Raw genomic sequence first — 122850 nt, forward strand, 5'->3', positions numbered from 1 at the left:
GCATGCTGGGAACAGTAGTGCCTCTATTGGGGAGGGGGAGACTTCCTGGGAGCTTTGGTGCCTCTTTTGAGGGAAAGGGACATGCTGGGACTTGTGGTGCCTTTATGGAGGGGAGGGACATGCTGGGAACAGTAGTGCCTCTATGGGGGGAACCTGCTGGGAGATATGGTACCTCTCTAGAGGGGGAGGGGAAAAACGGGCTACCTAATGCTGTGGAGTGGGGGAGGGGTGTCAGAAACTTACAGGCATGCAGCAGAGTCACAGCAGCAGAAGAAATTCCCAGCCATGCATCTGATCATCTCCCAGTGCAGTGTGGTGTCTCTCTTCTCTGGGGCCCTGGCTGCTTCTCCCCATGATGAATGCACACAGAGCAGAGCAGCCTGGCAAGTGTGTCAGTCTCAGCGTGGTCTCCACAGGCCGGGGGGCGGAGCCTACACACATACACACAGTGCACCACGCAGTCTGTTGGTGCACAATGAGAGAGGATGCCGGGAGAAGCAGCAGCTTTCAGCCAATGCCCTGCTCCCTGGCCCTACTGAGTAAGCCTATCAGAACAGCAGTGGGCTGCTGGGGGCGGGGCTGAATCGAGTGGCTGCGGAGCTGCTCTAAACTATTATGCTAAAATGTTGGAACACCGGCCCTGATCAATTGAGGTGGCGGCGGCCCGGGGGGAGAATGTCACCCGTCCCCCCAGGCCAGTCCGCCCCGTGTGTGTGTGTGTGTGTGTGTGTGTGTGTGTGTGTGTGTGTGTGTGTGTGTGTGTGTGTGTGTGTGTGTGTGTGTGTGTGTGTGTGTGTGTGTGTGTGTGTGTGTGTGTGTGTGTGTGTGTGTGTGTGTGTGTGTGTGTGTGTGTGTGTAGTGTGCGTGTGTGCGTGTGTGTGTGTGTGTGTGTGTGTGTGTAGTGTGTGTGTGTGCATGTATGCGTGTGTGTGTGTGTGTGTGTGTGTACTGTGTGTGTGTGTGTGTGTGTGTGTGTGTGTGTGTGTGTGTAGTGTGTGTGTGTGTGTGTGTGTGTGTGTAGTGTGTGTGTGTGTGTGTGTAGTGTGTGTGTGTGTGTGTGTGTGTGTGTGTACTGTGTGTGTGTGTGTACTGTGTGTGTGTGTGTGTGTGTGTGTGTGTGTGTGTGTGTGTGTGTGTGTACTGTGTGTGTGTGTGTACTGTGTGTGTGTGTGTGTGTGTAGTGTGTGTGTGTGTGTGTGTGTACTGTGTGTGTGTGTGTGTGTGTGTGTAGTGTGTGTGTGTGTGTGTGTGTGTGTGTGTGTGTGTACTGTGTGTGTGTGTGTGTGTGTGTGTGTGTGTACTGTGTGTGTGTGTGTACTGTGTGTGTGTGTAGTGTGTGTGTGTGTGTGTATTTAAAGAGACTCTGAAGTCTCTTTTTTTACCTTCTTTTGTTTAACAATCCTCTTCAGCTTTAATGCCAGAGTGAAATCGCCGCATCCCGCGGCAGAGGAGTGAGTTATTACTAGAGATAAGCCCTGCAAAGCTCCGGGGCTCGCAGGGCTTAACTTTCTAGAAGAGGCAGAGCTTTACACTGTAGCTCTGCCTCCTCCGCAGTCCATCTCTGCGGATCGCCGCCTCTCCCCGCCCCTCTCAATCTTCTTTCCCTGAGAGGGGTGAGGAGGAGGCGGAGATCCGTGGAGATTGATTGGGGAGAGGCAGAGCTACAGCCTATAGCTCAGCCACTCCAGGAATAAAAGCCCTGCGTGTCAGGGCAGCATGATCTGCGACCTGCAAATTTTGCAGGTCGTTTTCTAAGTAATAAATCACTCCTCTGCCATTGAACATAGCATAAGACAAATAGCAGGGAACAGGGCTTGATTCATTAAGCTGCACTGCTAAAGTAATGCAGCTTGATGTGAAGGAGCGGCCGCTATGCATGCTTTTACACTGCAGCACTCGCCGCTATGTGAGGAGCCCCTGAATACATGAGAAGTTCAACATACTATACTGTACAATCAGGACATCCAGCAACACAAATACAGACATAGTTGATGTGTGGATTGAGACATCACCAATACTGGCACATGTCCATATGATAAAAATTTCAGCAGAATAAGAAACACTAGGAGGAGGTCCCTGCCCAACGCGAGCTTACAATATAGACAATAGTGGGTTGGAGACATTAAAGGAAATCTGAGACAAAAAAAAAAAAAAGTTTTATTCATACTTGGCGCTTCCTCCACTCCCCTTCAGGCTGATCCGTCCCTCGCCGAAAGAGTTCTGCGCCTGCGTCTGGCAGCCCCCTTATCCCTCTTGCTACAGCTGTCTATGGCCATTTTAATGTCATACTCGTGCAGTGCCATTATTTATTTTGTAGATGAGTGTTATGACACTGAGGGCTCTCCCTTAGTCCCTTTGACATGGGAGACCAGGGTTTGAATCCTGGCTAGGGTCAGTATCTATTCAGTAAGGAGTTCAAGGCAAGACTCCCTAACACTACAGGGTGGCCTCCTGAGTGCATCCTTAGTGGCTGCCGCTCTTGAGCGCTTTGAGTCCCACAGGAGAAAAGCACTATACAAATGTTCGGATTATTATTATTAGACCCAGGGGAAAACTTCAAGCATTTTTTTCGGCTACATCTGGTGCCTTTTTTTGGCTGCTGCTTGTGGCCATATTACTTACCAATATGTGTACTTTGTGATATGTATAATATGTCTTTATTATTTTAGCACTTTGCTCTCTTGCACTTTGTATAGCAATCACTCCTGACGAAGTTTCTATTTTTATGAAACGAAACATGTAGGGTATTGGTGGGAGGTTATAATATTCATACAATGGGAGATTGGTAGGATTGTCTTTATGACTAGCAACCACATATCCGCCAACCCGATTGTTCACTCTGTTCCTTATAGGTAGTAATGTGTCCTTAGCTCTTTTAAGTATCTTATTAAAAGTTACATTTTACTATAGTTCTCTCCATAAGGCTAGTCCTTCTGTGTAATTTACATCTAGTGCCCTAACACTTTTTTCTGCTAAATCTCTTATAACCGAAATCACATTTATAGGCTACATCTGGCACCCCTTTTCTTTGCGTCCTTCTAAAATGAATGTGTTCTTTACCCTTAGTGACGGGTCTGGATTTACCTGACAGGAGCCTATAGGCACAAATGTCCTGGCATCTTAGACCCTCCATGAAGCTACAACCCCCCCCCCACCAAACTGCACCGTAAGTGTGCTGGCTGTCCCGACTGTCACCTCTCCCTTACTTCCCTTGCCTGCCATAGGAATCTACAGGTGCCGTTAGTATTAGATATCGAGAAGTACCCTCAGTAATAAGTAGCTAGAGGAGCCACCAAGTATTAGGTAGCTAGAGAAACCTCAGTAGTAAGTAGCTAGCCTAGTGGTGCCCCCGACTGAAGGGAGATCTCGTAAGTGGAATGCCGAGATTGGTGAGTAACCTCTCATTCAGAGGCGGCCTTAGAGTACGGGGGGCCTGGGGCGAGTGTCATATATGCGGGGCCTAGAGCCATAAGTGAAGGCCATGTACCGTAGCACCACAGTCACGGGCTTGTCCACCTCTAAAGCAGTATGCCTTATTATTGTTTAAAAACTAAGCCAACCAATATAGGAACAATTACAATACGTGATGTAATCAAACTGTACCTATCCCTAGCTCCCCAGCCAGCCTCTACCTATCCCTAGCTCCCCAGCCAGCCTCTACCTGTCCCTAGCTCCCCAGCTAGCCTCTACCTATCCCTAGCTCCCCAGCCAGCCTCTACCTATCCCTAGCTCCCCAGCCCCAGCCTCTACCTATCCCTAGCTCCCCAGCCAGCCTTTACCTATCCCTAGCTCCCCAGCCCCAGCCTCTACCTATCCCTAGCTCCCCAGCCCCAGCCTCTACCTATCCCTAGCTCCCCAGCCAGCCTCTACCTATCCCTAGCTCCCCAGCCCCAGCCTCTACCTATCCCTAGCTCCCCAGCCAGCCTCTACCTATCCCTAGCTCCCCAGCCCCAGCCTCTACCTATCCCTAGCTCCCCAGCCAGCCTCTACCTATCCCTAGCTCCCCAGCCTCTACCTATCCCTAGCTCCCCAGCCAGCCTCTACCTATCCCTAGCTCCCCAGCCAGCCTCTACCTATCCCTAGCTCCCCAGCCTCTACCTATTCCTAGCTCCCCAGCCTCTACCTATCCCTTGCTCCCCAGCCAGCCTCTACCTATCCCTAGCTCCCCAGCCTCTACCTATTCCTAGCTCCCCAGCCAGCCTCTACCTATCCCTAGCTCCCCAGCCAGACTCTACCTATCCCTAGCTCCCCAGCCCCAGCCTCTACCTATCCCTAGCTCCTCAGCCAGCCTCTACCTATCCCTAGCTCCCCAGCCAGCCTCTACCTATCCCTAGCTCCCCAGCCCCAGCCTCTACCTATCCCTAGCTCCCCAGCCAGCCTCTACCTATCCCTAGCTCCCCAGCCCCAGCCTCTACCTATCCCTAGCTCCCCAGCCAGCCTCTACCTATCCCTAGCTCCCCAGCCTCTACCTATTCCTAGCTCCCCAGCCAGCCTCTACCTATCCCTAGCTCCCCAGCCAGCCTCTACCTATCCCTAGCTCCCCAGCCTCTACCTATTCCTAGCTCCCCAGCCAGCCTCTACCTATCCCTAGCTCCCCAGCCAGACTCTACCTATCCCTAGCTCCCCAGCCAGCCTCTACCTATCCCTAGCTCCCCATGAAACCTAGCACCAATCCCCAGCCAGTCTGGAGGCTCCAGCCTGAGCCCGCTCTGGCTCCAGTCCATGCTTGACTAACCTAAATGCCCCTGGGGCCCTCAGGCTGAGGCTCTTGCACGTTACCTTAATCTGACACTTGGCAAGCTTCATGTCAGTGCAGAAGTTCATTACAAAAATGCAAACGGCATAGTACAGTAAAGCATGCTGAAAACAAAAACCTAAGCAATAAAAGGGGGGGCGGTGCAAATAGGTGTGTAAAACAAAGTAGGAAAATGTGAGTATTTGTAAATGGCACACTGCTCAGAACACAAACAGCTAGACTTCTGTAGACCTTTCCTTCACCACCACCAAAATGAGCATGGTATGACGGGCATGACATGCGGGGCCCTCTTCATGTGCGGGGCCTGGGGCGATCGCCCCACTTGCCACCCCCAAAGGCTGCCTCTGCTCTCATTCATACTCTTCTCAGGACTCTGCATAGGGAAGCCGGGAGGGAGGCACTAGGGGACTAGGAGGGAGACAGAGAGACACATGAATGGTGGCTAAATACCACCTTTCCATCATCAGGCGCCCGTAGGCCCGTGCCTACAGTGCCTTATGGTAAATCCGGCCCTGCTTAGTGAATGAATGCCGGTGATATTATCTTCTTCTTAGAATGTATACTGTGTCGGATGAATTCCTGTTCTCCTGCGCTCACAGGAAAGCCCCATAATCTGTTTATAGTACTGCAACATATGTTGGCACTGAATTAAAAAAAAAAATTCTCTTTGATTTGACCTTTCGTTGTTCTTACACAATACAATAAAGCATTATCATTCTATTGGATGGTCTGTTTAATACTAATAGTATGACTGAATGCAAACCGATTGCTTGATATAAACCATGTTTGTATTTGATTATCACTTAATTATTAATTATATTTGCTCTGTAAAAGGCTACGTCACGTATCTCCCAATTTAAAGGAGACACACACTGCTTCCAATTTAGTTCCTTTCTTACATATAACCGAACTTATGGGAGGGTGGGGCCGAGGGAGAGAGACATGTATGAGGAGAGAGTAAGAGAGGTGAAGAAAGAGTGTGAGGAGTAAGGGAGAGAGCAAAGGGGAGGGGTGAAGAAAGGGAGGATGAGAAGTATGAGGAGGGAGCAAAGGGGAGGGGTGAAGAAAGGGAGGATGAGAAGTATGAGGAGAGAGCAAAGGGGAGGGGTGAAGAAAGGGAGGATGAGAAGTATGAGGAGGGAGCAAAGGGGAGGGGTGAAGAAAGGGAGGATGAGAAGTATGAGGAGACAGCAAAGGGGAGGGGTGAAGAAAGAAAGGAAGAGAAGTATGAGAAGAGAGCTATGGGGAGGGGTGAAGAAAGTGAGGATGAGAATTAGGGGGCGAGAGCAAAGGGGAGGGGTGAAGAAATAAAGGATGAGAAGTGTGAGTAGAGAGCAAAGGGGAGGGGTGGAGAAAGAAAGGATGAGAAGTATGAGGAGAGAGCAAAGGGGAGGGGTGAAAAATGAAAGGATGAGAAGTATGAGGAGAGAGCAAAGGGGAGGGGTGAATAAAGAGAGTATTAGGAGAGAGCAAAGGGGGGGGGGGGGTGAATAAATAGAGTATTAGGAGAGAGCAAAGGGGAGGGGTGAAGAAAGAGAGGAGGAGAAGTATGAGGAGAGAGCAAATGGGAGGGGTGAAGAAAGAGAGGATGAGAAGCATGAAGAGAGAGGAAAGGGGAGGGCTGAAGAAAAAGAGGATGAGAAGTTTTAGGGAAGGGGAAAGAAAGTTATGGCGGGGGAGGGGGTGCCTGCAGATACTGTACATGAAGCATACTGCCAGTCACTGTTGTTGATTCTACTGCTACCTCTACCACTATCACTACTACTACCACTAATACCACTGCTACCAACACCACTATTGCTATTTATACAGACAGGTAGGTCAGGTATGATGTGTATCTCTCAGTGAACTATCTTCCTTATTGCCATAAAATAGAGAAATAAGACAGATCTGACCTGAGTAACACAGGAGAAGGAGCAGCAGCACAATCTCTTCATAGCCCATCGTCTTGCCAGGCACTGTATCGAGAGCGGTGATGACTTCTCAATCTGAGCGATGCCACCTATGAATATATAACCAGCCGAACCGCCTGCATGTCATCATTTAGGTGGTGGAACCTGAATTACTAGCCTTGAATAGTGAAGAGGCAACAAGCAAAACTGTAAATGCTTTCACTTTCTACAGTCAGGAATATGTGCAAAAACAGTGGTGTAGCTAAGGAGCTATGGGCCCTGATGCAAGTTTTACATGCCCCCCCCCCCCCCCCAAGCACTCTATACATAACAATTGATACGGCATGCCAAAACCTGCCAAGGACAGCCACAGTGTCAGAGGTGCAAGAAGGGGATGGAGAACCGTTTGTTAATGATTATTACTATTTAAAGCATCTATAGAAGTGGTTATTACCAACACAGGGCCAATGGAAAGCTAATATTGTGATTGAGGGAGGGCCCCTCTGACCCAACAGCCCCGATGCGGTCGCCACCTCTGCAACCCCTATTTCTATGCCACTGTGCAAAAATGTCATTCAATGCAACCAAAAGAAACAGCAGAAAAAATAATAACTGTATCACAAGACCGTACGGCTTGCCTGAGGGTACACAGCATAATCTGTAAGCACTATATTAATCCAACAATCACTCATTTCTTTAACTCGAGAATGTGGTGAATTTTCTAGCGTTGTTCCATAAGGTCATAATTATTCCGAATGGTTGCAAATTTTATGAGAATTTTTATGCAAACGTATGGCACTAGTTACCTGGACCATGAGATGCAGTAGCTGAGGAATTCTACTGCTCCAATTTCACAATTGGTGGACAGCATGCCAAAACGTGTGAAAGTGGTGTTTGCAAGTCAAGGGCTTTCCACCAAATACTGGCTTCTGAACATTCTTTAGTCAAAAGTATTATTGACATTTTGTTTACCCTGTTCCAGATGGCAGGCTCTGGTCCTAAAGGGTACCTGAAGTCATATAAAAAAAATAGATGCCTACCTCAGTAGAGGGATTTGGATAGTTTAGAGCAGCGGTGGCGAACCTATGGCACGCGTGCCGGGCCCGGCACGCGTAGCCTAATCTGCTGGCACGCCACCGCTGCTTATGAACTGGCCACAGCGTCTACTAGACGCCGCCGCGCCAGTTCATAGCCCGCAGCCCCGCAGTCTCCCGGGAGGCAGACCAGGGCTACGGCAAGATGGCTGCCGAAAGCCCTGTACTGGAGACTATTTGTGTCTCCAGTACAGGGCTTCGGGCGCCATCTTCCCGTAGCCCTGCACTCTGCCTGTGAGCGGCAGCGCGGGAGACTGCAGGAGGAACGTCCGGGGGAGATGCGCGCAAGAGCCCAGCTGAGAGAGAAGACTTCTGTCAGGTGAGTACATTACTTTTTTTGTAGGTGAAATGCGGCCCACTGTGTTATTTTCTGGTAACATTTTTGGTCACATTGTGTTTATGTCCTGTGACATGCTGCCCACTGTGTTTGTTTTCTGGTGAAATGTGGCCGACTGCGTTTGTTTTCTGGTGACATGCTGCCCGCTGCGTTTGTTTTCTGGTGACATGCTGCCCACTGCGTTTGTTTTTGGGTGAAATGCTGCCCACTGCGTAACGCATGGGAACGCACACCTGTAGTGTGAATGGTAACATGGAAGTCTATTGACTTTCATGTTACCATATGAATCTTACATTATGTGCGTTGCGTCAAAACTGACAGCGCAGCACATAGTGTGAATGAGCCCTTAATGGTCATAGTTAGCTATATTTGCTGCTTTGGGGTTATGGTATACTAATAAATAGCATCATACAGTTTCTGCACACCCATGATGCGAATCCTCGTTTCACCACATCATGGCGGAAACACTGCTTTCTTATGCCTCACTGTTACATCATTACGTTAGCTCCGCCCATACAATATCATGGCCACGCCCGTTTTTCGGCGCACCCCCCACCCCATTGGCACTCGGAGATAACTAAGTCGATGTTAGGTTGCAGTTTTGGCACTCGGCCACTGAAAGGTTAGCCATCACTGGTCTAGAGGCTTTCCTGATCTTCTTACACCCGTCCAGCTAAAGCCATCTAATCATATTCAACAACATTTCATTAAATATGTTGGTGGCTGCACTCCTATCTGTGCATGAACCAATGGCGTAGCTACAAACCTTGGGGCCCCGATGAGGAGATTGGACCCAGGACCACCCCCCACTCTACATTAAATAGCCAGGAGTGGGTCGCCTCCAGTGTAGGTAACCAGGAATAGGTACTTCAGTATAGATAGCCAGGATTAGATGCCTCAGTATAGATAGCCAGGATTAGATGCCTCAGTATAGATAGTCAGGATTAGATGCCTCAGTATAGATAGTAAGTAATAGGTACCTCAGTATAGATAGCCAGGATTAGATGTCTCAGTATAGATAGTAAGTAATAGGTACCTCAGTATAGATAGCCAGGATTAGATGCCTCGGTATAGATAGCCAGGATTAGATGCCTCAGTATAGATAGTAAGTAATAGGTACCTCAGTATAGATAGCCAGGATTAGATGTCTCAGTATAGATAGTAAGTGATAGGTACCTCAGTATAGATAGCCAGGATTAGTTGCCTCAGTATAGATAGTAAGTAATAGGTGCCTCAGTATAGATAGCCAGGATTAGATGCCTCAGTATAGAAAGCCAGGATTAGGTGACTCAGTATAGATAGTAAGTAATAGGTACCTCAGTATAGATAGCCAGGATTAGATGCCTCAGTATAGATAGTAAGTAATAGGTGCCTCAGTATAGATAGCCAGGATTTGATGCCTCAGTATAGATAGTAAGTAATAGGTGCCTCGGTATAGATAGCCAGGATTAGATGCCTCAGTATAGATAGCCAGGATTAGATGCCTCAGTATAGATAGTAAGTAATAGGTGCCTCAGTATAGATAGCCAGGATTAGATGCCTCAGTATAGATAGTAAGTAATAGGTGCTTCAGTATAGATAGCCAGGATTAGATGCCTCAGTATAGATAGCCAGGATTAGATGCCTCAGTATAGATAGCCAGGATTAGATGCCTCAGTATAGATAGCCAGGATTAGATGCCTCAGTATAGATAGCCAGGATTAGATGCCTCAGTATAGATAGTAAGTAATAGGTACCTCAGTATAGATAGCCAGGATTAGATGTCTCAGTATAGATAGTAAGTAATAGGTACCTCAGTATAGATAGCCAGGATTAGTTGCCTCAGTATAGATAGTAAGTAATAGGTACCTCAGTATAGATAGCCAGGATTAGATGCCTCGGTATAGATAGCCAGGATTAGATGCCTCAGTATAGATAGTAAGTAATAGGTACCTCAGTATAGATAGCCAGGATTAGATGCCTCAGTATAGATAGTAAGTAATAGGTACCTCAGTATAGATAGCCAGGATTAGTTGCCTCAGTATAGATAGTAAGTAATAGGTACCTCAGTATAGATAGCCAGGATTAGATGCCTCAGTATAGAAAGCCAGGATTAGGTGACTCAGCATAGATAGTAAGTAATAGGTACCTCAGTATAGATAGCCAGGATTAGATGCCTCAGTATAGATAGTAAGTAATAGGTGCCTCAGTATAGATAGCCAGGATTAGATGCCTCAGTATAGATAGTAAGTAATAGGTGCCTGAGTATAGATAGCCAGGATTAGATGCCTCAGTATAGATAGCCAGGATTAGATGCCTCAGTATAGATAGTAAGTAATAGGTACCTCAGTATAGATAGCTAGGAATAGGTACCTCAGTATAGATAGTCAGGATTAGATGCCTCAGTATAGATAGCCAGGATTAGATGCCTCAGTATAGATAGTAAGTAATAGGTGCCTCAGCATAGATAGCCAGGATTAGATGCCTCAGTATAGATAGTAAGTAATAGGTGCTTCAGTATAGATAGCCAGGATTAGATGCCTCAGTATAGATAGCCAGGATTAGATGCCTCAGTATAGATAGCCAGGGATAGGTGCCTCTGTATAGATAGCCAGGGATAGGTGCCTCTGTATAGATAGCCAGGATTAGATGCCTCAGTATAGATAGCCAGGATTAGATGCCTCAGTATAGATAGCCAGGATTAGATGCCTCAGTATAGATAGCCAGGATTAGATGCCTCAGTATAGATAGCCAGGATTGGATGCCTCAGTATAGATAGCCAGGATTAGATGCCTCAGTATAGAAAGCCAGGATTAGGTGACTCAGCATAGATAGTAAGTAATAGGTACCTCAGTATAGATAGCCAGGATTAGATGCCTCAGTATAGATAGTAAGTAATAGGTGCCTCAGTATAGATAGCCAGGATTAGATGCCTCAGTATAGATAGCCAGGATTAGATGCCTCAGTATAGATAGCCAGGATTAGATGCCTCAGTATAGATAGCCAGGATTAGATGCCTCAGTATAGATAGCCAGGGATAGGTGCCTCTGTATAGATAGCCAGGGATAGGTGCCTCTGTATAGATAGCCAGGATTAGATGCCTCAGTATAGATAGTCAGGATTAGATGCCTCAGTATATATAGCCAGGATTAGATGCCTCAGTATAGATAGCCAGGATTAGATGCCTCAGTATAGATAGCCAGGATTAGATGCCTCAGTATAGATAGCCAGGATTAGATGCCTCAGTATAGATAGCCAGGAATAGATGCCTCAGTATAGATAGCCAGGATTAGATGCCTCAGTATAGTGTGATTTTAAATTTCTTTTTTGCAGCTTCTAGGATGCGGTTGACAGATGAGTGGTTAGGGAGGGGACTTTGTGGGAGATGTGCCTACACGGGGCGTCCCTGTAAACGATGCAATTCACAATTGCGTCCAACCGAAGCCTCCCACCTGAATGCTAATTTATGTAATTCCTGCTAGATTTGGTACAGCAGGCAAAGGGTGTATGACAGTGCACCTGATTGGCTGACTGGCGTCTGCTGGCCAAATAGAGGCAGGATATTGCTCTAGCTGGAAGTTAGCAATTGTGTTTGTTGCAGTTGGCATTCAGTTTAGAGGTGGTGGGGTGAGTTCCCTGGAGGTGAGAGGTCCAGGGCTTGCCCACACTTCCATCTAGGTGTCGCATGGTGGTTTGGGGGCCCCAGCGAGTGAGAGAGACCTGGGGCCCCTGGGCTGTCATGTGGACCAGTGTTTGTGACCTCAGTATATATAGCCAGGATTGTCAGAATCCGCTCTGCTGGCCTTGATTCCCTGGACAGTTTGTTGGTTTCCTATGCAGGCTGCATAGTTCAGTCCAGGGAAAAGAGGCCTTTTTGTCAGCTTGCAGGATTTGGGAGGCTTGCTGCTGTGGTGACTGATTTGCATCCACTTATCTTGCAATTGGTATTTCTGCTTCCCTTGAAGGTTTTCAGTATAAATGTCACTTCCTCCCAGAATTCCTTGCTCGTCATAGTTTCTGTTTAGTGAGACTAACCTTAGAGCCTCAGCCTCTTGGTATCTTGTTGCTTTAATATTCTAGTGTAGTTAATTCTTGGGGAGTGCATTTTGCACTCCTACTAGGGCAGTCAGTTTTGTGTGTATTATTTGTACTGCCTAGTCTTGTCTTGTCTTGTCCTGTCCATGCGATTGCACTATCTCCTGCGCTGGCTGATAGTGAATCGTTCAGTCCTGTTCCTAGATCGCATTCGCCCTAGCTCTAGAGGTGGTGGATCTTTCTTGTCTGTGTCTTGGAGCATAACCTTGGCAGCGGTTGCTACTGGTTACTCCTTCAGTCTGTTTTGTCTGGAACGAACGCTTGCTGTTGTCTGGAGTTAGGCAACCGATTAGCAAGCGTTCCCGCTATCTGTTTGTCTTTGTTTTCCGTGTTCACCTGTTAGTCAGGGTTGGTACGTTTTGTCACTGTCGCGCTTAACGCGCAGTGACCGTGCGATTAACGTGCTTGTCAATGTTGCGCATAACGTGTGGTGACCGCGTTTAGTTAGTTCATTTGTTATTTTCTTTGGTGTTCGGTTTGTGGTTGTTTGCTGTGTCTTCCTTTACTCAATTCATGCTCTGTCTTTTCTCCGTCTTGTGTTGCTGACAGCAATCACCTCTCTTGCGATTGGCTTTCTCACTCTGGTCTGTTCTGTTGTGATATGTCTACCGTCGCCGGGTGGCCACTAGATTGGTAGACATTCATATAGTCTGTCTCTGTTCTTACTCTCTATTGAGTTACTACCTTGTTTATATTGCCCAGTGTTGCTTCATCGTGCAATTTCAATCTGGCATCTGTGGTTGTACAGAGGCCTTGTTCCTCTGTACTCCACAGCTCCACCTGCTGGTTGGAATTCCCCTCTACAAATATATACTGGGTACTCTGCTTCTTTGATTGTGGGGATTTTCATCTGCTTCAGAGCACTTGGTGTGCGCTGACTGTGGAAATCGTCCCCCAGATCATTACAAGTATTAGATGCATCAGTATTGATAGCCTGGGATAGATACCTCAGTATAGATAGCTAGGAATAGGTACCAGGGATGCTCATCCAATATTTGGGTATCCGAACTACCCAGATAATCCAAACTTTTTCCACTATCCGAACTCTGATTCGGATTCCGGATATCTGTGTAAATCTGAATAGCACTATCCCAGGATTCCCAGCAAACTCAGATATCTATCTGAAATCCGGAATCCGGTCGGATAGTTAGTTTGGATACCCGAATAGAGGCTTTCAATGGTAAAAATCAGCTTGGAGGCATTCAGTCCTAGAGAGAGAAAGAGAGACACAGAGAGAGAGAGAGAGAGAGAGAGAGAGAGAGAGAGAGAGAGAGAGAGAGAGAGAGAGAGAGAGAGGTATTTGGAAGTAATTTAAGCTATTTAAAGGCCACTTCCGGTTTTCTATCCGGATAATGGGTTCGGATATCCGATTCTATTCAGATTCCGGAACGTCCAGATTTGGATATCCAATTTGCATCCGGATATCTGGGTATCCGGATCCAAATCAATTTGGATTTTAAAAAGGGGTATCCGAGCACCCCTGATAGGTACCTCAGTATAGATAGCCAGGGATAGATGCCTCAGTATAGATAGCCAGGATTAGATGCCTCATTATAGATAGCCAGGATTAGATGCCTCAGTATAAATAGTCAGCAATAGATGCCTCTGTATAGATAGTCAGGATTAGATGCCTCAGTATAAATAGTCAGCAATAGATGCCTCTGTATAGATAGTCAGGATTAGATGCCTCAGTATAGATAGCCAGGATTAGATGCCTCAGTATAGATAGCCAGGAATAGATGCCTCAGTATAGATAGCCAGGGATAGATGCCTCAGTATAGATAGTCAGGATTAAATGCATCAGTATAGATAGTCAGGATTAGATGCCTCAGTATAGATAGCCAAGGATAGGTGCCTCTGTATAGATAGTCAGGATTAGATGCCTCAGTATAGATAGCCAGGATTAGATGCCTCAGTATAGATAGCCAGGATTAGATGCCTCAGTATAGATAGTCAGGATTAGATGCCTCAGTATAGATAGCCAGGGATAGGTGCCTCTGTATAGATAGCCAGGGATAGATGCCTCAGTATAGATAGCCAGGGATAGATGACCCAGTATAGATAGTCAGGATTAGATGCCTCAGTATAGATAGCCAGGGATAGGTGCCTCTGTATAGATAGTCAGGATTAGATGCCTCAGTATAGATAGCCAGGATTAGATGCCTCAGTATAGATAGCCAGGATTAGATGCCTCGGTATAGATAGCCAGGATTAGATGCCTCAGTATAGATAGTCAGGATTAGATGCCTCAGTATAGATAGCCAGGATTAGATGCCTCAGTATAGATAGCCAGGGATAGGTGCCTCTGTATAGATAGTTAGGATTAGATGCCTCTGTATAGATAGTCAGGATTAGATGCCTCAGTATAGATAGCCAGGTTTAGATGCCTCAGTATAGATAGCCAGGATTAGATGCCTCAGTATAGATAGCCAGGATTAGATGCCTCAGTATAGATAGTCAGGATTAGATGCCTCAGTATAGATAGCCAAGGATAGGTGCCTCTGTATAGATAGTCAGGATTAGATGCCTCTGTATAGATAGTCAGGATTAGATGCCTCAGTATAGATAGCCAGGATTAGATGCCTCAGTATAGATAGCCAGGATTAGGTACCTCAGTATAGATAGCCAGGATTAGGTACCTCAGTATAGATAGCCAGGATTAGATGCCTCAGTATAGATAGCCAGGGATAGATGCCTCAGTATAGATAGTCAGGAATAGATACCTCATTATAGATAGCCAGGATTAGGTACCTCAGTATAGGTAGCCAGGATTAGATGCCTCAGTATAGATAGCCAAGGATAGGTGCCTCTGTATAGACAGCCAGGATTAGATGCCTCAGTATAGATAGCCAGGATTAGATGCCTCAGTATAGATAGCCAGGATTAGATGCCTCAGTATAGATAGCCAGGATTAGATGCCTCAGTATAGATAGCCAGGATTAGGTACCTCAGTATAGATAGCCAGGATTAGATGCCTCAGTATAGATAGCCAGGATTAGATGCCTCAGTATAGATAGCCAAGGATAGGTGCCTCTGTATAGATAGCCAGGATTTGATGCCTCAGTATAGATAGTCAGGATTAGATGCCTCAGTATAGATAGTCAGGATTAGATGCCTCAGTATAGATAGCCAGGGATAGATGACCCAGTATAGATAGTCAGGAATAGATGCCTCAGTATAGATAGCCAGGATTAGGTACCTCAGTATAGATAGCCAGGATTAGGTGCCTCAGTATAGATAGCCAGGATTAGATGCCTCAGTATAGATAGCCAGGATTAGATGCCTCAGTATAGATAGCCAAGGATAGGTGCCTCTGTATAGATAGCCAGGATTAGATGCCTCAGTATAGATAGTCAGGATTAGATGCCTAAGTATAGGTAGCCAGGATTAGATGCCTCTGTATAGATAGTCAGGATTAGATGCCTCAGTATAGATAGCCAGGATTAGATGCCTCAGTATAGATAGCCAGGATTAGATGCCTCAGTATAGATAGCCAAGGATAGGTGCCTCTGTATAGATAGCCAGGATTAGATGCCTCAGTATAGATAGTCAGGATTAGATGCCTCAGTATAGATAGTCAGGATTAGATGCCTCAGTATAGATAGCCAGGGATAGGTGCCTCTGTATAGATAGTCAGGATTAGATGCCTCAGTATAGATAGTCAGGATTAGATGCCTCAGTATAGATAGCCAGGATTAGATGCCTCGGTATAGATAGCCAGGATTAGATGCCTCAGTATAGATAGTCAGGATTAGATGCCTCAGTATAGATAGTAAGTAATAGGTGCCTCTGTATAGATAGTCAAGATTAGATGCCTCAGTATAGATAGCCAGGGATAGATGCCTCAGCATAGATAGCCAGGGATAGATGCCTCAGTATAGATAGCCAGGATTAGAGGAAGCAGGAAATTTGGGCGCATGAGGCAGGTGGACAAAAAGGGCGCCGCCATTCACTCCCATAATAAATATCGTTTAATCGGCGCCCAACAGGAAAAAAGGGCGCCGGAGAAAAATAACGTTTTAAAAGCGGCGCCCGGAGACTTTTAATGTTTTGTAACTGCTTCTCATGATTACACATTATTTAATGATTTATAATTTTTTAAACATTATTTTTAAACGAAAAACAGTACAATATTTTTTAAAACATTATTTATAAATGAAAAATTGTAAATTTTTTTCTTTTTTAAATCATTATTTTTAAACGAAAAACCACACAATATTTTTTAAAACGTTATTAATGCTTATCACAGGGGGTCTTAGGTTTAGGCACCACCTGGGGGGTCTTAGGTTTAGGCACCACCAGGGGGGTCTTAGGTTTAGGCACCACCAGGGGGGTCTTAGGTTTAGGCACCACCAGGGGGGTCTTAGGTTTAGGCACCAACAGGGGGGTCTTAGGTTTAGGCACCAACAGGGGGGTCTAGGGGTTAGGGGTAGGTACAGGGAGGGTTACTTAGTATTCTTTTTTTAAACGTTATACGTTTCACTTTTTAAACAGAAGATTAACGTTTTTATAATTGTCGATTTCATACACATTATTTAATGATTTATAACTTTATAAAACATTATTTTTAAACGAAATATAGCACAATTTATTTTTTAAACGTTATTCATGCTTATCGTTTAAAACCGTGCGCCCTTTTTTCCCGGCGCCCTTTTTTTAACGTACGCAGGATTAGATGCCTCAGTATAGAAACCCAGGGATAGATGCTTCAGTATAGATAGCCAGGATTAGATGCCTCAGTATAGATAGCCAGGGATAGGTGCCTCTGTATAGATAGCCAGGGATAGATGCCTCAGTATAGATAGCCAGGGATAGATGCCTCAGTATAGATAGCCAGGATTAGATGCCTCAGTATAGATAGCCAGGATTAGATGCCTCAGAATAGATAGCCAGGATTAGATGCCTCAGAATAGATAGTCAGGATTAGATGCCTCAGTATAGATAGCCAGGATTAGATGCCTCAGTATACAGTAGATAGCCAGGATTAGATGCCTCAGTATAGATAGCCAGGGATAGATGCTTCAGTATAGATAGCCAGGATTAGATGCCTCAGTATAGATAGCCAGGGATAGATGCCTCAGTATAGATAGCCAGGGATAGATGCCTCAGTATAGATAGCCAGGATTAGATGCCTCAGTATAGATAGCCAGGATTAGATGCCTCAGTAAAGATAGCCAGGATTAGATGCCTCAGTATAGATAGCCAGGATTAGATGCCTCAGTATAGATAGCCAGGATTAGATGCCTCAGTATAGATAGCCAGGATTAGATGCCTCAGTATAGATAGTCAGGATTAGATGCCTCAGTATAGATAGCCAGGATTAGATGCCTCAGTATAGATAGCCAGGATTAGATGCCTCAGTATAGATAGCCAGGATTAGATGCCTCAGTATAGATAGCCAGGATTAGATGCCTCAGTATAGATAGTCAGGATTAGATGCCTCAGTATAGATAGCCAGGATTAGATGCCTCAGTATAGATAGCCAGGATTAGATGCCTCAGTATAGATAGTCAGGATTAGATGCCTCAGTATAGACAGCCAGGAATAGGTGCCTCAGTATAGATAGCCAGGATTAGATGCCTCAGTATAGATAGTCATGATTAGATGCCTAAGTATAGATAGCCAGGATTAGATGCCTCAGTATAGATAGCCAGGATTAGATGCCTCAGTATAGATAGTCAGGATTAGATGCCTCAGTATAGACAGCCAGGAATAGGTGCCTCAGTATAGATAGTCAGGATTAGATGCCTCAGTATAGTAGCCAGGATTAGATGCCTCAGTATAGATAGTCAGGATTAGATGCCTCAGTATAGATAGCCAGGGATAGATGCCTCAGTATAGATAGCCAGGGATAGATGCCTCAGTATAGATAGCCAGGATTAGATGCCTCAGTATAGATAGCCAGGATTAGATGCCTCAGTATAGATAGCCAGGGATAGGTGCCTCAGTATAGATAGCCAGGATTAGATGCCTCAGTATAGATAGCCAGGATTAGATGCCTCAGTATAGATAGCCAGGGATAGATGCCTCAGTATAGATAGCCAGGATTAGATGCCTCAGTATAGATAGCCAGGAATAGATGCCTCAGTATAGATAGTCAGGGATAGATGCCTCAGTATAGATAGCCAGGAATAGATGCCTCAGTATAGATAGTCAGGGATAGATGCCTCAGTATAGATAGCCAGGAATAGATGCCTCAGTATAGATAGCCAGGGATAGATGCCTCAGTATAGATAGCCAGGGATAGATGCCTCAGTATAGATAGCCAGGGATAGATGCCTCAGTATAGATAGCCAGGATTAGATGCCTCAGTATAGATAGCCAAGGATAGGTGCCTCTGTATAGATAGCCAGGGTTAGATACCTCAGTATAGATAGTCAGGGATAGATGCCTCAGTATAGATAGCCAGGAATAGATGCCTCAGTATAGATAGTCAGGGATAGATGCCTCAGTATAGATAGCCAGGGATAGGTGCCTCTGTATAGATAGCCAGGATTAGATGCCTCAGTATAGATAGCCAGGGATAGATGCCTCAGTATAGATAGTCAGGATTAGATGCCTCAGTATAGATAGCCATGGATAGATGCCTCAGTATAGATAGTCAGGATTAGATGCCTCAGTATAGATAGCCAGGGATAGATGCCTCAGTATAGATAGCCAGGGATAGATGCCTCAGTATAGATAGTCAGGATTAGATGCCTCAGTATAGATAGCCAGGATTAGATGCCTCAGTATAGATAGCCAGGAATAGATGCCTCAGTATAGAAAGTCAGGATTAGATGCCTCAGTATAGATAGCCAGGAATAGATGCCTCAGTATAGATAGCCAGGATTAGATGCCTCAGTATAGATAGCCAGGATTAGATGCCTCAGTATAGATAGCCAGGATTAGATGCCTCAGTATAGATAGCCAGGATTAGATGCCTCAGTATAGATAGCCAGGGATAGATGCCTCAGTATAGATAGTCAGGATTAGATGCCTCAGTATAGATAGCCATGGATAGATGCCTCAGTATAGATAGTCAGGATTAGATGCCTCAGTATAGATAGCCAGGGATAGATGCCTCAGTATAGATAGCCAGGGATAGATGCCTCAGTATAGATAGTCAGGATTAGATGCCTCAGTATAGATAGCCAGGATTAGATGCCTCAGTATAGATAGCCAGGAATAGATGCCTCAGTATAGAAAGTCAGGATTAGATGCCTCAGTATAGATAGCCAGGAATAGATGCCTCAGTATAGATAGCCAGGATTAGATGCCTCAGTATAGATAGCCAGGATTAGATGCCTCAGTATAGATAGCCAGGATTAGATGCCTCAGTATAGATAGCCAGGAATAGATGCCTCAGTATAGAAAGTCAGGATTAGATGCCTCAGTATAGATAGTCAGGAATAGATGCTTCAGTGTATATAACCAAAACAAAATGAGTCTATAAAACTAAACCATGATAAGTACCTCAACAGATGATGCAAAAAAGAACATCCATAAACAAAGAAAAGAGCATCTGTGCAGATGACTTGGTAATCAAAAAGGTAATCAGCAACCAGATAATGTTACAAAATCATTTTAATGAAGACAACCAAAACTCACACAATTTGGCATCAAGGGGGCCAACAAAAATAGATAACATGATAATGTACGTCCACAACAGCTTGACAATAACAATCATTAGAACAGGTTTTCCTCAGAAAAATAAGTATAAAACAATACTATTAATCCTGTAATTCCCAGCAGTGCTGAAAAATATATGTATAAGAAAATATCTAAACGTCAAGCAATCTGATAAATAAAGTAGCAGGACCTCAATTGGTTAACCTAATACTATACAATTGCTGCACGGTCAGCGCTAGGAATGAAAAGAAAGTATCAAGGATGAGAGAAATACTAAAATGAAAAATAGAGAAAAAAATACCTGATAGTAGTTTGTGGTACATTTGTGGAGCCCCCTGGTGCCCCTCCACTCGTATAGTGGCTCCCGCTCAGTGGCGTAGCAACAGGGTTTGCAGAGGTTGCGACTGAACCAGGGCCCTTGGTCCAGAGGGGCCCCGAAGGGCCCTCCCTCAGCTACAGTATTAGCTCTCTATTGGTCCTGTGCTCATAATAATCACTTCTATAGATGCTTTGAATAGTGGTAATCATTAACCACTTCGCTATATCTGGACAGATATATCCGTCCAGATAGGCACTGCTGCTGCAACCGTGTGGTGCGCGCTCCCGCTGCCCCCCCCCCGATCAGTGAATGGGAATATAATTCCCATTCACCGATCTAAGTCCCTGGCAGAAATACCGACGCTTTCTCATCAGAGAGCACGGTATTTCTGCCCCCAGGATACATCACCTTCTTCTTTCAGTTCCTGGATGCGAGATCGTTCGCATCCAGGAATTTTTTTAATGTGGCCATCTTGTGGCCAAATAGTAAACTGCACCCACATACCTTTATTAAATAAAAAAAATACATTATATTACATCTAAAATTAGCTATTTACCTCACAAACTAAAATTACCCAAATACATTTTTGTATTAAAAAAAAAATTAAAAAAATTACAATTAAAAAAAAAAAAACTACGTAAATAGTTACCTAAGGGTCTGAACTTTTTAAATATACATGTCAAGAGAGTATCTTATTAAATTTTTTTAAATTATAAGCTTGTTAATAGTGATGGACGCAAATTGAAAAAATGCATCTTTATTTCTAAATAAAATATCGGTGCCATAAATTGTGATAGGGACGTAATTTAAATGGTGTAATAAGCGGGACAAATGGGCACATAAAATACATGGGTTTTAATTACTGTAGCATGTATTAATTTTAAACTATAATGGCCAAAAACTGAGAAATAATGAATTTTTTCCATTTCTATCTTAATTTTCCTGTTAAGATAGATTTAAAAAAAAATTATTCTTAGCAAAATGTACTACCCAAAGAAAGCCTAATTAGTGGCGGAAAAAACGAGATATAGATCAATTAATTTTGATAAGTAGCGATAAAGTTATTAGCGAATGAATGGGAGGTGAACATTGCTCGGATGCATAAGATTTTCAAAGCTGTAGGCTGAAGTGGTTAACAAGCTGTTCCCCACCCCCTTCTTGCACCTCTGACACTGCAGTTTCCATTGGCAGGTTTTGGTGCGCCGTATCAGTTGTTATGTATAGAGTGCTTGGGGGGCCCCATTGTAAAACTTGCATCGGGGCGCACAGCTCCTTAGCTACGCCACTGTCCCCGCTTTCTCAAGAGGTAACTAGCGGCTAGTGAAGTGTCTTCTAAATAGTGTAGGCTCTGCGCGCAAGTTAAGAGGGGCGTGTACTTCCTGATACGTCATGCGTTGCCACGCATGTACGCGATACCGCTGATCGCTCAGGCAGAGCGGTCAGACAGCTTATGTGTACTGAACTACCCAATAGAGACAGCACAGAGGAATAGATATGAACAGAAGCGCTGGCCGCTGCCACAATACATTATTAGAAATATATAAACAAAGAAAAAGTATATACATACAGAAATATGAGAACAATTCTAAGAGCCCATTTAAAACTCTAAGCATTATGTCATATTATATAGATTGAAAATGGGACATTAGTGGAATCCCCATAGATAGACATACAGAAAGAGCACCATCTAGTGGTCAAACTTTATAATGAGCTTACTGCATGCATTTTGTTACAATATAAACAATCAAGTGAAAAAGTTATTATGATGTTGCATAGTGAAAAAACTTTCTACGTAATATGAAAGGATTTTTTTATATGTAGTGCAAAATCTGCAAAAAACTAAAAAACAACAACAAACACAATACTAAACTAGAATTATACACAAAAATTTAAAAAAAGTGCAAAAATGTGGTCAAGCGTATAATGTCTTCTTTTTCTTCTTTGGAACCAACAACTGACTACGTGGTATAGCTTTAACTCTCCCAATGGCCTTCTCAATACACTTTCGGGGGTAACCTCTCTGCTGTAATCTAGTCCTGAGATACAGTGCTTCCTGTTCGAAACCCTCAGTGGTGGAACAATTGCGTTTGAGTCTAATGAATTGTCCCAAAGGAATATTATTTTTGGTTTTGGTTGTATGATGTGACCCATATTGAAAAATACTATTCATTGCTGTAGGTTTTCTGTAAACTATAGTGGACAAATCACCAGTGAAATTTTTGGAGATTTTTAAATCTAGAAACTCAACCTCCTTGTCAGAGATTGAATACCTTATATACTCGCATACAAGCCAAATTTTTGACCCCCAAAAAGGGGGCCAAAAGTTGGGGGGTTGGCTTGTATGCGAGTCTTGGGTGGTGGGTGGTGGTCCGCAGCCCCCCCGCCCGCATGATGGAAAGGGGAACCCGGATTAGAGGAAGCGGCCGCTGGCTGAACAGGTAATAGCAGCAGCGGCCATGGAGGGAGGGAGCGGGCGGGGGGCACTATACTGGGCACTATACTGGCTATACTGGGCACTTTACTGGCTATACTGGGCACTATACTGGCTATACTGGGCACTATACTGGCTATACTGGGCCCTATACTGGCTATACTGGGTACTTTACTGGCTATACTGGGTACTTTACTGGCTATACTGGGCACTTTACTGGCTATACTGGGCACTTTACTAGCTATACTGGGCACTATACTTGCTATACTGGGCACTATACTAGCTATACTGGGCACTTTACTAGCTATACTGGGCACTATACTTGCTATACTGGGCACTATACTAGCTATACTGGGCACTATACTGGGCACTATACTGGATATACTGGACACTATACTAGCTATACTGGGCACTATACTGGCTATACTGGGCACTATACTGGGCACTATACTGGCTATACTGGGCACTTTACTGGCTATGCTGGGCACTATACTGGCTATACTGGGCACTATACTGGCTATACTGTGCACTTTACTGGCTATACTGGGCACTATACTGGCTATACTAGGCACTATACTGGCTATACTGGGCCCTATACTGGCTATACTGGGTACTTTACTGGCTATACTGGGCACTTTACTAGCTATACTGGGCACTATACTTGCTATACTGGGCACTATACTAGCTATACTGGGCACTTTACTAGCTATACTGGGCACTATACTTGCTATACTGGGCACTATACTAGCTATACTGGGCACTATACAGGCACTATACTGGCTATACTGAACACTATACTGGCTATACTAGGCACTATACTGGCTATACTAGGCACTATACTAGCTATACTGGGCATTATACTGGCTATACTGGGCACTATACTGGGCACTATACTGGCTATACTGGGCACTTTACTGGCTATACTGGGCACTATATTAGCTATACTGTGCACTTTACTAGCTCTACTGGGGCACTACCTACCAATACTGGGGCACTATACTAGCTATACTGGGCACTATACTAGCTATACTGGGGCACTACCTACCCAGACTGGGCACTATACTAGCTATACTGGGCACTATACTAGCTATACTGTGCACTTTACTAGCTATACTGGGCACTTTACTAGCTATACTGGGCACTATACTAGCTATACTGGCCACTATGCTAGCTATACTGGATACTACCTACCCTTACTAGGCACTATACTAGCTATACTGGGACACACTGGGGGGATCACGTGGCCGGCACCAATCCAGCATTTCCTACCCCCGGCTTATATGGGGGTATTTCCCCTGGCTTTCCCCTGGTTTTTCAGAGAAAAGTTGGGGGGTCGGCTTATATGCGGGTCGGCTTATATGCAAGTATATACGGTATGTCAAATATATGTTGGAAGAATTGTTGTTTAGCTCCTCCAAAAAACATTTGCAGAAATCCCTTGTTCCTTGCCAAATTATTAAAAGAGAAGATAGCCGGCACCATCCAGTATAAATGCTCTTTTATTCTTCAATTCCTATAACAGCCATAATTGCGACGTTTTAGAGTAACATCAACTCCTTTATCAAGCTAGGCTGTATGTCAAATGCATACTGTATGTCATTTGACATACAGCCTAGCTTGATAAAGGAGTTGATGTTACTCTGAAACGTCGCAATTATGGCTGTTATGGGAATTGAAGAATAAAAGAGCATTTATACTGGATGGTGCCGGCTATCTTCTCTTTTGCATGACGTTGTTCTAGGAGTGCTGCCAGGTCCTAGCCACGGCACATCACTTATTGAATACAGAGTGGTGCTTCACTATCCACTTCAACTTGCCAAATTATTAATAAATCATCTATAAAACGGAACCAACCTACAATGTGAGGGTGGTACCGTTCTAGTTTGGAGGCCCACACTACTTCGCGTTCCCACCATCCAAGGAAGAGGTTGGCCACAGATGGGGCACATCGTGCCCCCATCGCAACCCCCATCACCAAGAGGTTGAAGCGCGAGTCAAATACAAAAAAGTTCCTTATTAGTACAAACCTCATAGTTTCAATATGAAGTCACGTCTGTTCTGCTTCAGATTCCCCATGTCCATGAAGTATCCAACTGATCGTATGCCATCCTCATGATTGATATTAGTGTAGAGACTTTCTACATCACAGGTTACAAGAAGCATGTCATCTGTTCAAGACAAACCATTTATATGATTCAATAGATCACCTGTAACCTTAATATATGAATCCAGAGTTTCTACAAATGACTACAAAAAAGAATCAATGAATTTGCCACAGGAAAACACACAGGAAGAGAGTCCCTGGGCGCCACACACTGACAGCCTGCAGTACCGCTACAGGACATCAGGTGTCATCACGCGGTGGTGATGTGATGATGACTTGACATCTGACACAGGCAGCACAGGAGGAGTCAAGGAAGGTGATTGCGCTGCTAATCTTCTTTCTTATTCCATTTGGCTGCACCGTACATCACCAGCTCCCTAGCGGTTATGTCCTTCTGCCTGCCCCCCTTCTTCTACTTGCCGGTCTGCACCTAGGGCGGTCGCCCTGCCCACAAAATGACCCTGAAAGTGACAGCATCATAGAAAAAAAAGTTATTTATGGCTCATTTTACTCTGGACAAAATGTTATTTGTATGTGTTTACTTGTATTTTAAATTTTACAATTTTCATGATAGTGGTCCTTTAACCATTTCTGCCACTGGGACATGAGCCTGACATCCGCAGCGGCTTGCTACAGCTGAAGGGACTTGCTAGTAACACCCCTGCAGTTTGGAGTGCTTTGTGGGCGATCGTGCAGGCAAATGCCCGCGATCACGATGTTGCCAGGTGCAGGGGGGATTGGCTGCAGGGGACAATTCGTACATGTCCGCCGAGAATGAACACTGTTTTAGCTCAAAAACAGTGTTCATTCTGAAAGCCGCCACGCTTCCGCCCACCACCAATTTCCGCCGCTTCAAAGTTCCCATTCATTAATGTCCCTACACACCACAGTGATCGCAGGCTTCCATTGAACAGGCAGTTATTTTATTAACATAGTGGTGCACAGTGGTGATTACATTACCAAATTCTTATTTTAATAAGTTATACACAATTTTAAATTGCTCTGGGCAAAAAAACATCCAAGAGTCGGGTTTCAAACTTAAAGCGGACCTGAACTCTGAACTTCCTCTCTGCTCTAAAAGATACACAACAGCATAATAATAATAATGGCCTCAATTCACTAAGCTTATCTCCTGTCTTTAATAATGTTTCTAGAGTTATCACCATGGCCAATGGCCTCAATTCACTAAGATCATGCTGGAGATAATAAAGCAAGAGAAAACTTTCCACCACACAGTGAGAGAGTTATCTTATCTCTTCATTCCTTAAGTTACCTCCTCTGTAGTTAATTTACCTCCTCTGTAGTTAATTTACCTCCTCTGTAGTTATTTTCACACGCAGTTAATTAACAGCCTGTCTTTAACTTTGGAGTTATTCTAAGGATTGGAGAGTTAACTTAAAGACAGAAGAGTTAACTTTAGGCTTGCCTGAGGTAAAATGTTTCCTGAATACTACATGCCTTATCACCATGGTAACAACTCTAGAAACATTATTAAAGACAGGAGATAAGCTAGTGAATTGAGGCCAATGTCTTTTGTACTCTTTTTAATGACAAACTGAATCCAAAGCAAGGCTTATTTTCCACGGACAGTAGAACTGTGTGCTCAGCAAGCAGTTGCCAGGCAGCAGTGAGCAGTTTCCAGGCAGCAGTCAGCAGTTACCAGGAAGCAGTGAGCAGTTACTAGGCAGCAAAAAGCAGTTGTGAGAGTTTGAGAGGCATTTTAGTGCCTATCAAGTGCCCGAGGCCTAACATTTTTCACCTATTCTGTAAATAAAAGACTTTAAAATTAAAAATGAAAACAAAGTGACAGAATATAAAAGAAAATGCATATATTGTTACCTTAGGAACTTGGATTTTTAGATATGTATGCCATGAGGGTATTATACTATTATTTTTGCAAATGAGGTCTTGTAATCATCGATAGTGTACAATGAGCAAGCAAAAAAGACACCTTTATTTCCAAATACAAAATTGTCACCATGCATTGTACTAGGAACATACATTTAAACATAATAACCAGGATGAAGAAGCAAATAAAAGTATCCTGCAATCAATTTGCAGTGAGTCTACTTCCTGCCTTCATGAAAACAGACATAGGGTTCACATCTTGTGTCTACAAATTAGCTGCTCTGCCAAGTAATAACTGTAGGTGAAATGGAAATGCCTAATCTGTATCTTCAGTCTGGCTTTACAAAAAAAATCTGTTGCTGATGGCAAGAGACAGAGGCCAATGATCCATTCTGACTTTGCTTGACCTCTCAGGGCACTTTCAGTCCCTGGGCTTCTTACAGTTAGCCTTTTTTAAGATGAATAGTTTTACTTGTCACCTTGTAAACTGCCCTGTTGAGTAATTAGGTCCACATCCCCAGCACCAGGGCCTGAGGTATTTCCATATGTTTCAAGATGTTTTTCATTTTTTAATTTACTTGGCAGTGTTCCTTCTCCTTTCTCCTCTTCTTCTTCTTTGCTTTGTTCTCAAAGTTTTTTCTTGTCGTTTTTACATCCACGTCTTTACAATCTTGGAGCATCCGTTCGGATCTTTCCGCTTTCTCTTCTTGTTTAACTCCTTCATATATTACCGCTCTGTCTGCAGTGTGGGTTTCCCTTCTGTCTTCTCCTGTCTGTTGCCCTGCAGATAACACAATCACAGGTCAGGGATTGTAGAGCTACACGACTACAAATAGCACACCTCCAAAAGTAAGTAAAAATAACATAAATAAATCTAATACAAAAAGATACATGTAGCTTTACAGTAAACCTGAGATGAATGAGCTGGGCCGAAATTACGCATGAGCATAATTACGCATCGTAATTCAATGTAAATTTACGCGTAAGTGCTACGCGTAACTTACGGTCTTACGCGTAATTATTTATAAGTTAAGTCGTATCGTAATTATGCTGTCTACCGTAATTGCTAGGTATGCGTAATTTTACGAAGACTTACGCGTAATTTTACGCGTAATTACTAACATAAAAACTCCCCTTTTCTAAGAGTAGCCAATCAGTCAACATCCTAAGCAACCAATAGTATCTTCTCCCGCCCTTCAGTATATAAGCGTACGTTTTGACGCATACGAATGATGTGTACGCAATAGCTGTCACATTGATGGCTATTGCGTACACATCGTCCGTATGCATCAAAAAATACGCATTAATGGGTATTACGGCACTACGCGTAACATCGTAGTGTAAGCGCCTACATTACGGTATCCTTACGCGTAACTGCGTAAGTTAACGCGTAATTACAGTCATGAACCGTAGATAATTTCCTACGCCGTAACCGTAATTGCGTGATGCATAATAGCGTAAAATTACGCGCAATGATCCGTAAGCATAGATTTTTCCATTACGACCAGCACTGGAATGAAACACCAGAATGTATACTTACCAGGGGCTTCCTCCAGCCCTCTGTAGTCTGTAGCCTCCCTCTGTGTGTGTCTTGCTCCTGTCTGTTCTCACTGAGTCAGCCCCGGTATTCGGGGGACTACTGCGCATGCAGGGCTCTGGCCACATGCCTCCTTAAAGCGGAACTGAAGATAATATTAAAACAGCAGCAATAGAGTTTCATCCAATTCGATAATCGACAATTTTACTGGTTTCAGGCCGAAATCAATTGAATGCATCGATCGAGCAAACTGAAAAATCTCAGACTGACGTGGTCGATCGAGTGTGCGGTTGTAATGGTGTGGGATATTGCAACCAACAAATACAATGGAACTCCCAACCACTGTCCCCCTAAATGTTAACCACTTGAGGACCACAGGCTTACCCCCCCCCCCCCCTTGTGACCAGGCTATTTTTTACAATTCTGATTCAGCTTTAACAGTTTATTCCAAGGCCATACAACATAGCAGCCACATTAATCTAACCTCATTTTCTGCCCACCAACAGATATCTTGCCCACCAACAGAGATTTGTGTTGGTGGGATCTGATTGCCGCTGTGTCATTTTATTTTTTATTATTTTAAAAAGTATTTTTTTTTTATAAAATATGTTATATTTTTTATATCCCTCCCTTCAAGATCCAGCACTAAAATCACCTCTCACAAGCATCCGCCTATGTGATGGATCTGACTGTGAGCCACTCCAGGGGACAGCCAAGTGACAGGGTTGTTTCCAGTACAGAGCTATGCTAGATCGTAGCACTGTAAAAAGTAAAATAATGTTGTTTTTCCCCCAAAAGCCTGCCAGCTCTGATCGCGGCTGGCAGGGTGTTTATGGAGCAGAGCGTGATCCCCCTAACCTCCGCCTACAGGACCTGACGCCAATCGGCATTAGGTGGTCCTGTAGTTGCCACCCTCCCATCGCCAATTGGTGTGAGCTGGTCGGTAGGGGGTTAATGTCTGCCCAGTGCCTGTGCATTAAAATATTTCACCTGTCCAGCTGCTGAGCATCCAGCTTCTCATGAAGTCACAAAAGATTTCATGCTGAGATTGATTGGGAATTTGCCTATGGTGTATGGGCAGCCAAAACATTTCAGTCAGATCAGATTCAATCAGAGAGAGATCTGTCTCTTGGTCGAACTGTCCATACATTGCTAGATGTAGGTAACTAAACAGGCCGGGGGACCACCACCAGGGAAGGTATATGGGGGAGGGAGACCAGTAGACCACCAGGACAGGTATATAAGCATGGAGGACCACCAGGCATGCTATATAATGATGTGGGAATGCTAGATCACTACAGAAGATATATTGGGATGACTGGACCACTAGATCACCAGGGAAGCCTAATGGGGATGAGACCACCAGTTACTACTGTAAGGGGGGGATGAGGGGACTGCTAGACCACCAGGGCATACTGTTAAGGGGGGGGGGGATACTAGACCACCAATGAAAACTGTAAGGGACACAGCATAGAAATCATTATTAGGCTGAGCTGCAGACCAAAGCACATTGTGTTTGAGGGTTTAGGTTGGAGGAGCCTGCAAGGGGCAGGTTAGGGTCTGATCTGATGGGTGGCAGTGACAGGTGATGACGGGGGGTGATTGATGGGTGATTGACAGGTGATCAGTGGATGATTACAGGGGAGAATAGATGTATACAGTACACAGGAGGGGTAGGAGTCGGGGGGGGGGGGGGGGGTCTGGAGAGGATCTGAGGGTGTGGGGGGCGTGATCAGGAGCCCCCAGGGGGCAGAGTTGGGTGCATACATACACAGCTGCCTCCTACCCTGGTGGTCCCTCGATCACTGGGACCACCAGGGTAGGAGGCGGCCTGTATAATACGCTTTGTATACATTACAAAGTGTATTATACACTTACTATGCGGCATAATTGGCCGGCGGGTTGACGTCACGGGGGGATTTGACGCAGCATAATGCCGGTCTATGCGCGCAATCCCCGGCTAATCAGTCCCCCAGGTGCCACCGCCAATCGGCGTTAGGTGGTCTTGGGGGTGCCACTTTGCCGACTCCCATAGATAGTGGCCGGTTGGCAAGTGGTTAACATGATCAGGACACACATAGGAGGGAAAACAACTAACTTACCTGATTTTTTGCAGTACAAGTAAATTCCAACAGCACCTGCTGCTATAATCACAGCAACAACGCAAACAACAGGAACAGCAATGACGACAACATTGGTTGAGGATTCTTCTTTATCTGCAGGAAATAAGAACACAAACACCAATATCAATACGATAATACTGAGAAGCATGTGCTGATATATCTGAATCAAGATTCAGTGTGGATATTTACAGCCCATATCCATATATAGTTTTAAGTAAGTCAGGGGTCACACTTAGTAAAAGTTAAGTGTGAATTGTGAAAAAAAAAGTGATTGCTGCAGATGTAATGTATCTCATTGATTTCTCATTGTATGTTTTCAATTATGTAAAAATTTGCTTTTGCAAATCTTCTGTTTTTAAAGAGACTCTGTAACAAAATTTTCAACCTTATTTCTTCTAGCTATAAATTCCTATACCTGTTCTAATGTGGTCTGGCTTACTGCAGCCTTTTCTAGTTGCACTGTCTCTGTAATATAACTAATCTTCTTTCCTTTGTCAGGCTTTGTCGACACAGAGAGGAATGCTGCCTCTGCTGTGATAGGGAGAAGTTATGCACACCACCTGCAGGCTCTGTTTGTGTGCTTTGTTTATCCCTCACAGACAGGTCTCTGCTCTCAGTTTCAGCTTGTCATGCTGAGAAACTGTGAGAATCCCTGACAGGAGTGCAGATAATTCACTGGTAATAAAAACTTGTAGTATACTGTAACATGATATATATATACACATACATCACTTCCTGGTTAGCGGCCATGTTTTTTGTTTGTAAACACTGCCTAAAACTGGCGATAAAAAGCCAGGAACGTGGCGGGAAGCGGCAGAAACGGCAAAGAGGAATCCAGGAGATCACAGTGACTCGACTGGTATGTTTTTTATTGTACAAATCGCACAGTACAGATTCTCTTTAAAATTCGAACGACAGATGTGATGTCAGATTTTTGGGTCAATATAAGTCAATTGGGTCAAATGTTATTTTTAAGTTAATTAGATTTTCATCTAAATAAACTTAATTGGTACTCACAGAACAATCACAATGCAAAACTTCTCACTCAATCATGAATTTAGAAATCACAAAAACGCGCACAAAAGTTTGTACATTAAAGACTACAAGAATCATGCTGGGCATGGTCAATAAGATGAAAATAAATCAGTATTGATGCAATTTTTATGTAAATATCATGCAAATGAAAAAAAAATGGACCAATCAGATTCCACAACAGCCATTTTTTTGTAATTTACATGTTTTTAATTTGCATTAAAAAAAAGGCTTTGAAATTTTTCATGAATCCTAATTTATTTGCACCACATTTGGGGCTCGATTCACAAAGCGGTGCTAACCCAGTTAGAGACTTTAGGCGAGATAACCATTGCACCACGCTGGTGAAAAGCCAGTTTAGGCGTGATAAGTTTAGGCGTGAGTAGTTTAGGCATGATAAAGGGCTTTTCACCAGGGTGCTAACTGTTAGCACCACTTTGTGAATCAAGCCTTAAAGAGAACCAGAGATGAAGCACCCTCTTGTATTTTACCTTATAAACATAACAGTAAACACCGAATCTGCTCTTTGTTTCATTGTTCTCTGTTTAATCTGACTGTTATCACCTCTGATAAGAATCCCCGACTGAGCACTCAGTCTAGCTCTGCTACGGAAAGATTATAGCTGAGTCTGTCTTCTCTGGTGTCTTTTCAAGCCCAATCCTGCCCCCTTGTGGCTCTGCTATAATGACTCAGCTATAATTATTCCCTGCAAAGCCAGAGTGAATGCTCAGTCGGGGATTCTTATCACAGCTGATAACAGACACTTTTAGCAGTGAGGATGAAACAGAGAGCAGGGTAAGTGTTTTCTCTAATGTTCTTACTGATATATATGGTAAAATACACAAGGGTGCTTCGTCTCTAGTTCCCTTTAAGTGTCCCTACCGCTAACTATAGTGCTCAGATGTTACTAAAGACTAAAAATGGTGGTTGTCCAATAGAGATGGTCGATAAAATTCTATTAATTTTGTATCATCTTTAAAATCCATCAGAATTGTCAGGAATTGTATTTGATTGGTTCCAAGGTGCATACTATTTGCAACCATGTAAGAATTATCAGCGTTTCTCAGAATCAGAATCAGAAACTTTATTTCGCCAAGCACGACTGGGTCGTGCCCGGAATTGGGCTTGGCACATACAGGGTACTGATGCACAATATAGTTACAGATACAGGACAGGACATGCAGTAGGAACATAACACTTACAGAATACAGAACACTATATAACCTTTATGCAGAGGGAGACAATGTGGCATAAGTTACAATACAAAAAAACAACCGAATGGTATGCTTGAGCTGGAGCGCCGTCCATGTGCAGAGTGCTTCAGTGCGTCATGGTATTGTGGGGTGGGGATGGGCATTCCCGTGGAGAGAGTTCAGGAGGTTTCTCTAATGCATTAAAAATAAGTAATTGCAGTTGTTCCGCTTTTCTTCAATTAATAATTGGCTGCGAGAAAAAATGTGGGTTTGCTCCACCCCCATCGACAGGTAACCAGTTATAGATAAATGATTTTTCTGCGCCTATTGAGATCATATAAATTTCATACTAGTAGAGCCATAAAATCCTGTATAAAAGGTTTTTTATTTTAAAAACACCATTTGATGATATTCAATCGACAAGTCACAGCACACACTTCACACACTCCGCATCAACCGTCCATACGCCTGGAACCAACTAACAATCTGCACAAAAGCCAGCTGTCCTGATAGCCCCTCTGGCAATCCCCAGCCGCCCGTATATGAGCAGACAGATATCTAGATCCCGCGCATGCCCGCACCCGCGGAAGTCCATTCAAAAATGGCACTGCAGTGCTGAAAATGCATAAAAATATAAAATCAATATCGCTTTGTCCTTTTGCATATGGATTTAAGATTCCAGTTTCTCAAATGTCAATACAATTCATTCCGCAGGTCTGCACTGGATGCTTTCACTGTGCCAGACTTCTGCTATATCTTTATCTATGACACTCACGTATCCCCGTCTGATGATATGGAGAGGAGGGAGTCTTGCTGGCTATTTTGCAGGCTCTCAACAGACTTGCCGGTCCTGGCTGTGAACACTTCCCGACTCTGGAGCCGCTTGGAGTCTCAGAGTCTTTGATCGTAACTCCGGCGTAGCCGGAAGAGTCTTGGTGACGTCACCACACTGTTAGACCAATCAGGGCCGACGCGTTTCGATAGGTCCGCCTATCTTCTTCAGGGCCTCTCCTGATTGGTTCCTGGGCTCTTGTTTTTATCCTTAAGACTCCACCTCCTCCGTGGGATTATTTGTGCGGATCGTAATTGTTACAATTATATTCAAAGATGTAAAGTTCTTATTACATCCACTAGATGTCTCTTTCCTCTTTCTTAGTTGAAAGCGAATAGTTCCACATCGTTATTTAACCCATTTGGGGCCAGACTGTTTAAAACATAGATCCATTGCGTTTCTTTTCTCGACATTTTTTTAATAAAATCTCCTCCTCTCCATTCTTCATCCTTTTTCCACTTCACATATTGCATAGAATTTAAATGATTTCAGACTTCCATTATGTTTCTCAGTAAAGTGTTTGCTCAATGGGAACTTTATATTACCCCCTTTGATGTTTTGTATATGTTCCCCAATTCTAGATAGCAACTTCCTCTTAGTTCTGCCCACATATTGCTTTTGGCAGCCACATTCTATTACGTAGATCACTCCAGTACATGTACAGTTCAATTTTCCATTAATTTGATGTTCCTCATTAGTTACATATGATCTAAATTTCTTTACAGGTTCCATGTATTTAGTGCTCCTACATGGATTGCAGAAACCGCATCTTTTAAAGGAGCCATGCATGTTGTCTTTTTTATCATTCATTTTTGGTATGGTTGGGGCAGTTATGCTCTTAATATTAGCTGCCTTGCTAAAGGTAAATTTGGGTTTCTCTGTCAATATACCACTCAGAGTTTTATCTTGTCGCAGGATATGCCAATATCTTGCGACAATCTGCTTCACTTTTTTAGATTGCTGAGTGTATTGTAACTTAATCCTTAGGGGGGGGGGGGGAGGGGGGGGGGGCCTGTTTTTTTGGGACCAATAAATCTTCCCTTTTATAACCCCTCACCTCCTCCTCCACTTTTTCCAATGTAGACTCCTCGTATTTCCTTTCAATGAGTCTATTTCGGAGAGTGGCCGCCTGCAAATTATAATCATCTACATCTGAGCAGTTTCTACGTAATCTTATATACTGACTTTTAGGTATATTTGCGAGCCACTTAAACATGTGACAGCTATCCAGATAAATGAAACTGTTAGTGTCCACCTTCTTAAAGAAGGTTTTTGTTTTGATTTTTTCTCCTTCTATGAATATTCTCAAATCCAAAAAATTTACTTCTCTTTTACTATATTCACTGATGAAAGTCAAATTATATTCATTCACATTAAGCCAGTCCAGAAATATCTTTAATCTATCTTCTCCTCCTTTCCATATGGAGCAAACCCACATTTTTTCTCGCAGCCAATTATTAATTGAAGAAAAGCGCAACAACTGCAATTACTTATTTTTAATACGATATCTTGCTCTAAAGTTGTAAGCAGCTTTCCTATTATCGAATAAATGGAAATTTTAAGTATATTTGAACACAGTACAGATTTATGGACTTATAGAGAAGATCGGCTAGATAGAATAAGAACGATCTTCCATAATAATGAAGGTCCAAAACCAAATTTTCATGAAGATGAATTCATTAAAAACAATAGCAGAAAATTAGAAAAGCTGCTCACACAAGAAACGAAAAATCTATGGAAGGTATTTGCCCTAGAAAGATATAAGCAGCAGGGAAAATGCCCTCCAGGTTTGGAAGTATATAAAACATTGGCTTATGATTTACACTCTGAGGAAGTACAGGCTGATTGGGATAGAATGTTTAGATCTTTTTTCATACAGGTGATGGAGTTTGTGGCAGAAGTGAGAAAAATGCAAATTATGCAGAATAGTGAAGAGGTGAGGAGTTTGTACAACAAATTAGAACCACATTCAGAAACAGAAATCTTCAAAAAATTAGAATGGAACATACAAGGTAGATTGATTAAGATGGAAGAAGATATCCTACATAGAAAAATGAAAAAATTCATACGGGAGTGTGAAGACCTCAAAGCTTTTGGGAATATTAATGTAGAAAATTATGGTAGTGAGAATGAGAACAATAAGGTTGAATCAATTCAATTAGAGACGTCTATTGTTACAGATTTAGTTCAAAAAAGTACGTCTATAAGATTGCCGAGCAACACGACCCCAGGAGTATAGTAAATCAAAACGTAAATCTTACAGGTGGGGGTGATCTCGATGGAGATACAAAGGGGCAAAGAAGCCCCATCGGCACAGCGGAAAGGAATCCGGCTGTGTCATATGAAGATTCAAATATAGAATTGATCCCAGAAAGAATAACAATAATAAAAAATGTAGAGCCCAATAATAAAGAGTTAACGGATCCATTGATTACAACTATTGCTGAAGTCGAGATCTCAGATAGAATAAATGAAAGGGAAGAAGAGATATATGTGGAAACTACTGTTCCCACTACATATGGAGAACTAAGCAGCAACAGAAATAAGAACATACCCATAGAGGCCAAAGTTGTAATACAAATATCAACCAGAAATAGTTATTCTCCTCTAATGGAGAATTCAGAAGAATTCCCCAGTAATATAACTAAAAGTCCCAGAAGACTTAAACGTCCTCGGAGGTTCACAGACTATAGAACTGCATCAGAATTCCAACAAAAAGATAGCAGGCTAGAATAGGGAAGATGAAATTGAGATCATATCAAGATAATAAGATTACTAATCATTTCTTAGCCAAAGGAAGGAAAGTAAAAGGAGATATAGGGGAAGTAGGGGGAGGGGCAACACCAAAAAAGAAAAAATTATAGAAATAGAACCCATAGGTTCAAAAGAATGTAGGGATGGGATTTTTAATTTAAGCAATAGGGAACTAGATGGAACAGAGGTATCATTATTGAAGAAGGGACTAAAATTTGCTCCAACTACAGCAGTAAATAAATGTGATACCTTTATTGGAATCAAAAAATACATGAGGCAACTGTGCCTCAAAAAGTATTTCATTAAAAAAAACCCCGACTGAAATCCCCAAGAGGGAGGTCTTCACACACACAGATCTAAAAAATCGTTCTAAATTTAACCCAACTAATGAAATGAGCGATTCAATGGTAACTTTTGAGACAATGGTCATGGGAGACATTAGGAAAATTAAGGAAAATAAAAGCTCCAATCTTACAGCAAAAGAGAGGGAAGCAATGAAAAAATTGAGAGAAGATCCCACGATCATTGTCAGACCAGCAGATAAAGGGGGGGGGGGAGTGGTCATCCAGAATCTGGAGGATTACAATAGAGAGGCATTAAGACAGTTGAATAATGATGAGACATACATGAAGCTAAAGAGGGATCCCTGTAAAGAGTTTCAAAAAGAGTTAGAAGAATTGGTGAAGGAAGGAAAAGATCAAGGTATCCTCAATGAGAGGGAGTCTGACTATGTCCTCCAAGCCCATCCACGGAAACCTGTATATTACCACTTACCCAAAATACATAAGAATCTGAGGGACCCACCTGGAAGACCTATCATTTCCGGGATTGGGTCCCTCATGTCTAATTTGTCTGAATATATAGACACATTTTTACAAAAAGCAGTAGTTTGTACTAAATCGTACATCAAAGACACTAGTCATATTATACGGATACTAGAAGAAGTTCAATGGAAAGATGATTATATAATTTGTGTAGCAGATGTCAGCTCACTTTATACCATTATTGATCATAGGAGGGGCTTGGAGGCAGTCAGATTCTTTTTAGAAACGTTAACAGAAATTCCCATAGATCAGGTTAGGTTTTTGGAAAGGGCCATTTATTTTATACTGACCCACAATTATTTTTTCTATGATGGGCAACACTATCTACAACGGGTTGGAACGGCGATGGGGATGAGGTTCGCACCCGGGTTCGCTAATTTGTTTATGGCTTATTGGGAAAAATTTATTTTAGGGGGTCCTGGGGGCCCGGGTGCGGACCTCGTAACTTGGAAAAGGTATATTCATATACATTTTTATATGGAAAGGAGGAAAAGATAGATTAAAGATATTTCTGGACTGGCTTAATGTGAATGAATATAATTTGACTTTCATCAGTGAATATAGTAAAAGAGAAGTAATTTTTTTGGATTTGAGAATATTCATAGAAGGAGAAAAAATCAAAACAAAAACCTTCTTTAAGAAGGTGGACACTAACAGTTTCATTTATCTGGATAGCTGTCACATGTTTAAGTGGCTCGCAAATATACCTAAAAGTCAGTATATAAGATTACGTAGAAACTGCTCAGATGTAGATGATTATAATTTGCAGGCAGCCACTCTCCGAAATAGACTCATTGAAAGGAAATACGAGGAGTCTACATTGGAAAAAGTGGAGGAGGAGGTGAGGGGTTATAAAAGGGAAGATTTATTGGTCCCAAAAAACAGGCCCCCCACCTTCCCCCCCCCCCCCCCCCCTAAGGATTAAGTTACAATACACTCAGCAATCTAAAAAAGTGAAGCAGATTGTCGCAAGATATTGGCATATCCTGCGACAAGATAAAACTCTGAGTGGTATATTGACAGAGAAACCCAAATTTACCTTTAGCAAGGCAGCTAATATTAAGAGCATAACTGCCCCAACCATACCAAAAATGAATGATAAAAAAGACAACATGCATGGCTCCTTTAAAAGATGCGGTTTCTGCAATCCATGTAGGAGCACTAAATACATGGAACCTGTAAAGAAATTTAGATCATATGTAACTAATGAGGAACATCAAATTAATGGAAAATTGAACTGTACATGTACTGGAGTGATCTACGTAATAGAATGTGGCTGCCAAAAGCAATATGTGGGCAGAACTAAGAGGAAGTTGCTATCTAGAATTGGGGAACATATACAAAACATCAAAGGGGGTAATATAAAGTTCCCATTGAGCAAACACTTTACTGAGAAACATAATGGAAGTCTGAAATCATTTAAATTCTATGCAATATGTGAAGTGGAAAAAGGATGAAGAATGGAGAGGAGGAGATTTTATTAAAAAAATGTCGAGAAAAGAAACGCAATGGTTCTATGTTTTAAACAGTCTGGCCCCAAATGGGTTAAATAACGATGTGGAACTATTCGCTTTCAACTAAGAAAGAGGAAAGAGACATCTAGTGGATGTAATAAGAACTTTACATCTTTGAATATAATTGTAACAATTACGATCCGCACAAATAATCCCACGGAGGAGGTGGAGTCTTAAGGATAAAAACAAGAGCCCAGGAACCAATCAGGAGAGGCCCTGAAGAAGATAGGCGGACCTATCGAAACGCGTCGGCCCTGATTGGTCTAACAGTGTGGTGACGTCACCAAGACTCTTCCGGCTACGCCGGAGTTACGATCAAAGACTCTGAGACTCCAAGCGGCTCCAGAGTCGGGAAGTGTTCACAGCCAGGACCGGCAAGTCTGTTGAGAGCCTGCAAAATAGCCAGCAAGACTCCCTCCTCTCCATATCATCAGACGGGGATACGTGAGTGTCATAGATAAAGATATAGCAGAAGTCTGGCACAGTGAAAGCATCCAGTGCAGACCTGCGGAATGAATTGTATTGACATTTGAGAAACTGGAATCTTAAATCCATATGCAAAAGGACAAAGCGATATTGATTTTATATTTTTATGCATTTTCAGCACTGGAGTGCCATTTTTGAATGGACTTCCGCGGGTGCGGGCATGCGCGGGATCTAGATATCTGTCTGCTCATATACGGGCGGCTGGGGATTGCCGGAGGGGCTATCAGGACAGCTGGCTTTTGTGCAGATTGTTAGTTGGTTCCAGGCGTATGGACGGTTGATGCGGAGTGTGTGAAGTGTGTGCTGTGACTTGTCGATTGAATATCATCAAATGGTGTTTTTAAAATAAAAAACCTTTTATACAGGATTTTAGTATGAAATTTATATGATCTCAATAGGCGCAGAAAAATCATTTATCTATAACTGGTTTCTCTAATGCCCAATCATTGAAAGTAGGCCAGGCACCGATAATATGTAATATGTCCTCTTTCAATTTATTGTTGGTGGGGTGGAAGGGTTGGGGGGGGGGGGGTTTGTAGACTAAGTTTTTCGAAATAACTGCAGGCTACAATTAATGTCCTACCTACAATGTTTAATATGTTGTTTGTAAAATACCTAATTGGGAGCCCAGATAGTGAAAACTTCCTGCACCACCAACTGCGGTGGTGCAGGAAGTTTTCACTATCTGGGCTCCCAATCAGGTATTTTACAAACAACATATTAAACATTGTAGGTAGGACATTAATTTACAAGAGCAGGCACAAAGACGGGCAACTAAATTAATTGGGGATGGAAGGTCTTACTTACCAAGGAAGGTTGGACAAACTGGGTTTATTTAACTTGGAAAAAAGGCAACTGAGGGGTGACTTGATAAACATGTACAGTATAAACACATCAGAGGGCAATGTATAGGCTTGGCAGATGAGCTTTTTGTTCCTAGGTTTGTTCAAAGGACAAGGGGACATGATCTGCGTATGGAAGAAAAAAGGTTTTGCCATATATTTAGGAAGGGGTTCTTTACAGTAAAAGTTGTTAAAATGTGGAACATTGTGCCGCAGGAGGTAATTCTATATTTGTAATTCCTCTCCCCAGCATAGATACCCATGTGTGTTACCAGTATAAGCAGCGTGCCTCCCCAGCATAGATGGCCAGGTGTGCCCCCAGTATTAGCAACCCCCTTGCCCAGCATAGATAGCCAGTGCCCCCAATATTGTGAAGGGGGACTGCGAATAAGGACCACTAAAGGTATCATAGAATTGAGACTGTGCAACAGACAGGGCTGAAGAGGGATACCAGCAGCGCCAACTGGTGAATGAAGAGCACCCTACTCTCTCTGCTCTGCATATAGTCCACCGAGGAGAGCACTCTGGGATGTCTCACCAGCCTCTGCGTCCTGCGTCATAGGAATGGCTCCTTCACCACCAATTGTTTTCTGAAGGACCACCTTCAGTCATTCGTAAATAGACCAAAGAGTCCAGCACTTCATGAACACGCCACAGACTCCATAACTTGTACATTGATGTAATACTTTTTTAACAGTGTCATTACCTGGACACACCAGCGTGAAGTCTTCCTGGAGAGGTTGGGTGAGAGACTCATGTTGGACTCTACAGGAGAAGGTCCTCCCTCTGTCCTCCTCGGTGGGAGTTACAGTCACTGAGCTGGTCACACTGTACGTCCCATCCGGGAGTCTCTGAGGTTTCTCCACTATCACATTGTCCAGTATCTCTCCATCCCGGAGCCATTTAATGTCAATCTTCTCTGGGTAGAAGCCAGAGATGGAGCTTCTTAGGACACTATCGTTACTTATAGTCACTGTTGTACCTGTGATAGTAATCTGTGGAGGAGCTGGAATAGATTACAGGAGACAGGGTAAAGGGAGTTGAACATGATTTTTGATCTAATAAACAAAAGATTAAAACTTTAGGGGCAGGAACATAACTACAAACCATGAGGCCCTCTTGCAAAAGTCTGATTGGGCCCCTTTTCCGCCCTTAGCAAGTGTGGCCAGTAAGGTCCCCCTTTATAACCCCTCCCCCCTCAAGTGTGGCCAGTAAAGTGTCCCTCTATAACCCCTCCCCCCATTAAGTGTGGCCAGTAAAGCACCCCTCCATAACCCCTCCCCCAGCAAGTGTGGACAGTAAAGTGTCCCTCTATAACCCCTCCCCCCATTAAGTGTGGCCAGTAAAGCACCCCTCCATAACACCTCCCCCAGCAAGTGTGGACAGTAAAGCATGCCTCCATAACTCCTCCCCCAGCAAGTGTGGACAGTAAAGTGCCCCTCCATAACACCTTCCCCAGCAAGTGTGGCCAGTAAAACACGCCTCTATAACCCCTCCCCCAGCAAGTGTGGACAGTAAAGTGCCCCTCCATAACACCTTCCCCAGAAAGTTTGGACAGTAAAGCACGCCTCCATAACCCCTCCCCCAGCAAGTGTGGACAGTAAAGTGCCCCTCCATAACACCTCCCCCAGCAAGTGTGGCCAGTAAAGCACTCCTCCATAACACCTCCCCCAGCAAGTGTGGCCAGTAAAGCACGCCTCTATAACCCCTCCCCCAGCAAGTGTGGACAGTAAAGCACGCCTCTATAACCCCTCCCCAGCAAGTGTGGACAGTAAAGTGCCCCTCCATAACCCCTCCCCCAGCAAGTGTGGCCAGTAAAGCACTCCTCCATAACACCTCCCCCAGCAAGTGTGGCCAGTAAAGCACTCCTCCATAACACCTCCCCCAGCAAGTGTGGCCAGTAAAGCACGCCTCCATAACCCCTCCCCCAGCAAGTGTGGACAGTAAAGCACGCCTCTATAACCCCTCCCCCAGCAAGTGTGGCCAGTAAAGCACTCCTCCATAACCCCTCCCCCAGCAAGTGTGGCCAGTAAAGCACTCCTCCATAACACCTCCCCCAGCAAGTGTGGCCAGTAAAGCACTCCTCCATAACCCCTCCCCCAGCAAGTGTGGCCAGTAAAGCACTCCTCCATAACACCTCCCCCAGCAAGTGTGGCCAGTAAAGCACTCCTCCATAACACCTCCCCCAGCAAGTGTGGCCAGTAAGCACGCCTCCATAACACCTCCCCCAGCAAGTGTGGCCAGTAAAGCACTCCTCCATAACACCTCCCCCAGCAAGTGTGGCCAGTAAAGCACTCCTCCATAACCCCTCCCCAGCAAGTGTGGACAGTAAAGCACGCCTCTATAACCCCTCCCCCAGCAAGTGTGGACAGTAAAGCATGCCTCTATAACCCCTCCCCAGCAAGTGTGGACAGTAAAGTGCCCCTCCATAACCCCTCCCCCAGCAAGTGTGGACAGTAAAGTGCCCCTCCATTACACCTCCCCCAGCAGGTGTGGACAGTAAACTGCCCACTAATCACCCCTCCACCCCAGCAAGTGTGGCCATTAAGGCACCCCTCCATAACCCCTCCCCCAGCAAGTGTGGACAGTATGACACCCTACCGACCCCTCTCCTGGCAAGGAGTAGCCAATAAACAATATATGTTCTCCTTTCTTTTAAACAATGACAGTTGCCTGGCACCCTGCCAAACTTTCATAGATCAGTAGTATCTGAATCAAACACCTGAAACAAACACGCAGCTAATCCAATCAAACTTGAGTCAAACATCTCATCTGCATGCTCGTTCAGGGTCTGAGTCTGAAAGTATTAGAGGCAGAGGATCAGCAGGATAACCAGGCAATGTGCATTGCTTAAAAGGAAATAAATATGGCAGCCTCCATCTCCCTCTCACTTCAGGAGTGCTTTAACCTCCTTAGCGGCAACCCCGTGTGTGACACGGGGTAAGCCGCCGGAGGTTGCCGCTCAGGCCCTGCTGGGCCGATTTTAATAATTTTTTTTTTGCTGGACGCAGCTAGCACTTTGCTAGCTGCGCCAGCACCCCGATCGCCGCCGCCGCGCGCCCGATCGCCGCCCCCCCCCCCAGACCCCAGCGCTGCCTGGCCAATCAGTGCCAGGCAGCGCCAAGGGGTGGATCGGGTCTCCCAATGGGCTCGCTACATGATTTAAAAAAAAAAAAATTAAAAAAAAACTGCTGCGCTGCCCCCTGGCGGTATTTTTCATACCGCCAAGGGGGTTAAGAGAAGGACTGGGGGTGTGATGTCGCAGGGGCCTGAGGCACCGCCCATATAGTCATGTGACTACTATTTTTAAAATCATAAATAACTGAATCCTTTATTGTATAAGGAGGCCTGACTATGGCCAATATGCCCTTAGTGGGCTGTTTTGGAGTGCCTAGCTGTAGTAATTTCTGATAAAGGGGTGTAACTGTAGGGAAGCAGCCCCTGTGCTGTGACTACAGCTGTGGAGGCCCCCAACCAGGGGTGCTCAGATACCAATTTTTAAAATCCGAATAGATTCGGATCCGGATACCCAGATATCCGGATCCGAATCGGCAGGGCCGGCCTTAGGTTTCACAGCGCCCTGAGCGTATCCAGATTTTGGTGCCCCCCCCCAGACTCCGACTCCTCAGTTTATAAAACCACGACTCCGACTCCGGGTGCCCAAAATTGCCCCGACTCCGACTCCACAGTCCTGGCTACTAGACTTGTATATGTAGGTAGATACTCCACTTTAGTGTGTGTATATATATATATATATATATATATATATATATCTATATATATAAAATCGGATGTATGTATGTATGTATGTATGTATGTGTGTGTGTGTGTATGTGCCGCGATCACTCGAAAACGGCTTGACCGATTTGAACGAAACTTGGTATACAGATCCCTTACTACCTGGGATGATATGATCTGGGGGTCTCGCGTCCCCCCTGCACACCTGGGCGGAGCTACAAACAGCCAATCAGATTTCACCCATTCAAGTCAATGGAAAAAATGTAAACGGCTGCCATTCTCACAGTAATCAAGCCAGAGTCCCCACACTTGGCACAGTTGGTCACTTGGTGACCGAGGTTACAAATCCAGGAAAAGCGGGTGGAGCATAAAACAGCCAATCAAAATTCAGCCGTTCATTTTAAATGGGAAAATGTAAACTGCAGCCATTCTTACACTGTTAATCGCAGGGTTCTCAAACTTGCCACACTTGGTCACTGGGTGAATAAGATTAAGATTTTGGAAAGTGGGTGGAGCCTAAAACAGCCAATCAAAATTCACCTATTGCATTTAAAGGGGAATATTTAAACTGCTGCCATTCTTACACTGTTTATGGCAGAGGCTTCAGACTTGCTGCAGTCAGTCATTGGGTGACTGGGGTCCAAATTCACTAAAGGGGTGGGGCCACAAACAGCCAATCAGATTTCTTTGCTGGATAAACTGCTTCCATTCACACATTTTTGATGCCAGGAACCTGGAAGCTCACAAAATTGGTCACTGAGTGACTGTGTGACAAGGTTACACAAAGTGGGTGGAGTTAAAAACACATTTTACTGGGAAAATTTAAACTGCAGCCATTCTTACACTGTTAATGGCAGGGTTGTCAAACTTTGCACAGTTGGTCATTGGGTGAATGTGGTTAAGATTTTGGAAAGTGGGTGGAGCCTACAACAGCCAATCAAAATTCAACTTTTAATTTTCAAAGGGAATATTTAAACTGCAACCATTCTTATACTGTTAATAGCAGATGCCTCAAACCTGGTACAGCTGGTCACTGGGTGACTGGGGTTCAAATTCAGAAAGGGGCGGAGCCACAAACAGCCAATCAGATATACAAAGTATTGATACCAAGGACCCCAAAGCTGATAAACGTGGTAATTTTTTTTTACATGGCAGGGTTCCCAAACTTGATACAATTGGCCACTGGGTGCCTGGGATTATTATTCAGAAATGTGGGTGGAGCCTACAACAGCCAATCAAAATTTACCTATTGATTTTCATGGGGAATATTTACATTGCTACCATTCTTACACTGTTAATGGGAGAGGCCTCAAACCTGATACAGTCAGTCATTGGGTGACTGGGGACCAAATTCACTAAAGGCGGTGGAGCCACAAACAGCCAATCAGATTTGTTAGATTGATTTCAGCCATTCTGTTATTGGCAGGGTTCTCAAACTTAACACAGTTGGCCACTGGGTGACTAGGATTAATATTCAGGAAAGTGGGTGGAGTGTACAACAGCCAATCAAAATTAATCTTTTGATTTTCAAGGGGAATATTTACATTGCTGCCATTCTTGCACTGTTAATGGCACAGATTATTATACAGAAAAGTGGGTGGAGCCTAAAAAAGCCAATCAAAATTCACCTGTTGATTTTCAAAGGGAATATTAAAATTGCTGCCATTCTTACACTGTTAATGGCACAAGCCTCCAACCTGGTACAGTTGGTCATTGGGTCACTGGGGTTCAAATTCAGAAAATGGGATAGAGCAGGCATGGGCAAACTTGGCCCTCCAGCTGTTGAGGAACTACAAGTCTCACAATGCATTGCAGGAGTCTGACAGCCACAGTCATGACTCATAAAGGCAAATGCATTGTGGGATTTGTAGTTAACAGCTGGAGGGCCAAGTTTGCCCATGCCTGGGATAGAGCCACAAACAGCCAATCAGATGTGTTTCATTTCACTGGGAAAATACAAATTATTGATGCCAAGGACCCAAAGCTCACAAACATGGTCATTGAGTGACTGTGTGTCCAGTTTACAAAAAGTGGGCGGAGCCAAAAACAAATTTCACTGGGAGAATGTAAACTGCAGCCCTTCTTCACTGTTAATGGCAGGGATCTCAAACTTTGCCAAGATGGTCACTGGGTGACTGAGATTAATATTCAGGGAAGTGGGTGGAGCCTATAATAGCCAATCAAAATTCACCTGTTGATTTTCAAAAGGAATATTTAAATTGCTGCCATTTTTACACTGGTAATAGCAGATCAGAGCAGTTTCTAGGCTAAATTTCACCCAGGGCGAGGGTGTAAAAATCGCCCCCCCCACCCCCATGGAGCAAGGCATAGGTGCCCGCAGTACAGGTTGTACAGGTTAGCTACGTAGGTGCCTCCAGTATAGGGTAGCCTGTATAGTTGCCCCCAGTGTAGTTTAGATAGGTAGGTGCCCCCAGTATAGGTTAGATAGGTAGGTTCTCGCAGTATAGGTTCGATAGGTAGGTTCCCCCAGTATGGGTTCGATAGGTAGGTTCCCCCAGTATGGGTTCGATAGGTAGGTTCCCCCAGTATAGGTTAGATAGGTAGGTCCCCCCAGTATGGGTTAGATAGGTAGGTTCCTGCAGTTTAGGTTATATAGGTAGGTTCCAGCAGTATAGGATAGTTAGGTAGGTTCCCGCAGTATAGCTTGGCTAGGTAGGTTCCTGCAGTATAGGTTAGTTAGGTAGGTAGGTTCCCGCAGTATAGGTTAGTTAGGTAGGTAGGTTCCCGCAGTATAGGTTAGTTAGGTAGGTAGGTTCCTGCAGTTTAGGTTAAATAGGTAGGTTCCTGCAGTTTAGGTTAAATAGGTAGGTTCCTGCAGTTTAGGTTAGTTAGGTAGGTTCCGGCAGTTTAGGTTAGTTAGGTAGGTGCCCCGCAATACAGGTGTTAGGTAGGTTCCCACAGTTTAGGTTAGTTGGTATGGGCAGCATGAGTTGGGCGCAGGAGCGGGGGGAGCAGACATAATAGTAATAACTCACCTGCTTCCGCCGAACCCGCGCTGCTTCAATGTCCTTCCTTTCCCGGCATCTATCTAATTAGTAACAGCGCTTCCTGTGATGACATGCGGTATGTCATCACAGGGGGCGCTGTTACCAGGCGACGGACGCCGGGAGAGAAAAGATATTGAAACTGCGGGGGAACGGATGAAGAAGGTGAGTTATAACTATTATGTCCGTTCCCCCGCTCCGGCGCCCCCCCTCCTGCCGCACAATAAAGCGCCCCGGGCGATTGCACGTATCGCACGCCCATAGAAACGGGGCTGTAGCAGATGCCTCAAACCTGCTATAGTTGGTCATTGGGTGACAGGGGTTCAAATGTTGGAGAGGAGTGCAGCCACAGACAGCCAATCTGATTTGTTTAATTTCTATGGGAATATACAAATTATTGATGCCAAAGACCCCAAAGCTCACAAACTTGGTCATTGAGTGTTCGTGCGTTAGGGTTAGAAAAAGTGGGCGGAGCCAAAACCGGTCAAATACATACACAGGCGGGCAGTTCCACGTCATTAGTGGGTGGAGACAAATACAAATTTCACTGGGAAAATGTATACTGCAGCCATTCTTACACTGTTAATGGCAGGGTTCTCAAACTTTGCACAGTTGGTCACTGGGTGACTGGGTTAAATATTCAGAAAAATGGGTGGAGCCTACAAAAGTGAATCAAACTTCACCTATTGCTTCTCAAGGGGAATATTTAATTGCTGCCATTCTTGCACTGTTAATGGCACAGGCCTCAAACCTGGTACAGTTGGTCATTGGGTGACTGGGGTTCAAATTCAGAAAAGGGGGTGGAGCCACAAACAGCCAATCATATTTTTTTAATTTCAATGCAAATTATTGATTCCAAAGACTGCAAAGCTCACAAACTTGGTCATTGAGTAATTGTGTGTTAGGGTTAGAAAAAGTGGGTGGAGCCAACACTAGCCAAATACATACCCGGGCAACGCCGGGCAATCAGCTAGTATATATATATACACTGCCTACATAAACTAAAGGGGGGATCTGCCTACATTTACAAGACAAGTAGCCTATATACACTAGGGGGGGATCTGCCTATACACTAAAGGGGGGATCTGCCTACATATACAAGACTAGCAGCCTATATACACAAGGGGAGATCTGCCTATTATAGGCAACCCCCCCCCAGTGTACATAGGCTGCTAGTCTTGTATATATAGGCAGATCCCCCATTAGTGTATATGTAGGCACCCTTAGTGTGTGTTTGTGTGTATATATATATATATATATATATATATATATATATATATATATATATACACACACAGATGATCCCCCTTAGTGTATATATAGTGTATAAGGCTGCTAGTTTCCCCTTTAGTTAGGCAGCAGATTAGCCCCCTCCCTCCCCCCCCCCCCATCAAGCATAGAATAGGAGGGAGCCTTACTTTTGGTGGTCACTTGGGGAGCATGAGAGGAGATGGCCAGGTCTCGTCTCACGCAGGACTCAGGAGGACAGTCGCAGGGCAGGGTAGCTGCCGGCACACGTGCTGCGTGCTTCAGCGCTCCTGGCTGGCTCCATCCATTTTATCACGGGGGCCGAGCGCCGGGTGGCGTCTCGCACTGACTACAAGAGGCAGTGCCGCAGCAGTTGCTGGTCTTTGCCCCCATCACCCCCAGCGGCAACAGGGGGCGGAGCCAGGGGGAGACGCAATAGCCCAAGCAGCAGTCGCCGCAGCCGCTGCAGCACATAATAAATATGCGGCCAGGGCGGCAGGAGCGCGGCGCCCCCCCTGGAAGCCGGCGGCCGGCGCCCTGAGCGATCGCTCCGGTCGCACAGGTCAATGGCCGGCCCTGCGAATCGGATATCTGAATCCGAACTTTGCGGTATCCGCATTGATGCAGATATCCGAACGCATTATCTGCGGATATCCGACCTATTCGGATATCCGGATAGAAAAACGGAAGTGGCCTTAAAATTGCTTTTGAAACGTTTTGGAAGGTCCAACCTGTCCCCTCTCTCCACCCTCCTACCCTCCTCCTCCTCCTCCTCCTCCTCCCTGTTCATGGATCTTGTCTTCCAGGGATTTGCAGGATGTCAAAAGCATCTCTTAAGGGGCTATGGCCGCCGAATTGGCCCATGTGGTAAAGCAAGGTGTAAAAACCAAAGTACACCTAGCAGAGGATGGTTGTAATCCATCAACCTCTGGGTTATGGGCCCAGCACACTTCCGCTGCACCACTCTGCTGCCATACAGGGAATGCTTCATTGTAGGAAAAAGTGGTGTTCAATTTCTTGGACCAGACTTACTTCCTCCCTCCAAAAGACACACATACATCCCCATAAAATCATTTAGCAGTATCTGCATACACAGTCTCTGTGGCGCAATCAGTTAGCACATTCGGCTGTCAACCGAAAGGTTGGTGGTTCAAGCGCAACAGTTGTCTGAAAGAGAACCCCAGATAGCCATGTAGATTCATGTCTCTCTCTCTCTCTAGTAGGGATGGTCACTGCTTTCCGCAGAATTGTATTTTCCGCGATTCCCTGTGTGGCAGCAGAGGGGCGCAGCGGAAGCGTGCTGGGCCCATAACCCAGAGGTTGATGGATCGAAACCATCCTCTGCTAGGTGTACTTTGTTTTTTACACCTTGCTTTACCACATGGGCCAATCGGTGGCCATAGCCCCTTAAGAGAAAGTGTCATTAGGGCCTTGCTGTAACATAGATTGTAATGTAACTATTTCAACTAATGTACCCTTCTTTAACTTGAAGATTGTATACAAATGTAAGCAGAGTGGCGCAGCAGAAGTGTGCTGGGCCCATAACCCAGAGGTCGATGGATCAAAACCATCCTCTGCTAGGCATGATTTCATTTTTGCACCTCGCTTTATCGCATGAGCAAAACGGTTTTTATAGCCCTGTAAGAGAAAGTGTAATAAGGGCCCTGCCGTAACATAGATATTATGGTAGCTAATACTACTCCTGGGCCTTTCTTGTAGTTGAAGAGATGAGTGAACTGGCTGGCTTCAGCATGTAGCATTGGTGGTATAGTGGTGAGCATAGCTGCTTTCCAAGCAGTTGACCTGGGTTTGATTCCTGGCCAATGTATGTGAGCTTGCATGTACTGTATGTGAGGGAGGGTGGAGGAGAAAAGAGAGATTTTTTTATTTCTAACAGATATTGCACTATTCGGATTCGGATATCCAGGTATGCGGCCAGAAATCCGCATAGTGCTATGCGGATTTCAGCCCAGGTATCCGGAATCCGAATCCGGACGGAGAGTGCTAAAAAGTTCGGATATCCGGGTTGCCCGGATATCCGTAATCCGGATGAGCATCCCTGCCCCCAACCACTAACTTCCTCTACCTCCGAAACAGGTATCCAACTATCCATCTTCCAGAGATGTTGTTGTGACCACACATTTCATGGCTGTGAAGTGAACATGACGATAGCCCAACTTGTCTTATGACCCGTTTAAAAAGGGCCTTCAGGCTGTGAGAGTCACCAAGGGGAGGCAAAGTGAGGGTTGTGAACACTTAGGGAGGGCGGGGCAACAAAGTTTTGCTGGGGGGACCCATTATTTATAGTCAATGGTGGGCTTTCGAGTAGTTTACTACTCAAATCCAGAATTCAAATGAAGTCTAATGACCTCACGTGTGACCACAGGCAGCGGGGAGTTAACTTATCCAGAAGTCTTCGGGGCCTTCTACATTCTATTATGCATCATAGGGGTAATGAAAGCCGCGTTCCATGACTCACTATCGCGCTTCCTCTTTCAAGCCGGAAAGAGGAAGATAGTGAGTCATGGAATGCGGCTTTCTTTACGCCTGTGACGCTTAATGAAACGCAGAAGGCCCGAAGACTTCTGGGTAAGTTTACTCCCAGCTGCCTGTGGTCACACGTGAAGTCAGTAGACTTCATTTGAATTCTGAATTTGAGTAGTAAACTACTCGAAAGCCTGCCATTGTTTATAGTTACCCCACTGCCTGGATTCCTGGAATGTTGGAAAAAGTCTGGATGACTGTACCTTGTATGTCCACTGTGATGTCCATCACCAGTCGAACAGGACTGTAGACCACTACACATTGGTAGATCCCAACGTCTGATATAGACATATCAGAAATCATCAAATCAGCAGTTCCAGTTAATGCTTGGTTTTGGTTTAGTGAATATCTTGGATTAGCTTTTGTTGTAGAATTTACAAAATTAAGGATATTACTTCCTTGAAAGTACCATATCACTCCAAAATGTGCAGGATCGAAAGCAAAAGTGTCGTCTGTAAACGTGCAGGGAATGTGAGCTTCTTGCCCCACCATGGCTGTATGCGATGTAGGTCCAGTCATCTCCAGAGCAGCCCCTATACAAAACGGATGGAATTTTTTAATACTGTGTACACAGACTTCCCACTCTCACAGCAAATATTTAGACGGATGGGTCCTGTATTCTATTTAGAAATAAACCTTCCTAAGTCTGACACTTTCAAAATAGCAATTGTTTGACTTAAAGGACGGGAGGAGAATAGTTATAGGTATAAAAATACAAAATGTAAGTTTTATTAATCACCAAAATACAAATATATATAACAATTAAAATTGACCAGAACACACATACAGGTAAGCTGCCTCAGGATCAAAAATAGGACCTAGAATCAATTCGTTATTAGTAGGGATCCCCTATAAAAAATCCAGGTCTCAGTATGTAAAAAATACACAATTCATTGTAAGAAGCTCCTTCCAAGGGCATATGAGCAGAGAAACCATTGGAGAAAAAATGGGTCACTAGACTGTTAGTCCAAGTATCCAGGACCTAAAGAACAAACACTGTCCTCCTCTAGATTACGCAATGGAAAATGTAGGTATATTCCAGATCCAGACAAGACCACCACAGAGTGATCTCTGCATCAGTAACAAAGATTGTAGAGGTGAGGAAGAGGAGGAACAAGAAGATTCAGTCCACCAGGATATAATCCTTTTGCAGGTGCTGTCACAATATTAATCATACATGGACACCACAAACTGGAAAGTAGGGTCAAGTTGACCAACAGTCAGTCCCTATTCAGGTTCTAGCATGGACCAGAGTGGAGAAGATCAATGTTATAGCAATGACGACACAGTTCATGTGGTGGGTATTCCAAATAGCATGCAGATATACAAACAATGCAATGCACGTTCACATATTCCAAATGCAACATATAGTCTGCCAGGGTCATTCCTTAAGCAGCATCAACTTGACATGATATAGCTTGAAATTCCAGCAGGCAAAGGCATGGAATCATGGAGTGTGCATCTAGTACAAATGTTATCTCGAGGATCATATAGTGCACATTCATCTGCTTGCTCCAAGGAAATTACAGTTCATAGGCACTTAAGCTGTGTGTCAAATAAAGGAAGATATACTCATCCAAGAAAGTTGTCACAGCAGTGTATAGGAGTTGTCCAGCTAGAACCCGAGTGCTGCCACCCACATGTGTGTCTGGTCAGAAGAGCCCTGTCGAGCCAACCGGTTTCACTGGTGAGGTTACCAGCATCATCAGGGCAGGCCCTGTAGTTTGCTGCCTGTGGGGAAGAAGCCGGCCTAGAAATGGCGCTGAGCGGCCGGAAGACGCCGTCCCGCCCCCCCCCCCAGGCCGCCCACCCCGCCACCCACGTGACATGGAGGACGGGTGAGCGGCGAAAGCGGAAGGCGCGACGCATCCAGTTCTCCGCGTGTACGCATCGCATGGAGCTCCCTCCGCGGGCGCTGGTGGTATTGCGGTCAGACAAGGAGGGACAACGCATCCATGCGTACACGTGTACGTATCACCTGGAGCTCCCCCTGCGGCCGCTGGTGGTAATGCGGTCAAGCAGAGAGGGGCTGCAGGGTCGCACTGGAGCGCTGCAGGAACGCAGCGCTCCCACGTAGATGTTAGGGGAGATATTGGGCCTATGGTGTCTCGCAAATGCGAGCCCCAAGGCCCCCCAGGCCGCCCAAAATCCATCACCCCCTGGGGCAACACTGGAACCGATGGCCACACTTGCCAACCAGGAGGAGACAAGGATGGAAGTATGGGGAAGGGAAGGGGGAGAGGAAAGGGGGGGAGAGGGGAGAAGAGAGGCCCCACAGGCATCAATCCAGACCAGCGGGCAACCAGCCCAATATAAGATCCGAATCATGCCCCCAAGGTCAACCCCAAAACCCATCCCACCCAGACCCCCCAGCCACCCCGCCCAAACCCAGGGCCATCAGACAGTGCGCACCCAGGGGGGGCCATAGCAACTAACCCCCACAGAGTCAGTAATATATAAAGAATTGATTTCTCATAACACTACAAAGATTCAAAAAAGCAAAACAGATAATCTTTAATCATATCTCATAAAGTTAAATCCCTATTGTTATAGGTAAATATATCCAGATAAATATAAAACAAAAAGGATATAATATCATACAATAAATGGTCCATGTCCGACCGGTGAAGGGCAGGCAGGGGGAGACACAGAGAGAGTGGGGCAGTGGAGTACCAGGACATCCCACCAGCCTAAATAAAAATGAGTACTAATGATCATACCGAAATCGTAAGGTTCTAAAGGGGTATACCAATATCATGGGGGGCTGAGGAAAGGCCAGCCGGAGCACAACAGGCTTCATGCACAGATACAAGGACTAAATACTAAAAGGAACATAAAAGAAAAAAATGAAAAGGGCATAAAAAAGAAAAAAGTACCAACAGTTCATACTGCAATCGGGAGCCTGTAGGAGAGCAATTACAGAAATGCAGCGAAGTCAATACCCTCATTAAGGCCTGGTGCCCGAAAGGCTTTAAAGAGGAGCTGTTAGGTATAGGGTCTCAGAGAAAATAAACACATATATCAGTAGCTAAAGATTGGCTGTACTTACATTACATATGCATTTCACTGTCCACGTTTGGATTTCACAGAATTTGTATATAGTATATGCAGAGATAGATGCTCCTGACAGCTCATGGCAGGCTCCATGTTTGTGAAGCCAAATGTGTCGTCATGTCCTGCCTGCTTCTGATCACAGATAAGCTCGTTCTTGAACAACACGGTGTGCAGTGAATATTAATGAGCCATGTGGCTAGGAACAATAGCGGACTCCTGCAGTGTACTCTGCCCCGAGATTTATCAGTGCTGTGCGCTGGACTGATTAGAAGCTCCTGTACCGTCTCATTAGCAGCCGAGGGGAGGGCCCCAGAATGCTTTGCAGTTTAGCTGCGGCTTGCGTCTTTATGGGTCTATAACAGACTTTAAGATAAGCACACATCAAAGGTAACTGAAATGTTTATCTTCACTAATGGCTTTTGAGCTTCCTTCTAAACTGTTTAACACAGGAGAATAGAGGTTTAAATTAGCTTCTGCAGCCTGACAGTTACTCTTTAAGTTTGTATATCCAGAAGGCCTCACATTGGAGGAGTCTCCCATCCCAATCCCCCCCTCGCGGGTCTCGGTGGACCCTGTTCAAAATTACCATTACCAATATCTATTGATGCTGCTTGGGGATTAATCCTGGTGAACTATATGCTGCATTTGGAATATGTGAACGTGCATTGCATTGTCTGTATATCTGCATGCTATTTGGAATACCCACCACATGAACTGTGTCGTCATTGCTATAACATTGATCTTCTCCACTCTGGTCCATGCTAGAACCTGAATAGGGACTGACTGTTGGTCAACTTGACCCTACTTTCCAGTTTGTGGTGTCCATGTATGATTAATATTGTGACAGCACCTGCAAAAGGATTATATCCTGGTGGACTGAATCTTCTTGTTCCTCCTCTTCCTCACCTCTACAATCTTTGTTACTGATACAGAGATCACTCTGTGGTGGTCTTGTCTGGATCTGGAATATACCTACATTTTCCATTGCGGAATCTATAGGAGGACAGTGTTTGTTCTTTAGGTCCTGGATACTTGGACTAACAGTCTAGAGACCCATTTTTTCTCCAATGGTTTCTCTGCTCATATGCCCTTGGAAGGAGATTCTTACAATGAATTGTGTATTTTTTACATACTGAGACCTGGATTTTTTATAGGGGATCCCTACTAATAACGAATTGATTCTAGGTCCTATTTTTGATCCTGAGGCAGCTTACCTGTATGTGTGTTCTGGTCAATTTTAATTGTTATATATATATATATTTGTATTTTGGTGATTAATAAAACTTACATTTTGTATTTTTATACCTATAACTATTCTCCTCCCTTCCTTTAAGTCAAACAACTGTCACAGCAAATAATCATAAGATGAAGAAAAATAGAATTCTACATTGACCTTCATCGGTGTAAAGTACAGATTAACATGGATGGAATTGGGAAGCAGGAGTTTGATGGTTCCAAATCCTACCCATGGAGCCATATCGATCCATGCCTTAAAGAGACACTGAAGCGAGAACAAAAATATGATATAATGAATTGGTTGTGTACTATGAATAATTACTAGAAGATTAGCAGCAAAGAAAATATTCTCATATTTTTATTTTCAGGTATATAGTGTGTTTTCTAACATTGCATCATTCTCTAATATGTGCAGATTACACAACACTCTGCATTCAAAATGATTGTTTCAGAGCAGTCTGTGAACTAATGACCTCTCCTCTGGCAGATAAAAAGAAAACTGTTCACTTACAGTTGAGATAATAAAAGTCAGAAGACAGCCCTCTCCACGACTTTGAAAGTCGTAGAGATTAATGGCTTTTTTGGATAGAGATAACAACTGGAGTTTCTTAACTCTTCCTGTACTGGAAACAATTAGACTGATGTAACTGATCTTAATGTTTTATTTCTTAGCTGTGCTACACATACAAATCATAATATCATAATTTTTTTTTCGCTTCAGTGTCTCTTTAAAGCCTTAAAGTATACATGTCATGCTCTTGGTCCTGATGGCCATGAGCTTGGAATGGAAGGGGGGGGGGTGCATCAGACAACAGAGAACTGTTTACGGATGCCAAGGGAGAGCACTAGACACCAGTGAACTGTTTAGGGGTGGTAAGGGGACCACTAGATGGCAGGGAACTGTATAGGGGAGGGAGGGAGGGAGGGAGGACCACTGCACACCAAGGAACTGTATAAGGGAGGAAGGAGGCATTACACATCAGGGAACTATATAGGGGAGGGAATGGTCCCCAAGGAACTTTAAGGGGGAGGAAATGGTTCCACTAGAGATCAGTGAACTGTATAGGGAGGGAGGATGGCCACTAGATATCAGGGAATGAATAAGGGAGGCCCACTAAACACCAGAGATTTGTATATGTGTTGCAGAAGATGTCAGTGCTATATAAATACACAATAATAATATGGTAGGACATTAGACTATGACTATGGTAGTATTAGATTGTGAGCTCCTCTAAGGACAGTCAGTGACATGACTATGCACGCTGTAAAGTGCTGCAGAAGATGTCAGTGCTATATAAATACATAATAATATGGTAGGACATTAGACTATGACTATGTACTCTGTCATGTGCTGCCGAGATGTCAGTGCTATATAAATACATAATAATAATAATATGGTAGGATATTAGACTATGACTATGGTAGGATTACATTGTGAGCTCCTCTGAGGACAGTCTGTGACATGACTATGTACTCTGTAATGTGCTGCAGAAGATGTCAGTGCTATATAAATACATAATAATAATAATATGGTAGGATATTAGACTATGACTATGGTAGGATTACATTGTGAGCTCCTCTAGGGACAGTCAGTGACAGGACTATGTACTCTGTAATGTGCTGCAGAAGATGTCAGTGCTATATAAATCTATATATTTAAAATCGGATGTATGTGTGTGGTATACAGATCCCTTACTACCTGGGATGATATGTTCTGGGGGTCTAGCGGCCCTCCTGCACACGTGGGCAGAGCTACAAACAGCAAATCAGATTTCACACATTCATGTCAATGGAAAAAATGTAAAAGGCTGCCAATCTCACAGTGATCAAGCCACAGTCCGCACACTTGGCACAGTTGGTCACTTGGTGACTGAGGTTAAAAATCCAGGAAAAGTGGGCAGAACCAATCAAATTTCAGCCATTCATTTTAAATAAGAAAATGTAAACTGCAACCATTCTTACACTGTTAATGGCAGGGTTCTCAAACTTGGCACACTTGGTCACTGGGTGAATGAGATTAAGATTCAGAAAAGTGGGTGGAGCCTACAACAGCCTATCAAAATTCACCTACTGATTTTCAAGGGGGATATTGAAACTGCTGCCATTCTTACACTATTTATGGCAGAGGCTTCAAACTTGCACCAGTCAGTCATTGGGTAACTGGGGTTCAAATTCACCAAAAAGGGGTGGAGCTACAAACAGCCAATCAGATTTCCTTGCTGAAGAAACAGCTTCCATTCACACATTTTTGATGCCAGGAACCTGAAAGCTCACAAACGTGGTCATTGAGTGACTGTATGTCAAGGTTATAAAAAGTGGGTGGAGCCAAAACCAAATTTCACTGGTCAAACATAAACTGCAGCCATTCTTACGCTATTAATGACAGGGTTCTCAAACTTTGCACAGTTGTTCACTGGGTGACTGGGATTCATATTCAGGAAAATGGGTGGAGCCTGTGGAGATATATTGAGGTGCTGATGATATTAAGGATAACAGGAACATATTTCCTTCATTTTTTGACTGTATCATATGGGATTGTCTGTTAGCCAGTCTTCCTGGAATTCCGTATAAAGTGTAAATTACCTATCATTGTCTGCTTCTAATGAGGAAACCCTTAATTAGACAGTTGCTGTGAAGCCTATACAGGTGGTCAGACCATGTTGTCTGAATAATGCCTCAGATGTATATTGGGCTTGGGTGTAATTGGTCACCTGGCCAGAGTAAACTGAAGTCTAATGTAATTCGGTATGTAGATGTCCATTACCTCTGCCCCATTGTCCAGCAGGGGAAACTGTGTGGACTGCTAATTAGCTGCCAATTGAGGAAGAATAGGCTGGTCGGCATGGCTTTTGAGTCTGGTGTCAGCCATTGTCCCATTATACAAGGAAAGCCTGCTAGAGTCTTGAGGAAAGGGGGAAGCTGACACCTGAATGTTTGAAATGTATTTGACAGCCTACTGGAAATTATTGAAGGGGTGAAGTCCTTTTGATACCATTTTCTACCTGTGGAAATTGAAATATTGGTGGAGGTGCAACCTCCTTATCTTTGATCAGCTAGGAAGTACTGTCAACAATGGGGTTGTCACCTGTAACTTGGACTAGGGAAATCTTTTCATGTATGTGGATCTCTGGAAACCCCATTTATGTCTGAGATTTAATTAAAAACTAGTTCCTCCCCTCCCCAAGGAAGTTGCAGCCTCCAGGCGTATTTCATAGTATAAAACCGCAGCTAGGATAGCCACAACTTGTAGTTCTTGGAGGTAGCTCACACGGCTAGAACTAACCTGGTTCCTGACCAGAAGTGCGTACCCCCCGCAACAACGCCAGATCGATACGCTGGTACGTTTATTTCCCGTTTATTTTGGTAAGCAAAATCGCTTTGTGTGTTATCTTTGTAACTTTTATCTTGTAACTATTTTTACTTTGTTTTTTGTAATCTTTTTGTATATATTAAGTTCTGCACTGTTCTATGTTTTTCTGGAATATTAAATTATTATTTAATAAGCTTGACTTCTGCCGTACTAAACTAACACTCATAGCCTAGAAGAGACTGAAGTGTAACCGTGTATAAGTTCATGCCTAAATTGTATGCTTGAGCAACACTACCATATGAAATTGTAATTGCATTGTGTGTGGGGGCGTTTGTCATACGTTGGCCTAAGCGCGCAGCTGACCCAACGTACGAAACGCCAGTGCGAGTAGCTAACAGTATCGTTCGGAACGACTGTTAGTGGTTTTGCGTCACTATAGTGTAAGATTGCTCTCGTATTTGGCCTAAGCGCAGAGCTGACCCAAATACGAAAACGCAGATTGCGGATTGAACACTCGATAGCTGAGTGAACGTGTCTAGCAACGCTAGTGGTGGCAGTGGGAAGTGTTTGAGGGGTTCCAGCCTTGTTGGTAGCTTAAATAAGGCTGTTCCCCGCTTAATCTGGTCAAACCCGCAGTCGGGAACCGTATACGCAGGCGTGCCGCGGGCCGGTTCCTGACATAATTGGTGGCAGCGGTGGGATCGTTTAGTACATTAGTACGCAGTTTAGCTCGCTATTCTGAGTACTAAAGGCTGGAAGCTTGCTAGAAGCAACTAGCCTACAGAAGTCTACTCAGTGCAGAATCTATATACGTTTTTTTTTGTTTGTTCAAAGATACACACTTGGTATTTGCTTTCCCTTCCCCCCCTTTTTTTTCTTTTTATTTTGCAACACGATGGCTCAGAAAGCATCCAGCTATGCAAGGCAAAACAAAGAGATACTACTCAACCTGTGTGAGCACAAAGGCATCGAGACGGTGAGCGGCCAGACTAAGGAGCAGTTAGTTCGTGCGCTCGAGGAGCATGATGCGGCAGAGCAAGCCCGTGCTTCAACGTCAGCGGATGCAGCTCACGTCACGACAGAGAAGGAATCGCTCCTGCCACAGGATGCGAGTGGAGATGATGTCTTGGATGATCCACCGAACACAGAGATGACATCTCTGGAAGCCGACCTACAGCTACTAGGTTCGGCTGAGCCCGAACTGCGCCTAAAGCTGATTCTGGAACATCGGCAAGCAGAGAGGGAAATACGACAAGCCCAGAGGGAACAAGCTACCCAGCGACTCCAGGCCGAGAGGGAAAGACTCCAGGCCGAGAGGGAACAAGTTGCACAGCGACACCAGCTGGAGCTGGCTAAACTTCAGCAGCAGAACCAGTCTGCTGGACCCGCAGAACGCGAAGGTGAGCGAGTCCACAGAATCCCCCTGGATAAGTTCCCCGCTATGGACAAGGACTCTGACATAGACACTTTCCTACAGGGGTTTGAAAGGACTTGTCGGCAGTATGGGGTGCCCCGTGAGCAGTGGGCAAGATATCTCACACCAGGGCTGAGAGGCAAGGCCCTGGAGGCATTTGTGAGTCTCCCCCAGGAGGAAGAAACAGACTTTGAGGCAATTAAGAAAGCCATCATTGCGCGATACCACCTCACGCCAGAGGTGTATCGAAAACGTTTCCGGACAGTGCAGCGAGGTCCTAATGACTGAATGAATGAATGTTACCTGGATCATGCGTGCAACCTGCGCACGGCCTTCCAGCAGTGGTTAAAAGGACTGTCAGTCAAAACCTTGGATTCCCTGCAGGAGCTGATGATAAAAGACCAGTTCCTACACACCTGCCCTGTTGAGGTCCGGCTGTTTGTGCTGGATCGAGAACCAAAGACCGTGGATGAGGCTGCGGAAATGGCCGATTCCTACACCACCCATAGAGCACCTGAGTCCCGGAGGACTACTACGCCCAGCTGGAGGGGAGAACAGAGTGCTAAACCTGGGTCACCCAGCACCCAGAGGAGGCAAGCACCGCTGTCTCCTGGATTCAGGCAACCAACCACTGACACTCGGAAATGCTTTGTATGTGACAGGGTGGGTCATATCAGCACGACTTGCCCAGAGAGGAAGAGGGAGGCCCCAAAATCCAGTGAGGCCTCAAACCCCAGTGAAGTCCCAACGGCTTTGTGTGCTACCAGGAATGCTACTGGCTATGCAGAGAATCTGCAGCTTGTCACGGTTGGGGGTACAGTTGCCACTGGGCTGAGAGACACTGGAGCAGAAGTGACTCTCATACATCCCCAGCTTGTGAACCCAGAGCAGTACATACCTGGGAAAATGATTGCTGTCAGAGGAATTGGGGGTGTCACCCCAGCAATACCCACCGCCTTGGTCCACCTGGATTGGGGGGCCGGCAGCAGATTGAAAGAAGTTGGGGTAACCGACAAAATCCCCACCAACGTTTTGCTGGGTACTGACCTGGGACGGTTAGTGGCCCGGTATGAGCCTACTCCAAACCCCGTGGAGCCTGCATCCCCAGCAGGAGTTCAGGACTCTTGCAAGGTACTGTCTGATAATGCTGTGCAAATGGGGAGTGCTGGTGAGGCCCCAGGGGCTATGGACTGTGTGCTAGGAGCCAGCCCTAGTGAGTCTCCAGTGCCTAGGCCTGGAGTGGGACATGTTGATTAGAGTTGGGCCGAACCTCCGATTTTCGGTTCGCGAACTTCCGCGGAACGTTCGGTTCGCGGAAAAGTTCGCGAACCGCAATAGACTTCAATGGGGATGCGAACTTTGAAAAAAAAATAATTATGCTGGCCACAAAAGTGATGGAAAAGATGTTTCAAGGGGTCTAACACCTGGAGGGGGGGATGGCGGAGTGGGATACATGCCAAAAGTCCCCGGGAAAAATCTGGATTTGATGCAAAGCAGCGTTTTAAGGGCAGAAATCACATTGAATGCTAAATGACAGGCCTAAAGTGCTTTCAAACATCTTGCATGTGTATACATCAATCAGGTAGTGTAATTAAGGTACTGCTTCACACTGACACACCAAACTCACCGTGTTACGCACCGCAAACAGCTGTTTGTGTAGTGACGGCCGTGCTGGACTGGTGCGCACCATGGCGAGAGTGCAGGTTTTGGTGGCTTTACAGCCCATATGGTCGCCTGGCTGATGTAGCTGAATGACAGAACAGTGACTGTCCAGCTGATCAAATTTGGTCTGACCACAATGAGGCAACGACCTTATTATCGTGGGTGTGCCCCCCGAGACACTCATCTAGGCGCCGGTTATTGCTTCATTGTGATACGCAAGCCCCTTCACCACGGCAAGGTAATGATCACGAAGGGGAATGGGCGCATGTACATGCCTTTTCTTTTGTTGTTGCAGCTGCCCGCAGTGCAGCCAGAAAAATTAGGCAGTCATGTACACGCACTAGAAAAATTATTACAGCGGCCGCTGCTAGCAGCGGCCTAAAAAATTCAGCAATCCGCCTGGAGTCCCGGACCCTGTTGGTGGTGGCGGAGAAGGTAGTCAAGCGGCCTGCAGGCAGACATGCTGTGTGGAGGGACTGGGAGCGACTTAGTCTTCTTGGGGCAGGCCAGGCAGCCAGTCACACGGCGTGCAGGCAGAGATGCTGTGTGTGCGGGGACTGACTTAGTCTTGGGGCGGGCAGCAGCCCTCCGGGATCCATGCCTCATTCATTTTGATAAAGGTGAGGTACTTAACACTTTTGTGACTTAGGCGACTTCTCTTCTCTGTGACAATGCCTCCAGCTGCGCTGAAGGTCCTTTCTGAGAGGACGCTTGCGGCAGGGCAGGAGAGAAGTTGGATGGCAAATTGGGACAGCTCTGACCACAGGTCAAGCCTGCGCACCCAGTAGTTCAAGGGTTCGTCATCGCTGTTCACAGCAGTGTCTACATCCACACTTAAGGCCAGGTAGTCGGCTACCTGCCGTTCCAGGCGTTGGTGGAGGGTGGATCCGGAAGGGCTACAGCGAGGCGTTGGACTAAAGAACGTCCGCATGTCCGACATCACCATGAGATCGCTGGAGCGTCCTGTCTTTGACTGCGTGGACACGGGAGGAGGATTAGTGGCAGTGGTACCTTGCTGGCGTTGTGCCGTCACATCACCCTTAAAGACATTGTAAAGCATAGTTGACAGCTGGTTCTGCATGTGCTGCATCCTTTCCACCTTCCGGTGAGTTGGTAACAGGTCCGCCACTTTGTGCCTGTACCGAGGGTCTAGTAGTGTGGCCACCCAGTACAGCTCATTCCCTTGAGGTTTTTTATACGGGGGTCCCTCAACAGGCAGGACAGCATAAAAGACGACATCTTTACAAAGTCGGATCCAGTACCCTCCATCTTCTCTTGCTCTTCCTCAGTGACGTCACGTAAGTCAACCTCCTCCCCCCAGCCGCGAACAATACCACGGGAGGGTTGAGCAGCACAAGCCCCCTGCGACGCCTGCTGCGGTTGTTCTCCTGCCGCCGTCCCCTCCTCCTCCTCCCCCAAAGAAACACCTTGCTCATCATCCTCTGAGTCTGACTCGTCTTCTGCACACGACTTCTCTTCTTCCTCCTCCTCCCCCCTCTGTGCTGCCGCAGGTGTTGAGGAAACAGCTGGGTCTGATGAAAATTGGTCCCATGCCTGTTCCTGCCGTAACGGTTCCTGGTCACGCTCATTCACAGCTTCATCCGCCACTCTACGCACAGCACGCTCCAAGAAGTAAGCGTAGGGAATTAAGTCGCTGATGGTGCCCTCACTGCGGCTCACCAGGTTGGTCACCTCCTCAAACGGCCGCATGAGCCTGCATGCATTTTCCATCAGTGTCCAGTTGTCGGGCCAGAACATCCCCATCTTCCCAGACTGTTTCATTCTACTGTAGTTGTAGAGGTAGTGGGTCACGGCTTTCTTCTGTTCTAGCAGGCGGGAGAACATGAGCAGGGTCGAGTTCCAGCGAGTCGGGCTATCGCAAATGAGGCGTCTCACCGGCATGTTGTTTTTGCGCTGAATTTCCGCAAAGCGTGCCATGGCTGTGTAAGACCGCCTCAAATGCCCACAGAACTTCCTGGCCTGCTTCAGGACATTCGCTAAGCCAGGGTACTTTGCCACAAATCTTTGAACCACTAGATTCATGACATGTGCCATGCAGGGTATGTGTGTCAGCTTCCCCATATGCAAAGCGGCAAGCAGATTGCTGCCGTTGTCGCACACCACGTTGCCTATCTCCAGGTGGTGCGGGGTCAGCCACTCATCCACCTGTTTCTTAAGAGCAGCCAGGAGAGCTGCTCCAGTGTGACTCTCCGCTTTGAGACAAGCCATGTCTAAGATGGCGTGACAGCGTCGTACCTGGCATGCAGCATAGGCCCTGCGGAGCTGGGGCTGTGTAGCTGGAGAGGAGAACTGCCAAGGAGGAGGAGGACAGCGAAGAGCATGTAGCAGGAGGAGAGGAGGTGGCAGGAGGCCTGCCTGCAAGCCGTGGAGGTGTCACAATTTGGTCCGCTGCGCCCTGCTTGCCATCGTTCACCACCAGGTTCAACCAATGGGCTGTGTAGGTAATGTAGCGGCCCTGCCCGTGCTTGGCAGACCAGGCATCCGTGGTCAGGTGTACCCTTGACCCAACGCTCTTCGCAAGAGATGACACCACTTGCCTCTCAACTTCACGGTGCAGTTGGGGTATGGCCTTTCTCGAAAAATAAGTGCGGCCTGGCATCTTCCACTGCGGTGTTCCGATGGCCACAAATTTACGGAAGGCCTCAGAGTCCACCAGCCGGTATGGTAACAGCTGCCGAGCTAACAGTTCCGCCACGCTTTGCTTTTGTGTGCTGCTGCTGCTTTTGCTCAGGTGGCCATCCCATTGCTGTTTGTGCCTTTTCTCCAGGTGCCTTCGTAAGGCACTTGTCCCTACGTGAGTGTTGGCCTTTCCACGGCTCAATTTTAGTTGGCAGAGCGAACAGATGGCTTTGGTCCGATCTGAGGCACACACATTAAAAAATTTCCACACCGCTGAGCCACCCTGGGATGTGGGCACTATGGGGACCTCAGCAGCTGATGCTGAAGGGCAAGTTGGCTGGCTGTACATAGGTGGCGATACATGGTGCCGGACTCTGCCACCAGCTGTTTCTGATGAAGAGCTGCCCCAGCTTCTTTCAGCAACTTCTCTCCTCCTACTACTCTCTGACTCCCCCTCTGAACTGTCCCCCTCTTCATCTCCTCTATTGGGAACATACAGAGGATCCCTATTACCGTCATCATCGTAGTCATCCTGCCCAGCTTCGCTTGCCTCAGACAAATCCAAACTTGCACCATCAGTAGGTCCTTCATCCTCCTGACACGTTACATCCATAGTGTTGCCGCGTAACTCAGACATATGAGCTGGTGAAAATTCATCTGGCTGTAACAACAATGGCTGTGCATCAGTGATTTCACCACTAAATAATTCTTGCGAAGTGTCAAATGCAGCGGAAGTGGTGCTAGTAGTAGCGCTGGTGGCTGAGCAAGATGAGGTGTTCTGTGTCGCTAAATACTCAACCACGTCCTGACAATCTTGGGAGGTGATGGGACGTGCCTTCTTCCGAGCACTGTACTGTGGGCCAGGTCCACACGAAATTACATTTACACGACCTCGCGCAGACCTGCCGGGTGGCCTTCCTCTGGCTCTGGCACTACCTCTTCCTCTACCTGTTTTGTCCATATCGGGTATGCACGGAGTGGTATATCACACTGCGTGCACTCACGTAGGTAGGTGGGTTCACTTAACTGCACAGGTATGCGCACTGATGCGGTGGGTTCACTGAACAGAACAGGTATACAGTGGCGGGTTCACAGAACAGGTATGCAGTGGCGGGTCCACTGAACAGAACAGGTATGCAGTGGCGGGTTCACAGAACAGGTATGCAGTGGCAGGTTCACTGAACAGAACAGGTATGCAGTGGCGGGTTCACTGAACAGGTATACAGTGGCGGGCCCACTGAACAGAACAGGTATGCAGTGGCGGGTTCACTAAACAGAACAGGTATACAGTGGCGGGTTCACTGAACAGAACAGGTATACAGTGGCTGGTTCACAGAACAGGTATGCAGTGGCAGGTTCACTGAACAGAACAGTTATGCAGTGGCGGGTTCACTGAACAGGTATACAGTGGCGGGTCCACTGAACAGAACAGGTATGCAGTGGCGGGTTCACTAAACAGAACAGGTATGCAGTGGCGGGTTCACAGAACAGGCATGCAGTGGCAGGTTCACTGAACACAACAGGTATGCAGTGGCGGGTTCACTGAACAGGTATACAGTGGCGGGTCCACTGAACAGAACAGGTATGCAGTGGCGGGTTCACAGAACAGGTATGCAGTGGCAGGTTCACTGAACAGAACAGGTATACAGTGGCTGGTTCACAGAACAGGTATGCAGTGGCAGGTTCACTGAACACAACAGGTATGCAGTGGCGGGTTCACTGAACAGGTATACAGTGGCGGGTCCACTGAACAGAACAGGTATGCAGTGGCGGGTTCACTAAACAGAACAGGTATACAGTGGCGGGTTCACTGAACAGAACAGGTATACAGTGGCGGGTTCACAGAACAGGTATGCAGTGGCGGGTCCACTGAACAGAACAGGCATGCAGTGGCGGGTTCACTGAACAGGTATACAGTGGCGGGTCCACTGAACAGAACAGGTATGCAGTGGCGGGTTCACTAAACAGAACAGGTATACAGTGGCGGGTTCACTGAACAGAACAGGTATACAGTGGCGGGTTCACAGAACAGGTATGCAGTGGCGGGTCCACTGAACAGAACAGGTATGCAGTGGCGGGTTCACTGAACAGGTATACAGTGGCGGGTCCACTGAACAGAACAGGTATGCAGTGGCGGGTTCACTAAACAGAACAGGTATACAGTGGCGGGTTCACTAAACAGAACAGGTATACAGTGGCGGGTTCACAGAACAGGTATGCAGTGGCAGGTTCACTGAACACAACAGGTATGCAGTGGCGGGTTTACTGAACAGGTATACAGTGGCGGGTCCACTGAACAGAACAGGTATGCAGTGGCGGGTTCACTGAACAGGTATACAGTGGCGGGTCCACTAAACAGAACAGGTATGCAGTGGCGGGTTCACTGAACAGGTATGCAGTGGTGGGTTCACAGAACAGGTATGCAGTGGTGGGTTCACAGCACAGGTATGCAGTGGTGGGTTCAATGAACAGGTATACAGTGGCAGGTTCACAAAACAGGTATGCAGTGGTGGGTCCACTGAACAGAACAGGTATGCAGTGGCAGGTTCACTGAACAGGTATGCAGTGGTGGGTTCACAGCACAGGTATGCAGTGGTGGGTTCACAGCACAGGTATGCAGTGGTGGGTTCACAGCACAGGTATGCAGTGGTGGGTTCACAAAACAGGTATGCAGCCAGACAGGAACAAGTTAAGCCTAACTAATCTTTCCCTGAGAGACAGTCTGCAGCAGCTCGCCCTACTCTCACTAATGCAGGCACACGAGTGACCGTAATGGCCGCCGCTGCCTGCCTTATATAAGGGGGGGTGGGGCTCCAGGGGCTAGTGTAGCCTAATTGGCTACACTGGGCCTGCTGACTGTGATGTAGAGGGTCAAAGTTGACCCTCCATGTGTATTATGGGGCGAACCGAACTTCCGCAAAGGTTCGCCTGCGGGACGCGAACGCGAACCACGGAAGTTCGCATGGAACCGTTCGCAGGCGAACCGTTCGGCCCAACTCTGATGTTGATACAAAGAATGCAGAAATTGATAATGTCATTTATGACGCACGGACTATCGAGGCGATCGATGCCAGAACTGTTGATGCTACTTGTGAAGTGCTGAGTAGCAATGTGTGTAAAGATACAGATAATGTTGATGTTTTATGTGATGTCCCAAATGACAATATATGTAGGGCTGATAATGCTGATGTCATATGTGTTGTGCTACGTAATGCTGTGTGTCATGTGGACACTCCGTCAGCTGCAGGAGGAACCAGCGGCGCTCGCTGGGCTGCAGCAGGTGGACTGTCCACTGAAGGGGCAGATGGCACCAGGCCAGATCCTTCCCCTTCAGATGGTTTCAAGACCAAAGGTGATGTGGTTTATGATATGTGTAAGGTGGGCGCTCCCTCGGCTGCCGTGGTAACCCGCAGCGCCAGCGAGTCTACAGCAGAGGGACTGTCCACTGAAGTGACAAATGTTGCTGGGTCATCCACATTCACTTCGGAACCTGGCCCTGAGGGCCCAGGAGCCTCTGCGTCTGCAGCCTTCCTGGAATGTGTGACAGGCAGCACTGAGCTCTCTGGGGCGGTTCGATTTGACAGCACCCTGGAAGAGCTCAGGGGGCTAGCCAGCAGGTCACCAGCTGGGAGGGGCGGGCTGAGAGGGTTCTGGGAAGTTATTCCCTCAGAGCTGTCCGAAGTGGAGGAGGCAGCCCGGCAGAGAATCGTTCCCCAAAGGGACCGAGAGATAGCTCCTGCCACTATAGAGAAAGTGCGTGTAGCGACGGTTGGAACCGGAACCCTCCCTCAGCTGCAGCACTGTCTCTATGGTCGCAAATTCACGGTCGTCACTGACCCGCATTCCCCTGGTTGGTCAGGTCAGGTTGCCAAGGGCAACGACACATTGCAACAACCTGACCTAGCTTTCCAGTTGTGTAGCTTGGAGCTAACGGACAGGTGGGGAACCCTCCTGAGGATGCTAAAGGGTTACCCCACCCGGCCAGGCCGTCAATGTAGGCTTTGGCAGGATGATTCGTTAGAATCACCTGCCAGCGCTATCGGGAAGGGGAGCCATCATGGGAATGCTGATGGGCTGTCCCGTGAAGCAGAACCAACAGTGTAGGTGCAGGCAGGATAATCTGGGAAGATCATCTGCCTTGCACCAAGTTAACGGCGGAGGTGTGGAGATATATTGAGGTGCTGATGATATTAAGGATAACAGGAACATATTTCCTTCATTTTTTGACTGTATCATATGGGATTGTCTGTTAGCCAGTCTTCCTGGAATTCCGTATAAAGTGTAAATTACCTATCATTGTCTGCTTCTAATGAGGAAACCCTTAATTAGACAGTTGCTGTGAAGCCTATACAGGTGGTCAGACCATGTTGTCTGAATAATGCCTCAGATGTGTATTGGGCTTGGGTGTAATTGGTCACCTGGCCAGAGTAAACTGAAGTCTAATGTAATTCGGTATGTAGATGTCCATTACCTCTGCCCCATTGTCCAGCAGGGGAAACTGTGTGGACTGCTAATTAGCTGCCAATTGAGGAAGAATAGGCTGGTCGGCATGGCTTTTGAGTCTGGTGTCAGCCATTGTCCCATTATACAAGGAAAGCCTGCTAGAGTCTTGAGGAAAGGGGGAAGCTGACACCTGAATGTTTGAAATGTATTTGACAGCCTACTGGAAATTATTGAAGGGGTGAAGTCCTTTTGATACCATTTTCTACCTGTGGAAATTGAAATATTGGTGGAGGTGCAACCTCCTTATCTTTGATCAGCTAGGAAGTACTGTCAACAATGGGGTTGTCACCTGTAACTTGGACTAGGGAAATCTTTTCATGTATGTGGATCTCTGGAAACCCCATTTATGTCTGAGATTTAATTAAAAACTAGTTCCTCCCCTCCCCAAGGAAGTTGCAGCCTCCAGGCGTATTTCATAGTATAAAACCGCAGCTAGGATAGCCACAACTTGTAGTTCTTGGAGGTAGCTCACACGGCTAGAACTAACCTGGTTCCTGACCAGAAGTGCGTACCCCCCGCAACAACGCCAGATCGATACGCTGGTACGTTTATTTCCCGTTTATTTTGGTAAGCAAAATCGCTTTGTGTGTTATCTTTGTAACTTTTATCTTGTAACTATTTTTACTTTGTTTTTTGTAATCTTTTTGTATATATTAAGTTCTGCACTGTTCTATGTTTTTCTGGAATATTAAATTATTATTTAATAAGCTTGACTTCTGCCGTACTAAACTAACACTCATAGCCTAGAAGAGACTGAAGTGTAACCGTGTATAAGTTCATGCCTAAATTGTATGCTTGAGCAACACTACCATATGAAATTGTAATTGCATTGTGTGTGGGGGCGTTTGTCATACGTTGGCCTAAGCGCGCAGCTGACCCAACGTACGAAACGCCAGTGCGAGTAGCTAACAGTATCGTTCGGAACGACTGTTAGTGGTTTTGCGTCACTATAGTGTAAGATTGCAACGGTGTGGGTGTGCGTGGCGCTCTCGTATTTGGCCTAAGCGCAGAGCTGACCCAAATACGAAAACGCAGATTGCGGATTGAGCACTCGATAGCTGAGTGAACGTGTCTAGCAACGCTAGTGGTGGCAGTGGGAAGTGTTTGAGGGGTTCCAGCCTTGTTGGTAGCTTAAATAAGGCTGTTCCCCGCTTAATCTGGTCAAACCCGCAGTCGGGAACCGTATACGCAGGCGTGCCGCGGGCCGGTTCCTGACAGAGCCTACAACAGCCAATCAAAATTCACCTGTTGATTTTCATGGGGAACATTTAAATTGCTGCCATTCTTACACTGTTAATAGCAGATGCCTCAAACCTGGTACAGTTGGTCACTTGGTGACTGGGGTCCAAATTTAGAAAGGGGATGGAGCCACAAACAGCCAATCAAATTTGCTTAATTTCAATGGTAATATACAAATTAATGATACCAAGGACCCCAAAGCTCATAAAATTGATAATTGAGTGACTGTTTGTCAAGGTTAGAAAAAGTGGGCAGCGCCAACAACTACATTTTTTACGTGGGAAAATATAAACTGCAACTGCATTCTTACACTGTTAATGGCAGGGTTCCCAAACTTGACACAGTTGGCCACTGGGTGACTGGGATTAATATTTAGAAAGTGCGAGGAGCCTGCAACAGCCAATCAAAATTCACCTATTGATTTACATTGCTACCATTCTTACACTATTAATGCCAGAGGCTTCAAACCTGAAACAGTCAGTCATTGGGTGACTGGGGTCCAAATTCACTAAAGGGGTGGAGCCAAAAACAGCCAATCAAATTTGTTAGATTGATTTCAGCCATACTGTCATTGGCAGGGTTCTCAAACTTGACACAGTTGGTCACTGGATGATTGGGATTAATATTCAGGAAACTGGGTGGAGCCTACAACAGCCAATCAAAATTCACCTATTGATTTTCAATGGGAATATTTACATTGCTGCCATTCTTACACTCTTAATGGCAGATGCCTCAAATCTGGTACAGTCAGTCACTGGGAGACTGGGGTTTACATTCTGTAAAGGGGGCGGGCCACAAACAGCCAATCAGATTTGTTTAATTTCAATGGAAAAATGCAACTTATTGATGCCAAGGACCCCAAAGCTCATAAACTTTGTCATTGAGTGACTGTATGTCAAGGTTACAAATAGTGGGCAGCGCCAAAAACAACTAACTTTTTACATGATAAAATATAAACTGCAGCCATTCTTACACTGTCAATGGCAGGGTTCTCAAACTTGACACAGTTGGTCACTGAGTGACTGGGATTGATATTCATAAAAGCAGGTGGAGCCTACAACAGCTAATCAAAATTCACCTATTGATTTTCAAGATGAATTATATTGAAACTGCTCAAATAAGTTTCAAAGAGTCCTCAAACCTGCTACAGTCAGTCATTAAGTGACTGAGGTTCAAATTCACTGAAGGGGCGGAGCCACAAACAGCCAATCAGATTTCTTTGCTGGAGAAACTGCTTCCATTCACACAATTTTGATGCCAGGAACCCGAAAGCTTACAAACTTGGTCATTAAGTGACTGTGTGTCAAGGTTACAAAAACTGAGTGGAATCAAAAACAGATTTCCCTGGGAAAATGTAAACTGCAGCCCTTCTTCACTGTTAATGGTAGGGTTCTCAATCTTTGCAAAGTTGGTCACTGGGTGACTGAGATTAATATTCAGAAAAGTGGTTGGAGCCTAAAAAAGCCAATCAAAATTTGTCTGTTGATTTTCAAGGGGAATATTTAATTTGCTGCCATTCTTGCACTGTTAATGGCACAAGCCTCAAACTTGATACAGTTGGTTATTGGGTGACTGGGGTTCAAATTCAGAAAATGGGGTGGAGTCACAAACAGCCAATCAGATTTGTTTTGTTTTTTACTAAGAGAATACAAATTATTGATGCCAAGAACCGCAAGGCTCACAAACTTGGTCATTGAGTGACTGTGTGTCCAGGTTACAAAAAGTGGCCAGAGCCAAAAACAAATTTAACTGGGAAAATATAAACTGCAGCCCTTCTTACACTGTTAATGGCAGGGTTCTCAAACTTTGGCCAGATGGTCACTGGGTGACTGAGATTAATATTCAGGGAAGATGGGGGAGCCTTTAATAGCCAATCAAAATTCAACTGTTGATTTTCAAGGGGAATATATAAATTGCTGCCATTCTTACACTGTTAATAGCAGATGCGTCAAACCTTATACAGTTGGCCATTGGGTGACTGGGGTTCAAATGCTGGAGAAGGGTGGAGTTACAAACAGCCAATCTGATTTGTTTAATTTCTATGGGAATATACACATTATTGATTCCAAAGCTCACAAATTTGGTCATTGAGTGTTTGTGTGTTAGGGTTAAAAAAAGTGGGCAGAGTCAGCACCAGCCAAATACATACCCGGGCAACGCCGGGTCATCAGCTAGTACATAATAATAATATGGTAGGACATTAGGCTATGACTATGGTAGGGATTAGATTGTGAGCTCCTCTGGGGACAGTCAGAGACATGACCATGTACTCTGTAAAGTGCTGCAGAAGATGGCAGTGCTATGTAAATAACTACTACTACTACTACTACTACTACTACTACTACTACTACTACTACTACTACTACTACTACTACTACTACTTCTGTAATGTGCTGCAGAAGATGTCAGTGCTATATAAATACATAATAATAATATGGTAGGACATTAGACTATGACTATGGTAGGATTAGAGTGTGAGCTCCTCTGAGGACAGTCAGTGACATGACTATGTACTCTGTAAAGTGCTGCAGGAGATGCCAGTGCTATATAAATACATACCGTATTTCGCGCCGTATAAGACGCTCCGGAATATAAGACGCACCTAGGTTTAGAGGGCAAAAACCAGGGAAAAAATATATGTATACTAAACCTAGTGCGTCCATATTCCAAGAGCGTCTTGTACATGCTCTCCCCCAAATGGTGTCCCTTATGTGCCCTCCTGTGACCTTCTGTGCCCCTTATGTGCCCTCCTGTGCCCATTATGTGCCCTCCTGTGCCCATTATGTACCCTCCTGTGCCCATTATGTACCCTCCTGTGCCCCTATTGAATGGTGTCAAGTGGGTGGCCGCTCTCTCCCAGTGTCTATGTTCCCCTTTGTAAGTGTAACGCGTTCAGGCAGCCTGATCACATACCACATGGCCGCCGCGATTTCAGGCATCGGTTTCCCTTAATAAAGCTGCTCGGTCTTCTCCTCTCTTGTATGTCCACTCCACTCGTGCGCATGTAAAAGATCGGGCAGCTCGGCTTCCATACAGCTTGACCGCGAGGATTGCAGACCAGTTCTCTGTGCGCGGCTGCCTCTATTGACAGGCTCATACTGATGACGCAATTAGAACGAGCCTGTCAATAGAGGCAGCCGCGCCCAGAGAACTGGTCTGCAATCCTCGCGGTCAAGCTGTATGGAAGCCGGGCTGCCCGATCTTTTACATGCGCACGAGTGGAGTGGACATACAAGAGAGGAGAAGACCGAGCAGCTTCATTAAGGGAAACAGATGCCTGAAATCGCGGCGGCCATGTGGTATGTGATCAGGCTGCCTGAACGCGTTACACTTACAAAGGGGAACATAGACACTGGGAGAGAGCGGCTAGCGGGCACACACAGGCAGGGAATCCCCGACATGGCGGCGGTTCTTATCGGCGGGCATTCGGAGGTCGGGGATTCCCTGCCTTTGCCGTATAAGACGCAGGGACTTTTTCTCCCCATTTTTGGGGGAGAAAAAGTGCGTCTTATACGGCGGAAAATACGGTAATAATAATATGGTAGGACATTAGACTATGACTGTGGTAGGATTAGATTGTGAGCTCCTCTGAGGACAGTCAGTGACAGGACTATGTACTCTGTAAAGTGCTGCAGAAGATGTCAGTGCTATATAAATACATAATAATAATAATATGGTAGGACATTAGAGTATGACTATGGTAGGATTAGACTGTGAGCTTCTCTGAGGGCAGTCAGTGACATGACTATGTACTCTGTAATGTGCTGCAGAAGATGTCACTGCTATATAAATACATAATAATAATATGGTAGGACATTAGACTATGACTATGGTAGGATTAGAGTGTGAGCTCCTCTGAGGACAGTCAGTGACATGACTATGTACTCTGTAAAGTGCTGCAGGAGATGCCAGTGCTATATAAATACATAATAATAATATGGTAGGACATTAGACTATGACTGTGGTAGGATTAGATTGTGAGCTCCTCTGAGGACAGTCAGTGACAGGACTATGTACTCTGTAAAGTGCTGCAGAAGATGTCAGTGCTATATAAATACATAATAATAATAATATGGTAGGACATTAGGCTATGTCTGTTGTTGAAACGTGAAGCTTTTTGGATTCACAGATTGGGCACTCGCACACCACAGGGTTTAAATAAAAAGTGGGATTTAAGCTTGGTTTACACATACTAAGAGATTGCTCATCTTTTCAATTGCAATAAGTGTTATGCCCATCAATTAGATTGTATTGTTTGTTATTGGTGTTCTTCTCTTTCTTGCTCACATATAATGCAAAATTCAGTGGTAACATTTTTACATCTTTTTATATGCTAGTTTCAATGTTATTATAGTATTTTTGTATTGGATTTACTGAGGATGTATATCCCTTTAAGGAGTAGTTTGCATATCTCCGGGGGTGGAGTTTTCTCCTCCCTGGCTCCATATAAATTCCTCCTTAGCAGGTTCACTTTTAACTACGATTAAAGGCAGATGGTAAGCCCGATACGTGTGAGTTGATGCTGTGATTTTATTGCACCGTCTGTGGATTTTTTGAATACATTTATCAGCCTTTTTACTTCAACCTGCTCTGGTTTGCGGATCCTTTTTTTCTTCATCTATATGGTAGGGATTAGATTGTGAGCTCCTCTAAGGACAGTCAGTGAAATGACTATATACTGTGACATGTGCTGCAGAAGATGTCAGTGCTATATAAATACATAATAATAAAATGGTAGTACATTAGACTATGACTATGGCAGAATTAGATTGTGAGCTCCTCTAGGGACATGACTATGTACTCTGTAAAGTGCTGCAGAAGAAGGCAGTGCTATATAAATACATCATAATAATACGGAAGGACATTATACTATCCCTATAGTAGGATTATAATGTGAGCTCACATTATAATCCTGTGAGCTCACATTCAGTGATATGATTATGTATTCTGTAAAGTGCTGCAGAAGATGCCAGTGCTATGTAAATAAAAAATACTACTACTACTACTAATAATAATAATATGGTAGGACATTAGACTATGACTATGGTAGGATTAGAGTGTGAGCTCCTCTGAGGACTGTCAGTAACATGACTATATACTCTGTAAAGTGCTGCAGAAGGTGTCAGTGCTATATAAATACATAATAATAATATGGTAGGACATTAGAATATGACTATGGTAGGATTAGATTGTGAGCTCCTCTGAGGACAGTCAGTGACATGGGCTGAAAAATATGAGGGTTATGTTGTGCAGCGCGCTACGCGCCGAAAAATGGGTGTGGCCATGGACCAGAATGTGGGTGTGGCCACGGGTGGAGACAAATTTACATGAACTTAGCAATGTGGGACATTAGGACAGTGGTGGTGAACCTTTTGGAGGCTGAGTGCCCAAACTGCAACCCAAAAGTCCCTTATCTATCTATCGCAAAGTGGCAACAGCAATTTAAACTAAATACAAACGTTTTAACTCATACATGAACATTATGGAAAATCCAAGTTGAAAATAAACTGTGAAGATAAACAATTTTATCCATCCTACTCCTGAAAAATGTATTCTTTTTTTAGAACCTCCCAGTTTTATTTTCTGTTTTAAAAAGCTAAAAAAGTAGGTTTAATGCTATTGCCTCATATGATGATGATTCAGCTTTTCCCATAGTCTCGCAGTTAGCAATCATGTGACCCCCAACAAGACAAATTCAGCAATCATGAGGCCCCAAACAAATCGTGAGGCCCCAAACAAATCATGAGGCCCCCTACAAGACACATTCGGCAATCATGATGCCCCCAACAAGACAAATTCAGCAATCATGAGGCCTGCAACAAATCATGAGGCTCCCAACAAGATACATTCAGCAATCTTGAGGCCCCCAACAAATCATGAGGCCCCCAACAAGACAAATTCAGCAATCATGAGGCGTCCAACAAGACAAATTCTGCAATCATGAGGCCCCCCAACAAGACAAATTCTGCAATCATGAGGCCCACAACAAATCATGAGGCCCCCAACAAGACACATTCAGCAATCTTGAGGCCCCCAAAAAATCATGAGTCCCCCAACAAGACAAATTCAGCAATCATGAGGCCCCCAGCAAGACAAATTCATCAGTCATGAGGCACATAAATAGACAGCATTTCACATAAATAGGCAGAATGCCCCCTTAATATGGTAGACACCTCTCACTTGGCTTCTCAATTCTCCTCTACTGGCTGCTGTGCCTGGTTGGCAATACTGTTTTTGGCTGGATTGGGGATGATGTGTGGGCTGAAAGGCCTTGCGGTGATGCTGTGGCCGGGCTGGCTGGCAGTGATGCTGGGCTGTGCTTGGCTGGTTGAAGAAAAATGCTGGCCTGACTGGTGTTGATGCTGTGGCCTCTTTGACAGTGATTCTGGGCTGGTTGGCTGGTGGTGATGTTGGGCTGGCTGGCCTGGATAGTTTAGGTAGTGACAGGTGCCCCCTAGTTTAGGTAGCGCCAGGAGCCCCCCAGTTTAGGAAGTGACAGGTGCCCTCAGGTTAGGAAGTGACAGGGATTCCCAGTAAGGTAGTGAAAGGCACCCCCCAGGTCAGGAAGTGTCAGGGACCCTAAGTCCAGTTAGGTAGTGACAGGGACCCCCAGGTTAGGTAGTGACAGGGACCCCCCGGTTAGGTAGTGACAGGGACCCCCCGGTTAGGTAGTGACAGGTGCCCACCAGGTTAGGAAGTGACAGGGACCCCCAGTTAGGTAGTGACAGGCACCCCCAGGTTAGGAAGTGACAGGTGCCCCCCAGGTCAGGTAGTGACAGGGATCCCCAGTTAGGTAGTGACAGGGACCCCCAGGTTAGGTAGTGTCAGGTGCCCCCCAGGTTAGGAAGTGACAGGCGCCCCCCAGGTTAGGAAGTGACAGGGACCCCCAGTTCAGGTAGTGACAGGGACCATCAGTTTAGGTAGTGACAGGGACCCCCAGGTTAGGTAGTGACAGGCACCCCCAAGGTTAGGTAGTGACAGGTACCCCCAGGTTAGGAAGTGACAGGGACCCCCAGTTTAGGTAGTGACAGGCGTCCCCCAGTTAGGTAGTGACAGGCACCCCCCAGGTTAGGAAGTGACAGGTGCCCCCCAGGTTAGGTAGTGACAGGGACCCGCAGTTAGGTAGTGACAGGCACCCCCCAGGTTAGGTAGCAACAGGGACCCCCAGGTTAGGTAGTGACAGGGACCCCCCGGTTAGGTAGTGACAGGGACCCTCAATTAGGTAGTGACAGGAAACCCCCAGGTTAGGAAGTGACAGCTGCCCCCCAGTTAGGAAGTGACAGGTGCCCCCCGGGTTAGGTAGTGACAGCGACCCTCAGTTAGGTAGTGACTGGGACCCCCCAGGTTAGGTAGTGACAGGGACCCTCAGTTAGGTAGTGACAGGGACCCCCAGGTTAGGTAGCAACAGGGATTCCCAGGTTAGGTAGCGACAGGCACCCCAGGTTAGGTAGTGACAGGCACCCACAGGTTAGGAAGTGACAGGCGCCCCCAGGTTAGGAAGTGACAGGCGCCCCCAGGTTAGGAAGTGACAGGGACCCACCATTTAGGCAGTGACAGGGACCCCCAGGTTAGGAAGTGACAGGGACCCCCAGGTTAGGAAGTGACAGGTACCCCCCAGGTTAGGAAGTGACAGGGACCTCCAGGTTAGGTAGTGACAGGCACCCCCATTTAGGTAGTGACAGGCGTCCCCCAGGTTAGGAAGTGACAGGGACCCCCCGTTTAAGTAGTGACAGGCGCCCCCCTCACCTTGCAGCGTCAGACCTCCTGATTAGCCGGCTACCCGACCAGGTAGAGCGGGCGCACGGACGCACCACGCTCTATATGTGGAAGTGATGTCACTTCCGCATATCAGTGCGGTGTGCTAGGTCCTAGCGGCCGCACTATTGGTCGCCGCCTGATCGAGGTCTGACGCTGGGACGGGAGCGGCGGCCAGGAGGGGGGGGGGGGGCAGCGGACGTCCCGGGCAGGGCAGATGCCCCAATTTGCCCGACGTGCGGACGCCTGTGGTCAGTGATATGACTATGTACTCTGTAAAGTTCTGCAGAATGTGCCAGTGCTATATAAATACATAATAATAGTGTGGTAGGATATTAGGCTATAACTTAATAACTACAGTAGGGATTCGATTGTGAGCTCCTCTGAGGACAGTAAGTGACATGACTTTGTACTCTGTAATGTGCTGCAGAAGATGCCAGTGCTATATAAATACATAATAATAATATGGTAGGACATTACACTATGACTATGGTAGGGATTCGATTGTGAGCTCCTCTGAGGACAGTGACATGACTATGTACTCTGTAATGTGCTGCAGAAGATGTCAGTGCTATATAAATACATAATAATAATATGGTAGGACATTAGGCTATGACTATGGTAGGATTAGATTGTGAGCATTTTACAGTTGCTTAAAACAGCAGTGCAGTTTTTAGTTTTTTTTAGTTTTAGCTGTATTGTGTTCTTAATAATGCCTGTTTGATTGTATATGTGTACACTGCCATGCCAAATGTCCTTTCTTAATAACTGTACACAAATTGTTCATCTATGCAATCTTGGCAATAAAAATTTAAATATTAAAAAAAAAAAGAATTAGATAGTGAGCTCCTCTGAGGACAGTCAGTGACATGACTATGGACTCTGTAATGTGCTGCAGAAGATGCCAGTGCTATATAAATACATAATAAGAATAATATGGTAGGACATTATACTAGGACTATGGTAGGATTAGATTGTGAGCTCCTCTGAGGAGAGTCAGTGACATGACTATGCACTCTGTATAGTACTGCAGAAGATGTCACTGCTATAAAAATGCATAATTGTAGAAAAACAATACAATACAATAATACAATACAGTCAGTAACATTTGTAAAGCGCTTTTCTCCCATAGGACTCAAAGCGCACAGATATGTCTCAAATCAAAACAGATAAAGCAGAATTTAATGCACAAATGTAATTATTTTCTATTGTGACTGTTATCTGCATTATGGAATATAGATCGGTCCTGCTGGATTGCAGTGATTTTGCACGCTTACATATGAGCTCAGTACTAGTGTTGAACGAACATCTGGGTGTTCGGGTCGAGCTCAGCCGAGCACCTCATGGTGCTCGGCTGCGCTGTTCTGTCTCCTACCCTCGCTTATTGGCGCCTTTGCAGGTAGCCAATAAGCGGCGGCAATGCTTTTTCCACAGCTATGGTCGCACAGCCTAGCTGGCTGTGACCATAGCTGCGATTGGCCGAGCAGGTCACGTGATCGGGTATATAATACCCGAAGCGCGGCTCGCTCCGCCGCCATTAGCATTTGGGTTTAGCTTGGGGTAGGTAGGGAGTGACTAGGACGGAGAGAGACAGAGCAGTTAGGTGCCAGCTAGGCCAGCCACAGTGCCCCAGCCTCACCACCACTGCCAGCAGCAGCCACAGTGCCCCAGTGTAACGATCGGTGAAGCACAGAGAGGATCTGATTACCGGTGATCTGCAGTATCACGGGGAATGCAGATGTATACCAGATTATAAGTGATCTGCAGTATCACCGATAATCCGATATACTCGCTAACCTCTGTTCACCTGAGTAGTGTAGTGTTTGGTGTAACAGTAACACTTAGAGGACTAGGCCTCAGAGCAGTAAGTAGTACTGCACAGATTCCTTCCGAGGCCTGAACTCTCCAAGACGGGAGGAGTCAGGCTGAGAGAAGGAAGGATATCAGAGAGTGACACTCTGGAGGAAGTGTCACTAACTGGACAGGGAACCGCCTCTTACAGTAAGGTCGGCTCTCGAGGTCGGACAAGCCAGGTCATACACACATGGACAGATAAGGTACAGTATCGTAAGGCAAAGGCGGAGTCAAGGTACAGGCAGGGTTCGGCAACAGGGTATCAGAAATATCGAGGTACAATATCAGGAGGCAGAAGCAGAGTCTAAGGACGAGCCAGGGTTCGGCAACAGAGTATCAGAAATATCGAGGTACAAGATCAAAGTTCAGGAGGAACGTCAGGCAGGCAATAGGTCATAACAGATAATCACAGTCAAACTAGTACTTTAGCTATCAACAGAATCTAGCTAAGTGTAGGATTACAGCTCCAGCTGGTCCCGGCACACTTGCGGATCTGACTACGGATCTGGGTGCTCCCACGTATGTGATCGCACGCCAGACGCCAGAGGAATGACCAGGTAGCAGTATATATACACAGATGACCCCCCAGCACCTCCCTAAGTGCTGGACCAATCACGAGTGGAGCCAGAGTCAGCTGACCAGCCTGGTCAGCTGACTCCTTTCTGGCTATCATAAATCTTCTGCCTGAGTGCACGCGCGCGCGTCACTCTGAAACCAGGGGGACTACGAGTCCCAGCCACAGCAACCCCGCTCTGCGGTGTCTCCGCAGCGGGGGTATGCGCGCTAACCACCGCGTCCAACGCGGCGCTTTCTCCGCGCTCCATGGGTCCCTGCACGGAGACAGCCGCCTCATGCTGAGAGGAGGCGGCTGCCTCTCCATGTGTGGCGCCACCGTAGGCGGAAAGAGCTGGCTCATGGCGGCGGCTCTTCCGCGTTTTCTTACAGTACCCCCCCTTCCTGAGCAGGGCCGGATTACCGACCAGGCAACAAAAGCAGTCGCTTGGGGCCCCATTCAGAGTCAAAGGGGCCCCATTAGCACATAAACCAGCCCTTGCCATCCTGTCAGCGGTGGCTGGATGGTATAATGGTTAAAGGGACTCTGAGCAGTGCAGTAACTATGGAAAGATGCATATCATTTTAAAGCTCTCTTTCTCCTCTTTCCAATGATATCTAAACGGCTGCTCTATGCCTTTTAGTTTTCGATATTTTCACGATTGAAATCGCGGCCACAGGACGACTTTTCTCCAAAGTCAGCGGTGGCTGGATGGTATAATGGTTAAAGGGACTCTGAGCAGTGCAGTAGCTATGGAAAGATGCATATCATTTTAAAGCTCTCTTTCTCCTCTTTCCAATGATATCTAAACGGCTGCTCTATGCCTTTTAGTTTTCGATATTTTCGCGATTGAAATCGTGGCCACAGGACGACTTTTCTCCAAAGTCAGCGGTGGCTGGATGGTATAATGGTTAAAGGGACTCTGATCAGTGCAGTAACTATAGAAAGATGCATATCATTTTAAAGCTATTTTTCTCCTCTTTCCAATGATATATAAACGGCTGCTCTATGCTTTTTAGTTTTTGATATTTTCACGATCAAAATCACGGCCACAGGACGACTTTTCTCCAAAGTTGGCAGCTCGATTCAGCACAATGCAATGAAATATAAGGAACCCAGGGGGATATAATTACAAATATCATGCTGGTAGGTGTGAGGATGTAATTAATTAGTTGTGGGTATGCTTAAAGGCATATCCTCCTAGGTCCCCCTCCTGCTACTGTGCGCTCTGCCGCTGCCCACTCCACCCTCCCTTCCCACAGAGAACCACAGCTGCAGCAAGAATGATAGCAGCAGATGGCAAACGCTCACTCACCTATCCATGATCCAAGCAATAGAGATCCCGTCATCTGAAACCCATCTGTCTCTTCTACAGTGCAGCCGCTCGCTCTGAACTTCCTGATTCTCAGATCAGACATGAAGTAGGAAGTAGTAATAGTAGTAGTAACAGAGCGGCAGCACTCTAGAGGAGACAGATGGGCTCCGGATGACGAGACCTCTATTGCTTGGATCGCAATAGGTGAATGTGATTCATCTGGTGCTGTCATTCTCCCCCACTGCGGCTGCCTTCTCTGCTGGACTATCATATTCACTGGGATGGAGGCTGCATGGTGGCTGTCTATTTTTGGAGGAAATTGGTTGTTCGTTGGTGGGAGTGGTTATGTAATTCTGTCTGGGGAACGGCTTCCGGTTTGGCGGTGTCCAGAGCTTTCTGCTATTGCCAGGCTGGAGATGCAGGGGGAAAGTGCTGCTGCTGTGATATCTGGCGCCCTCTTCACAGGGGTGCCCCAGCCCCTGAGTGCAAATGTCCCAGCCATTCATCTCTCACTCTGCATTTTGCCGCTGCTATTCCCTGCATTGTGCACCCACAGAGGAAAGCGTGCTGTTGCCCATAGCAACCAGTAGCTCGGCTGCCCGGTGTGTGCGACATATTGCTGTGCAGCTGCATCTTCTGATTCTATTACGACATGATGGGGGGGCCCAAATCAGTTACTTTGCTTAGGGCCCCATTTAGCCTTAATCCGGCTCTGTTCCTGAGGAGTGGACTCCGGACAGCTCCTTCCGGGCTTTTCTGGATGTAAAGCATGAAACTCCCTCACTAACTCGTCCGCATGCATGCGGTTCCCAGGTACCCATTGCCTCTCTTCAATGCCATACCCTTTCCAATGTACCAGATACTGTGTAGAATTTTGAACCACCCGAGAATCTAAAATCTTCTCGACTTCATATTCCGGTTGATCATCAATTATTACAGGAGGAGGAGGAGTGAGACCCACATGAACTGCAGGTTTAAGTAGGGATACATGGAAGGACCTCACACCACTCATGCTAGCAGGAAGATCAACGACATATGTGACATTGTTGATTTTTCTTGCTACCCGGAATGGACCCACGAATCTGGGCCCTAACTTGGCTGAAGGCTGTCTCAAGGTCAAGTGGCGGGTTGACACCCAAACCAAGTCTCCTGGTTGAAATCTCCACTCTAACGAGCGTCTTTTGTCAGCTTGACCTTTCTGACTCTGAAATGCTTTTACCAGATTATTCTTAATGGTCCACCACATGTCCTTAAATGACCTTTGCCAAGCCTCCAAGGCTGGAAATGGAGTGGACGCAATCGGCAACGAAGAGAATTTAGGTAGTTTACCGGTTACTATCTGAAATGGGCAAAACCCTGAGGAATAACTCTTTAAGTTGTTGTGGGCAAATTCTGCATAAGGTAAAAATTTAACCCAATCACTCTGCGCCTCGGCAACGTAACATCTCAAAAATTGCTCTAACGATTGTTTGACCCTCTCAGTCTGGCCATTTGTCTGTGGGTGGTAGCCCGAGGAAAATGACAGTTTCATGCCCATTTGGTGACAGAATGCCCTCCAAAATTTTGAAACAAACTGGACTCCCCGATCGGATACTATGTCTTCTGGAATGCCATGCAGTCGGAAGACATGGGTGATAAATAAATCGGCCAGTTCCTGGGCCGAGGGGAGTCCCTTCAGAGGCACGAAATGGGCCATTTTACTGAAACGGTCGACTACTACCCAGATGACCGACATGCCTTCAGACCTAGGAAGCTCACCCACAAAATCCATGGACAAGTGGGTCCATGGTTCACTCGGGGTGGGCAAAGGCTGCAGTGTACCTACAGATGCCAGCCGGGAGGGCTTGCTTTTTGCGCACACCGCACATTCCCTGACAAACTCTTTGCAGTCAGCTGCTAGCGAGGGCCACCACGCACACCTGGCCACGAGATCTTGCGTTCTAGACGACCCCAGGATGTCCCGCATTCTTATGAGAGTGGACCATCTCCAAGATCTGGAGACGGAATGGTAACGGGATAAACAAAACCCCATCTGGTTTCCCTTCCGGGATATCCTGCTGGAAAGGACTCAAAGTCTCCTTCCAGTCCTCCCAAGTCTCAGTAGCGGCTAACACCAATCTTCGTGAAACAATGGTCTCGGGAACAGAGGGCTGTGCTGTCTCCGGCTCGAAACACCTAGAGAGTGCATCTGCCTTGGTATTCTTACTACCTGGAGTGTACGTAATCAAGAATGTAAACCTCGAGAAAAAAAGAGACCATCGAGCCTGCCGAGGGCTTAACCTTTTAGCCCCCTCGATGTATTCCAGGTTCTTGTGGTCGGTATAAACCGTGATAGTGTGCTAAGCTCCCTCTAGCCAATGACGCCACTCTTCGAAGGCCAATTTGATGGCTAGGAGCTCCCTGTTGCCTATATCGTAGTTTCTCTCTGCCGGAGAGAACCTCAGGGAAAAATAGGCACACGGGTGTAATCTACCCTGGAGACCTGACCGTTGAGACAGCACAGCCCCCACCCCGACCTCCGAGGCGTCTACCTCAACAATAAACGGGAAGGAAGTGTCCACGTGTCTCAGTATGGGCGCCGAGCAGAACAACCCTTTTAAAGTAGAAAATGCCTGTAAGGCCTCGGGAGGCCAATGAGTGGTGTCTGCCCCCTTTTTAGTAAGACTGGTGAGGGGTGCGACTACTGTGGAGTACCCCTTTATAAACCTTCTATAATAGTTCACAAAACCCAAGAACCGTTGTAGAGACTTTAACCCCACCGGCTGCGGCCACTCCAGGACCGCGGAGACCTTGGCAGGGTCCATAGACAGGCCTGAGGTGGAGACTATATATCCCAGAAAGGAAACTGACGTAACCTCAAAAATACACTTCTCGAGTTTAGCGTATAACATATTCTGCCTCAGTTTGTCTAATACAATCCTGACATGGGTTCTGTGTTCAGAGAGGTTGTTAGAAAAGATGAGAATGTCGTCTAGGTGGACTAAAACAAACTTCCCTAACACCTCCCTAAAGACCTCATTAATGAGTTCCTGGAAAACGGCCGGGGCATTACATAACCCGAAGGGCATCACCCTGTACTCGTAATGCCCGTCAGGTGTATTGAAGGCCGTCTTCCATTCGTCGCCCTTTCTTATACGCACCAGATTGTATGCCCCCCGTAAATCCAGTTTTGAAAATATTCTAGCTTCCGTGACCTGTGTGAATAAATCGTCTATTAGTGGCAACGGGTAGCGATTCTTCACTGTGATTTTGTTAAGGCCACGATAATCGATACAAGGCCGTAAGCCCCCGTCTTTTTTCTTAACAAAAAAGAAGCCTGCCCCAGCGGGTGACCGGGACGGCCGAATGAAGCCCTTGGCCAAGTTCTCACGGATATACTCCTGCATGGCTAGTTTTTCGGGGCCAGATCAGAATCAGAATCAGAATCAGAATCATTTATTTCGCCAAGCATGACTGGGTCATGCCCGGAATTGGTTTTAGCATCACAGGGCAGATAAATTATACAGATGGCCTCGAGGAGGCATACAACCAGAACGGAGGTCAATGGGGCAGTCAAACGGGCGATGCGGGGGCAATTTATCTGCAGCCTTGGGACAGAACACATCAGCATAATCCGAATACTGTTCAGGTACACCTTCCACCTGTACCCTGGTTTGACCTAACGTCAGCCTCCCCAAACACTGCTGGAAACAATGAGGTGACCATGCTGTTAACTGCCCTGTGGCCCAGTCTATCTGAGGTGAATGAATTTGTAACCATGGCATGCCTAAAATGATAGTGGAGGTGGACATGTGTAAAACAAAAAACTGCAATAGTTCCCCATGTAGTACCCCAATAGTGACCTTCATCACTGGAGTCTGTGACAGGGAACGATTCTGTTGCAGGGGGGAATCGTCCACTGCCGTGACTTGGATGGGAGGTTTCACTGGGGTGAGAGAAATACCCATACTTTTAGCGAATTCAGTACTCATAAAATTAGCCGCTGAACCGGAATCCAAAAAAGCTTCAGTGGCTATAGAATTGTTCTCCCATGTAATCGTACACGGAAGAAGCAGTTTTTTTTCTTTAAGGTGTGAGAATTGAGTGCCTAGGGTGTCACCCCCCACTACTCCTAGGCATACCCGTTTCCCGGCTTCTTGGGACCATATCCTGGTTTGTTGGGGCAATCCCGTACTCTATGACCCTGCTCCGCACAATATAAACATAACTGCTCTGTCAGTCTGCGTCTCCACTCTACCTGAGACAGTTTTGACCGACCTATCTGCATGGGTTCAGGTGGAGGTACAACAGGCGTAGGTGGAATCTCAGGAGGAGTTGCGTAAGAGACAAGTCTAACCTGGTCTTTACCCCGGTTTTGACGCTGATAACGCAATCTGCGATCAATCCTGATGGCCGCCGAGATGGCGCCATCAAGTGTCGTGGGCTCTGGCTGACTCAACATGAGGCTGGAGACCTCATCTGACAACCCAGATAGGAAGCGGTCCAACAAGGCGAAGTTGTCCCACCTGGTAGTCACTGACCACCTCCTAAATTCAGAGGCGTAATCCTCGACTGGACCCTTGCCTTGGCGTAATAACTTGAGCTGCTGCTCGGAGGTAGAGGCAATATCTGGGTCGTCGTAGATTACCGCCATTGCTTTGAAAAATTCATCAACGGATGTTAGGGCTGGATCACCCTCAAGTAAGCTGTACGCCCAGGTCTGAGAGTTGCCTGTCAGTAGGGTCTTAAGAAATGTGACCCTTTGGGCCATCGTGCCTGAGGATTGGGGCCTCAACTCGAAATATGACAAAACTCTACTCCTAAAATTGCGGAAGTCAGATCTGTGGCCGGAAAATTTCTCGGGTACTGGCATACGTATATCAGAACTAGGAGGGGATCGGACCTCATCTATAGCCGTCCGGAGGGTTTGTAACGACCCGGACAATGAATCAATCAACGTCTGGTGCCCACCCAGCACTCGATTGATCTCGTCCATTGAGGAGGCCATTGCTCCCAGACGGTCAGAGTGTCCGACCATATTGTTTTAGGTCTGGCGTTCTGTAACGATCGGTGAAGCACAGAGAGGATCTGATTACCGGTGATCTGCAGTATCACGGGGAATGCAGATGTATACCAGATTATAAGTGATCTGCAGTATCACCGATAATCCGATATACTCGCTAACCTCTGTTCACCTGAGTAGTGTAGTGCTTGGTGTAACAGTAACACTTAGAGGACTAGGCCTCAGAGCAGTAAGTAGTACTGCAAGGATTCCTTCCGAGGCCTGAACTCTCCAAGACGGGAAGAGTCAGGCTGAGAGAAGGAAGGATATCAGAGAGTGACACTCTGGAGGAAGTGTCACTAACTGGACAGGGAACCGCCTCTTACAGTAAGGTCGGCTCTCGAGGTCGGACAAGCCAGGTCATACACACATGGACAGATAAGGTACAGTATCGTAAGGCAAAGGCGGAGTCAAGGTACAGGCAGGGTTCGGCAACAGGGTATCAGAAATATCGAGGTACAATATCAGGAGGCAGAAGCAGAGTCTAAGGACGAGCCGGGGTTCGGCAACAGAGTATCAGAAATATCGAGGTACAATATCAGGAGGCAGAAGCAGAGTCTAAGGACGAGCCGGGGTTCGGCAACAGAGTATCAGAAATATCAAGGTACAAGATCAAAGTTCAGGAGGAACGTCAGGCAGGCAATAGGTCATAACAGATAATCACAGTCAAACTAGTACTTTAGCTATCAACAGAATCTAGCTAAGTGTAGGATTACAGCTCCAGCTGGTCCCGGCACACTTGCGGATCTGACTACGGATCTGGGTGCTCCCACGTATGTGATCGCACGCCAGACACCAGAGGAATGACCAGGTAGCAGTATATATACACAGATGACCCCCCAGCACCTCCCTAAGTGCTGGACCAATCACGAGTGGAGCCAGAGTCAGCTGACCAGCCACAGCAACCCCGCTTTGCTGTGTCTCCGCAGCGGGGGTTTCTCCGCGCTCCATGGGTCCCTGCACGGAGACAGCCGCCTCATGCTGAGTGGAGGCGGCTGCCTCTCCGTGTGTGGCGCCACCGTGCGCGGAAAGAGCCGCCTGCCGCTGGCTCATGGCGGCGGCTCTTCCGCGTTTTCTTACACCCAGCCTCAACACTGCCAGCGGCCCAGCAGCAGCCACAGAGCCCCTGCTAGCCTCCCCACTGCCAGCGGCCCAGCAGCAGTCACAGAGCCCCTGCCTCACTACTGCCAGCAGCAGCCACATAGCCCCTGCCTCACCACTGGCAGCAGCCACAGTGCCCTTGCCTCACCACTGCCAGCAGGCACTGCCAGCCCACTGCCAGCAGGCACTGCCAGCAGCCACTGTTCTTTCAGTACTTCAGGGCCAGCTGGGAAAACTTGTGCCCCTAAAAAAACACAGTTTATTGCATTTTAATCTTGCTTAGTGTTGAAAAAAAAACAGTACTTTTCAGTGCCAGCTGGGAAAACTCGTGCACATAAAAAAACACAGTTTATTGAATTTTACTGTTGCTTAGTTTAAAAAAAATACTTTTCAGTGCCAGCTGTGAAAACGTGTGCCCATAAAATAAACACAGTGTATTGCAATATACTCTTGCTTAGTGTTTAAAAAAAAACAGTACTGTCAGTGCCAGCTGGGAATAGTTTATTGAATTTTATTGTTGCTTAGTGTTTTTTAAAAAAACAGTACTTTTCAGTGACAGCTGGGAAAACTTGTGCCCATAAAATAAACACAGTTTATTGCATTTTACTCTTGCTTAGTGTATAAAAAAACAGTACTGTCAGTGCCAGCTGGGAATAGTTGTGACCATAAAAAACACAGTTTATTGAATTTTACTGTTGCTCATTGTTGTTTAAAAAATCACTTTTTAGTGCCAGCTGGGAAAACTTGTGCCCATAAAATAAATACAGTTTATTGCAATATACTCTTGCTTAGTGTTTAAAAAAACAGTACTGCCAGTGCCAGCTGGGAACAGTTGTGCCCATACAAAAACACAGTTTATTGAATGTTACTGTTGCTTATTGTTGAGGAAAAAAACAGTACTTTTCAGTGGCAGCTGGGAACAGTTGTGCCCATACAAAAACACAGTTTATTGAATGTTACTGTTGCTTATTGTTGAGGAAAAAAAACAGTACTTTTCAGTGGCAGCTGGGAAAACTTGTGCCCATGAAAAAAACACAGTTTATTGAATTTTACTGTTGCTTCATTTAAAAAAAATACATTTTTAGTGTCAGCTGGGAAAACTTGTGCCCATAAAATAAACACAGTTTATTGCAATATACTCTTGCTTAGTGTTTAAAAAAAAAGTACTGTCAGTGCCAGCTGGGAACAGTTGTGCTCATAAAAAACACAGTTTATTTAATTGTAATGCTGCTTAGTGTTTTAAAAATAAAAAACAGTACTGTCAGTGCCAGCTGGGAACAGTTGTGACCATAAAAAACACAGTTTATTGAAGTTTACTGTTGCTTATTGTTGTTAAAAAAAAACTTTTCAGTGCCAGCTGGGAAAACTTGTGCCCATAGAATTAACACAGTGTATTGCTTAGTGTTTAAAAAAACAATGCTGTCAGTGTCAGCTGGGAACAGTTGTGCCCATAAAAAAACACAGTTTATTGAATTTTATTGTTGCTTAGTTTTAAAAAAATACTTTTCAGTGCCAGCTGGGAACAGTTGTGCCCATAAAAAACACAGTTTATTGAATTTTACTGTTGCTTATTGTTGAGAAAAAAAACAGTACTTTTCAGTGCCAGCCGGGAACAGTTGTGCCCATAAAAAACAGTTTATTGAATTTTACTGTTGCCTATTGTTGAGAAAAAAACAGTACTTTTCAGTGCATTTTACTCTTGCTTAGTGTTGTATAAAAAAGCAGTACGTGATTAGTGTGTTTAGTGCAGGCAGGCAGGTTCAGAGTGCTCACTTGTATTCAGCTAGCCAGTCATACACTTCAGCTACTACTTACACACAGTCAGACTGCCACTGCAATTTGTTCACCACGTTTCGTGAGCCCATCATGAGTTTCTCACAGACCTCCACTGTGAGCAGCACTAACAGCAGCAACAGCCAACGCCAGGGCCGGATTACCGACCAGGCAACAAAAGCAGTCGCTTGGGGCCCCATTCAGAGTCAAAGGGGCCCCATTAGCACATAAACCAGCCCTTGCCATCCTGTCAGCGGTGGCTGGATGGTATAATGGTTAAAGGGACTCTGAGCAGTGCAGTAACTATGGAAAGATGCATATCATTTTAAAGCTCTCTTTCTCCTCTTTCCAATGATATCTAAACGGCTGCTCTATGCCTTTTAGTTTTCGATATTTTCACGATTGAAATCGTGGCCACAGGACGACTTTTCTCCAAAGTCAGCGGTGGCTGGATGGTATAATGGTTAAAGGGACTCTGAGCAGTGCAGTAGCTATGGAAAGATGCATATCATTTTAAAGCTCTCTTTCTCCTCTTTCCAATGATATCTAAACGGCTGCTCTATGCCTTTTAGTTTTCGATATTTTCGCGATTGAAATCGTGGCCACAGGACGACTTTTCTCCAAAGTCAGCGGTGGCTGGATGGTATAATGGTTAAAGGGACTCTGATCAGTGCAGTAACTATAGAAAGATGCATATCATTTTAAAGCTATTTTTCTCCTCTTTCCAATGATATATAAACGGCTGCTCTATGCTTTTTAGTTTTTGATATTTTCACGATCAAAATCACGGCCACAGGACGACTTTTCTCCAAAGTTGGCAGCTCGATTCAGCACAATGCAATGAAATATAAGGAACCCAGGGGGATATAATTACAAATATCATGCTGGTAGGTGTGAGGATGTAATTAATTAGTTGTGGGTATGCTTAAAGGCATATCCTCCTAGGTCCCCCTCCTGCTACTGTGCGCTCTGCCGCTGCCCACTCCACCCTCCCTTCCCACAGAGAACCACAGCTGCAGCAAGAATGATAGCAGCAGATGGCAAACGCTCACTCACCTATCCATGATCCAAGCAATAGAGATCCCGTCATCTGAAACCCATCTGTCTCTTCTACAGTGCAGCCGCTCGCTCTGAACTTCCTGATTCTCAGATCAGACATGAAGTAGGAAGTAGTAATAGTAGTAGTAACAGAGCGGCAGCACTCTAGAGGAGACAGATGGGCTCCGGATGACGAGACCTCTATTGCTTGGATCGCAATAGGTGAATGTGATTCATCTGGTGCTGTCATTCTCCCCCACTGCGGCTGCCTTCTCTGCTGGACTATCATATTCACTGGGATGGAGGCTGCATGGTGGCTGTCTATTTTTGGAGGAAATTGGTTGTTCGTTGGTGGGAGTGGTTATGTAATTCTGTCTGGGGAACCGCTTCCGGTTTGGCGGTGTCCAGAGCTTTCTGCTATTGCCAGGCTGGAGATGCAGGGGGAAAGTGCTGCTGCTGTGATATCTGGCGCCCTCTTCACAGGGGTGCCCCAGCCCCTGAGTGCAAATGTCCCAGCCATTCATCTCTCACTCTGCATTTTGCCGCTGCTATTCCCTGCATTGTGCACCCACAGAGGAAAGCGTGCTGTTGCCCATAGCAACCAGTAGCTCGGCTGCCCGGTGTGTGCGACATATTGCTGTGCAGCTGCATCTTCTGATTCTATTACGACATGATGGGGGGGCCCAAATCAGTTACTTTGCTTAGGGCCCCATTTAGCCTTAATCCGGCTCTGGCCAACGCCCCACGCAAGTTATAACATCCACCCCAGCAGCCAGTGGTCAGCAGCAGCCCTCCATTGTGTCCCTCGATCCGGTGCCAGGGTGATTATTGAGGGCTGCCGTTGAGGAAATGATAGGGCCTGATGTGGAGGAGGTTGGGCTCAGGCCAGCATCCCAAGTTTATGTTGAGGACGATGAGGGGTCTGTGTCTGGGGATGTTGGGGCAGCAGAGGTGGTGGGGGGGTCAGGAGAAGAGTTCTACGATGATGATCATGATCGGGACCATCTGTATGTGCCTCAGCCCCCGGAAAACATGTTGTATCGTGTGTTTAGGTACTAAAATCTGCGTTCCCACTGCCCGGGTCCACGGATGCATATAATTTTTTGGGCAGCACTATCAAACACCTACCTCTCTGGCTCCTTCTCCTCCACCGCCTCTCCAAACTCTACCTCATCTGGCAGCGCTAACTCAGCAATAGGTATGTGGAAGCGGTGCAGCTCAGCTGTTGCCATGTGTCAGCAGGCCTTATTAAAGCTGATCTGCCTTAGAGATAAGCAGCACACAGGTGCTGAAATTTGGAAGGGAATACAGGAACAGACCCAGTTGTGGCTGGCAGTGCTGGCACAGCTGGACCTGGAATCAGGCCTGGTTGTATGTGATAATGGGAGCAATCTCATTAGCGCGTTACAGTTGGCAAAGCTAAGACACATTCCTTTCCTGGCCCACGTTCTGAACCTAGTGGTTCAGCGGTTCCTGAGGACAACCCCAGACGTGGCGGATCTTCTGCAGAAGGTGTGATGAGTGGCAAAGCATTTTTGCAAATCCAGTACCGCTTCGGCCGCACTCACCAAGTTGCAGCACGATTCAGTTTACCCAACCATCACTTGGTGTGTGATGTTCCCACGCTGCACATGTTAGCATGCCTTTGCCAGCAGAAGAGTACAGTAGTCCAGTACCTGATGGAGCAGTACTGAGGCAGTCAGCCTCGGTCAGACTGACTTCCGCTAACCCATGACTTGGAGGGGAGCAAAGAACAACACAAGCTGCAGCTAGTGCCCACAAGGGAATGGTATCAGCAGTGTCCAAGGTGTGGCAAAGTTTTCTGACACCCAGGCAGCAGCCCACAGAACAGCGTTTGCGCAGTTCCACCTCCAACACCGCTCGCCTGCAGAGGATGGTCAAGGACTACATGTCAGATGGCGTAGCCGTGTTCAATGATCCATCCGTCCCCTTTAATTATTGGGTCTCTAAGCTAGACACCTGGCACAAACTGGCAATGTATGCAATAGAGGTGCTGGCTTGCCCTGCCGCCAGCGTTATGTCCGAACGTTGTTTTAGTGCTTCCAGAGGCATCGTTACAGATAGGCGTATCCGCCTGTCCACAGCAAATGCAGACCGTCTGACACAAATACAAATGGATAAATCGTGGATTGGAACCGACTTCGCAACACCGACCAAGCATGAACATCTGTGCTGGGTTAGCGTTGCCGGTTCCAGATAGAAATATGACTGCTTTTCAGGAATATCTCCTTTGTATAATATTTATCAATGCATGGCGGCAAAATGCATTGGTTTAAAGTGAACCTGAGGTGAGAATGAGATGGAGGTTGCCGTATTTATTTCCTTTTAAACTATACCAGTTACCTGGCAGCCATAATGATCTATTTGGACACAGTGGTGTGTAAATTCAACCAGAAAGAAGTATGCAGGTAATCTTGCAAGGTCGGACATTATTGTCAGAAACACCTGATCTGCTGCAGGCTTGTTCAGGGTCTATGCCTGAACGTATTAGAGGCAGAGGATCTGCAGGACAACCAGGCAACTGGTGTTGCTTAAAAGGAAATAAATATGGCAGCCTCCATGTCACTCTCACCTCGGGTTCACTTAAGCCTGCATTTTGTCCTCATGCCTGGGTTGTGTCACAAAGCGTGGCCTTGCTCTCCTGTACCTCCTCTTCCATCCTGTGTGCTGGGTTAGCGTTGCCGGTCCCATTGGTACTAGGACAGCTTTTCAGGATCTCATTTCTTTTATATTTATCATTGCATGGCGATAAACTGCATTGGCCATAAGCAATTTTTCCCCATACACGTCACGTATGCCTTTCGTTGGGAGTTTTACTTGTTTTATTGGCAGTCAAGTATAATTGGCGCACTGCTCTGCAAACATGAGTCCCTGCTTTTATTCTGCGCCTAAGATCTATGCGTAAAATCACCCCCCCCCCCCCCCCACACACACACACACTATTTCCAACCCATTTTGCAGAAGTTTCCCTCATTTTGCAAGTTTTTTCAGGCCTGCAAAGCATGCTCATGTCCCCATTGACTTCAATTAGGCTTCGGTGTTCGGCCGAATATCCCGAACGTCTGGACCATGTCCGGCAGAGCCGACCCGAGCCCGGATATCTGGGTGTTCGATCAACACTACTCAGTACTAAGAGGCTGGCATGGAAGACTATTATAAGCATAGCAGAATGTCAGCATTTTCATTACTGTCATACGTTTGCAGCAGCTGTCAGCCCTCCCATGACTCAGTCAAAACCAGTGTAACTCGATTACACAACCTTATAGTCACGTCAAATCTGTAAAGAGGTCAACGTGAAGTAACCACCCCTCTCCCTATGCTGATGATCTTGGAAAGCATTCTGTACGAATTCTATGCTATGCTTCAGTTGTTCGTTTTCTAAACACTGAATTTCTCTCTTCTGTGTCTATGTCGGTTATTAAGAGTTTATAAAACAAATTACCTGCTTGTTGAAGACAAAGAAAGAGCAGACACCAAGTGAACAACATCGTGCTTTCTTTCAGTGGGACAACTTTCGCTTTCTGTTAACTCATGACAGGAATTCCCCTACCTTTTCGTGTCCCTACCTCTCCCTCTAGATTGTAAGCCTTCAGGCTGGGTCCTCCTCCTTGTGTCTCCTACCTGATTACACACCTCCATTACTGTACACCCATGCTATGCATCTGAGTGAAGCTAACTTGCCTAATCTCCATGCTCCCATCCAGTGACTATGCATTACCTTGTACTCATACTGTGATGGGTGATCTGGTTTTTCTTGTATTCCTGTATTGTCTTATTGATGTATGTCACCCCTAAATATTGTCTGTAACCTTAAAGAGACTCTGTAACACATTTTTCAGCCTTAGTTCTTCTATCCTATATGTTCCTATGCCTTTTCTAATCTGCTCTGGCTTACTGCAGTCTTTCCTAACTGCACTGTCTCTGTAATAAATCAATGTATCTTTCCTCTGTCCTGTTTGTCGGGCTAAGGCTTGATTGTGTGGAATTTGCAGGGCTGCTTGTGATTGGTAGAAGCGATACACACCCTCTGCAGGCCCCCTGCACCCTATGAATGACTCACACACTATGCTTAGCTGAGCCTATTAGAAGCTGGTTAGTTTGTTTGTAAACACTGCCTAAAACTGTTAATTACAAGCCAGGATTGCAGCAGAGAGTGGCAGAAACAGCACAGAGGGGCACAGGAGAAAATAATGAATAGAATGGTAAGCTTTTTATTGTAAGAATATTAGAGTACAGATTCTCTTTAAAGCGGATCCGAAGGACAGGGGTCCGGAACGCGTGAGATTGCGCACAGCGTAGGGGCTTCGGTGTTTGGGGTCTCTCCTTGTGGGTAAGTGCACAGCCTGAACGAGTAGGTGTATTATTGCGGGTTTAACCGTGACTGTACATATTGATTTATTTTTAATGCAGCTGCTATCAGGCACTTGCTTATGCTAGATTTTTTCTAACAGCCGCTGTTGTGTGTTTACCCTCGTTGGTGATCAGACACCTTTTGTATTTAGTGTCATTGTGGACGAACATTGTTTAATATTAGTACTTAGGAGTGTCTTTTTAAGTACCCCACCCGTATAGACCCCTTGCTGATTGATTTTACTTGCTTTTATTGTGTTACACTTAAAAAATATTATATATGATTATGATGGAGTTGGCTTTGCATTGATTTTTAGTGTCATGGACGCTTTCTTTTTTGTTTGAAAAACTAACTATAACAAATAACTTGTCTACATATCTTATCTAAAGTTTAGTTTACACAGCAAATCTAGCTGCAAACAGCTTCAACAGTAAATGATTATTTCTTCCTGTGATACGACAGCAGCCATGTTCTGCTTGTGATCATTACAGGCAAGCTGATCTGCATCTCCACCCCTCAGCCTGTGAAAACTCCACTCCCCTCTCCTCCTCCTCTCTGCCTCTGAAATCTCTGGCTAGTAACCTCTTCCTCCTCCTGCCCAGACTGAGCTCCCATAAGCCCTTGCTGCATGGGTCTTAGTCAGAGTGCATACCTCCCAATTTTTTTTTGAGATGAGAAAGAGGGACTCTTAAAGAGACACTGAAGCGAAAAAAAAATTATGATATCATGAATTGGTTGTGTAGTAGGGGTAATTACTAGAACATTGGTAGCAAAAAAAATATTCTCATATTTTTATTTTCAGTTATAAAGCTTTTTTTTTATAACATTGCATCATTCTCTAATACTTGCAGTTTACACATTACTCAGCATTCTAAAAGTTTTTGCAGAATAGGCAGTGAACTTTTGACCTGTCCTGAACCGTTTTCTGCAAAAGAAAAACACAATACAGCTGAGATAACCTAATCAGAAGTCAGAGCTCTCCATGACTTTCAAAGTTGAAGAGCTAAATGGCTATTTGCATAGATAATAACTGGAGTTTCTTAACTCTTCCTGTACTGGAAACAAATATTAGACTTATGTCTCTGCTCCTAATGCTTTATTTCTTAGCTCTACTACACAACCAATTCATTATATCATAATTTTTTTTCGCTTCAGTGTTTCTTTAAGCCACACCCATGCCACGCCCCTGACACAGCCCTAGTCACGCATACGATAAAATTTTCATGAAAAAAGTATGTTGTTTTGTAATTCAAACCACACTGGTCCTTTCTATCCTGGTTCATTTTCCTTCATAGTAACATTTTAAAATGAGTAATATATCAATTTAAAGGTTGGGAATAAAGTTTAGAGTCAATCAAACACACTTTTTAGTAGAGAAATATATATATTTACATATATAGAAGGAGAAAGAGGGACAAAGTCCTGAAAGAGGGGCAAATGAGGAGGAAGGAGGGACAGAGGGACAGGGCTCCCAAAGAGGGACTGTCCCTCCGAAAAAAGGACAGTTGGGAGCTAAGAGAGTGCCTAGACGCTGGAGGAGCTGTGGGCGAGTTTAGTTTATAGGGAATCAGGGTTAGTGATGCTCAAATACCCCTTTTTAAAATTCGAGTTTGGTCGAATTCGAATAGTAAATTATTCGAGGTCAGTCGAATATTCGAGTCGAATAATTTTTACTATTCGATTCGACCTCGGACTTCGAGCTCACTATTCGAGTCGGTATTCGAGCTCACTATTCGAGCTGACTATTCGAATTGGCCTTAAATAGCTTCCAACACTTGTTTTGAGGGTGAATGATGCAAGAAACATCTTTTTTTCCAAGTAACAACAGCAAGTGATTATGTGGGGATGTTCCTTTAAAAAAAAAGGTGGAAAGAGAAGTTGTGTCCTTAATTTTGTTCAGTAGTGTTACTGTATATACTTGTTCTTCTTCTTCTTTATCTTTCTTCTTCTTCTTCTAGATCTTCTTCTTCTATATCTTCTTCTTCTTCTATATTGTCTTCTTCTTCTTCTTCTTCTTCTTCATCATCTTCTTCTTCTTCTTCTTCTTCATCATCTTCTTCTTCTTCATCTTCTTCATCTTCATCATCTTCTTCATCTTCTTCATCTTCTTCTTCTTCTTCATCTTCATCTTCTTCTTCATCTTCATCTTCTTCTTCTTCTTCATCTTCTTCTTCTTCTTCATCTTCTTCTTCTTCTTCTTCATCTTCTTCATCTTCTTCTTCTTCTTCTTCTTCTTCATCTTCTTCATCTTCTTCTTCTTCTTCTTCTTCTTCTTCTTCTTCTTCTTCATCTTCTTCTTCTTCTTCATCTTCATCTTCTTCTTCTTCATCTTCTTCTTCTTCATCTTCTTCATCTTCTTCTTCTTTTTCATCTTCTTCATCATCTTCTTCATCATCTTCTTCATCTTCTTCTTCATCTTCTTCTTCATCTTCATCTTCTTTTTCAATATCGTCTTCTTCTTCTTCACGTATTTCTCTTTTCAATTTTTTTTTTAAAGAAATGCAGCTATTTTTGAGCGTAACAAATAGCTGGTGGGCGCACGCATGTTGGAAGCGCCATTGTATGTGCTCCCTGGCAGTGGAAACACAAAGACAGCAGGAGGTAAATTCAGCAGCAGGAGGAGGAGGATGAGTGTGTGGCAGCAGGCAGTCAATGAGGCAGGCAGCTCGCCGTGACATAATAGCCCTGGTACCTAGCGGTGATACCAGGGCTGTAAATAAACACAACAGGAGGTCCCAGACAGCGGTCGTGCAGCCCACATTGTGTCCAATACACAACTGGGACAACACAGTTTTCAACCCGGGCACCTCAGAAAAATTAAACCTTTTTTTTTTTTTTTTTAATGGTTTGTTTGGTTTTGGTTTTGCAACCAATATAGCTATTGTTTGACGTAATAGCTGGTGGCAGAGTGGCAGCAGAAGGTAATTCTGTGTACCCTGGCAGTGGGAAACACAGACAGACAGCAACAGCAGCAGGAGGAATGGAGGAGTAATGTGAGCAGCTATTGTTTGACGTAATAGCTGGTGGCAGAGTGGCAGCAGAAGGTAAATCATCTGTGTACCCTGGCAGTGGGAAACACAGACAGACAGCAGCAGCAGCAGCAGGAGGAGGTATGGAGGAGCAGTGTGAGTGTGGCAGCAGGTAGGCAGCGTGACATAATAGCCCTGGTACCTAGCGGTGATACCAGGGCTGTAAATAAACACAACAGGAGGTCCCAGACAGCGGTCGTGCAGCCCACATTGTGTCCAATACACAACTGGGACAACACAGTTTTCAACCCGGGCACCTCAGAAAAATTAAACCTTTTTTTTTTTTATGGTTTTTTGGTTTTTGGTTTTACAACCAATATAGCTATTGTTTGACGTAATAGCTGGTGGCAGAGTGGCAGCAGAAGAAGGTAATTCTGTGTACCCTGGCAGTGGGAAACACAGACAGACAGCAGCAGCAGGAGGAGGAATGGAGGAGTAGGCGAGCAGCTATTGTTTGACGTAATAGCTGGTGGCAGAGTGGCAGCAGAAGGTAAATCATCTGTGTACCCTGGCAGTGGGAAACACAGACAGACAGCAGCAGCAGGAGGAGGAGGAATGGAGGAGTAGGCGAGCAGCTATTGTTTGACGTAATAGCTGGTGGCAGAGTGGCAGCAGAAGGTAAATCATCTGTGTACCCTGGCAGTGGGAAACACAGACAGACAGCAGCAGCAGCAGCAGGAGGAGGTATGGAGGAGCAGTGTGAGTGTGGCAGCAGGTAGGCAGCGTGACATAATAGCCCTGGTACCTAGCGGTGATACCAGGGCTGTAAATAAACACAACAGGAGGTCCCAGACAGCGGTCATGCAGCCCACATTGTGTCCAATACACAACTGGAACAACACAGTTTTCAACCCGGGCACCTCAGAAAAATTAAACCTTTTTTTTTTTTTAATGGTTTGTTTGGTTTTGGTTTTGCAACCAATATAGCTATTGTTTGACGTAATAGCTGGTGGCAGAGTGGCAGCAGAAGAAGGTAATTCTGTGTACCCTGGCAGTGGGAAACACAGACAGACAGCAGAAGGGCAGTACACAGCAGCCCACTGTAGGTGTAAAATGTGTGGCTGCAGGCGACGTAATAGTCAAAGTGAACCAGGCTGGCTTAGTGAGCAGGAGCCAGGAGGTGGTAAAGGGTGGTAAGGCACATTAACGATGGTTCCGGCAGCCAGTTCATGTCCCCCTCTCGCCGACAACAGGGGCCAGGAACTCGCCTTCCACCCACGCCTGGTTCATCTTGAGAAACGTCAGTCTGTCCACAGACTTGTGAGACAGACGTGAGCGTTTCTCGGTGACCACGCCACCAGCTGCACTGAAGCAGCGCTCGGACAGCACGCTGGAAGGGGGGCAGGACAGCACTTCCAGGGCGTACTGCGCCAGCTCGCTCCAGATCTCCATGCGCTTGACCCAATACTCCATGGGATCAACAGGGGCATCGCTGTCAAGCCCGCTGTACGACCCCATGTAGTCAGCCACCATGCGGGTCAGGCGCTGGCTGTGACCGGAGGAGGATGCTGCTGCATGCATCTCCTCTCTAGTCACTGCTGCCGGAGCCTCTACAGTCCTGTAGAGCTCGTGGCTGAGAGACAGCAGGTCTGTGGGGCGCTTGCTGCTGCTGGATGCAGGCACCTGCTGCTGCCTCTGTGCTGGCTGCTGGACAGTGGGGGTGGAAGGCTGGGGGAAGGCTTCCTCCAAGCGCTCAACAAGGGCCTGCTGCAAGCTCCTTATTTGTTGCGCTGGGTCTCCTCCTGCAGGCGGCAGGAACTGGCTCAACTTCCCCTTGAGGCGTGGGTCCAACATCATGCTGATCCAGATGTCCTCCCTCTGCTTCATCTGGATCACCCTGGGGTCCCTGCGCAGGCACGTCAGCATGTGCGCTGCCATTGGGAAGAGGCGGGCCACGTCTGCTGGCACATCGACGTCAGTGCTGTCCTCATCCTCCTCCTCTGCCGCCTCATCCTCTCTCCACCCCCGCACCAACTCAGCTGCGCTGTGCTGATCCCCCTCATCAACAGCCAGGTCAGGGACCTCCACCAAGTCCTCCTCCTCCTCCCCCTCAGAGGTGGACTGCGCAGCTGGTTGCCGCTCCTGCTGGTCCAAGGCTGCCGCTCCCTGTTCCAGCAAAGCATCGAGGGCCCTGTTCAGCAGAGAAACCAGGGGCACCCACTCGCAGACCATAGCATGGTCCCTGCTCACCATGTTTGTGGCCTGCAGGAAGGGAGCCAGCACTAAGCACACCTGCTGCATGTGCCTCCAGTCATCATCGGGGACGATGGACGGGATGTTGCTGGTCTTGTCCCTTCTCTGAGCTGCGGAAACAGTGGCCAGGGCAAGGTACTGGTTGACAGCGTGCTTCTGTTCAACCAGACGCTCCAACATCGCCAGGGTGGAGTTCCAGCGAGTCGGAACGTCAAGGATCAGCCGATGGCGTGGCAGATCCAGCTCCTTTTGCACGTCTTCCAGGCTCGCACAGGCTGCAGCCGAGCGCCGGAAGTGACGCACAACATTCCTTGCCGTTTCCAGCAGTTCGCCCATCCCCTGGTAGGTGCGCAGGAACTTCTGCACCACCAGGTTCAGCACGTGGGCAAGACAGGGGATGTGGGTCAGGTTTCCCCTGTCTATTGCGGCAACCAGATTGGCCCCATTGTCGGCCACCACCTCTCCGACTCTGAGGCCTCTGGGGGTCAGCCAAATCCTCTCCTGCTCCTGGAGTTTGGCCAACACATGGGTTGCCGTCAGCTTGGTCTTCCCAAGGCTGACCAAGTGCAGCAGCGCTTGGCAGTGGCGGGCCTTCACGCTGCTGCTGAGGCGGGGGGTTTGGCCAGGTGTGCCGGAGGATGGCAGAGGATCGGAGGAACCTGCTGCAGTTCCCCTGACCCTGCGGGGTGGCACCACCCACTGTGTTGCTGCTGCTGCTGTGCCCGCTGCTGCTCTCCCATCCTCACCCCCTTCCACCAAGCTGACCCAGTGGACAGTGAAGGACAGGTAGCGGCCTGTCCCGAAGCGGCTGCTCCAGGAGTCCATGGTGACGTGGACCCTTTCACCAACCGCGTGCTCCAGCCCTCGCTCCACATTGGCCATCACAAAGCGGTGCAGTGCAGGAATGGCCTTGCGGGCAAAGAAGTGTCTGCTGGGGAGCTGCCAGTCTGGGGCTGCGCAAGCAAGCAGCGCACGAATGTCGCTCCCCTCCTGCACGAGCGTGTACGGCAGGAGTTGGGAGCACATGGCCCGTGCCAGCAAGCCGTTCAGCTGCCGCACGCGACGGCTGCTGGGAGGCAGAGCCCTAACCACCCCCTGGAAGGACTCGCTCAAAAGGCTCTGGCGTGGCCTTTTGCTGACACGGGAATCAGCAGACACAGCAGAGGAGGCCACTGAGGACTGGCTGCCAGAACAGGCCTCAGTGTCGGCGGCAGGAGTTGCAGAGGGGGGAGGAGCAGTGCGTTTCCGCACTCCTGCTGGTGCTGCTGGAGGAGCAGGAGGGCGGGTGGCTGCTGTTGCTGCTGCTGCTGCTGAAGGCTGTGCAGTGATGGGTGTGGTGCCACTGCCAGCAGCAGATGCCTTCAGCCTCTGGAACTCCTCATGCTGGTGGAAATGTTTAGCCGCAAGGTGGTTGATGAGCGAGCTGGTGCTGAACTTTAAGGGGTCTGCACCTCTGCTCAACTTCCGCTGACAGTGGTTGCAAGTGGCGTACTTGCTGTACACAGTGGGCATGGTGAAAAACCGCCAGATTGGTGACAGAAACTTCCCCCTACGGCATGGAAGCGCTGCTGCCTGTCTCCCTGTGGTGGTTGGGGGGGGGGCTTGGGTGCGGCTGGTGGTGGTACTGGCTGATGCTGCTGCTGCTGCTGCTGAGCCTGAGACACCAGCAGGCTGTGGGACGCTGCCAATGCTTGCAATGATGCGCCTCCTTGCAAGGCCCACAAGCGCATCCTCCTCCTCCTCCTCAGAGCTGCTGAGGACGACATCCCCTGGAGGTGGTGGCACCCAGTCTCTGTCTGTCACCGGGTCATCATCATCCTCCCCCTCCTGAAACATGTCCTGCTGGTATGAGGACCCCCCAAACTCCTCTCCTGATGCATGGATGGGCTGCTTGACTGTCGCCACAGTCTTGCTGTCCAATCCCTCATCCCCCAAAGTGCCCATCAGCATCTCCTCCTCAAGATCGCCAACAACAGCAGACAATTTACTCATGATGCCTGGGGTCAAAAGACTGCTGAATGACAGGTCGGCGAGTGACGGTGAACTGGCCTCCTCCCCAGACCCTGCTGGGCGGCTGCTGCGAACAGGGGTGGTGGTGGTGGTGGTGGTGGTGGTGGTGAGGGTGGAGGCCTCGGATGCAGAGCTGATGGCGGGCTGCTCATCCTCCGTCATGAGTTGCACCACAGTGTCTGCATCCTTTTCCTCAATGGGACGTTTCCGACCCGGCTGGAGGAAAATGGGAGCAGGTGCTACACGCTGCTGCTGCTGTGTCTTGCAGCGTGAGTTGCAGATGCTCCTGCTGGGCGGCGCCCAAGGCATCCACGGCCAGTGGCTATGGGAGGAATGTTAGCCACTGACGCTGCTGCTGCGGAACTGTGCATGGTGGCGCGCCCGCGGCCGCGGCTTGCCACAATGCTGCTCCCTCTCCTCCTGATTCCCTTGCTGCCCTTCCCCTTGCCCAAACCGCGCTGGCTGCCACTTCCAGACATCTTCAATGTTTTGGGCGTATAGACAAAAGTTTTTTAAAAGGGCGGGTGAAAAGTGGGGTACTTTAATGGAGTGGGTTGGTTGGTGAGGTGACTGAGTGAGTGTCCCCTAGTACAGTAAGTAAGTAGTAACAGTCAGGAAGTACAACTAGCAGTTACAATAATCAGTAGTAATCACAAGTAAATTTAGTGTGTGTACACTCAGACAGTGAGTGCACGCACGCAGGAGCTAGTAGCCTATGAACACAGTGACTGAGTGTCCTAGACTCCTAGTACAGTAAGAGTAAGTAGTAACAGTAAGTAGAACTAACTAATTACAATAATCAATCAGCGATCAGAAGGAAATGGAGTGTGGGTGGTGTGTGTACACTCAGACAGTGAGTGCACGCACGCAGGAGCTAGTAGCCTATGAACACAGTGACTGAGTGTCCTAGACTCCTAGTACAGTAAGAGTAAGTAGTAACAGTAAGTAGAACTAACTAATTACAATAATCAATCAGCGATCAGAAGGAAATGGAGTGTGGGTGTGTGTACACTCAGACAGTGAGTGCACGCACGCAGGAGCTAGTAGCCTATGAACACAGTGACTGAGTGTCCTAGACTCCTAGTACAGTAAGAGTAAGTAGTAACAGTAAGTAGAACTAACTAATTACAATAATCAATCAGCGATCAGAAGGAAATGGAGTGTGGGTGTGTGTACACTCAGACAGTGAGTGCACGCACGCAGGAGCTAGTAGCCTATGAACACAGTGACTGAGTGTCCTAGACTCCTAGTACAGTAAGAGTAAGTAGTAACAGTAAGTAGAACTAACAAATTACAATAATCAATCAGCGATCAGAAGGAAATGGAGTGTGGGTGTGTGTACACTCAGACAGTGAGTGCACGCACGCAGGAGCTAGTAGCCTATGAACACAGTGACTGAGTGTCCTAGACTCCTAGTACAGTAAGAGTAAGTAGTAACAGTAAGTAGAACTAACTAATTACAATAATCAATCAGCGATCAGAAGGAAATGGAGTGTGGGTGTGTGTACACTCAGACAGTGAGTGCACGCACGCAGGAGCTAGTAGCCTATGAACACAGTGACTGAGTGTCCTAGACTCCTAGTACAGTAAGAGTAAGTAGTAACAGTAAGTAGAACTAACTAATTACAATAATCAATCAGCGATCAGAAGGAAATGGAGTGTGGGTGGTGTGTGTACACTCAGACAGTGAGTGCACGCACGCAGGAGCTAGTAGCCTATGAACACAGTGACTGAGTGTCCTAGACTCCTAGTACAGTAAGAGTAAGTAGTAACAGTAAGTAGAACTAACTAATTACAATAATCAATCAGCGATCAGAAGGAAATGGAGTGTGGGTGGTGTGTGTACACTCAGACAGTGAGTGCACGCACGCAGGAGCTAGTAGCCTATGGACAGTGACTGAGTGTCCTAGACTCCTAGTACAGTAAGAGTAAGTAGTAACAGTAAGTACAACTAACTAATTACGATAATCAATCAGCGATCAGAAGGAAATGGAGTGTGGGTGTGTGTACACTCAGACAGTGAGTGCACGCACGCAGGAGCTAGTAGCCTATGGACAGTGACTGAGTGTCCTAGACTCCTAGTACAGTAAGAGTAAGTAGTAACAGTAAGTACAACTAACTAATTACGATAATCAATCAGCGATCAGAAGGAAATAGAGTGTGTGTTGTGTGTGTACACTCAGACAGTGAGTGCAGTGCGCACACGCAGGAGCTAGTAGCCTATATGAACAGTGACAGTGAGTGTCCCTACGGGTACAGTAAGAGTAAGTAGTAAGTAAGTACAACTAACTAACAATAATCTATCAGTAATCAGAAGGAAATAGAGTGTGTGTACACACAGACAGTGAGTGAGTGCACACACGCAGGAGCTAGCTAGTAGCCTATAAACAGTGACAGTCAGTGAGTGTCCTACTCCTAGTACAGTATAACTACAATACTATTAGTAAAGGACAGCAGAAATACTGGTATAGATGAGAGAAATAAACAGAGGACAGCTGCCCACAGAGGCAAGGCCCCCCTGAGGCCTAAACCTGTAAGCTTGCAGCAGCTGCCTGTCTCTAATGTAACACACAAGCTACTAACTAAAATACAATGTCTAAATAACTAACAACAATATAGGTGTGTATAGGAGGTGTATGTGAGCAAAAACGCTAGGTAAATGACCTGTCAGGCATAGACTCACCCCCACCGCCGACCGCAGTACGAACGCCGCTCTTGCGGCTGACGTCATCGGGACCCCGAACTTCCGGTCTGTTCCGGCAGCTCCAACCACCGCTCAGCGTGTCACTGGCAGCTTGTCCCAGCAGGGCAGGGCGGCGCGCTCACGCACGGAGCGTCACGCCCTTTATGCCCTAAGAAGAAGAAGGCTCTCATGAGCAGCTTGCGGGGATACGGGCCGCCCCTTCCTGACGTCATCTGGGGGGTGGGGATTGCTGGTAGGACAGACTGCATTTAAGCAGCAGTCTGTCAGTACTCTGTGTCCGCTGTAGTGATCACACCTGTGTTAGCTCTCGGATCCACAGTATACATATATATTGGTACTGCCAATATATAAGTACTGGAAGACCATACCATTGTGATTTATCTGTGCCTTTGATCTCTTGCCTGTTTTTTGACCTCGCTATTGCCTAACCCTCTTGTACTTCTGCCTATCTGATCTCCTGTTGCCAACCTTGCTATTTATCTCGTTTCGTCTCTGAGCCTTGTGATACTGTACCTCGATATCTCTGATCTTCTGCTGCCGAACCCCGGCTCGTTCCTAGACTTCGTCCTAGCTTCCTGATCCTGTACCTCGCTATATCTGATATTTTGTTGCCAAATTTTGCCTGTACCACTATCCTCCTCCAGCGGGCCCTTGCCGCTGGGTGGAAGTTGCTGCTGTCAGTGAGCCTCGCCACTGAATAGTGTATATTTACTGTTGCACCAATCACTACATACTTTTGGGTGGACAGAGGTTAGTTTGTATATCGGATTGTCAGTGAGACTGCAGCTCATTTACAATCAGGTATATATCTGTGTTCCGGTGATACTGCAGATCACCGGTAACCAGATACTCTCTGTGCTCCCCGATCGTCACAGAACGTGACATGACCACAATAGAGCTCTTGCTAAGCCAAAGCACAAAGGAGCAACTCTCTCTCTGTACAAGTCTCAGGCAAGCACGGAGAAACGGAACATGGCGGCCGCTATTTATAGGGTAGGGGCTGGCCAGGGTCCCCCTCTGTGATTGGCTGCCGTCAGAGGGCCTGGGAGCCCTCTGATTGGCTCTAAGGACATCAATCTGGGCTATGACGCTATTCGAGCTCGGTACCGAGCTCGAATAGCGCCGGGTTGCTCGAATAGCTCGAATAGTGAATGGGCTATTCGAGTGTACTCGGATAGCCCATTCGAATAGCTCCAGCTATTCGGAGCTCGAATACCGAGCTCGAATAGCTGAAAAAGAGCTCGAATATTCGAGCTACTCGAATATTCGAGCTCTGCTGAGCACCACTGATCAGGGTATTAAAAAGAAAGGCTGTGAACTTTTTGGGGCTCTATAAAAGTTTTTCTGGGGGGCCCCATAATTTAAAGTTCCAATTCTGACCTCTTTATTCTGTTTTAAATATTTTGGGGCTGCCCACATATGCTCACCTGAATACCTTCTCTGTATCCCCCCCCCCCCTGCACACGTTCAGGTTAATGGTGATGTATCTCTACCAAGCAATCCCTGTTACCATTACACCCTCCTCCCCAATAGAGCATTGCAAAGAATGAAGGAAACAATTGCTTAGTTCAACTGAAATAATCACAGGAAAGACGGGTCTAGGTGGAAAGGGACCTTATTGGTGCTGATCTCTCTGTTTTTCTCTGGTCCTCCCCAAAGATCTCCAGTGACTATGGCCTCTATTCATAAAACTTTACCGCAAGTTTACCGCTCAAAACAGCTGACTTTCCCGACCATTTAGCAAAGTGGGCATTTATAAAAGCTGTTTCCGCATGAAAAGTTACAATTCCCCAGCAGAGCGAGAAATTTCCGCCTTGTGTGGTGATTTTCTAGATTTATCTAAAAAAAGTAACAAAATGTCCATTCATAAAGATTAGAGGAAGCGGTATGCGGACGGGAAATACCGCTTCCTGGGATGTAGCAAGAAGCGTGAGGAATACATGCAAGTGAATGGGACAGACCTCCCAAGCAGCAGCAGAGAGAGCAGAGAGAGCAGCACACGGAGGGGCTCTGCCAGCTTCTGTGTTTCCACAAGTCTACCGACAGCCTACCGCCAGCCTACAGCGGGAAATCTCCGCACTGCTATCGCAACTGGAAACATTTTTATGAATGACCACCCAGAACTCTAAAATACCGATGCGGTATTTTCCCTCCACACATTTTTTCTCCCCAAATGTTTTATGAATAGAGGACTATATCTCCCTTATACCACACTGTTAAGACCCATACCGCGTGCATGAAAAAGGGCGCCAGGAAAAAAGGGCCCAGCTGGATAATGAAATGGTGCCAGTGGATAATGAGATCAATAACGATAAACATTTTTAAAGGAATACTATCAATTCCCAAGTGGTCTAAAATGGCATGTCCAAATAATGTCTAAGTAGCTGTGTAAACATTTTCCTACTTTTCATGTTAAATATCAGAGGCAAAAGCTGTAATTTATTGAGGGTAGGATTTAGCTATATTGGGACAAATCAATTGCAGAAGGGGTGTCTGCTTCAATGCACAGCTAGTGTTGTATTTGCATATCAGACTACAGAGTATTTTTTCCTGAAAGCAAAAACAGTATGAAAAGCTGTGACAATTACAAATGTTCTTAACAAGTTTCCTCTGCTCTCTTCAGACACTTCAGTCAGAAACACGACACAGAAGCTGCAGCTGTTGGGTGCTTTCTCTCTCTAACACAGAGTTACACACAGGGTTAACTGATCAAGTGTGAGGGGAATTTCCCCTTTCCTCATTGCTCATTGTGCCCTCAGTTTGTCAGTAAAGTTTGAAAGTATTTTGATAACAGTGATCAAAGAGGTTGCTAATGAAATGTATACACTGTACTTGCGCAGTAGCACAGACCCATCTGGGCTTGGCTATTTTTGCTGGAGCCAAGTGGGACAGGGCAAGCGCGTGCGCAGGGAGGCAACTTTTTGGGGGTCCCAGCACTGAAACAAGACTTAGGATCAGGACGTAGAAAGATTCTTTAGTATCCAGAGGTTATTTGCATTTCCACAATGCCGCTAGTTTTTCCACCTCCCAGTCCGACACTGCCAGAGAAGGTCCGGGAAGCCTATTTAGAATCTAGAGACTTCCCCCTCCCGAGGGGAGTACACCATAGGGCATTTTTTTCTTAGTATAGATTTTCTTTAAAAAGCATTTTATGACAAGATGTGAAAATATCATCTGGGAGAAAACTCAGGAGAAAAAGTGAATTGCAAAAGGCAATTTTCTCCTAGGTGATATTTTCACAACTTGTAAATAAAACGCCTTTTACAACCCCAGCAAGCAAGCAAACACTCAAAATAACTTTAGCAGTACTTTTTCGCCTACTTTTTGGTACTTTTTCCATTGCAGTGTGCTAAAAAGTCAATCGAAACTGAAGATTAATAATTATCTCCTAGTTATCTTTGTAGAGTTTTTGTACTAGGTATAAGAGATTTATTCTGTTTTAACCCCTTAGCAGCCAATGTATTTAGAGGCTTTCAAGTGCTCCAGGCCAATTTATTTTAGCACATGTTTTTATTTCTTACTAGCTGATGGCCCGGTGTAGCCCAGGTATGTATTTGGCTGGTGTTGGCTCCACCCACGTTTTCTAACCCTAACACACAATAACTCAATTACCTAGTTTGTGAGCTTTGCAGTTTTTGGCATTAATCGTTTGCATTGAAATGAAACAAATCTGATTGGCTGTTTGTGGCTCCACCCCTTTTCTGAATTTGAACCCCAGTCACCTATAATGAGCAATTGTACCAGGTTTGAGACTTGTGCCATTAACAGTGCAAGAATGGCAGCAATTAAATATTCCCCTTGAAAATCAACAGGTGAGCTTTGATTGGCTTTTGTAGGCTACACCCACTTCCCTGAATATTAATCCCAGTCACCCAGTGACCAACTGTGCAAAGTTTGGGAACCCTGCCATTAACAGTGTAAGAATGGCTGCAGTTTATATTTTCCCAGTGACATTTGTATTTGTCTCCGCCCACTTTTTGGCTATGGTGATAAAAAGTATCCTATCTGCTATTCCAGGTAATGTACTATGTGTTTGCCACATTTTATTCAAATCCGTTCAGGCACGGTTGCGTGATCGAGTAACAAACATTTCTAATATCAGAGAGATTTGTAACGTTTGTTTGCTACTAATTAGTACTGCTGTAATGTGTATTTATGGCCACTTGTCACTAGGGGGCAGTGTGAGACAATAATAGAGGACTTCTGCTTTTGCATTAATTGTCACGAAAATAGTGTAAAATGTCGCATGACGTTGCATTTGAGGTAAAATGCTTTTGAAAATCATTTTTTAATTTTCCGCTTTAAAAGGTGTGGTTTTTACTTTTTGAGGGGGAATTTCTCCCTTTGAATTGTATAATTTGCTCCTAAAACAGAACTGAAATATGATTTTAAAAAAAGGCTTTCACATACCTGGGGCTTCTGCCAGCCCCCTGCAGCCTCCCTGTGCCCACGCTTTCTCTGGATGATTCTCCTCCCCCGCAGCGGCTTTGTTTCTTGACCACCGACTTACAAGTCGATGGCCACTGCCCCTTCCATCATTTGCTCTCCCAGGAGTGTCCTGCGCAGGAGCAGTACAATAAAACCTCATTCTGCGGCTGTGCAGGAGACTCCCGGTGAGTGAAACGCAAACGAGGACGCACGCTGCCGCGCAAGGGATAGCGGCTTGTGATCAGGAAACGGAGCCTCGGCGGGGGTCTGGAGAATCGTTCAGAGACGGCACGGGCAAAGGGAGGCTGCAAGTCATATTTTAATCATATTTCAGTTCTGCTTTAACTCATAGATGACAATTTACAGTTTTGGCAAAAATTCACATTATGAAAATACAATGTGTTTTCACGAACATATTTTTTGAAAATGAAAACGGCATTTAGATGCAAAAATTAGTTTGGTGAAAAGTTGCAAGCAACACTAAAGCTCTCTCCTGTACTAAGTACATATTTGTTTAAAAAGTTTGGTCCAGTGTTGATGTTAGGATTGTGTAGCCGAATTCTCCTGAAACACAGAGGACTTACTTAAAACATCTCTTTTATGGTTACATTTTTTTTTCTTCTACTGAATTAGGCTTAATAAATATTTTGATGTGTTTACTAGTACAATAGTTGGGTTATTGAGCCTTAATTAGAGTAGTTAAAGAGTCCCATTGTATAAGGTTTTCAGAACTGGCTGCACATTTTGTACACAGCTTTTATCTATACTTACATTTCTTTGAATTTGAAGTTGTTTAGAGCATGAATTCCTTTTTAAACACAATACAGAAAGCATGAAAGTGATTCCAAACTTTTATTATGATCTACATTATAATACAGAGACTTAAACATGCTTTGTTGGCCAGAGATGACTTCCTCAGGCATTGGTTGTCTGAAAGCTAAAAGCCTGATTGTGAGTCATAATATATCAAATTATACAATAATAATTACCACCATAACTGTTGACCTAGAACAATTATTTTGGAAGTAAGTTTCCTCTCTAATATTGTTTTATTATTATGTTAAGAATTTCATGCATCAAGATGATGACAATTATTTAGCAGTGTTGAAAAACTTCTTCCCATGATATTCCGGATTCCTAGTCTCAGGAGACTACCTTTGTTTTCGTTTGATTTTTTCCTCCCCTTTCCTTAATAGACCTTAGGTGGTGGGAGATAAGGAAGGGAGCTTGAAGGGCATGTGCAAATTTTTTTTTACCATGGGATCCATAATTTTCAGGAACCAAAATCACTTGAGCATCCTATATCCTATTTTCACAACTTGTTATAAAATCCCCTTTAAGCCACCAGCAAGCAAGAAAATACTCCAAATAATTTTGATAGTACTTTGTCTTTACTTTATGGCAGTTTTTCAATTGCAAAATGCTGAAAAGTTATTTTAAAAATAAGTTAAAAAATTATTTCCTAGGAGAAAACTCAGATGAAAAAGTTAATTGCATATGGGCCCAAGGCCCATATGCAATTATCTGTAGAAAAGAGAGAAATCGAGAGCCCAATATGGTGTAGTATGTCAGAGATACAAAGGGAAATGAATAAGTGAGATGGTTATACTCACAAACATGGGTTACCGCTCAGGCAACCACTGTACAGGCAGGTGAGGAGATTAGACCTGTCCTCACTCAGGATTAAGAAGTCGCTCTCTGTAGATCAGAAAAAATGGGGTAGGGTCACCCCTCCACCTGGGGTGGACTCAAGTATACTGGTAGGTGATCAGAGGCGCCAGCAGAATAAAATGAATATAAAATTGTTAAAAATTGCCGGGAGGGAAAGTGGTGGACTTCCCCTCAATAATTAGACACCAAGGTCTGTCATCAAATCAAACGAATAAATGTATTCAATAGTACCCCAACTATGGGGTACTATTGAATAAATGTATTCGTTTGATTTGCTGACAGACCTTGGTGTCTAATTATTGAGGGGAAGTCCACCACTTTCCCTCCCGGCAATTTTTAACAATTTTATATTTATTTTATTCTGCTGGCGCCTCTGATCACCTACCAGTAAATGCAATTATCTGTTCTCACTATTTTTTTGTTATAAATAAAAGGTCTTTTAAAACACCAGCAAGCAAGATTATACTCAGAATAAGTTTACTACTTTTTTTTACCTACTTTTGGAACTTTATCAACTAGAAAGTGATGAAAAATTATTTTAAACAGAAGATAACTCAGGACCAAGGGCTCATATGTAATACATTTGTTTTCTCCTGAGTTTTCTGTCAGGAGATCATCTTCTCTTAAAAATAATTTTTCTGCACTTTGCAATTGAAAAAGAACCACAAAGAAGGTGAAAATGTACTATCAAAATTCTTTTGGGTATTTTCTTGTTTGCTGGTGGTCTAAAAGGAATTTAATTGACAAATCGTGAGAATATCACCTAGGAGAAAAATCAGGAAAAGTCAGGAGAAAATGTTAATTACATATGGGCCCGGGGCCCATATGGATTCACTTTTTCTCCTGAATTTTCTCCTAGGTGATATTTTCAAGGTTGGAAATTAAATGACTTTTAAACCACCAGCAAGCAAAAAAAGTACTCCAAATTATTTTGATAATGTTTTTTAACCATTTAATGACAAGCATACGTATTAAAACATCATGCTTTAGCCTATTAACGGCAACATGACGTTTTAATACGTCGCGCATTCCCGCCGCAGCTCCGCACGTGTCCGCACCGCTACCACCGCCATTACTGTCGGGTTTCCGTGCTATGTGATTGGGGAAGAGGACCGAGCGGTCCTCTACCCAATCGCAGTGCCTGGAGTGAATGGACGTAACCGCGAACGGTGGCTACGTCCATTCACAAAAACAGGAAATTGTTACAGGTTTAATAAAGTGTAAAAAAAAAAAAGTGATCACTTCCTATTACGGAGAGTGTTCACTAGCGCCATCTTGTGGCCAAAAAGTATATTACACATACATGCACATACATAATATGAACATACACAGTATTAATAAATTAATACATTACACTTCCAAACCCCCCTTCCCCCCCCCCCCCCAAAAAAAAAAAACTGTTGTAAAAAAAATCAGCTTCAAATAAATAAATAAATAGTTGCCTTAGGGACTCAGCTTTTTTCAATCTATATTTTATGTGGGAAAATGTATTTTACTTTATTACATAGGGGCTTGTAATTATGGCCAGAACAACAACAAAAAAAAAAAACCAGAAAAATAACACCTATATTTCAAAATAATATATTGTCGCCATACATTGTGATAGGGACATAATTTAAACGGTTTAATAATCAGGACAACTGGTCAAATAAAATGTGTTGGTTTTATCCACTGGAGAATGTTTAATTTTAAAACTATAATGGCTGAAATCTGAGAAATAACGATTTTTTTCCATTATTTTTGTATTTTTCCCATTAAAATGCATTTAGAATAAAAAAATTCTTAGCAAAATGTACTACCCACAGAAAGCTTAATTGGTGGCAAAAAAAACGAGGTATAGATCATTTTCTTGTGAGAAGTTGTAATAAAGTTATTAGGGAATAAAAGGGAGGAGCACTGACAGGTGAAAATTGCTCTGGTCCGTTAGGGTAAAAACCCTTGGGGGTGAACTGGTTAACCTACTTTTTCGTACTTTTCCCCATTGCAAAGTGCAGAAAAGTTATACTAAATTGAAGATGAAAACTTATCTCCTATGAGAAAATGCAGGAAAAATGGTTAATTGCATGTGGGCCCAGGTGGGCTAATTTTGGCGCTTCTTATTTTTTCTTTGTTCACTTCTCAACTCTATCTGAGTTGCAACCAGTTTTTAGATAGTTCTTCATCCCAGTTTGTGAACAAAAGAGGAAAGGCAGCAAGTACAGCCAGGAAGTCCAAGCAAATGTTCTAAGTTGAAAAAAAAAAAAAAAAGTCTGATTTGACATCTTAGGAAAATTAACAGTATCCAAACTTCAAATTGAAAAATGGGTTAAAACAGATTTAAAGTGTAAAAAATAATAGTTGGCCGTTAAGGGTTAGTGTTAGATGTTAGCATTAGGTAGGAATAAGGGTTGCTAGAGAAGGTTTAACATTGATGGAGAAGGTTAAAATTGGGCATCGGGAAGGGGGTTAATGTTAAAGAGTAAGGCTTTACTTGGGTAGCATGAAGGAGGCTAACACTCTGGTGAAGTTTAGGTTTAGGCATCAGGAAGAGGTAACATTAATGGAGAAGTTTAGTGTTCAAGAAAGGGGTTTACTTTTTTGGGGATCGGGGTTAGGGGTTGTCAAATGATGGGAGGGAAAGAAAACACAATCATCACCAAAATAATTAAAGGAATACTATCGATACCCAAGTGTTCTAAAATGACAGTGTACAAATAATGTCTAAGTAGCTGTGTAAACATTTTCCTACTTTTCATGTTAAATATCAGAGGCAAAAGCTGTAATTTATTGAGGGTAGGATTTAGCTATATTGGACCTACACAGGAGCTGCAGCTGTTGGGAGCTCTCTTCTCTGTCACACACAGAGTTACACATAGAGTTAACTGATCAGGTGTGAGGGGAATTTCCCCTCTCCTCATGGCTCAGTCAGCCGTCAGTTTTGGCGTCAGTAAACTTTGAATGTATTTTGATAACAGTAAACAAAGAAGTTGCTACTAAAATGTATACACCAGTACTTAGCAGCACTTCCCAAACAATTCCTGTGTCAATTGAAAAAAATATGTGAATCGATAGTATTCCTTTAATTGTGCTCTATTCAGAAAACTTCTCGTAAACAACTTATTTATCACCTAATTGATAAAAATAACCTTTCAGCACATTTACAGCAAAATCACTCAAAGTAAGTTGTTTCTGATTAACTTCATTCCAATATTACTTTTCTTACCTCAATTATTTTATATTTTTGCTCTTTGGGAGCCTAAAAAGTAACATAGATAAGGTGAAAACGGAGGAAAACAGGTGGAAAAGCTTTGTGAATCATAGCCTTTGTCATCACAATGAAGGGTGCCATATTGAAACATATGCCCAAAACAACGACCATCAGATTTCATGTGTCATTTTTCTTGTTCAGTCTAATGAAAGGGCTCATATTTATTGATGATAGCAATCGGCTAATTACAAGTACGCAAAACTTGATGTAGAATGACAGCCATATGCAAGATTTGGAAATTCTATTGATTTTGCGTAATTAATTTATAATTTCACATAATTACACTTTATTTTGTGTAACTTTGTGCCAATCTTAGTGGTTTGTAGCAAAACCCCCCATACATGCCCCCGTACATGCTATCATATGCTACGTATGTTAAGGAGAATAGCAGGAACATGTAAAAAAAATCAGAAAGACCTTCAAGTTTTTTAGAATTTTGATTTTAAAAATTGAATGAAAAAGTGGTTTTTAACCTCAGCTAAATCACATTTTGTGCAGCAGAATTTTTGACTTATTCACACTATTTCCCTTAAGAGACGAGCCAATTTTGGTGACTGTAGCATGTAGGGAGGTTTTGCTATTAACGGCTAAATTTGGCACAAAATTACACGACATTACGCATAATTGTAAATGATGATTCCTGATTAGGGTTCGAAATTAAATTATGATTTTTTTTTCTAAATTTTTTCATTATAATTTTGAATCCTAATTGCAAATTACAATGCAAAATTGCAATTATGGGAAATTCCTGCTCATTGCTGCTCATATTCCCAGGTACGATAAGACATTTTTCCATCATTGTTTCCCTCTGGCCATCATCACCTCTACCAGTCCAGCATATGTGGGGTGCAAGTGAAGTGATATAGAGTGTGTAGAGCCCATATTTCCAGCACCAGAGGCCCAGTGTCTTCTGTTACACTGGATCCCTTCTATTCCTGCTCTTCTGTCTCTTCCCGCATGCTTAGCATCGCTGGCTTTCCCTTTCCTTTAACTCTATAACATTCCCCCCACTGCTTTGTCCTTCCATCAATTTTAATGTCTCCAGTTGCAGATCTGCTGCAGGTCCCGAGGATTTGCTTTCCACAACAGCTTCCTTTGTACTCAGTTTCTCCCATTCTCCTTTAGGTACTGGAAACACCGTCACTAAAAAAAAGAAAAATAAATGACAGCTATTTAAACAGTGTCTGTAAAAAAAAAAAAAGCCCTACGCCTTACATGGCAAACTCTATACCTGCATTTAAAGGGGGCTTAGATGCTTTCCTTGCGTTGAAAGACATCCATGGCTACAATTACAAGGTTATTCCTAATGATGTTGATCCAGGGATTTTATCTGATTGCCATCTGGAGTCGGGAAGGAATTTTTTCCCTTTTGGGGCTAATTGGACCATGCCTTGTAAGGGTTTTTCACCTTCTGCTGGATCAACAGGGATATGTGAGGGAGCAGGCTGGTGTTGTACTTTATACTGGTTGAACTCGATGGACGTATGTCTTTTTTCAACCAAAATAACTATGTAACTATGTAACCCCATCATGCGTTGTGCTGGGACCAAAATATGGGCCCTGCCTGCAAAATAGCACGGAGCTGCTTGTGCGCAGTTTTTTTTCTCTGTGCCCGAGCAGTTCTGTGCTACTGTGCAGACTGTACTTTGCACCTGCGAAGTACGGCCACACTTGGACATGGAAGGGGAAGAGGGTCCCAGGCTGCAGCGGAGCGGTTGTGGACATCTGGGGAACCTAATAAGGGTATAAGAGGCGCCCTGGTGTAATAAAAGCATCTAAAAGCAGTTTAAAATGGGAAATAAATTTGAGGTAGCTTACCTCAGTGACGAAAAAATCTTTGTATTTAACAAAGGTTTTTATTAGTAGCACAGGCAACGCATTTCGCGGGTCAGAGCCCGCTTCCTCGGGCCAATAACAGTGTTGACCTAAATGACAGATTCGGCAAAGGGAGCCTCCTTGCCTGTGCTACTAATAAAAACCTTTGTTAAATAAAAGATTTTTTTCGTCACTGAGGTAAGCTACCTCAAATTTATTTCCCGTTTTAAACTGCTTTTAGATGCTTTTATTAAACCAGGGCGCCTCTTATACCCTTATTGTGCAATCATACCCCCTTACCTCACCCGTCTGAGGGGTGGGTAAAGACCACACGTGGCTTCGACCACGGCGGACATCTGTCCCCTTTCTTTTACCAAGGAGAGCGACCGCATCCAGGTCCCTAGGGACCACCCCGAGTGGAGTCGGGTTCGTTGTCTCCACCTGCTTCCTGTGGTCGGTTGCCCCTCCGCAACCCACCTTTGTGAGTAGTGTCTTACTTTCATTACGTTCCATTGTTATTGACATACTACACTATTGGATTCCCACTTTTGTCTCCTGTATCTTTTCACTACAGGGTGTTTTTGACACCCACATCCCACTACATCTGGGGAACCTACTCATGTAAGTATCTTACTTTATTATTTTTTTTTAACCCTAAATGTTTATTAAGCATATCTGCAGCCATTTAACATAGACATATAACACTTCATTAAACAAACTCATATTAGAGTAGATATTCATTTTGCAAACAAGGCGTCTGATGTACACGTTAATCTAAATTCAGTGCCCCACAATTATTATTCTTATAATTGATATACATATAGCACCAACAGCAGTCTAAGGCCGGGTGCAGACATGGCAGAAACGTTTGTGGAGCAGGAAACGCTGGGTTTTATGCAGCAATGTTAGTCTATGGGACGCAGAAGGACCAGCGCTGCACTTGCGATTTACAGTAAGCATTCTGCAGACGCTTGTGTTGCATAATATGCAGACTGGCTGCTAAAACGCACATAATGAAAGTCTATGGTGACGCATATGCATTGCGTTTTCAATGCGTTTTTAATTAACAATTAAAGATCTCTGAAGTATTTCTGCTTCCTGTTGTCTTCCTATTGATTTGTATATATGTAAATGTAAAAATGCATACAAGATGCATATGCGTTTTGTATTAGTTAACCGCAAAACGAATTGAGCGCACGCAAAACTCTTGAAAAATGCATCCGCGTTAAAAAACGCAAATGCACCAAAAATGCATGAAAAACGCATTACCCTAACGCAAACGCACCTGTGGAAAACGCCGGATTTTCACACTATGCTATTTGTGACCCTAGCCTCAAAGTTGTTTATACACCTGCCCCATCCCATCATATCCCAAAGTAATAGTGGGGGAGGATCTGGAAGGGGGCACCAGATTGTCCAATTCCTGTGAACACGGAGATAAGAGGTGGCTGTGGTTAGGAGATGGTTCTGCACTGATGAACAATCACACACTCTGCTGGCAGCTCAAAACTTTGTGGGCAGACAGCGGCGTAACTATGGGGGATTCAAACCCATCATCCGCAGGGGGGCCCAGTCATTTCTAGTTTATGCCCCTGTGTGCAGACCTCTTGGTCATGTGTGTAAGAAACTTACTTCCCGAATACATCGATGTAGACAGGCATATCCGTACTGTGCGCACAACCGAGCCTGGAGTCACATGTGTACAGTACAGATGTGCTCACCTTGGTAGGTTCTCAGGGATGCGATTTGGTGCAATTGTAAATGTTGTGTTAGTTGCATTTCCCATGCCCTGAAAAAAATTGGAAAAAATCACAGGGAGATTATATTGCAAAATCGCAAATGCAATCACATTGGGTTGATGATTGTGCTTGCAATTCTGCAGTGTAAGGCCCCGTTCACATCTAAAAACACAAGCGCAAGCGTTTTGCGTTTTTGTACATTTTGTTTTAGCCCCCCCCCCCCCCCCCCCCCCCCCCCCCCCCCCGGCGCTCCACTGCACGCTGCATTTTTGTTAAAAGCGCTTTTCTAAGCGCTTTTCCAGAGCGGTTTTTTCATTCGCTCCCTGACGCAAGTCAGGAAGTGAACTCTTTGGGCCGGATAAGAATACAATGTATTTATTCTTAAAAATGCAAATGCAATTGCTGCACAAAGCGATTTTGTGAGCATTTTGTGTTTTTTCTATACCTTCCATTGAGGCAAAATTGCCTCAAAAATGGTACAGACACCGCTTTGCTGAGCGCATCGCAAACGTGGTGCACTTGCACTGTCTGGAGTATATAAATACATTTTTGTTGTTTTGAATATACACAACACTCAGTGTGTCTGCTTGGGGGAGGTAAGTCCACCTCTGACTCCTCTCATATTAAACGTTTTAGAATATTTTTATCCTTTTGGCGCCTCTGTCTGCTTATACAGTTCCTGAGTCCACCCTTGGTGGAGGGGTGTTGCCCCTTATTTCCTATCTACAGAGAGCGACTTCTTAATCCTGAGTGGGGACAGGTCTAATCTCCTCACTTGCTGATATAGTGGTTACCTGGACGGTAACCCATGTTTGTGAGTATAAATAGATACTTGTGATATCCACATACCAGTACATACTACACTATATTGGGCTCTCGGTGTCTCTATTCTGTGTTCCCTTGCATGCTCAGATGTGAACTCTCTCATAGGGAATCATTGCACAAGCGTTTTTCGGGGGATTTCGAAAATCGCCTGCGCTTGAAAAAATGCTGAAAACGCCCTAGATGTGAACGAGCCCTAAGAGAGCCCGCAAAGCCTATGAGCATTAAGAAAATTGTTTTCAAAAAGAGAAGTATACGCGCAAACATTTGTGGGCATACAAGCGAAAACACATTTTCACAAAATGCACTGAAGTCAAAACACACATTTCAAGACAGCTCTTCTTTTCAAGAAAATGTCTGTCTTGTGAGAAATTCCATAATATTTTCAGGAAAATTTTGAGTAAGACGAAAATGTGAAAAATTACTTTAGCAGAAATTCCAGCTTCTCCCAATAAACCAGGCAATCATAGTTAAGATTTCCAAGTTCCAATAACCTTTTTTTACTTGAAGCAAACCTGAAATGAGGAAATTCACTTCAGGTGAAATACTTACCTATGTAGAGGGAATCCTCTGGACTCCATAGAGGCTCCCTGGTCCTTTCTCCCTCATTCCACCGCTGTCCCCCATGAAAAATTTGTACCGTCGGGACTCCTCAGCAAGCTCCAGAAACACTTGCATCTCCAAGTTCTTCCGAAGATGGGTGCATCCATAATACGCATGCCCAGTGACGTACCTAGGGCATTTGACACCCGGTGCTGGGTATTATAAGACATCCCCCACCCCCCAAAAAAGGAAAGGAGCGAATAAGGGCATACTGAGCAAGCCACGTCAGGTAATTCCAGATATAGGTGCCACCAGTATAGGTAATATAGTTGCCCCAGTAAAGGTAGTATAGTTGCCCCCAGTATATGTAATACAGTTGTTCTCAGTATAGGTAGCTAGTATAGTTGCCCCAGTATAGGTAGTATAGTTGCCCATAGTATAGTTGCCCCCAGTATAGGTAGTATAGTTGCCCCCAGTATAGGTAGTATAGTTGCCCCCAGTGTAGCTAGTAGAGTTGCCCCCAGTATAGGTAGCATAGTTGCCCCCGGTTAGCTAGTATAGTTATCCCCAGTGTAGTTAGTATAGTTGCCCCAGTATAGCTAGTATAGTTGCCCCCAATATAGATAGTATAGTTGCCCCCAGTATAGGTAGTATAGTTGCCCCAGTATAGATAGTAGTCGTCCCCAGAATAGGTAGTATAGTTGCCGCAGTATAGATAGTATAATTGCCCCAGTATAGATAGTAGTCATCCCCAGTATAGGCAGTATAGTTGCCGCAGTATAGATAGTATAGTTGCCCCCAGTATAGGTAGTATAGTTGCCCCCAGTATAGATAGTAGTCGTCCCCAGAATAGGTAGTATAGTTGCCGCAGTATAGATAGTATAATTGCCCCAGTATAGATAGTAGTCATCCCCAGTATAGGCAGTATAATTGCCCCAGTATAGATAGTATAGTTGCCCCCAGTATAGATAGTATAGTTGCCCCCAGTATAGATACTAGTCATCCCCAGTATAGGCAGTATAGTTGCCGCAGTATAGATAGTATAGTTGCCCCCAGTATAGATAGTATAATTGCCCCCAGTGTAGGTAGTATAGTTGCCCCAGTGTAGGTAGTTTACTTGCCCCCACTGTAACTAGTATAGTTTCCCCAGTATAGATAGTATAGTTGCTCTAGTATAGATAATATAGTTGCCCCCATTGTAGGTAGTATAGCTGCCCACAGTGTAGGTAGTTTAGTTGCCCCCAGTATAGCTCGAATAATTGCCTCCAGTGAAGGTAGTATAGCTGCCCCCAGTGTAGCCAGTATAGTTGCCCCAGGAGGGGAAGCAATGCAAGAAGAAGGGGCAGAACCCCCCTCCCTCACCTGGGTCCCCTCCTTCTGCTCTGTCCCCCTCTATGCGGGCGGCAAGCAGGAGCGGCCGGCAGATAATTACTCACCTTATTTCCACGTTCCAAGCACTGGAGCGCAGCGTCACCATCTTCACAGGTCTCCGCCATTCAATGCCGCTCATTGTGCTTCTGCTAATCAGGAAGCATGCCTGACCCCAGACTCGTGCATGTGCAGTACAGATACGCAAAAGGGGTCCTGAGGAGGTATTAAACCTGCAGGTCAATAGGGGACATCGGTGGAATGATGGTACAGAGAGAGGACTGGGAAGGCTCTGTGGAATCCGGAACTTTCCCTCTCCATAGGTAAGTATCTTTTTTCCCTGCATCACTTCAGGTTCACATTAAGAAATGACAAATGCTTCAGAATGATTTGGACTCATGGTGAAGAGGAGCCCCCACTTACTTCCTTTCTTGAAGTGTATTATTACAACGATGATTGCCAGCACAGCCATCACTATAGCAGCAGAGGAAACGGCAGATATAAATAAGAGGCTCGTCTTGTCGAGACCCTCTCCTGCGAGGAATAAAAACACAAAATTCAAATATCAACAAATGCAAATATCTACACATCAAAACTCAATATCAATGTACAACTGCTCGTAATTCTACACTGACCAGGGATTCTGGGCTTCTAGAGGCTTGTATGCAAATGCTGTGCAAATCATACACATTTTGGAATTGCGACAATCACATGTACTTTCTGCTGATTTTGATTGGCCCAGTTGCAAGCTGCATACAATTAGCATTTAACTACTTACACCGTGCAGTATATTCACGGCCTGGAAAGGGTCGCCGGGTGCACCAGGGCCTTGAATACAAGTCTGCAGCGCAGGGCGGCCGCTGCTCGCTCCTGCGCGCTACCGTTACCGTCGGTTAGTGGGGAGATGAATGGGAACGCAGTTCCCAATTATTAATCTAAGTCCCCGATTCAATGAATGCCGGCGTCTATGAGACGCCTGCATTCATTGTATCTTTCCTGTCGTTAAGTGCCACGCATTACTTCCGATTCACGTGCTTACGTATGTGAATTGGAAATGATGACTGTCATCTTGTGGCCAAATAGTAAATTACACCAAATTTCATTTTTATTTAATAAAAATCATTACACTGAGTTTTATAATTAGCTATTTCCCTCCCACACCCTCCCATAGCACCCAAACTTTTTTTTTGTATAGCAGAAAAAAAAATTACATAAATATATATATATATAAGTAGTTATCTTGGAGACTGAACTTTTTAATATTTATGTCAAGGGGGTATATTACTATTAATTTCTAATTTAGGGGCTTGTAATAAGTGATGGACGCAAAACTGAAAAAATGCACCTTTATTTCCAAATGAAATATTGGCGCCATACATTGTACTAGGGAAATATTTTAAACGTTGCAATAGCCAGGACAAATGGGAAAATAAAATGTGTGGCTTTTATTCGCAGTAGAACATTTTATTGTAACACTATAATGGCCAAAACCTGAGAAATAATGCATTTTTTTTCTATTTTTTTCTTATTATTCCAATAAAAATGTGTTTGGGATAAAATAATTCTTAGCATACTGTACCTCCAAAGAAAACCTAATTGGTGGTGAGAAAAACAAGATATAGATCATTTCGCTGTGATTAAGTTGACAAGGTGACAAGGGGTTACAGAGGCTTGTGAGGGGCTCGCCCCTACTTACTATTGTCAGGATAACATTACTGAACTTGTTACAGGGGACCAGGGCCGGGCCGAGGCATAGGCTGGAGAGGCTCCAGCCTCAGGGCGCAATGTAGGAGGGGGCGCACAATTCATTCAGCTGTCATTCCTAATTGTGTATGAAGCAGAAAGAAATAAGAAAAGGGGATACATAGCAGTGACTGCAAGCCAGATAACTAGATATTAAGGTGTCGGGGAGGTTGTGGGCCCTGTGGCCCTCTTAGTCTAATAGCGATCAATGTGTGATGGCTGGGGTGGGAGGGATGGAGGGGCGCACTTTGGTGTCTCAGCCTTGGGTGCTGGAGGACCTTGTCCCGGCTCTGCAGGGGACACTGCTGCACTGGCTATGGGAAGAGGAAGTTATTGTGGTATATTGATGACATTTTGTCAGTGTCATCATCATTGGTTCCCAAGTGTGTGATATTGAGAAGATGAGCTCAAAGTATGCTTCATTTCTTACACAAATTGTGCCAGATGAAGCGGAAGTGTGAGATGGAAAAGATTGGGGCTTGCAGCGTAATAAAGTTCCTGCATTTGATGGGTAATAGTGCCCGGCAAATTCATAATGAGGTGATAGCAGTTTATGGAAAAGATTGCCCATCTTATGTCACTATTGTGAGGCGATAAAGGAATTACTAAACTGGTCACGTGTCCGTTACAGATGATCCAAGACCTGGAAGACCATCATCGATGTGGTCACAGTAAAAAAAAGCGGAGTATTTAATCCTGGAAGACAGGATCATGGATGAAACTGGCCTCAGTGATGGTGGTGTGTGGAAAATAATTCTTGATGAACTGCACATTTCTAAGGTGTCTGCAGGCATGGTTTCACGTTTGCTAACCCGCTCCGGGAAACAAACAGGGCGTGACCTTTCACGACAGATGTTGGCACAGCTGGAACAGGATGAAGAGGATTTTTTTGGTTAGACACTATTACCCTTCAAATGCAGGAACCTTATCATGCTGCAAGCCTCAATCTTTCCTATCTCACACTAGTCACTTCTGTCACAATCTATTAAAGAAATAAAGCATACAATGAGCTCATTTTCTCAACATCATGCACTTAGGGACCAATGATCTGAAGTGTATAGAGTCAAAAGTTTTGCATCACTGACCTTGGATGCTCACACTGATGTCCCTCTGTGTTTGGAGTAGGCCATAGACCACTGAACATGTGTAGACCCCAATGTCTGATAGAGATACGTCAGATATAATCATAGAAGGAATTCCATTCAATGCTCGCTCTCTGTTCAGTGAATATCTGGGATCAGATGCCACCACAGAGTTTTCATATCTCAGGATGAGATTCCTTTCAAAGTACCAAAAGACGATAAAGTCTTTTGAATCCAGGGGAAGCTTGTCTTCTATGAATGTGCATGGAATGTGTGCTTCGTGTCCCTCTGTAGCCATGTATGATGAAGGCCCGGTCATCATCAGAGCAGCCCCTACTTAGTAGGACAAAAAGAATACAGTAAGATACCTTCAAAGTGTCTGCCATGACATGGACAAGTCTCTGTGGATTGCAACAGTAAAAAGTAAAGCAATTGCACTTGGCAATCATCTGTTATCC

At 45.4% G+C, this 122850-nt stretch overlaps 1 protein-coding gene across 1 annotated transcript; it reads right to left on the reverse strand.

Annotated features, from left to right (window-relative positions):
* Positions 1–26617: 26617 nt before the first annotated feature.
* On the reverse strand, positions 26618–93168 carry LOC137525401 (tyrosine-protein phosphatase non-receptor type substrate 1-like). Its single transcript, XM_068246483.1, has 5 exons — positions 93090–93168; positions 50342–50671; positions 40310–40609; positions 30106–30219; positions 26618–27247 (listed from the first exon to the last, which is right to left on the reverse strand). Exons 1-5 carry the CDS (start codon positions 93133–93135, stop codon positions 27036–27038), a joined length of 1002 nt encoding a protein of 333 aa, XP_068102584.1. The 5' UTR covers positions 93136–93168; the 3' UTR covers positions 26618–27035.
* Between the last annotated feature and the right edge of the window lie 29682 nt (positions 93169–122850).

The sequence above is a fragment of the Hyperolius riggenbachi genome, chromosome 7 (genome assembly GCF_040937935.1).
Source record: "Hyperolius riggenbachi isolate aHypRig1 chromosome 7, aHypRig1.pri, whole genome shotgun sequence".
In the NCBI taxonomy this organism is placed as follows: domain Eukaryota; kingdom Metazoa; phylum Chordata; class Amphibia; order Anura; family Hyperoliidae; genus Hyperolius; species Hyperolius riggenbachi.

Coding starts and splice junctions, on each gene's coding strand:
- LOC137525401 (XM_068246483.1), bottom strand. CDS start 93,135: ATGTTGTTCACTTGGTGTCTGCTCTTTCTTTGTCTTCAACAAGCAG. Junction 40,610..50,341: donor CATCACAGTGGACATACAAG/GTACAGTCATCC, acceptor AATCTATTCCAG/CTCCTCCACAGATTACTATC. Junction 30,220..40,309: donor CTTCACGCTGGTGTGTCCAG/GTAATGACACTG, acceptor TATTTCCTGCAG/ATAAAGAAGAATCCTCAACC.